Source organism: Balaenoptera acutorostrata, chromosome 15 (genome assembly GCF_949987535.1).
Source record: "Balaenoptera acutorostrata chromosome 15, mBalAcu1.1, whole genome shotgun sequence".
Lineage (NCBI taxonomy): Eukaryota > Metazoa > Chordata > Mammalia > Artiodactyla > Balaenopteridae > Balaenoptera > Balaenoptera acutorostrata.
The window spans coordinates 61,544,896-61,687,219 of NC_080078.1; the positions used below are offsets into that span (position 1 = coordinate 61,544,896).

The 142,324-nt window shown below is 50.2% G+C and overlaps 3 protein-coding genes and 1 long non-coding RNA gene across 9 annotated transcripts in view; 2 read left to right on the plus strand and 2 right to left on the minus strand.

Annotated features, from left to right (window-relative positions):
- Positions 1–30,933: 30,933 nt before the first annotated feature.
- Positions 30,934–71,621, plus strand: ANGPT4 (angiopoietin 4). 3 transcript variants are annotated; one of them, XM_007193346.2, is made up of 9 exons: positions 31,014–31,560; positions 50,520–50,675; positions 52,150–52,271; positions 54,802–55,034; positions 58,735–58,850; positions 61,457–61,558; positions 63,010–63,176; positions 68,276–68,406; positions 69,377–71,621. In XM_007193346.2, the coding sequence occupies exons 1-9, from the start codon at positions 31,252–31,254 to the stop codon at positions 69,535–69,537; spliced, it is 1,497 nt and encodes a 498-aa protein (XP_007193408.1). In that variant the 5' UTR covers positions 31,014–31,251; the 3' UTR covers positions 69,538–71,621. The 3 variants fall into 3 exon arrangements, with proteins under 3 accessions (XP_057386229.1, XP_007193408.1, XP_057386228.1); XM_057530246.1 differs by lacking the exons at positions 68,276–68,406; positions 69,377–71,621 and adding an exon at positions 30,934–31,005 and having other exon boundaries at positions 31,268–31,560; positions 63,010–63,595; XM_057530245.1 differs by lacking the exons at positions 68,276–68,406; positions 69,377–71,621 and having other exon boundaries at positions 63,010–63,595.
- Positions 34,842–37,733, minus strand: LOC130704963 (uncharacterized). Its single transcript, XR_009005563.1, has 4 exons — positions 37,440–37,733; positions 36,891–37,106; positions 35,425–35,614; positions 34,842–35,303 (listed from the first exon to the last, which is right to left on the minus strand). It is a non-coding gene; the product is annotated as an uncharacterized LOC130704963 (long non-coding RNA).
- Positions 71,622–85,039: 13,418 nt separating the features above from the next.
- FAM110A (family with sequence similarity 110 member A) lies at positions 85,040–110,796 on the minus strand. 4 transcript variants are annotated; one of them, XR_009005438.1, is made up of 4 exons: positions 110,534–110,796; positions 99,085–100,324; positions 95,309–95,541; positions 85,040–85,191 (listed from the first exon to the last, which is right to left on the minus strand). XR_009005438.1 is itself a non-coding variant. In XM_057529345.1 (2 exons), exon 2 carries the CDS (start codon positions 100,226–100,228, stop codon positions 99,341–99,343), a length of 888 nt encoding a protein of 295 aa, XP_057385328.1. In that variant the 5' UTR covers positions 100,229–100,324; positions 103,694–103,708; the 3' UTR covers positions 98,783–99,340. The 4 variants fall into 4 exon arrangements, 3 of the variants coding, with proteins under 3 accessions (XP_057385328.1, XP_057385327.1, XP_057385326.1); XM_057529345.1 differs by lacking the exons at positions 85,040–85,191; positions 95,309–95,541; positions 110,534–110,796 and adding an exon at positions 103,694–103,708 and having other exon boundaries at positions 98,783–100,324; XM_057529344.1 differs by lacking the exons at positions 85,040–85,191; positions 95,309–95,541; positions 110,534–110,796 and adding an exon at positions 103,330–103,366 and having other exon boundaries at positions 98,783–100,324.
- An 18,361-nt stretch (positions 110,797–129,157) lies between these two features.
- Positions 129,158–142,324, plus strand: part of SLC52A3 (solute carrier family 52 member 3) — a 17,669-nt gene continuing 4,502 nt past the window's right edge. The window contains exons 1-3 of the mRNA XM_007193344.2: positions 129,158–129,168; positions 139,615–140,227; positions 141,882–142,324. The exon at positions 141,882–142,324 is cut by the window's right edge and continues 63 nt beyond it. Coding sequence (XP_007193406.1) covers positions 139,661–140,227; positions 141,882–142,324 — 1,010 coding nt within the window. The 5' untranslated portion in view covers positions 129,158–129,168; positions 139,615–139,660. The remainder of the gene's footprint in view (positions 129,169–139,614; positions 140,228–141,881) is intronic.

Below are 142,324 nucleotides of genomic sequence, written 5' to 3' on the forward strand. Positions count from 1 at the left end.
AATGTTCCAAATTCCACAATTCTAAGACACAAAGATAGGAATGGAAAGTTCCAGTCCTGCAATCCCCTGGCCATGTTCTTTCCCTCAGGGGGCCTGGTCCTCTGCCCCAATTGGGGGCTGTGGACAAGATTTTTTCTAAATGTTTTCAAATTAGGAGATAAAGTTTCTTCAGGGCCTAAGCCCCTCCTATAACCTTTGGATCTCAGATGTTTCCCTGACCCCCAGCTCCTAATCCTTAACAATCCCAGCCTCTCCCACATTCTCCTGGGGATTTAGGCCCCTTACTGGGAAGGAGACCCTCCCAGGTAACCACCTCTTAGAGGCCAAACTCAGAGAGAAGCTCAGAAACTGATGGGGCCACCCAGCAAGAGAGGACTGTCAGGCAGAGTACGGGGGAGGTTCCGGCTTCTGGCCCCTCCGGATGCTACCCCAGTGGGAGAGAATTAACAGCTTAGCCCAGGTTTAGGAGCTCCCGCCTGACCCCTCCAGCGGCCCACTCCAGCTGGGCCCGCTAAGGCCCTCTCGCCCCGGCTCTGCATCCGCCTGGGCTCACTCCGCACCTGCCTGACGGGGCACCACGGTGCCTGTCCTACCCACGTCCTGTCACTAGAGGGCGTCACCCAACCAGGAACAGGCTCATAACCGAACAACACCGCTTGCGATGGTGGCTTCGGATGACTGGCGTTCGCAGCAGCGCGGAGAGGGTCAGACCTCAGAGGTCCAGGGCCCAGGCCGTTTCTTGCACAGAGGGGAAACCGACTCAGCGGAGAACCCCCGCCCAACATCCCATAGCCAGTCTCCATGATGGCGGCAATTATGGTCCTCCTGCCAAGACACACAGCGCCCCCGCCCCCCACTCGTGGAGCTTCATATATCTCCATTTCCACGTATATGAAAACCATCCTATGTGGTCCCTCTGGCTCAGGAAATGTGCATTCTTATAATAACAAAAATAATAGTAATAATGATAATGATGACTAATAATGCCAGACACTGCTAAGTGCTTTAGGGGCAGTATCTCATTTTCCTCGCTTTTCTCTCAGTATACTAACTCCCATTTTTCTGACTGCTTCCTATGCACATACATTTTCACATCCTTTATTTCTACCACCTTCACAGCATCCCTGAAAGCCAACTTACAGAAGAGGAAATTGAGGCTCAAGTTAAAGTCATTCAAAAGTCATTGATCTCATCTCTTCATCCACTCAATAAATATATAAAGTGCCTGGGACTGTGCTGGGTGCTGGTGATAAGGACCCAGACCTTGTCCCTGGAGCTGTCACTCTGTGGACAAGTCCATACAATGGTGTGATAAGGCCCCGCACAGGGGACGGGATCTAGGAGGAGGGACAGCAAATCTGCCTACAGCCTATGGGCATCAGGGAACTCCACCCCCAGCACCAGAGAGCCAAGCTGGGAACTGAAGAATGAGGGAGTGTGAATGAGATGGGTGAGGAGGGTCCCAGCTTGAGGAAACAGCAGGTGCAGAGGGGCCTAGACTTTCTAAGCCTCTTAGGCTGTCAGACCCTGGAACACAGGGACACAGCCTTGGGGTCTGCTGGCTCCCTACCCTGCCGTCCATGACTCCCAGGCTCACCTGTAGAAGTGCTTTTCCATTCAACCTGCCACCCACAAGGCAGAATAGATCATCCAGCCAGACCTGCCAGTAAAGAAGCCACCTCCGGAGTGGGTCTGCCAGCCCTGGCCTTTCCAGCCCCAGCTGTAGAATCCTCCTAGCCAAGGCCCCAGCAGAGATAAGCCGGGCCCGCTCTGCCCTGTCTGGACTCTGATCCTCAGAACTCATGAGCACAATAAAATGGTTGTTGCTTTCCGCCTCTAAAGTTGGGAGGTTTTGTAGCAATAGACAACAGGAGCAGGGGTTGACAGTGGCTCCTTTCTCCTAGGGTGGAGGGGCAGATGGCAAGACCACAAATCCCATCTCCATCTCTGACCTTCAGGCAAGTTATGAGCCTTCAGGCAAGACCCTGTACTCTCTGTGCCTCAGTTTCCTCATCTGTAAAAGGGGAAAATAAGGGTATCCCTCCTGTTGTCACTGTGAGGTTTAAATAAGTTAATATATGAGCAAGGGTTTATATACACAGTAAGTACTCAATAAATTTTTTATTATGACATATATTTTATTTATTCAATCAACTAACATTTCTTATGCACTAAGTCTGAGCCAGGAACTGTGCCAGGCACTTAACATTAAAAACTTAAATTCATCCTAGGTTCCTAGAGCCCTCTGAAGTAGATTTTGTTATTATTCCTATTTTTTACAGACAAGGCATCTGAGGCTCAGAAAGTAAGTAGTGGAATGGGAACTCAAACTTTTGCCCTCCACCAGGCGGCCACTTCATTCATGCGCAGACACCCATGGAGGCATGTCCCACTCATCATTGCTCCCTTACGGCAAAAACATTCATCCAGAACAGGAATTCCAAATGGCTCTTACCTACACACTGGAAAAGATGGTCCACCTCACTCAAATTAAATGACAATAAAATTACACAGAGCTACTATTTTTCACCTATCTGATTGGTCAAGAGCCAGAATTTCAAACCACAGGGCCTCAGGCAGGCTGTGGGCGAGCCTCTGGGGATCTCTCCTACCTTCCTCAGGGGAGGACATGGCCCAGCCTCTACAGAAGAGAGTTGACGACCTCTATCAAAATTACAATGCGCGTGTCCCCGACCCAGCAATCCACTTCTAGTGATTTATCCTCTAATTAGCCTCGTTCACATGCAAAGTGACAAGTGTACATGGTACACGGCTGTTCCCTGCAGCCTGTGTGTGATCACAAAAATGTGAAAACATCCTGAACATCTCTAGGAGATCTGTTTACCATATAATCGCAGAGCTTGTGATGGAATGCCACGCAGCCGAGAAGCCTGAGGAAGTGGGTGGTGTGCTGGCCTGGAGCAATCCCAAGATACATTGTTACCCAGGAAAGGCCAGTTGCACAACAGTGTGCAGTGTGCACCAGGGCTGGGGTTGAAGGGCATGGAAAGGAGACTTGCTTTTCTCTTTTGTTCCTTTTGACTTTTAAGATATGGGAATATACTACCAAGTCCAAAAAATAAAAATGAAATACTTTGGAGACATTTTGCAAACTGGTCATTAAGTACTCCTAATAAAAATTCAAATGGCCTTGACATAAATTCTGAAATAAAGCATTTTTCAGACAGTGTCTTGGAGACACGTCCTTGAGTTCAGAGAGTGAGGCCCCACCTTTCACCCACAAGTGTGGGCGCCCCAGCAGCCTGCCAAAGAGCGAGAGCCAGCTTCTGAGGCGAACCCCTGCACACCAGCCCACAACGAGCTTCCCCCTGTCTCTGAGGGTTCCATTTCCATTACTCGTGCAAACCTAGTGTGAAATTCTGCTAAGGAGTTTTTCAGATACCAAGATTCAGGAGTGAATTATGCCTGGGCTCACTGAGTTCTTTGATCCACCCTGAAGTGGGGATGATTGAACATACCAGCAAGTTACACAGACCTGGGTGTGGACCCCAGCTCTGTGCCCGGCAGGCTGCAGGACCCTGGGCGTGTCACTTTGCCCCCTGAGTCTCCCTTTCCACAGCTGCAAATGAAGCCAAAAGCAGTAACACCCATTGCCAGGGTGGTAGAGGATAAAATGATATCAGGTATGTAAAGTCCTGACACACAGAAGGGCTTAGTGACGGTAGCTTTTGATAATATAACTCCATACAATCTTTCATTCGCTCATCAATATCCCAGACTCCAAATAGTATCTCTCCTTCAGCATACATGCTCCTCCTCCAGGAAGCCTCACTGGATCCATCCTTCCCCAACTGGAAGTCCCCTGCCTCTTGTGACGCCTTCCTCCTTCCCTCTTTCCACACCCTTTGTCTGATACCCTGGGAGTGGCCTGAGTCCTATAACTGTTTTGGCCACGAGAGGACAGCACTGCCCAGGAAGACAGAGGAGCAAGGCCCCGACTTCTAGGGCCAGCGGCTGGAAAGCTCACACCTATGAAGCTTGACTAAGTGCCAGCACCGCGCTGAGTACCCTGCCGGCTTTATCTCATTGCAGGAAGGTGTTGCTATGGCCATCCTTCCATCATGCCCATTTTATCTTCTTTTTCATTTTTTTTTTACAGTGTGAGTGCCAAGGAAGTTGCATTAATCATTCTCCATTCCTGCAAACCCCTCTCTTTCTTTTTAATTTCCCTCTTGATGTTCCTGCCCTTCCTCTTCCCCTCCCACACAGGCACCCACTCTCATGAGTCCGGTCTGTGTCCTTGAATACTCATGAATCCTTGTGAACCACATGGGGATGTTTTGTGGTTTGTGTGGTTTTTCATTTACAGAAATGGCCTCGTGCTACAGATTTCTATCTTCTTTTTTCCCCCTCATCCACCTGGTGTTTCTTAGCTGCACCCCTGCACCTCACTTACCCTGGCCTCAGACGTAGGTTATCATTGACTGCCCCCTTCTTCACGTCTGAGCACAGGAGAGAGACCCATCGCCTCTTAGTGTCCCCTCCTAGGCCTGCGGGAGAATCTCTCTGGGCTTTATACGCAGGAGAAGGGTGGCTGGGTCTCTCCTGCTTACTGTCCCTAGGTACTGCACCAGTCCAAATGCCAGCAGAACATGAAACTCCCATCTCCCACACCCTCACTATCTTGGGAGTTCCTGACTTCCTAATTTTTGCCAGTCGGGTAGGTATAGGCAGAGGGGATGTGCCTCTTACCATTTAACCTGCATTTCTGTGATTACTACTGAGGTTTACGAGCATTTGTTCACACACTTGTTTGCTACATTCTCCCCCATTTTACAGGTCATACAATTGAGGCTCAGGCGCCCAGGAAGTAGAAGGTGGAGCCCTGCCTTGGGCCACCTCTCTAACAATGGCAACAATGCATTCATCGCCCACTCAGTCAATGAATGTTTGCTGGTTCCTTGATGATCTTGGGGGACTGTGGTCAGGGGCGATGGCTGTGTTAACTCAACAACAGGCAAGAGGATTGAGGAGCCTATGAAAAGGGGGTGCGGGGAGGGTGGGCCTCACTGCTGGATGAGTGGGGCGGATGGAGGGCCACCGGAGGGATCTGGGGACGGCCAACATGTCCATTGACGTTGACAAGAACAGAGGAGGAAGCAAGAGACCAGGAGCCAACCAGGAACAAGGATCTGGAGGGCCCCTTGCGCTATGACAGGGCTGGTACAAACAAGCTCACGGTGGCCACAAGGCCCAACCTAATCAGCCCCCATGCCCCCTCTGACCTTGCCTCCTGCCATGTTGTCCTTGCCCACTTAAACCACACTGGCTTCCTTTGTTCCTTAAACACACCGATCTCATTCTGGCCTCAGGGACTTTGCACTTGCTAACCTCTCTGCCTGGAATGCTCTCCCTCTAGATCTCCACATGGCTGGCTCCTTCTCTTCCTCTGAGTCTCTCAGTTCAAATGGCATCTCTTCAGAGGCCTTCCCTGATAATCTTATCTAAATACCATGCCCCCCCCAACAAGTCGTTCTCTACTTAGTACCTTTGAAATTTTTCTTCATAGCCTTTATCGTGATTTAAAGGATCTTTTCATCTAATTCTTGACCTCTTTACATCTTCCCCCTCACCTGGATTCTGACCCAGTTTCAAAAGGCTGCCACCAGACTTCCCACTTCTCCCCCTCCTCCAGACCCCCAAAAGCCCCTCTTCCTCCTCTTCCCCCCAACACTGTTGCAGACCTAACTGTACATCAGTCACTTTACACATAGTCTCTTGAATCATCTTGCCCACTTTCGGAGGCTGGGTAACGGCCCCATTCTCCAAATGAGGAACCTGACCGCAAGAAAGAATGAGTAGCCGGTGGCTGCAGAACTTTTGAACCAGGCTCTGAAAGGCCCCACCCCGATCTTACCCCTCACCTCCTTCACACAGCTGTTCTCTCTGCCTGCAGCCCCCTTCCCCCTCCTCTTCGCCTAGCTAACGCCATCATCCTAGAGGTTTCAGCTCTGATCTGCCTCCTCCTGGAAGCCTTCCTGACAGCCCCCCAGGCAGGCCAGGTGCCTCTCCCATCAGCTCTGCTCTGACTTCCCTGTGAGGTTCCTTGCTCTATGTGTCTGTCTCGCCCCTAGACTGGGAGCCCCATGAGGGTAAGGCCTGGGTCTGACTCAGCTCTGAGTCAGCAGCCACTGCCTGTGCCATCCATGGGTTGCAGCAGATCAGCGTCCAGCCATGGCCCTAAAGCCCCAGAACACAGCCTCGTCTGGTCAATGAACCCCCGCTTCCCACCCCCTACTGCTCTTCAGAGCCCTGCCCTCACTCACACTAGGAGAGTAAACAAACCAGTATGACCTCTATCTCTGTGGGGCATTTGGAAGTACTTATTAAGTTTACAAACATATGTATGGTCTCCTTAAATATTTTTCAATACTAAAATATTCAATATTGAATTTATTACTGTTTTGTTGGAATATAATTTATTCCAGTAATAAAATTCATCCCTTTGAGACGTAAAGTTTATTGCGTTTTAACAACAGATAGTCATGTAACCACCACAACAATCAGGATGTAGAACTGTTTCATCACCCCAGAAAGTTCTTTCCTGCCCCTTTTCAGTTCATCTCCTCCCCCCTCCCCCACCCACCCCGGGGTAGACACTAATTGGATTGTTCTCTGTCCATTTGGTTTGCCTTTTCCAGAAGGTCATGGAAGTGAAATCACGATGTATATAGCTTTTTAAGTCTGGTTTCTTTCACCCCACATCTTGCCTTTGAGACTCATCTGTATTTTTGCTTGTATCAACAGTTCATTCCTTTTTCGTGCCGAGTAGTATTCCATTTTTTTATCCATTCACGGTTGGAGGACCATTGTTTCCAGTTTGGGGTGATTATGAGAAAAGCTGCTATAACTATTTGTGTATGATTTTTTCACAATTTTAATTTCTCTTGGGTAGATATCAAGTTTGGGTAGTATTGCTGGGTCCTATGGTAATTGTAGGTTTAATTTTATAAGGAACTGCCACATTGTTTTCCCAAGTTCCAGTTGCTATGTACCCTCATCAGCCCTTGGCATTGGTGGTATTTTTAATTTTAGCCATGCTAATAGGTGTGTAGTGGTATCTCATTGTGGCTTTCATTTGCATTTCACCGATGACTGATGATATTGAGTGTCTTTTCATGTGCTTATTTGCCATCAATATCTATATTTTGGTGAAGTATCTTTTTAAATCTTTTGCCCATTTTTACTGGATTATTTGTTTTCTCATTATCCAGTTGTGCAAGCTCTTTATATATATATTCTGGATACAAGTCTTTTATCAGATATTACTTTTGCAAATATTTTCTCCCAATCCGTGGCTTGTATTTTCATTTTCTTAACAGTGCCATTAGAAGAGAAGTTTTTAATTTTGTTTAAGTCAAACTTTTTTTTTTTCTGATTCATGCTTTTTGTGTCTTGTCTAAAAAATCCTTGTCTAACCCAAGTTCACAAAGATTTTCTCCTACTTTTTGTCTGGATATTTTATGGGTTTAAGTTTGACATTTAGATCTATGGCCCATTTCAAGTTTAATTCTTGTGTATCGTGTGAGGTATAGGTTAAAATAATTTTTTTTACATATGGATGCAGAATGCAAATGTATAAAATGGATATTCAATGCAATTGCAACCTTGACTGAAAAAGTAAAATATTGGAAACAGCCTAAGTGCCCATCACTTGAAGACGGGTTGAGTACATGTTGACACACTCATGCAATGAAAACACTATGCAGACTCAGAGCTGGCACTAGCCACCAACACCGGACAGGTGTAGGGGCTGTGCACTGCTGGAATCCATTCCAATTTGTCAATGTCCATGCTAAATAGTTGTGTGATACTTTGACTGTCACCTTGGTCAGGCGTCAAAAGGAAGGAGGTGCTCTTCATGGAGCATGTAGAAAGACCTCTAGAGGGAGTTTTAGATAACAAAAGGACAGTGCAGAATAGTGTGTGAAGTCTGCCATCACTGGGTAAAAAAAAGAACCCCGTGTATTTCCTTACAAGTACATAAAATATCTCTGGGCAGATTCACAAGAAATTGGTGACAGGGTTGCCTTGGGGAAGGAGAGTCTGGGTGTCTGGAGGATGGGGGTGGGAGAGAGACTCACTTTTCACTATGTCCCCTTCCTTTTGTACCTTCGAGATTTTGTACTATGGATATGAATTATACATTCAGAAAATAAGTATGAATAGAAAATAAAAGCCAAACTCAACGTCCCTACTTTTCCAGGGGTGCTCGGTCTGGCAGATTCTGCCCCAGGTGCACAGCCCTTCACAGTTTGGGAAACCCTCTCATGCTCCTCCTCAGGTTTCCCAGCACAGGACATCCCTGCCAGGCCGGCGTGATGGAGAATGATTGCTGAGGGAGAATGCCTGCTTCTCAGAAGGAGAAACTGAGGCTCTGAGCAGGACCAACATTCCTGAGGTCACCTGGCCCAAACCAAGGTACATTGTCAGGTATCTACCAGGACCAGAGGGGCTAAGAGCCAGGGAGGAGGACTGCAGTCTTGCCCCGCAGGGACCCAGACCGAGTCACTTAAGGTACTGCTCGGAGCGGAGCCCATCTGGAAGCCATTACCACCGCCCACCCCGGGCTGCAGCGGAGTGTGGGCGGGGCCCGCACTCTGTGTGCATCTGTTCCTCATCAAGGCTCAAGCTCTGGACTGGGCTCCAGCCCTGGAAATCCCACTTTCCAGCCAGGCCAGGCCACCCTCACACCAGCCACCCTCCCCACCAGGACCTGAACAGGGGTCCTGAGAGCAGCAGGAGGTGGGTTTCCAGTTCCAGGCTGCACGTCCCATTACCTCTCAGAGCTTTGGGTTCCTGTCGCTGTAAGGATTAGATAAGCCAGTTCATACAAAGCACTCGGCCCATCAGCGCTCAATAAACAGTAACTGTTCTTGTCTCCTGATACCCCTCCACATTTCATTCCTGTACTGTAGGTGCCCCAATATCAACAGCTAATGTGCCCAGCACTGTTGTGAGCACCGTGTACGTACTAACTCTTCACAACAACCATCAGAGCTAGATGCTCCTACTAACTTGGCTTTTCTGATGACCCAGCTGAAGCTCAGAGATGTTGAATAACTCGCCCAAAGTCACACAGCCAGCAATGGGCATAGCCAGGATTTGAGCCCCAGGCCACCTGGCTCCAGAATCCCCACTCCAAAGCGCTCCCTACACCACTTCTATGGACCCAAACCTCTTCTCCACTGACCTCCGATTCCTGTGGGCGCCTGTGACAGTGTCACCTGAGATGGAGATGAACACTGGTCTCAACCCATGATGGCTGACTGAGAGACGAGCGTCAACAGCACAGCCGAGAGAGGATGCTGGACCTCCAGTCACCTTGAAGCTAAGGAGGAGGCCAGAGAGGCAAGGAGGCTGGGGCCTTCCAGGGTGGAGGGGTGGGGGCGACAGTCACCCTCACACACAGGCTGGGCGAGTGAGTGTGCCAGTCTAGAGCAGCCTGCTGGGGAGGTGGGATTTGACGGTACCCGTCCGCACGCGTTAAGAGCACGTCAGCCTGGGGTCCAGGGATCTGCCTTAGAGAAACGGCGCCCGCGTGGATAAAGAGGCACGAACGAGGGCTGACCCTGCAGCCCTTTCACCAGTGTACGGAGCTGGGCTGCAGCCCAGAGGTCCACCAGGGGCACTGGCCCCACTGACCGCGGCCCAGCCACACTGCGGCAAACTACACCGTGATGGAAAAGCCTGACACAGGGCTCCTGCGCTGCCGGAACTCCGTCCCAACCCCGCTGTGCGCTGGTCAAAGGGGCTTCGGGGCAGCGTGCGCTGGGAACAGCGGAGGGGTGGGGTCTGTGCGCACAGAGTTGGTGGGGGCGGGAAGGGGGCCGTGAGCGGGCCGACTGACAGGATTTTAACTCTGCTTTACACCCTTCTAGAACTTCCTTCACTGAATCAGTCATTGTTTTGTCAGAATAAGAGAGAGAGCAGGTGGCATTGTGCCTAATACACAGAGGAGGCTCAACTGAAACGGGCGGAGGCGTTCTGATCCCCTGGCGGCTGCTGAGCTGGGAGAGCTGCGAAGAGGGCCGGCCCTCGGCAGCCCCTCCCTGCGCTGTGGCCCCAAGTGCCTGATTGAGAGCTGGGTCTATGGAGGTGGCGAAATGGCCAAGATGAGGGGACAGCAGGAGTCTGAGGGCTGAAGTCTTATGGAGGATTTATCGACGCTGGCAGTGGGTCAGGTAAGGTTCGAAGCATGAAATCTTACATTCTCATCCCCATTCTGCAGATGGAGAAACTGAAGCCTGGGAGTGACCCATGGGCTGCCCACCTCACCCTCCGCTCACACCCTCCGCTCACAACCCCTCCATTCACAGCCTCCATCCCCACCCAACCTGAGCACTGAGCCAGGAGTCTGAAGCCTGGCTTGTGATCCACTCTGGCCTCTGCTCCCTTGTCGGTAAGCCCCTTCCAGTGCTGGGTGAGGGCAGCCAGAAGCCGGTGGCCACTCAGCCAAGAAGACTGGGAGCCATTAGGGTCTAGTCGCATTTTTTGGACAGAGGTGCCTTCTGCATTTTAATCAAGCGAGGCATCAAGAGACCAGCCCAAGTTGCTGCTCTGCAGTGGGGCTGGGGCAAGACCCAGGGGAGAGAAGGAGCATCCCTTCAGGAAAGGGGAGGGAAGGATGGGAGGATGGGACTGCAGCCAGGGTGGGGCAGGGAAGCTCAGAGAATGTGGAGAACCTGGTCCCCTGGGCCCTGACTAAGACCTCCCGGAGGCAAAGCTGGGCTTGGGGCTCATCTTCACTTCCTCCCTGCTCCCTCCAGGCTCTCAAGAAATTGGCCTGAATAGTCCTTCAGGACTCAGGGATGATTTCTGGTCCTGACTGCTCCTCATGGTGGAAACAATCTTGGGTCCCAGCAGAAGGGAGTTGGGCAAGGAGAGTGGCAAGGCTGGAGCAGGAAGGGAGGGACTGGGTCCCTCTCGTGGAGAGGAGGTCAAGCCCCATTCCCCACCCCAACTCCAGGCAGAACATCAGTGAGGTAGGTGAGCACTGTCCCTTGACACTGGCTGAGGTGTGGCGGTATAGGCAACAACCAGGTCAGTCTGAAAGCTGGAAGGGGCCTCAGAAAGGATCTGCATTAATATTAATAGCAACAATAACAATAGCAATAGAATGGTAAAATATAGTAATAATAGTCATTCCTAGCAGTTACTGAGCACCAGTCACTGCACATTTAATCCTCATCATAACCCTGGGGACTGGGCCATCCTCATTGCACAGATGAGGAGACTGAGGGACAGGGGACTAAATAGCTTGCCCAAGGACAGACTGCTGGAAAAGAGTGGAGCCAGACCAGCCCCCTCCTCAAACAGAGGAGAAAAGCGAGGCCCAGAGACAGGCAGAGACAAGCCCCAGGTCACACAGCAAGTTAGAGGCAGGGCAGAGGCTATGAGGGCTTGACTCTCAGGGCTGTCTGTCTCTGTCCTCTGCTCCGTGTCAAGATCTCCAGGAGGTCAGGAGGGTGCCCCTGTCATTCCAAGGGCCTGTAGATTCAAACCCGGGCCTCGTTTTCCCAAGGGATCCAGCCTCCACATGTGACAAGAAAGAGAGAGCAAGAGAGAGAAGTCAAGTGGAGTAGAAGAGATAAATTTGGGCTGAGATCCTGTCTTCTCTCTTCCTTTGGATACACCCTCCCTGCAACCCCAGAGCTGACACCCAGATGAGCCCTTCCAGGGGAGTCCTCTACCCTCCCCCACCATTGCCCACCCAAACCCGTCCTTGGTCCCATCCCAGCCCCCTCCACAGCCTCATCAACCCCTCCCTCTCCTGCTCACTCCATTCAAGCTGCACTGCCTTTCTTTCTGTTCCCTGAAGGTGACAAGCTCATTCCAGCCTCAGGGCCTTTGCACTTGCACTTTGCAGGTGCTGTTCCCTCTGCCGGGACACCCTTCCCAGATCTTCAGGGGGCTCACTCCTTTTGCTCTCAGCTCAATGTCAGGAAGGTTTCCACTGACATTGAAATTCAGGGCACTACCTCCTCCCCTCACCCACCCACATCTTCCTGACTTACTGTCTTCCTGTTACTCATCCTTATCTGAACTCATCATTTATCTATTTGCCTATGTGTTTATTGCTTGTTTTCCCCATTAGGGTATCAGCTCCATGGGGTCTGGGATTTCCCCCTATTTTGTTGACTGCTGTGTCCTCAGCTCCATAAATATTGCCTCTCACATAATGAATGAAGGCACAGGCAGCAAGGAAAGGCCGTGCTTTGGGAAGGAAGCTTATCTCAGAAAAATACTGCACTCCAAAGATGCTGCCCTTTGCAAAGTGTCCTGGGATGTCCAATGAGCTTCCATTTTCTCATCTGTAAAATGGGGCAGTGCCTTCCTTGCTGGGTCATCATCATGAGGATGAAATGAGATCAGGCTTATGAAGCAGTGAGTCCAGCACCTGGCAAGCGGCAAATGCTCTTGAACACTGGCAGCAACTCTCATTATTGTGGTTATTAGTCTCTCACCCCGACTCCAGGCTTGACGTCATGGGCTGCTGTCTGGCGGTCAAGGGAGGAAGACCCAAAGAGAGTCTGGTCTCAGCACAAACCATGTGGTCACCGCTGGCTCCTTGGGCCTCCTCACCTGCCCCCCACCGACTTCGCTGGCGCCCACATGGTGTGCCCTCCATGGCTGGCCGTCCATTCCCACCCCACAAGACTTTACAAGACCCCCGGGCAGTGGATGAGTGAGGGCAACATTAGTTAGCCCAAGAGACAGAATGCACCAGACACCATAGAGGTTTATTTCTCACTCACCCGAAGTCCACCATGGGTGCTCCCAACGAGTGAGCGACTCTCACCAGCAATGATTCCAGGACCCAAGCTCCTTCCATCTCGTGAGCCACCATTTCCACCCCGACGTCTCCAGGCCTGCGTGCATCAAGCCCACGGAAGGGGAAGGCGTGTGGTGGAGCGGAACTCAGGGACATGCCCACTGCTACCTGCAAAGGAGGCTGGGGAATATGGCCTCGCCCCCTGCCTGGGTTTGCTTACCGCCGGGTGGTTCCTGCCTCTGGTGGGAGCAGATTTGCTACCTGGGATTCTAGGATTGTCGGGGAAGGCTTTGCAGAGAAAGCACCCTGGCTGTTGCTGCTGGCACAGGACCACCGGGGCCAGCCACTGTCTCTCATGCCGTCCTCCACCAGAGGGCCATTCTGTCCCCCATGCTGGAGATGCAGGTACTTTGAGGTGAGGCCCAGGGCCTGAGTGGCTCAGAAGTCTTACAGGGAAAGCGGAGAGGACTGAGGAGGGAAAGGACTGTCTTCCTCTGTTTTCAAGGTAGCAAGGATTGCGATGTGATAGGATGAATTCAGGAAGGTCACAGCCTGGTCCTGTACACGCTTTACGGCTTGTCCTTTACTCCCAGGAAGATGCCCTATCTGGACAGTTCCCCTGCATTATTCTCCCTCCACCTCCCCGATAAAACACCTGCAGGATAAACGAGCTGTTATCTCCCTCATTGTCCCAGGAAATGATGGACGGAAACTCAGGCCAAGAACAAGGAGTCTGTTGTCTCCCTGGATCCTGGGGTGTAGGGAGAGCAGCCCCCACTTCCCTCCTCTGCTGACAGCCCCCCTCTCGCCCACGGGGGAGCCATCCCTGCCCACTCTCAGCCTGTGTGGTGAAGGTGGCCGCCGGGGTGGTTAGCTGGCATAGCCCATCCCTGCGGGCCACCACGGTTGGTCCAGCAGTAGGAACAGGACCCCATTGGAGCCAATGTGATGCCTTCCCAGAGATTTTATGGGGACTTGACAGAGAGGTGCAGCAGTCAGGAACGCTTTCTGCTGCAAGTAACAGGGCATTTAATGCAGTGGCTTAAACAATAGAGGCTTATTTTTCTCTTTAGGAAGAAGTCTGAAGGTAGGAATTCAGCTGATTAACAATGTCAGAGCTAATGTAATGATGATTTTTTTGGCCTTTCCCTCGAGGTTGCAAGATGGTCCATGCTCCAAGCATCAGGCTTGTTTTCATTGACCTGAAGTAATCAGACAGCTAGACATTTCTCCCGCAAAGATGGGTTTATTCAGAATCGGCAGAGAATTGCAATTTGGGGTCGGTAACCACGGTGAGCCACATGCAACTCCCTGCACGGCAAGGAAAGGAGAACAATTTTATAGAGAGGAGAAGGAATTGGGAAGGCTGTAGTCAACAAAATGTCCGTGGTTTTTCATTGGCTGAGTCCTTGCCAGGAGAGAAGAGGAGTCTTTCTTCTTCCTGTTGCTCTGCTACCATCACAGGCTGTGAGGGCTCCCCGTTCTGGTATCTCGACTCCCTTTAATCGAGGTTTCTGTTAATTAATTTTTTATATGTACAACGCAAGACAAAGTGAGGAAAGGCAGCTCCAGCCACTGCTGCCCTTGTTATTAGAGTAGCAAAAACTCTCTTCCTGCCAGCTGGCTTTGGCTTATGTCATATTGACCAGCAGTATGTCATGTGTCCCCACAGCTGTAGAAGAGGCTGAACAGGTGGATATTTGGCTACACAGCCTCTATAGTGGAAGGAAGCCGATAGGAATGGGCACTTGATTAGCCAAGCCCAAGGACTGCGATTAGACATTCTTTTTCCCTCAACACTTGGTTCTCTGGGGAGGGGAGGAAGGGATGGGAGGGCTGGCATTGCAGGCAACCATCTTGCTACTATGACATGAGAGGCCATCTGAGAACAGAGCCTATTTTGATGGTGTTGTTTGAGACCTTAGATCCAGCCATGCCTGAAGGCTGCCCCTCATGGATGTATTTATTACATGAGCAAAAATTAATAATAACAATGAAATATCATATTTATTTTTAAAATTTTATTAAAATTTAAAATATAAAAATATATCATATAAAATATTTTATAAAGTATTTTATTTACAATTTATTTTATATAAAATAGTATATATATTGTTTTTTGCCTGCCCCCTTAGGCTGGGCTTAACTTTTTTTCTCTTCCATAAGAAAGGCCTCATGGTAGAAGAAACAGTACTCAGAGTTTAGAATCAGGCCACCCAGTTTCCAATTCTGGCTCTGCCTTGAGTTTGATTTTCGCCAAGTCATTTCACCTTTCTGAATTCCCAATGCTTACTCTGTGAAGCAGGCTATCGTGTGAATTGAGCCAAATGTGGTGTGTGAGAGGTCCTGTCCCAGGTAGGCCTCAGCACATGGTAACTGCCTTCCTCCCTCCTTGCATTCAGTTTGCAGAAACTGGAGATGAATTTCCCAACTATGTTTTGCTATGGCATCTGTCCAACTTTCTCTTTTTCCTTTAGACCAAGTGCTCCTTGAGGCCAAGGACTATGTCTGATTTATTTTCGTATCCACAGCCCATAGGCTTTCGATGATACTCAGGAAACGTTTGAATTGGAGACTACAACACTTCACTTATCCACTTAACAAATATTTACTGAACACCTACTGTGTGCCAGGTACCCAATGGGGAGATGAAAGCAAATGCCTTAGACATAGTCCATGCTCTCGGGGGCTCACAATCTAATGAAGGAGACAGACAGAAAATAGATAAATAAAACCCGATGTCAGATAGTAAGAGTGCCATGAAGAAACCATAGAGGGGAAAGGGATAAAGAGTTTGTTTGATAGGGTGCCCAGGGAAGACCTCTTTGAGGGCAGATACTGGAACCTAGCTCGAATGATAAGATATCCACTGGGGGAGCAGTGATCCAGGCAGAGGGAACAGCAAACACAAAGATGCCCAGGTTGGTCCCAGGTGACCCACACGCAGGAAATGTCTAAATGAATGAATGAACCTACGTACAGCACCCGCCAGGCCAAATACTCCTCTCACCCCAATGTGGAATGAAAACATGATCCACTTAAGAAAAGAGGCCAATTTGAGAATGTCTGTCACTGATGGAACTTCTTCTTGGCTGCCAACTTTCAGAGGATCATTTCTGCCAAGGAGGTGATATCTGTCAGGGAATATGCTTGTCCTCCAGGATTTCCAGGTCTTGGGCTCAGCCTTCACATCCACTCACTCACATAATCCTCCCACAACCCCTGTGAGGTAAGGAAAATTATCTCACTTTCCACAGGCAGACTCCCTCGCCGCCGCCCCCCCCCCCCCCCAGTTCAAGAAGGTCACGTGGCTCACCCAGGATCACTCAGTGAGAGGGAGGGATGAGCCCAAAATGTCCCAGGCCAGAAGCCAGTGAGCCTGGCGCCCTCCTGCAGCCGGTGTGTGCAGCAGTGTGGACTGAGACAGCCCCCCACCCTCAGGGGCTCAGAGTCTGCTCCGTCAGGGCCCAGGCCTTGCTGTCACCCTCCTCTTTGATGCACTGCTGGCTATGCATGCCCCAACATTTTATCTTGGGCAATGATAATGAAATATCGTCAGCAACAACAATACCAGCTATCGTTCATGGAGAGGCTTACTGTTTGCAAGGGGGTATGCCAGGCACGTGGCTCTCACTAGCTCCTTCACTCTTCCCTGCATTGCTGAGAGGTGATATCTATAACACAGCACTTTCTGGAGTGTATGCTGTGCCAACCTCTGTCCTGACTGTTTCACGTGTATTCATTCATTTCGTCTTCTCAAGACCTCCATGAGGTAGAAACTACAGCATTTGGAGTGGTTTGGCTTAATCAACAGAGAAGTTTGTTTCTATCTCAGTTACCAGGCAGGGGAAGACAATCAGGTCTGGGATCCAGGCTCCTTCTATCTGCTGCTCTGCCATATGTGACCTCAATTCCCAGGTTCAGCTCATGGTCCAGGATGGGTGCTCCAGCTCCAGCCATCACATCTGCATTGTAGACAGCAAGAAGGAGAAAAAGGGCAGGAGAAAAAAAGAGCCCCATCCCTACCCCAGACGTTATACAAACCTTGGCTTAGATCTCATTGGCCAGAATTTAATCGCAAGGGAGGCTGGGAAATTCCATCTTTAGCCCAGCTAAAATTCACAGTTTGTATAATTGATGAAGAAGAGGGATATAGATGTTGGGAACAACTCATGGTCTCTAACTTCATCTTACAGAGAAGAATGCTGAGGCACAGAGAGGTTAAAGATTTTGGCTAAGGTCACACAGCTGGTCAGCAGGGCAGATGTGATGAGATCACAGGGCTATGCTCTGCTGCCTCTCTGTGCTGGCCAAGGAGATCGTATTACTAACTTCTCTGTCTTTCTATTATTCTCTTCTTCAGAGGAGGAATTGGAGGCCAGGGACATGAAGTGACTTTCCCACTGTCTCATAATTATAGTGGAAGAGGTGGAACTCGAACCCAGCTCTGTCTGTAAAGCTGAGCTCAAACCCATGGCATCATGCCACACTCCCTCCTCTCCTGCAGACATACTTCCTCCCTACCTGGGGCATCCCAGGCCTGGCAAAGTCCTGCCACCAGCTCTCCCATTCCTGTGCCAGCCTATGTACCTGGTCCAGATTTGAGCCCAACCCATAGCCCTATCAGGCCTCCCTGAGGTCCCCAGCAGCTTCCTGGCTCTGACTCCCCCTGCTTCTGTGGTAGGTGGGGGTGGGGTGGGGAAGTTACTGGACAGAAAGCTGGAGAGCAGCCACCCAGCCCGCCCGGCCAGATCCCAGCCCTGCAGGGGGATGAAGTGACAGAGGGGCCATTCCATTCTCATTTGGAGCCCAGATCTTCCTGACACACATACGAGGGAGGTCTTCCTTCTTCATGCCTTCTTCCCTGTGTCAGGCCTTTGCCCCTGCTGTGCCTTCTGCTGAAGGAGCCTCCCGACCCCATGCCTGAGCAGCTCCTCACCACCCTCTAGCCCGACTCAAATGTGCCTTTACAAGGCTGCATTTCCTGACCCTGACTAGGTTGAGACCCTGTTACACTGGCCTGGGGTTCCCTGGAGCCTCCTTCCCAGCGTTTGTCACAAATGGATTCATTTTCTGTCTATTTTTTGCTTGGCATCACTTTCTTGCACTAAAACATAAACCAACAAGGATAGCATTTCTCCTTGTTTGTTGCTGAATCCACAGAGCCAAGCATAGTTCTAGGCAAGTAGCAAGTGCTCAATAGATATGTATTAGATGGACAAGTGGATGGATGGATGAATGGACAGATGGAGGCATGGGTGGAGGTATGGATGGATGAATTCTTAGTAGATGGGGAGAGGATGCTTAGGCTCCTTAAGGAAACTCACCCATCCTTATGTTTATTAGAGGTAACAATCTTCACCATCACTTACTACGGTCTTTGGGGCTCTTTTCCTGCATCATTTCCAATCCTCACAAGGGATCACACAATGAGGCAGGTGGTGATTCCCATTTGCTGATGAGGGTACAGTGCCTTGCACTTTGTTTCAGAGGCAGGCAGTGTTCCAGCACCTTGGTGATCACCAAGAGTCACTGACACTACCTGTTATCGTTTTAATCAGCTTCATTAAGGTATAATTTGCATACAATAAAATTCACGCATTTATGTTTATAGTTTGTTGTGTTTTAACAAATTTGTACACCTGGGTAGCTACCACTCCAATCCAGAATAGAGCACCTCCATCGCCCTAAAATGTTCCTTTGTGATGTTCCTTCCCAGTCAATCTCTACCTTTCAGGCCCCAGCCCAGGCAACCACTGATCTGCTTTCTGTAGCTATAGATTAGATTTGTCTTTGCTAGAGTTCCATATGAATGGAATCACTATGAATTCTTTTGTGGTTTTGACTTCTTTTACTTGGGGTAATGCTTTTGAGATTCATCTATGTTGTTCTACATAATTCATTCCTTTTCGTTGCTAAGTAGTACTCCACTGTTTGCATGTACCACAATTTGTTTATCCATTCACAAATTGTGACATTTGGTTGTTTTCATTTGGGGCCTATTTTCATTTGGGGGTGATTTTTAATTACGAATAATGTTATTCATAGGAACATTTGAATACATATGTGTAGGCATATGTTTTCATTTCCTTTGGATAAACACCTAAGCAGAGAATTGCTGAGTTGTATGGTAAGTATATGTTTAACTTTATAAGAAACTGCCAAATTGTTTTCCAAAGTGGCTGTACCATTTTGCATTCCCACCAGCAATGAATGGGAGTTCCAACTGCTCTGCATCTTCACCAGCATCTGTTGTCAGTCTTTTTGATTGTAGTCATTTGGTGAATGTGTAGTAAGCATCTCACTGTGGCTTTAATTTGCATTTCCCTAATGACTTCTCATGTGCTTATTTGCCATTTGTGTCTCTTTCTTCATTGAGAGTTTTTGTTCAAAACTTTAGCCCATATTTTTGGGGGGTCGTTTTGTTTTTTTATTCTTGAGTTTTGAGATTTCTTTATATACCCTGGATATAAATCCTTTATCAGATATATGTTTTGCAAATATTTTCTCCTCGTCTGTGACTTGCCTTTTCATTATTTTAATCGTGTCTTAGAAGAATAAAAGCAATTAACTTTAATGATGTTCAGTTTATCAATCTCTGATCTATATGTTTGTTTTTGTGCCAATACCACACTGTTTTGTCAATTTATCAATCTTTTCTCTTATGATTCATGCTTTTGGCGTCCTTAGAAATCTTGGCTGAAGTTATTTTTGTAACTTAATATATCATGGATCTTTCCAACAACCTCACTTTTAATAGCTCCTTGGTTTTTCAGCCCACGAACTTGCTACAGTTTCTTATTCCCCTTCTGGAAGAGGAATCCAGACAGAGGGCCTCTAAATCCCCAAAGCTGGACCTGTGGAGCCTCCTTCCCATCTCTACAAATGCCATATCCTCGGAAAAGCCACACACACATCCACCTAGTCACCCTGCTCAGTGTTGACACCTCCTAGTCAGCCAGCTCCGTGAGGAGGGGCCGTTTTGTTCACAGTCCTTCCTCGTTGCCTAGAGAGAAGTGCTGGGCATACAGTAGGCATGTGGTAAATAAAATAAACAGGAAAATAAATAATAAAAATGAGTGAATGAATATTGTATGTGGAGCACTGAGCAATGTGCCTGGTGCACAGAAAATCTCACTAAACACTGTGACAACTGCAAGAGGGAACCTTCATTGACTGTTGTATTAGCTAGTGTAAGTTGGTGAATTCGTTTCCTGGGGCTGCCATAACAAAGTATAGCAAACCTGGTGGCTTCAAACAACAGAAATGGATTTTCTCACAGCTCTGGAAGCTAGAAATCAAGGTATCAGCAGAGCCATGTTTCCTCGGGGACTCTGGGTAGATCCTTCCTAGCCTCTGGTTTCCAGTGATGGCCATCAATCCTTGGCATTCCTTGGCTTGCAGCTGCCTCACTACAACCTCTGCCTCCACCTTCATATGGTGTTCTGCCCTGGTATTGAAGCTGAGCAGGACCCTGTGGGGCCTTCACAGGTACAAAAGCCCCTCTGTGTTCCCCGTTTCTTATTTGTAGAAAAAAGGCTTTAGTCTCCTAGGCCTTCCCTGAGTTCCAAAGAGCAGACACATTCGGTTACTAATTAGGGAAGTGAGGGAGTACAGAAACAAAGGAAAAGAAGGCAAGCAAGAAAAGTGATGCTAGCTCAAACAATGATTCAGTGATAAAACAGAGTCCTAGTTCCTCCTCAAGGGATGTACATAACAATCTGAACACCCCCACCCAGGTGGAAGATGGTGACTGCATGCTGACCCCAGACTGGTTGGAACCAGAAGGTTGATGATTAAGAGTCCCGCAACCCTCACCCCAAATGTTGCCTTTAAAAACCCTTCCTTAAAAGCCAGTGGGGAGTTCGGGTCTTTTGAGCATGCACTACCCATTCTCCTTGCTTTGCACCCTGCAGTAAACACTGTACTTTCCTTCAACACAACCCAGTGTCAATAGATTGACTTTGCTGCCCAGGGGCTAGCGGACCTGAATTCCATTTGGTAACAGTATCTTCACATCATCTTCTTATGAGGACAACAGGCATATTGGATTAAGGGCCCACCCTACTCCAGTATGACCTCACCTTAACTAATTACCTCTGCAATGCCCCTTTTTCCAAATAAGGTCACATTTTGAGGTACTGGGGTTAGGACTTCAACATATATTTTGAGGGACACAGGTCAGCCTAAAATAGTTGTTATGCTGCCATAACAAACAGCACAATACAACAAAGGTTTTTTTCGTCTTTCTCCTCCTTCTTGTCCCCAATGGGGATCATCAGGTAAGCTTATGGAAACCTCACTGGGACCAAGAATTTTGACCATTTGATGTTGCTGCTGTCTTAACACAAGGCTGCAGTTTCTCTGCAGTAAGGAAAGGAAGCAGAGAATCCCACAGTGGTTCTTAAAAGTGTCCAGTCACATTCTGTGGTCAAAGCAAGTCACATGGCCATGCGTAACTTCAAGAAGGATTGTCCTGGAAGGAGAAGAGATGTGGAAATCTAGCACTAAGGATGTTTACTTAAGTGAACATCAAATACTTAAATTATTACATTTGCCTTTACATTTAAATAGTGATACCCTCCAGAAAACCTGGAAGGATGAGGAAGTTTTGGATAAAGAGGGGCAGCAGGGAGAACAAAGGGGACATAAGAAGAGTCACAAGTCTAAGACCACCAGGATATGAAAGAGGACCTGTCAGGTACCAAGTCCTCACTGGGTGATACTGACATGCACCATCTCATTCAATCCTCACAATGACTTTGAGGGATTGATATTAACCCCCATTTTACTGAAGAGGAATTGAGACTCAGCAACCTGCCTAAGATACACAGCCTTAATGAGCTGAGCAAAGGGAAAACCTGACTGGATCTGCATCAGCTTTTAGTATCTCACAAATCATTCCCAAATTCAGTGGCTTAACACAACAAATATTTACTATCCCCACCTTTCTGTGAGTCAACTGGACAATTCTTCTGGTCTGAGATGTGTGGCCTAGGATGTCTTCAGCTGGCCTGGTGGTCAAGGATGGCCTCACTCATCTGGGGGTTGGTTCAATGTCAGCTGAGGTGATAGGATGACTTGACCACATGTCCATCATCATCCAGCAGGCTAGCTGGAGCTCACTCACACTGTGGTCCCAGGATTCCAGGTGAGTGAGAGAGCAAGCCCCAGGGCACAGTCTCTTTCAAGCCTCAGGAGCCTCACATTTGAAGGGGTCCCATTGGCAAAAGCAAGTCACATGACCAAAGCCAGCTTCGAGGGGTGGTAACATAGACTCCACCTCTTAAAGGGAGGAGCTGGGAAGTCACATTGCAAAGAAGCGTGCTTACAGGGACCGGAATCTGTGGCCAGTTTTGCAATCTACCCCAAAACAAAGCCCAGTGTCCAACAACAGAGAATGAATTGAGAAAACCTTGGCTGCACCAGTGGAGGCTTACGCCACCATTAAACATGTGCTTATAGAAGAACCTTCTGCTGTAGAAAGTACTTCATAATACATAGAGTGTTAAGTAGGAAACACAGGCTATAAAATTACGTGTACATAATTTCACGTTGATTTCACAGCCATCAGATTGCCACAAAAGTAAAGCCTGACGATACCAAGGGATGGCAGGAGTGCTGAGCAGCAAAGACTCTCCTGCCTGCTGGTGGGTGGTACCTCAGTGCAGCCTCTTGGAAACACAGACTGGAAATCTACTCAGGCTGGCAATGCACATACCCCACATCCCAGGAGGAGCACCCCTCCATTAATACCCTAGAGAAACGCTTGCTCATGGTACAGGGCTAGTGTAAAAGAAAGCCACAGAAGCCTCGTTAGGAACTACAGAAGAACTGAGTCAACCCAAATGTCCATTCGCAGAGGCTGAATAAATAAAGAGTAGTGTGATTATTGATGCAATGCTGCACAGCAGTGAAAAGAAGATGACCCCAGTCACGGGATCTATCTGTGAAATTTGTATAGATCTGGAAAACATGGTGTGCACGCAGTATATTGCTTACAGCTTAATAGCATATGTTTGAGTTTTGGAAACACAGAAATAGTATCATTATTTATGGATACATACATATGGACCTGTGGGCAGGGAGAAGAGAAAATGAGACTGGGGAGGAGGATGTAAGGGATGCCAACTTAACCTGTAACAATATTTCATTTCTTTAAAAAAATCTGGGAAAATTTGCAAAATGTGGACAGGTGCCCATTTGGAGTGATGGGTATATGGGGTTGTATTATATTACCCTGTGCATTTTTTATATTTTGTTTTTCAAAAAGTAACACCAATGTAAGTAAAACAAATTTTTAAATAGCTTAGAAATGTTCCTTTGAGGTTCTGGAAGATTTTTTGTTTTGGGGGATTGCTAGAAAACCACCCCAAAATATACGTGTCTCTATGTAGAGAGAAATGATTGGGGGAAAAATACTCCAAAATGTTAGCTGTGGTTTTGCCTCTGGCTGGTGAGAGCACAGGCAACATGTATTTTTTTTCCTTCTTGCTAAGTATGTATTTTCTGACTTTTCTATGAGGGACATGCTGTGCTCGTTTAATAAAAACAAACAAAATACAGAGGGGCCTGTTGGTTCTCTGGGTCACAGGCTCCCCTGGGCCTCCGGGGGGTGCCAGGTTCCAAAATAGATCTGCCCTTCGACCTGGCAGCCTCACTCTTCACGTCCTGCAGCGAGTGCCAGGCGTGGGCTCAGAGGCAGTGGGGCTCCCCAGGCCTGAGAAAGGATGGATATGGATAGTGGCCCAGGCTGAGTGGCACAGCTAAGAGGTACGTGTCCTCCACCCTGGTCCCCTCAAACTCTGGGGTAGCAGAGTCAGGCCTGCCATTGTTCAGAGGGGAAACCGAGGCCAGAGGGGACACCCCAGGGCGAGGCAAGTGTCGCTAACAGCAGAGAGAGCTCTGTCCGAGGCCCATCTGGCTGGGACTGGACTGAGTGCTGATATGCTGGGTGGCTTTGGACAAATCTCAGAGCATTTCGGGGCCAATTTTTCTGGCACCCCCGATGGAAATAATCCCACTTCCTGCTGCACCTTTAGCCATTAGAAGGGCTGAAGGACATTTTCATGCAAAGAGATGCTGGATCTTGCCCATAATAGCAGGGATAATAATAACAGCCACCAACTATTAAGCACTTTTGTGCTAAACACTTAAATGACATTTTCTCATCCTGCCCTTCTGTGGCAGATTATATTTTCCAAAAAAGACCACATCTCCCGTCCCACATGCTCTTCTAAAACCTTGCCACTCTCCATTAAGAGGTAGTCTATTCCCTTGCTTCTTGAACTTGGATGGGACTTTGTGAGCTGGCCTTGCATGATTCATGAGGCTAGGTCGTAAAGGTCATATGCCTTCTGCCTGATTCTCTTGAGATGCTCCCCCTTGATAGCCAGCCACCACGTCGTGAGGACCACCCTGCCCCATGACATGCGGAGGCTGTACGTAGTCTTTAGGGCTGACAGCCCCAGCTGAGGTCTCAGCTGTAGGAATGGATGAGCTTTCAGATGATTCCAGGCTCTAGCCTTCAAGCTGTCCCCGCTGATGTCAAATGGAGTCATGTCAAGCTGTCCCTGCTTATCTGGCCCAAACTGCACGTTTATGAGTAAAATAGGTGTTGCCATTGCTTTAAACCACTAAGTGTTGGGTGTTTTATTACACAACCCTGGGAACTGGAAGCCCCCCCAAAATCACCTTGCTAATGAGGGACGGCTCTTTCATTATATAGATGAAGAAACCAATTCTCACCTAATAAAATGTAATCAAGATTCAGTACCATGAGCGGGGAGCTCTTAATTGATAGGTGTGTGTCACAGGAGTGACCTCAATACCTAGCCTGGGCCCCTCCTGATGTATCAACTATGTTGTGGTTCTAGGGTTGGGGTGGCAGAAAGCAGAGGCAGGGAACAGTTGACAGACTTGTCTTGAGTGGAAAGTCTCACGGGGGCACCATGATTCGTGCTCCAAAGAGCCCCGCCTTGGCCTCCTGGGGACACTGACAGACCATCCCCCCGGTGGTCAGCAACCCCAAAGCTTCCTGCCAAGACTCGCTCTGTTGCAATCAGCAGCCCTAGCAGATGCCAGGCCATGTTCTCAGGAATGTGAAGAGTAGAGAACAAGAGGCTTGGGGGCACTTCAGGCTGCCCACTTGCAACCCTCAATTATCACCCTGGGTGTTGAAATGTAGGAAGCTGAAAAGGGAGGCGGGCGGGGGAAGTGCTGGATTGTGGAGATGAAGCCAGGAGTAGGAGACTCAGGCTTGTGACTAAATCCTCTTCTTTGGATCCAAAATCAGTAAGTGACTCTCCAAGAATGATCCCGTTTTCCCCGCCTTTGTCCCCAGGAGCAGGAAGAGCCATACTTCCAGGAGAATCGACCCCAGGGTGTGACGTGGGGCAAGTCGCCTCATGAGCTAAATGCGAGGTGAGAGACCATGGTATCCCTGGTTATGCCAAGGCTCCCCTGGCTGGGGGCAGGGGGGCAGGAAGCCAGTTCACTTGGTGAGTGACTAGGATGGGGAAGCAGTGGGCAGGTGGTCTGTGCCCATCAACATCCATCTCCCTTCTGGTCTCTCTACCCCAGGTTTCCTTGAGAGCCACCCCACCCTTCCCTCAATCCCTTTGGGTCCCATGAGGTTGACCCATGAGGCACATGGCCCAGCCTGACCTACCAGAGTACCTCATCCCTCTGGCTACAGTAGTTGGTTCAGGAACGTCCATGTGACCCAAGCCAGAATTTTCCCAAGAGCTGTCAGGAAAGGGGTACTCCATTTCTGGTGGGGGGCTAAGTTGATAGATTGGAGCTGCCCTCATCAATGGTAGAGGTGATGGTGGTGAGAACTGTCTGGCGATAAGCTAACAGAGGAAAACAAGAGCCTAGCACTAGAGAAAAAGGGGAAAAAAGAATTCCTAATATCATCTGGGTACCTGGATCCAGGCTATGCCTGAAGCCAGGTAGCCCTACACTTTTCAGTTACATCGGCCAATAAGTTCTCTTTTTGCCCAAGACATTTGAGCAAAAGCCAAATTCTCCAGATGGATATGAGTATTTTCTCCACGTTCTGGCTCCACGGCAACAGCAGGCCAGCAAAGGGAAAATAAACTAGGGGTAGAGGGGCTGTTTTAAGTATTTGGAGGCAAGATACTTGAAATACCCCAAACAGAAACTTCCTGCTTCCCTTGCCCTGGAAAGGGTGATTTCCTGAGTCTCCACCTGGGGACTGCAGCTCCTGTCCCCACACCAAAGTGGAGACTATTGATTCAACACTCTTGAAGACTTACTATGAAGTTGACCTTAGGAGAGGCAACAGACACAGAAATGGAAAGTGGGGCTGATGCCCTGAAAGAGTTTTCAAACCAGAGGGGGATAAAGGCATACAAACAAGGCTTTATAATACAGGGTGAGAGCTCTGATGGGGAAGCACAGGCAGGGGGCCCTGGGGTCCCAGAGCAAGAGGGCCTATTTCCACCAAAGGAGAGAGGCTGACGGCGAAGGCTTCCCAGAGAAGGTGATGCCTGAGATAAGACCCAGAAGACAGGTAGAAGGAAGCCAGTGAATAAATGTGAGGAGGATTGTCCAAGCAGAGTGACTACAAAAACAAAGGAACTGAGGCTGGAGATAGCAGAGAGAGTGTTGGAAATTAAAACCAATTCCTCCTCACAAAGTACCAAGTCCTAGGATAAGAGTGGTGAGGCTGGAGGCCAGATCCTGAAGAGATTTATAAACCATGTAAAGAATTTGGAGTTTAAAACTGAAGGGTCTTAAGCCAAGGAGTCAAGAGCTGGATTTGTGTCTTAGAAAAATCACTGACTGCAGCATCAAAGATGGATTAACAGGAGTTCGGTTCTGAGGATGTTATTCTCCCTTTGGCAAGGGATGAAGACACTGGGTTAAAAGAGTGACAGTGGGGGGAATGATGACTTTGCGCTGCCGTTTATTGAGCACTTCGTATGTGCCAGAATCTGTGTTAAGCCTTTACAGGGATAGGCTTTTTAATCCTTTTAACAACCCTACCAGGTAATTGCTAGTGTCAACCCCATTTGACAGAAGAGAAAACTGAGGTACAAACAGGTTAAGCAAATTGGCCTAGACCATACATTTGGGAGATGGGAAAGCCAGAATTCCAACCCAGACAGGCTGGCTCCAGTATGCCCAGAACAGTGAAGAGGGGCAGAAGGGAGAAATATTTAAAGGGTCATTGGCAGACAGGTCTGATTGGATGGCAAGTGGGGTTAGGGGGCTGGTGGGGCCTTGTGTCTCCCTGGCAGGACCGGCTACATAATTTGATGGGCCCAGTGCAGAATGAAAGGGCTGGACCCTTTGTTCAAAACTTATTAAGAATCTAAAGATGGTGACAGCAGAGCATTAAACCAAGTGTGGGACCCTTCTAAGCGTGGGGCCCTGTATGACTACAGAGGTCACACACCCATGAAGCCGGCCGGCCCTGCTTCCAGGTTTCTGATCCAAGTGCCTGGTCGAGGTGGGGCAATTCCCAGGGATGGAAGAATCCAGAAGAAGTTCATTTGGAGTGGAGTAGGGGAGGAGGACATGAGGAGTTCCGTTTGAGACCTAGGAGGTCATGTCCAGAAGGCGAATGGGTCTGGTGCTCAGGAGGGAATTCGGGGCCAGGAGTCCACAGCACAGAGCATGCTGGTTACCAAAGACCCTTCAGGTCCAAAGTTCAATGTTGCCTCTAGGCTCCCTGAGCTCGCTAACCGACCCCAGACGGCATCTTTCCAGTTTCCTCTCTGGGTCTAGGCACCAGCTCCTGCTGCCTGCTGCCACCTGGGCACTTGCTGCTTCTCGTGGGACTGGCTGGTTCCCTTTTCCCGGAAGGCCAAGAGGTCACTTTGTAAAACCTCCGTCTCCTGGCTAGACCTATGCCCAAACCACCTCCGACACTGGCCCTGAGGCCCTGTGTTCAAAGATTCTCAGCGGCCTGAGAGTTTGTAAACTTTCCCTAGAGCTCTCCTCTGCGAGATGTCCGGAGACCTGGTGAACCTGTTCACGCCCTCCACCCTCCGACTGAGGAGGAGGTAGCTTTGGCCCCAAATGGTGATCTGCCCGAGGCCTCCCAGCGTTGTGCCAGCTGGGACTTGCCCTGGTGCCGCAGCCCCGTGGCAGCTCCACGGCATCCCGCCTCCTGCCCCTCATCAGCCCGACGGGGAGGGCCTGGCTCAAACATTCATTCACTCATTCATTCATTCATGCATTCATCTGACAGATATTTATTTACTGAGAACATACTGTATATCAAATGCTGGGAACAGAGGGAGATAAGTAATTACACAAGTAATTAACCTCTGAGCACCTTGAGGAGGGTTAAGATAAAGGGGTAGGGCTCCAAGAAGGGCGGGTCTGGTTTGAACAGGGCTGAGGGGGGCCGTGTAATCATGTGTCAGTTCTCCGGCCTGTAGCATTTCCCAGAGGCGGCTACACTAACGCACCTCCTGTCCTGCAAGCTCCTCTTGTGACAATGACACTCCTCCATCAAGGGATGGTGTCTACATTCCTGCCGTGAACCTGGGCAGACCCCAACCAATAGCATATGGTAGAGCTTCCACTGAATGCCTTCCGAGGCTAGATCATAAAAGGTGAGGTAACTTCCACCTGGCTCTCTGAGGACATGTGCCTTTGTAGCCACCGTGCTCGAGACACCACCGTGTGGAGTGAGGAGGATGCCCAGGTACTGACAGGTGAGAGAAGCCTTCAGGATGACCTCGGCTCAGAGCCACCATCTGATTTCAACTTCATGAGTGAATGGAACAGACTGTCCAGCTGAGCTGCTCCTGAATCCCTGACCCACAGAAACCCTGAGAGATACTACATGGTTATTTTTGTTTTAAACCACTAAGTGTTGGGGTCATTTTCTGGCAGCCATAGTAACTGGAACACTGATGAAAGGTGGGGGTGAGGGCATGTGGACAGCAGTGTTCTGGACAGAGAAAGCAGCATATGCAAAGGTCCTGAGGTGAGAAGGAGGTGCTACAATGAAGGTGCAAAGGTTGGCAGGGCCATCTCCCAGGCTTTCCAGAGCTCTTCTTTTGATTCTACCTGCATTTCTCCTGTGAACAGACAATCCTATTTCCTCTTCTGTGCAGAGAGCCATTCTGTGTTAGTGCAGTTATGGGGCCCATGTCTATTTAATTAAGCCCTGGGGGGGCGTAGAAATTAACATTCATTCTTTCTTTCAATCAATAAGATTAAATGCATTGTCTGTGCCAGCAGCTTCCCTTGTCATATTGGTGCCCACGAGGAGGTGTTAATGCTCCCTGCGGTGCACAGATGAGGAGGCTGAGGCTGGGGGGCAGGCGTCCTCACACATGGCCTTGACAGGTACGGGGGAGGAAGTGGGATGGGCTCTGGGGCCAGCATGGCTGTTGAGCCTGCCCTCCTTCGCCACTTCCGGGTCAAGCCCCTCCAGGCTGTGTGACTTTGGACAATTCACTTTCCTTCTCTGGGTTTCAGTTTTCTCCTCTGTAAAATGGGGAGGATAATAATGCTGGCCTTACTGAGATTATCTCGAGGCTCAACCTACACAATCTTAACGATAGCTGCCCTTACTCTGGGCTCATCTGCGCCCGGCACTGTGATAAACTCGTGACTTACGTTAACATTCTTCTTTCTTGCAAGGGCAGAGGTGCTGTGACCCCCTTTACAGTGGAGACAGTGGAGGCAGAGGTGGGCAAGCAGGGCTCCGTGAATGCTGGTGGCTGATGACCAGCTGCCTTTCCTTTTCCTGCCAAAGCCTCACACACCTGGTTTCATGTTCTCAGTCCCCCGGATGAGCCCCTACTTTGCTGCTGTCCCAAGCAGCCTGCCCACTTCAAAACTCCGTCTGGATTTGGGAAAACAAAGGGAAAAAAACAATACCAAACAGCCGGATAAGCCCCCACTCTGGGAAAACAAGCAGAGAAAGCCAGAAGGCAGCCCACACAGGAGGGGCCCAACCAACTCCTGGGCACCTCCTGTCCAGCAACCAGGTCCCCCAAGGACAAATCCTTGCCCCCGTGGTGTTTATATTCCAGCAGGGTGGGGGAGGGGAGGTACTTAATAACTATGACACTGATGACAACAACCAAAAGCATTTATTTAGCGCTCACCTTGTGCCAGCACTGCTGTAACTCAGAATTTTCACACCCTTGAAGTGCATGGTATTATTTCTCTCTGTTCACCAAGAGGAAATGTAAGCACAGAGAGGTTAAGCGACTTGCCCAAAGTCACACAGCTGATAAGTGGTGGAGCCAGGATTTGAATCAGTAAACAAGTTAACAAGTAAATCCAAAATTCCTCAGTCCCCACGCGCAGAACTCATATATATTCCTCATGCAAGAGATGGGGTTTACCCAGCTTACTCACCAGGGTATGGAAGCCGAGAGAGGTGAAGTTGCCCACCCAAGGTCTCAGGGCCAGTAGTTGGGGCAGGAGGATTTAGAGCCAGCTGCCGCTAACTCGGGAGCTGGTCAAGACACTGCTGCACCCCAAGCTCTTCTCCCTGAAATCTACTTCTCCACTCCAGCCAAAGGCGGCCCCAGAACAATCTGCCACAAGACAGGACAATCTCTCATTACTGTCACAGCAATGGAGCCAGGGCCACCTTAAGGCCCAATGTCCCTCCAGGCCCTGAGGGAGAAGGGAGGATGGGAGCCCACTCCAGCTGGGGCGCCCACTTCCCTGGCTTTGCAAGGATGTTCTCTGTCTCTAGAAACAGATTGAACTGGCTGCCTTCTTCCCAGCCTCACCCGTCTGCCCCCCTCCCCTTTGCTCCCTCTAAGGTCACTTCACTGTGTTCCAAGGCTAACTGGGAATCAAAGGGGGGAAGGTGGAGCAGGGAGAGAAGGGGAAGGCGTTGGGGGCTGAAATTTGAGATCCCAGCCTCCCTGTGGGGGGAGGTTGGAGAGAGAGACACAGAGAGACAGAGACAGGAAGAGAGAATTCAGTTGTCTTTGGTTTTCCAAAGCGGGCAGCTTGGTGTGTGTGTGTGTGTGTGTGTGTGTGTGTGTGTGTGTGTGTGTGGCGGGCAGCTTGGGTGTGTGTGTGTGTGTGTGTGTGTGTGTGTGTGTTGTTTTCTTTCCTCCGCTCAGGCAGGGAGGCCAGGCCTCCCCTGGATAATCCAAGGACTCAGAGGTGAGGCAGGCAAGCCAGTGAATGGACATGGCAGCGTGCGGACAAGAGTAAGGAGGCAGGAAGGGAAAGGAGGAAGAAGAGAGGTGAGGGGGTGTCTGGGGCGGGAGCCTGAGGCGGTGGGAGGAAGCAGAGCAGCTGTGGTATTTGGAGCAAGTATAAATAGCCGCCTGGACGGAGCTTGGCGAAACAGGGCTTTGCAGCTGCAGCGGCTGTGCAGGCGGGACTGGCCACTGTTGGCCACGGTGGGTGCAAACTGGGCAGGGAGACAGGCGGTGGACAGGCACGGCCCCTGGGCTCTGACCTGACACCCCTCGCCATCACATCTCTGGATGCCTTCCCGGCCAGCCATGCTGCTGAGTGGCCTCCTCCTCATTGTGGCCACCACGACTGTGGCCCAGCGGAGGGGGCAGGAGACCGGCGGGCGCCGCCGGGCACACCGAGTCCAGCACGGCCAGTGCAGCTACACCTTCGTGCTGCCCGAGCCTGAGCCCTGCCCGCCCGAGCCCGACGCCTTCGGGGGCTCCAACAGCCTCCAGAGGGACTCCCCGGCAGCCGCGCTGAACCTAGGGGACTGGCCGACCCAGCGGGTACGACAGCTGGAAAAAATGCTAGAGAACAACACACAGTGGCTGCAGAAGGTAAGGGTTGGGCCTGCAGGGCGGTGGTGGGCAGCGAACAGCAGGTGAAACATCTACCCCAGAGGCCTGCCCTGGACACTGATGGCCAGGCTGATAGGACCTTTGTCTCCGAATTGTACAGGTTGGGATGATGAGGCCCAGAAAGAGAGGAGCCTGAGGCCACACAGCAAGACTGGGTGGAGTCAGAGCTGGAAACCTGACTCCCTAACTGCCATTCATTCATTCATCCGATTAAGGGCCAGTCCCATCCTAGGCGCTGGGGATACAACAGTAAACAGAACCGTACATCCCCGTCTGGACTAGTGGAAGAAAGAGGCAATAAAGAGATGAACAATAAATATCTATTCTGTCAGATGGTGAAGCAAAATGAAAAAGGGAAAAAGGCAAGGAATGACCAGAGGTGACGATTTGAGGTCAGATAATCTGAGAGGACTTCTCGGAGGAGGTGACGTTTGAGCCCAGATAACAAGCAAAGTGATGAGGCAACCCAGGAAGGTATCTGGTGGGAGGGCATTCCTGGCAAAGGGATCAGTAAGTACAAAGGCTGTGTGGTGGGAATGTAGTTGGGTTACCTGGGGAACAGCAGGGAGGCCAGCGTGGCTGGAGCAGAAAGGAGGAGGACAGAGGGGTGAGGGACAAAATCCGAGAGATGAGGGGAGGGCAGACCACGTCGGGCCTTGGAGGCCACTGGGAAGGATTTTGGCTCTTTCTCTGAGCATCATGGGAGCCACTGCAGGCTTTTGAGCAGGTGAGAAACACCTGATTTAGTTTTAACAGAATAGACTGTAGGAGACAGATTCGATGCTGGGAGCCCAGGGAAGAGACCACTGCAGCCACCAGGCAAGAAGTGATGGAGGTGTAGAGCAGGACAGGGCTGGGGGAGGGGGTGTGGCCCGTCAGGTTCTAGTATATTCTGAAGAGGGCGCGAATGGGCTCTGCTGATGAATTGAATATGGCGTGGCACAGATCAAGGAGCTGAGGACCCCACTGCCATTTTGGCCCAAGGCCAGGGCCACTCTAGGGTCTCCTGTCCTCATACTTTCAGCAGACACTCTGAGCACCCTCCATGTGCCAGGCCCTAAGCAAGACACTGAAGTACAGAGGTGAACAAGGCAGGTTTGGCCCTGGGTGGGGTGGGGGCGGGAAAGGCATCCTGTGGTGTCCAAGATGGGGAGCAGTCCCACCTTACCCATGGTTTCCAAATTTTTCAAATCATTCGCCCAATCAGCAAACAATGTTTCGCTCCCCCAATACACGCATATTTATTTAGAATTTACGCACGTGCACCCATATTAATGTAGTATGTACAGGGTATGAGACAAATGAAAATGGAACTTTAAGAAGATAAGATATGAGATCATATAAACTGAAGTTCTGGTGGTTTCCTCCTGTTTTCCAAAGGATTGCCTTCTGCATACCCTGGGTTGATCCATCCCCCAGGTGGAGAGGTTGTCCTATATGTATCTAATCAAGCTGATTTGTGCACACACTCGAATACACACTTAACCTCCTGTTTCATTCCTGCCCTGGCCATCTATCTCCCTAGCCCCCCACTCATCATCTTCCCATAGTCCCTGCCTACTTGCCCTCCACCCCTCCTGCCTGCAGCACTTCCAGCTGCCACCATCCCACCCCTGGATCCCCCTTCAAGGGAGCTCTTGGCCTCATACACCAGAGCCCAACCCAGGGGGCTCCATGCTGCCTTGAAATCTGTGTGTGTCTCTTCAGGCAGTTGTTTCCAGTCCCATAAGGGTCGTGCCAAACCTCACCTCCTCCTCAGGCCTCCATCTTCACCCCCTGCCCATCCTCTCACCAGACCATGGACCTCCTACTTCAAAGAGAAATGGGGCCTGCCCCACACTTGCAGATTCACCCGTGCACCCACCAGTCCCCAGGGCCTTTCTCTGGCTCAGAGGGAAGTGTTCCTCCATGAGCCAAGGCCACTCTTCCCTGCCTGCAGGTCCCATCCCTTGCAGCCCCTCAACCTCCTGAAACCAACCATGTCCTCCTGTGTCTCTAACAACACCTCCCTCTCTGCTGTTCCTTCCCCTCAGTCTTTAATTGCATCCAAGTATCTCCCATGTTAAAAAAGAAAGAGAAAGAAGAGAATGAGGAGGAGGGAGAACAAGCCCCTTCTCCAACCCCCAGCCCCTCTGATGTCTGGCCTGGCTCTCAGAAATCCACAAGCTCTGCCTCCACTTCCTCCTCCATTCCCTCCTTTCCTTAAGTAGCCTCCCACTTCCCACTTCCCACTTCCCACATCCAATGGCCACGGCTCAGTCTTCATCTTACTTGACCTCTTGGCAAATTTAATATTGCTGACCAATATCATCCTTCTAGAAACAGTCTCCATCAGCCAGTCCTCAGCTGCTACTCCGACTACTTTCCCTACCTCCACCCAGGACCAGCCACCTCCATCTCCTACCTGTATGGTCGTCATGTCCACTGCCCTGGGCTCCATTTCCACCCTGACCCCCATAGTTCATTCTGCACTCAGCAGACAGAGGGGTCCCGTTAAAACCTAAGCTAGATCCTCTCCTCAAAACCCTCCTGGGACTCCTATTCTCTTTAGTTATTCTCTTACTGAACAAAAATCCTTACAGCCTGGAACACCCCTCACCCAGACACTTATGTGGCTCACTCCTGACCCACCTCAGGCCTAGTGCTTAAATGTCACCTGCTCAGAAAGGCCCTGCCTGTCCACCCCATTGAAAATAGCCACAGTCCTTCTGCCACTCTCTGTCCCTTTTCTCAGCTTTGGTTTTCTCCCTTAACACCTACCACCACCTGTTCTTAAAAGCATTCCTTTTGGTCTGTGGGCTCCAAGAAGGGAGGAGCCATGTCTGTTTTGTTCACTGCTGGGTTCCCAGGGCCTAGAACAGTGCCTGGCACATAGTAGGTGCTCAATACATGTCTGTTGAATGGATGAATGCATGGACGCACAAGGGTCCTCCAATCTCTCAGGCCACTCCTGCTCCTCCCCCAACCCTGAAATGCTGGTGTTTCCTAGGACACAGTCTCCATTCTTTGCTTCCTCTCACACTTCGTGGCACAACCCACAGGGCTGCCCCTGTCACTTCCAGCAGCACTGTCTCCAACCTGCCCCCCAGTGACACCAAACCAACATCTGTTGGGCTCCTGATCTCCTCTCCGAGGGCTCACAGTGTCTCAACTCCAAAGCTGCCTGAAACTCAGCTCTTCCCTCCCCTGCCCGCCTGTCCTGTTGAAGACATTACCACCCAGCCAGTAGGTCATCTATGGCCCTGGGGTGTCCTTCACCCCCAACTCACCCCCAGGCAGCAGGTCCCATGCATCCTGTTGCCTCAGCTTCTCAGACCATCCTCCTGTCTTCCTGGCCACTGCCCTGGCTCAGGCCTTGTCACCTCTCCTGTGGACACGTCTCTCACCTCCCACCTGCTTTTTCTCCCCCAGGTCTCACCCTCTCATCCATCTTTGACTCCCCTGGGTGCCTAGTGCTTGGATAACATTGGCTGAGCCAAATGATGGATTTAAACCAATGGTTTTCAGGTTAGGAGGTCACCCACCTCGCCTCTTTATCTGGCAGTGGAGTGTCCTCTCCAGGTATCTGTCCACGTAGCCTGATAATCCCAGGCAGGGGTCACCATGGAGCACCATGGGGCTAAAGAGTACTGATGTGGGAATCAGGTGGACCTGAGTTCACATCCCGGCCCCAGCACTTACTTGCCACGTGGCTGTGGATGAGCAAGGCTCAGTTTTCCCTTCTGCAAAGTGGAGAAAAGAACAGCATGTTAAGTGGGTGGCTGGGAGGACCAGTGAGACCACTCAAGCACCACTCACAGCCTGCTGCCCGGCTACAACATATGAAGACGTGGGGTAGCTCACCTGGGCAAGGATACAGTAGCTCAGTAGGCTTTTACTTAATTCAACATCATCTCTATTTGGAGCCCTGCACCACTGGGTGGGGGAAGCTCAATCCCGGTCAAGTCAGTCCAAGGGTGGCAGGTAACCTCGGGGCAGGGAGTGTCACTTGTCCATGCTGGTATTCTCGGGCGTCCCCAGTCCTGCCTGGTCTCTGTTGGGGTCCAAGCAGAGGTTTGTTGTGCCATTTCCTGGGTACCCTTGGGTTGAGTGCCCCCTTCATGCCCTTTGGTCTTTGGGTTACTGCCAGGTCACCCTGTGCCAGTGGAGCCTGCCACAAGGTCAGATCCACTGGCAGTCACTTTCCTCTGGATCCTGTCACCTCCTTGGCAGCAGCATAGCCTGGAAGGTGAGAGCCCCGACTCTGGAGCCCAACTTCTGGGATTCGAGACCCATTCTGCCCCTTTCTGACTGTGTGACTTGAGGCAAGTTGCTTCACCTCTCTGAGCCTCAGTTTCCTCACCTATAAAATGTGGTGACAACACTATCTACCTTTATGAATATTTAACGAGATGATGCATATGAAGTCCTTGGCCTGGCACCAGGCGTACAGTAAATTCTCAATCAGTGTTGGCTGTTTCTATTAGGAGTTCTCCTTGGAAAGAAACACAAATCCTGCAATTCTTGAGTTCTTCCTCCTCCAGATGAGACATGTGGCCCCTGGCTCAGAGATACAAGGCCCCTGAACAGTCATCTCTCTCCCTCTGGTCAGGGATGCTTGCTACCTTCTGTGACCATGACCTGCCTCTGGCTCTTCTCTTGTGTATTCTCTTGGTCTGGGCTTATCTCAGAGTATTTGAAACTTGAGGGCCTCTTTTTGGCTTCTGCTGTAATCTCCCAGAAGAGAAAAAAAATGAGTTTCAAAATATTCTCATCACCATCGCCATCAGGGATAACCAGGGATGACTGGGGAGGACTGGCCTCCCAGACCGAGCTCTCAGCAAGATTCGTTCAGCTGGGAGGGGGCAGCGAAGAGCCTCCCTGTTGCAAGCTCGCCATAGCCAATACCTGCTCAGCCCATGCCCCCAGCCCCTCTCCCTGCTCGCAGTATACAGGCGAGCAAACTGAGGCCAGGGAGGGGAAGGAACTTGGCAGAATGGCCAAGACCCAAAGCAGCAGCGAGACCCAAAGTCCAGCTTCCTTCTCCAACTCTGCAGGGTGTCAACGAGGTGGGGGAAGCCCTATCTGAGACAAGGGGTGCTCCCTTCCGCCTCAGAATTCCCGAATCCCCAGTACCTACTCTCTTCTTGCAGCACTCTGCTGTGGTGTCCTCCTGCCTATGCTCAGGGTGCGTGGGGGGTGCCCCACCCCTGCTCCCCCTCCCCCATCCTCACTCCCCTCCACGCACCCCTCCCCTTCCCTTCCTTCTACTAGTCTCCTCTTCCTCCTCCCTCTCCCTCCTCCTGGAAGCCTCTGCCCCAATGACTCACGTCTGGAGCCGGCAATCAGCTCAGTGGGATGCACATCAGCTCTTGGCTCTGCTCCACCCCTTCATCTGGGTGAAGAGCTGCAGCAGGAATGTTGGGGGGACAGGGGTAGGGGGGGACAGAGCCAGCTGGAGAGCAGGCTTCCCTCGCTGGGCCGTGCAGACCAGTGGTTAGCGCCTGGCTCCTGAGTCCACCACGGATTAGCTCTGTGAGCCTCAGCTGCAAGACGGAGAGTGAAAGCTCCTACTCCTGACATTTGATGTAGGGTCAAGAGAGGCAGAGTCCGGAAAGCATCTGCCCGTAGCAGGTGCTCGATAAAGCCCCACCCTTGTCCTGTCATGTCCCCAGCGCCCCAGGCCTCCCAGCCAGAAAGTGCCATACTTGGCCCTCTCCCGTGCCCCCCAAGGAGACCCGTTCCTTCACATGAGGAGCGTGAGGAAACGCAAGTCCCTAGGCTCCCGTCCCACCCCCAGCACCTGAGGGCAGCAAAGCTTCCGCTGAGAGCGGGGCAGACTCTGAACCCGGAAACCACGGAGCCCTCCACTTTCTTACCTGTACCGAGAACTGCTGGCCCTCTCTGCCGATCTCTCTGTGTGTCTCTGCCTCTCTCTGTCTCTGTGTCTGTCTGCCTCTTGTCCTAGGGCTCTCACAGTGGCCTGACTCGCTTTCTCTAACTCCATGGGTGCCTCTGTCACTCTTATTCTCTCTCCTGTCTGGCTGGCGTCTACCTGAGTCTCTCCCAGTCTCTTGCTCAGGTCTCCCCTCACCCCTAGGCCATCCATCTCTCCTGCCTTTACCTCCCCGGGTGTCCACATGCTCTGTCCACACTGGAGGACCCGGGACACACCGGCCTGATGGCTAGCACCCCACCCCTCAGCCAGGCTCAGCTGGGGCCTCTTTCTCTTCCCCTTCTGCACCCAAAGCCAAGCAGGGAAGGGTCAGGGGCTGGGCAGGAGCCCCCCCCCCCCAGCCTCTGCTGTTCGCTCCAGGTCCCTGACGTCAAACCTCAGAATAACTCGGCCCCTCGGCCCAGCGGTCGTGAGGCCTTGCCTGGCTGAACGAGGATCGAAAGTGCATCCAGCGGGAGCGCAGCGTGGGGTCCTGGCCCAGCCCAAGATCCTCCCAAACTGGCTGGGGCTCCCAGCTGCCCTGGCCTCCCCAGGCTGCCCGTAAATTCTTGGCATTTTCAGCCCTCAGTTATCCAAACAAGGAATGAATCTTGGTTGCCGAACAAAATGTCTTGAGGTTTGATTTCCTAACCTCACCGCTGGCTCCTCTAAAGAGTCTGGGGCTGGGGAAGGGGGTGGGGAGAACAGCATCTACTTCTTGGAAGAATGGGGTTATTGTTCCAAGGAGGGAACCTAGAAATGGATTGCACAGATGCCCTGGGCGTAGGGGTGACCAGGGAGCAGAGGCAGTGTGGCCCCTCATGTGGGATCCCCCACAGGAACAGGCCATCCCATACGGGCAGCTTCTGGCTCTCTCCTCCCGGGCCCCAGAGCTCGGCCTGGCTGGGATATACACAGACCCTTTCCCCTTCACTCCTTGGGCAGGAAATGTGAGAAAACAGGCCCCAGGTCTGCCCCTCAGCCTAAACCTCTGCCCGGACTCTGGCCTCTGAGCGTTTGCTTAACGCCAGAGTCAGCTCTGAAATGTCTGGAATGGAGCCTGAGTCAGGGGTCATGTCCCAGGGGGGCCACCGACCAGCTGTGGGCCCTGGGGAAGCCACCTGCATCAAGTAGTTCCTCTGCAAAGTGGAATTTAAAATACTGCCTCCCAGCAAGAGGGTAAGATAAACAGAACAGGTGTTATGGCCAGCATTTATAGAACACTTCCTGTGTGCCAGACACTGTCCTATGTGCCTTGTGAGAATTATTGCACTGAATTCTCACAATGAGCCTAAGATTGTTTGCCCATTAACAGATGAGGAAACTGAGGCACCAAGAGGTGAGGTGACTTGCCTAAGGTCACAAGACCAGGAAGGGTGAGGTCAGGTTCACACTCAGGCTGTCTGATGCCAGAAACCACGCTCTCAACACAATAAACAAGACATGCCCATTGTGACCTGGTCCCTGGGTACCTAACTGAGGCCTGGGGAACAGAGAGGCCCTTGGCCATCAGAGGGAAAACTCACAGGTGCTGGATTTTCCCCTTCTCCCAGGAGGCTCTCAGCCAAAGAGAACTTCTCTAGGGCTCTTTTGCCGGAGTAAATTCAGGTAGAACCTCAGTCATCAGGGGCAGCCCTTGAAAGCTGAGGGAACCCTGAACTTCCGTCTAGGCGTCCACGTTACAACCTCCATCCTTGGCCCAGGGCCCGGGGTAAATCCCACAGAGACTGAGCGTGGGCCTTGGGGCCCCACTGACTCAGTTTGAATCACATCTCTACTGTTTGCTGGGTGTGTGTTCTCAATCACTTTGCCAGTCTGTGCCTCAGTTTTCTTGTCTGTGAAACAAGGACACTAGTAGAAGCCACTTTGCAGGTTGTCGTGGAGATTAAATGAATTATTACACATGCAAGGCTGAAGACAGCGCCCGGCATAGAGTCAGAGCCCAGGGAAGCTAGCTGTTGAAAACAGCTTGGGGTGCTCGGCACAGGAAGGCAATCCATCTTGGAGTCAGCACAGGAGCCCGACTCCACCTTCTCTGTGTCCCGCCTTGTGTGATCTTGGGAAAGTCCCGTTTTCTCCTCCCTGGGCTTCAGTTTCCTCATCTGCCAAGTGGGGAGCATGAAAACAAGTACCTCAGGTGAGGACAAAATGAAGTAAAGCATGCAGAGATCTGGTGGGGTCTGCAGGCGAGGAGATGACTGGGGACTCTTGAAGCTGAAAGCAAAACGGCTTCCTTTGGACAGAGGAACAGAGCCTCAGCAGCTCAGGCTGGCGGAGCCTTGTGGCCCTTTACTCCTGACTCCAGTCCAACACTCGTTGGTCTACCAAGTAGGGCTGAAGGATGGAAGGTGATTCCCAAGCAGCTGAGGGGAACCCCCATATGAAAGCTCTGCAGAGACTGTAAATGGGTCCCCCAGGAACAGAGATGAGCTAAAGAGAGGCTGTAAATAAAGCGGCTGGGGTCATGCTGACCTAGGGTCCAGTTCCAGCTCTACCTCTTGCCAACAGCCCAGTTGTTTTTCTCAGCTTTTGACGAATTTTCAGCGTGCAAAAATTGGGAAATATGGAAGTGTGTGAAGACACAGAGGGAAAAAGATCACTGTCATCCCAATCCCCTGATCATCTCCTGGTTAGTTTCCTTGCTGTTCATTCTATGCATTTGAAATTTTTACTGAAATGCTTTAGATGTATGAAAAGGTAGAGAGAAAAATCAGATGAAATTTCTTGTCCCCACAACCCAGCTTAAGGAACAAAACCTTACCAACCCAGTTAAGCCCCTGACCCTCTCCTGCCTCCTTCCCCCACCAGAGATGGCTACTGTGAATTCTGTGTTGATGACCTCCTACTCCAGGTCCCTCCCTAACCGATGTATATTTGTTTCCTATATAAGTGGTCACCCTGTCTATCTCTTTCTACAATTTGCTTTTGTTCACTCGACCTTGTATCTGGGAGATTTATAGCTCTGCAAGTGTGGGAAAAGCCTGAGTCTCAGTTTTTCCATCTGTAAGCTGGGGACAATGGTAAGCACATGCCTGAGTTTGCTGTGAGGCCCAAATAACTAGTGCATGCTGAGGTCTGGGAGTGTGCCTGGCACTGCATCTGCTTGCAGGGAAGTAGGAGATGCTGTTATTGCTTCTTCTCTCTTCCGGGGTGAATGTGTTACCGTGGCTACTCCACAAACAGGACTGTCTCTGTGCCAGGCACTATCATACGTGTTTTACAAACATTGACTCATTGAACCTCATGATACCCTAAAAGGTGAGGACTGTTATGATCCCCATTTATTGTGGGGAAACTGAGGCCCAGAGAGTTCACACATCTAGGAAGTGAGGGAGGTAGGCTTGAACCCAGGCAAGCTGGCTCCAGACCTCACACTCTTAATCACTACACTGCCTCTCCATGCCACCCATTTTACAGATGAGTACACTGACCCTGGGTGGAGGAATGACTCGACTACATTCACCCCGGGGTCATTGGCAGGGACAATCTTGTGGTGACAGGACACACAGCATGTCAGAAACCTCATGAAAAATCCATGCGTCCTTACAGTTATGAAGCTCTGGGATTATGTGCAGAAATACAGGCCTGCACACGCGCACACATGCACCGTTCTGAACTTAATTTGCCAGGTAGAATGTTCATTCCTCCATGCACTTCATCTTCCCCTCCACTGATGTTTACTGCAAGCTTACACGCTAGGCACTGTGCAGGTGATGAGATTCAGCAGTAAGCAAGGAAGACTTGGTCTTTCCCCTCTGGGAGCAGAGGAAGAGACACTAACCTAGTAATTTCTCATGTGTAATGATCAACCATGATACATGCTGTGAGGGAGGGGCTCACCTGTTCTAAGAGGGGCCCCAACCTTGATGGAGGGTCGGCTCCAGGAGGAAGGACAGAGCTGAGATCTAAAGAGTGGATTAGCAGTTCCTAGGCAAGGAAGAGAAAGGAAAAACATTCCAAGCACAGGGAATGGCAAGTGCAAAGGCCCTGAGGTAGAATGGAGCAAAGTGATTTTGAAGGAGTGAAAAATGTTTGGTGTGGCTGGAACACAGAGGGTCAGCAGAGTGTGGCCAAGATGAGACCAGCGTGTCCATCAAGGCCCAGACCCAACCTCCCTGGGCCTGACCCTGCTCTCGAGGCATTCGGGTGCTGGGAACTGATGTGGCCACTTTCTGTCCTGCCCCCAGTGATGGGCAGTGGCAGTGGACATCTGGACCTGCTCCTCCCCTCCTTGCCTGACCCTGGTCCTATCCCTGTCACCCTGTCTTCAATATCAGCCTTGCCCACCAGAGATGGGGGATGGGGGGATGGGTGAGGGAAAGAGCTTAGCCATTGGATTCAAATCCTCACTTACCAGCTGTGGGTAAAGCTTGGCCTCTCTGGGCCTCAGTTTACTCATTTGTCAAGGGTGGAACAATCTCTCTTTTCCTCCAGGCTGCTGGGGATCAGAGTTACACACCAGAGTTGCGCAGGCAGAAAACCCTGTTGCTGCATGGGGAGATACCCCAGCAAGGCCTCCTTCCATCTAGAACACACTTGACTCCATTCCCCCAGGTGGAGCTGGGGCTGGGAGGGGAGCTGGGGTTACTGTCACATGATCACTTCAGTCAAGCCAGCTTTGAAGTGCAGCCTGGGAGAGTCACTCCCAGACAGCCTGGATTTGCCCTTGATGAGCTGTCTGTCCTTGGACAAGTTGCTTAACTTCTATGTGCCTCATCTGTAAAATGGGTTGATAATATCTCCTACCACAGAGGGTGGAATTTAATATACACAGAGGTTAGAACAGTGTCCAGCACATAACAAGCACTAAGTAGACACTTGCCAAGCAAAATGGACACACAACCCCACTCTGTGTAAGGGCTGATGCACAGGTGGCAGGGAGGTGAGTGACTGCAAGAAATGTGTTTCTTTACTTCCTCTTGATTAAACTCCCAACTCCTACACTTGGGAGAATAAGGAAGCCTCATCCACTGGGCCTCATTGTAGACAATCCTTCCAAGATCAAGGTTTAGATACAGACAACCACAAAGGGATAGCTGAACCTGAGGCCAGAGCCCTGGCAGCTCCTTCCCAGCTTATGAGAGGCACTCACATCCAGGCGGCAGAGGCACCCACGCCAGCCCCTCTGCAAGGAGGAATCAATGAGCCCATTTTCTGATGAGCCCACTGAGACTCAGAGAAGCTCCACCACTGGCTCGGAAAGCAAACACCAAAGCTGTGATTGCACCAGCGCCTGACTCCCAGCGCCATGCACCAGGCCCACACTAGACTCAGCGCTCCAGCTGGAAGTTTGGCGAAGCCGGGCCTGTGCTGGGAATCGCAGCTTGAGCTGAGAGTTGAAAAGCGCAATCCTCCTCAATAGCCCCGCTGGTCCCTGACACTCTCCACTCCTGGCTCCCTGCCCACTCACTCTGCTTACTCTGAGCCCTGACCCAGAAGAAAAGCAACAGAATCTCCTGCAGGGAGGAAAATAGTCTAGGAAGGCTGGGCCTGGCGGCTCAGAAAGAACAAGACAACCCCCTCTGCCTTGAGCCAAGGGGTCAGGGCCTGTGTGGGCCCCGAGGGGACGGGAAGGGCTGGAGCCAGGCAGAGGAGGAGCGGCCAACCTTGGCCATCAGGCTCACAGCCACAAAGTTAGTTCCATTGGGAAAATGAGGAAACTGAAGCCTGGGGATGGCAGGGCAGGATGTGATGGGCCAGGCAAAGGGGGCAGGGCCGGCGAGATAGAGGGTCTGACTTCTGTGACCTCTGCAAAAGCAGTACAGTAGTTATAGTCATCTATTGTGGCACAACGAATTACCCTAAGATGTTCAGCAAGTTAAAGTAACCACAAACATTTATTATCTCTCACAGTTTCTGAGAGTCAGGAATCGGGAGCCCCTTAACAAGGTAGTTCCGACTTGGGTTTTTTTCCATGCAGTTACACTCGGATGTCAGCCGGGGCTGTGGTCACCTGAAGACTTGACTAGGGCTGGAGGATCAGCCCCTAAGGTGGCCCCAGAACAGGGCTGGGAGGGTGGTACCAGCTGGTGGTGGGAGCCCTCTGTTCCTCTCCAGATGGGTCCCTCCTCAGGGCTGCTTGAGGGTCCTCAGAACATGGCGGCCAGCTTCCCCCCAGGCAAGAGATTCAAGAGGGGGCAAAGCAGAAGCCACAATGTGATGATGTCACCACGGACTCACCACCAACATTTCTACAGTATCCTGTTGGTCACACTGGCCAGTCTGACTACACTGGGGCATGAGTACTGGGAGGGGGATCATTAGGGCTGCCTTGGAGTCTGGCTGCTACAAGCAGCCCACTGGAGTGGTGAAGGCTGTGGTCTCAGGAGCCCGAAGGCCTGTGTCCCAAGCCAGCCTCTGCCACTCCCAAGCTGTGAGACTTGGGGAGCGGGCTTATCTTCTCTGTGCTTCTTTTCCTCATCTGTGAAATGGGAGCGATGAGACCAAGGACTAAACGGGCTAAGTAAGGCCCTTGGGGTCACACCTGGCACCCCTCCTCAAGCAGGAACCAGCCTGCTCTGGTCACCGCTCTCTCCCCAGTGCCCCGCAAGAGTCCTGGCACTTCTGAATGAGTTTGTTGAACAGACGGATGAGCCCCGAGACTGTGTCAGGTCTCTGGAACATTTTTCCTGCAGATACCACAAGCTGGCTCCCTCCCTTGCCGTGGGCCTCCCTCGGCTCCTCCCCCTTGCCCTCCAGTCTCTGTGCGGCATTTCTTCCTGCCCTTGGACCAGTGGTCTCCCCAGCACTCTGGCCCTCTGGCCATACCTCTCACAGGGCTCCAGGGGCAGCTGGGGCTGGGTTAGGATGTCTAAACTTATTTCTAGCAGCCAAACAATGATTCAATGGAAATCCAGTGCTCCTTACATAAAATGGACCTATTTGTTCTTTTTAACAAATAGTTTCTGAGCACCTCTTATGTGCCTGGCGCTGTTAGAGGCACAGAGGGTGCGGCCATGAACAGGGCAGCCCTGCGCTCCTGGGGCTGATATTCCTGTGGCGGGGAAGAAACAAATAGGAAATGACTGCAGTGATTTCAGATGCGTGACATGCTGTGAAGAAACCACAGTCATGGCAGGTGGAGTAGGGCTGGGGCACAGTTACCTTTGATGGGGCGGCCAGGGAACGCTTCTCAGAGGAAGTGACACTTATGGGCAGACCTGAAAGTCAGAAGGGAGCTGACAGGAGAAGCTCTGGGAGCTCCTGAGATAGGGGCGTGTGGATGTGTGTTGGAGGATTCGAGTAGGTAACACCCTGGCTCCGCGGCCAGACCCCAGGGCCCCTCCTCCAAACGCAGTGTGGGAACCACAGACACAACCTCTGCCCAGGGCAGTTTGTCCACATCACTAGTGTACACACCCTTTAACTCGGCAGTTCTGGTTTAAGGGATTTATCCCCAAGCAGCCTTGCAAGAGAGTTAATGACAAGTGGACAGGATGTTCCCAGCAGCCCTGGTGTGATGGCAAAAGCCTGGAAATAACCTACAGCCAACTATAAGCAAACAGTGGGAGGCTGTTAAAACAGCAAGGCGAGTCTCTCTGGATGAATCTAGAACAATCTCCAAATTATATTAAGAAAAAAGACACAGGGTGCAGGATGGTGAGCTGACATTTTTATAGACTAAAAGCAGGGGGATATAGGCATACTTACTGCTGGTACATGCTTAGACTTTCTCTGAGAGGAAACCTGGAAGCCCCTTCAGTGGCCTGTGAGTAGGGGAAACAGGGCAGGGCTTATATTACCCATTTGAAAAATTAAAATTAAAATTAACATTACAAGAATTTGCGTTTAAGTTGAAACACATACACAAAACCGTCAAAGCTCTGACCTTCCAGATGTCCATATGTGTGGCTAGACAGGGCAGTAGCGCCTGTGTGTAACCTCCTGCAAGTTACTTTCCTGATTGGGGCCTCAGTTTCCCTGTATGTGAAATGGGGCTGGGCTGACTGGGCCCTGCATGTCCTCCAGGCTCGCCAGGTCTCTGCTCCTGTATCCCTCCCTGCCTGGGGCCCAGTGCCTGGGGGACCCCTGCTGAAGCCCCTTCTCCTTCATTAGCCTCTAATCTCTGCCCTTCCTACCCTGGGTCCAAGGTTCAGCCTGTCCTGCTTCACCCTAATTCCCATCCCAAGATGGGATGCTCAAGAAATAATTTCTGAGTGAATACATGAATGAAACTCAGAGGGTGAGGGATTAGTTTGAGGAAACACATTTGTTATTATAACACGTTTTTATATGGGACATTTTATAGAACCTTGTGTTGCTGGGTTTGTTTTATATTGAGATATAGTCTCAATATGTGGATACAGTGAAATTCACTCTTTTAATGTACAGTTCTATGAATTTTGACAAATGTATATAGTCATGTAACCACTATCACATGATATAGAATATTGCCAACACCCCAAAAAAGTTCCCCTGTGTCCCTTTGCTGTGAATCCCAACCCCCGGGCCCCAGCCCCTGACAACAGCTAATTCTGACTTTTCCAGAAAGTCATATAAATAGAATCCTACAGTATGTAGCCTCTTGAGTCTGGCTTTTCTCGTGCAGCATAATCGGAGATACCTCCGTGCTGTTGCATGCATCAGTAATTCATTCCTTCTCATTGCTGAGTAGAGTTCATTGGATGAATGGACCACAGTTGTTTATGCACTTACCAGTTGAAGTCTTTCTCATTTAGATAATGCAGGAGAGAAGCTGGCTTGAGCAGATCGCCTCGGCCACTGAGGCTGCTCATGCCTGCATGCTCATCCCTCGTCTGTCCGGGGTAGCCTCCTTCCTCCCCCAGCCCCTGCCTGTCAAAACTCCTTTCCTTTCCTTCAAGGCCCTTTTCAAATGCCCCCTCCCCAACAAGGAGCAGGGTTTACTGTCCCCGTGTCACAGGTTGGTAAAGTGAGGCTCAGAGAAAGGTAGCCCTCACCTGCTAGAGGCCCACAGCTAGAGCGTAGCAGAGCCAGAAGTCAAACCCAGGGCCAAGGGGAGAGGGGGTAGCTCAAGGGCCAAAGATCAGCCTCTTTGCAGGCCAGAGGGGTGGTGGGAGTTCAGAGCCCCATTCCCCCCATCTCAGCCCTGAGAGTTTACCAGCATGAGGGTGGCAGAGAATGGGGAGGTCCAGTCCTGCGTGAGAGGGGGCCGTGGCAGATCCCACCAGGGCCTGTTTCTCCATGGGGGTCCTTCCTCCACCCTTCCAGCTGGTGCCTGAGCCCGGGCTGGGCCAAGCTCCCACCACACAGGCTGACATCAGCCAACAGAGCTGCGGGCTGGCTGAACGGTGCCCAACTTGCCCAGATTACCCATCCTAGGGCCCATGAGCATGCATGGCAAATTGGATGATGGGCCCCAGCTGTGGGTGGCCTTCGCCCCACCCAGCCATTGGCAGCCACAGGACAAGTGGGGGACTAATAAGAGTGCTTAGGGAGCTCCCATCGCTCGAGAGGATCCCAAGCTACCCTGCTCTGCAGACCTGAGGAGTCTTGGAACACAGCCCAGCAGCTGGTGACCTTCGGCAAGTCTTCTGGGTCTCAGTTTGACCATCTGCAAATGAGACTCTTGGGGGAGAGGCTTGAGAAGGTCTCATGGAAGGAATAAACTTGCTGTTTGTCTGTGTGGAGCAAAAGCTCAGGGCCTGGGAGTCTATATTTTAAACCAGGCTCCAGGAGGCTTGTGACACATGGGATAGTCTGAGAGCAGCCTCAGTATAGCTCTGCTTACCCTTGTGCACATGAATGCATGCTGGGCCACATGGTAGAATCCCCAGAGTGTTGATAGAGGCATGGCGAGGAGGCTGACCTGTGGGGATGCTGGTAGCCTGGCCCAGGGTGCAGGGAAGTGAACAGATTGGCAACTCACATTAGGATCATAGTGACCAGAACTTGCTAGTGGATTGAGTACAGTGGGTGACAGTAAGAGTCAAGGATGAAGTCTGGATTTGGGGCTTAAGAACTGAGGCCATTTACTGTGATGGGAAAGAGGGAGGAGAATGGGTTGGGGAGGCAGGGACGGGGTGCTGTGGGAGCTGGGGAATCAAGGGTTACGTGTTGGATGCTTCTGCCTGAGATGCTTTTGGAAGCCCGGGTGGCGATGGCAAGCTGGTGGGACATTCAGGGGAGAAATCTGGGTGGGATGGAGACCACGCAGTCAGCACATAGGGGGATGTGAAAATCCTAGGACCCACTGGAGCAGCAGGGCCCTGATGCATCTGGGGCCTTGGGCACTTTGCCATCTGGTCCTGGGTGGAGCTTATGGATCCCTTTTCAGAATATTACTTTTAAATGCATAAAATAAAAGCATAAGAACACCCAGTGATATTGCAATTATAATCAAAACATTAAAAATTAAATCTGTGCCATAGTTGTCACATTATCCAGTGGTGGGTTTGAGAATGTCTGTCATTCTGAAGTGATGATCAATATAATATTTTAAGATACTGTAACATCGGTGCTGTGATGTGAAAATATTTGTGATTTCTACTGGTAATGAAGTTGTAGAATCAGCTAATAGTGCTATGATTTGGGGCCTATGCTCACAATTGAAGGAAATACCAAATTTTAATTACAGGCTAGTGAACAAAAACGTAATTTTTCTCTCATCCAAGTTCATGGACCCCCTGAATTCTCTTCACAGGCCCTGTGGTCCCTCATTAAGCACCCTTGACCTAGTTAGAGAACGTAAACACCCTTGACAAGGGCCCAGGATGGGGCTTATGAGAGCTCCCTAAGAAGCCTGAAAAAGGAGGACTCAGAGAGGGGGTGATGGGAGGGGAGGGGAAAGGAAGGAGGAGGGGAGAAGGAAAACTCAAGGAGGGTACATCTGGGAAATACTTCCAGAAAAAGAGAGTGGCAATAGGGGTTGACTGCTGCTGAGGTGGAGAGTAAGCTGAGGGCATAGAAGCATCCCCTGACCCTCCCTCGTCAAGGAGGGTTATAACGAGGTGCGTTAAAGAGTGAAAGGGCTCCCTGGGGCTGGGGATAGGTCGGCGGGTGCACAGGATTCAACAATATGGATTGTATTTTTTTCTTGAGTGTGGCAAATACACAGATTTTATTATACTGTTCTTTATGCTTTGTGTGTGTGCGTGAAGTACACCATAATAATATTATTAATTTTTTTAAAAGGTGGGGACTTCCTGGTGGTCCAGTGGTTAAGACTCCATGCTTCCACTGCAGGGCGCAAGGGTTCGATCCCTGGTTGGGGAACAAAGATCCCGCATGCCACAGCCCAAAAATAAATAAATTAATTAATTAATTAAAAACAAAAAAATTAAAAGGCGAGCGTGGGAATGGAGGTGAAAATGGAGACAACTTGTTCAAGAAGTTTTGTTGTTTGGGGGAGCAGAGAAACTGGAGACACAGACAGAGGGGGGCTGTGGAGTCAAGGATATTCTTTTTCTTTAACTTTTAGCTGGGAGCCCTTGGAGCACATTTGTGTGTTGGGGTGGGGGGTGGGGGCGCTGATGGTGCAGAGGAGGAAAGAAGGGGCCAAAGGGACAAAGGCTTGAGAAACTCGGACGTACTTGTCTCCCTGGTCCTCAAGTCCCCTTTGTGACCTCTGCACCACGGGTTCTCACACTGAAGCGGGCATCAGCTGGCTGGGCCTCTCCGCAGAATTTCTGATTCAGTAGGTCTGGAGTGGGACCTAGAAACTTGCATTTCTCACAAGCTCCCTGGCGATGCTGCCACAAGGACCACAATTTGAGAACCACTGCTCTAATCAAAACCACTTGCGCGCCCTTCAGGATTTAACATTGCACTACAATGGACCATGCCCCTTCTAAAGCACTCAAGGGAGGAAGGTATGGGAGCAGACACTTGAGATGGAAGAGACTAAGGAAGAAGCAGCTGGAACCTGACCGCCAGCCAAGGTCACTGCCTCTCTCTTGGAAGCACCAGTCTTCCCAGGGACCCTGGGAGCTGCCCTTTTGGACCTCCTGGAAGACTGACAGGAGAAGGGAAGGAGCCAGGGCTGGGGGATAGAGACTGTGGCAAGAGGCCAGCAAGTATGCCAAATGGAGAGGGAGTGGAGGAGGGGCACCGGCTCTCTGCCTTCAGGCACTGAGCCCTGAGAACATGCTGTTCACCTTTGCAATCTGATCCTGGTCTCACACCAGACCAGTTTCTCCTGCTCTTGGGAAAGACAGCTGCCCTGTCAAAGAAATGAACATTAGCTTGTCAGATCCCAAGACATCTGAGCTGGGAGAACCCTTGGAGACTGGCCAGTTCAGCTCCATTTCACGGATGGAGGGGGCCAGAAAATAGAAAGTCCAGCTTGGTGGATGGACCTGCAAACTCTTGTATGGGGAAAGATGCATCCCCACTTCCTGCTACGGACTCAGCCCTAGGAAGCTGGGTAACGGGCGTGACACTGGGCGCTATGCTCTGACCCTTGCTGCTTCCCCTTTTCATCGACTCACTGAACACATTTTTTTTGAGCACCCACTGTAAGCTAAGCATTGTGCTAGATATGGAGATAAAGCAAGACCAAGCCCCTTGCTTCATGGCACTGACACTCCAAGGGTAAATTTTAAAAGGCAATAAACAGATAAATATGTAATACAAAGTCAGGGAGTGATAAGTGGTAGGAAGAGACCTGAAATGACATGAGGGAGTGAGCCTTGTAGATGGTGTGTGGGTGGGGAGGATCCACACAGAAGGAACAGCATGTGCAAAGGCCCTGAGGTGGTTGTGTGCTTGCTCTGTTGGAGGGGTGTTACAGAGGCCAGTGTGTCTGGAGCTGAGTGAGGGAGAGAAGGCAAGGAGAGGAAATCAGAGTGGTAGCAGGAGGCCAGGTCATGAGAGAACCTGCGGTCAGAGAGGATTTTGGCTTTTCCTCTGAGTGAGACAGGAACCCTGGGAGGGTTTTGAGCAGAGGAGAAATGTGATTTGACTTAGGTTTAACAGGATCCCTCTGGCTGCTGAGTGGAGAATGGCCCTGGTTGCTCTATGTCCTTCCATGGGGACATATGGAAGGGACAGGAGCCTTCCCCCAGGCCCTACCCATGACCCCAGCCCACCGTCTGTCTCCCCACAGCTAGAAAGGTACATCCAGATGAACCTGAGGTTGGAGCTGGCGCAGGCCCAGCAGCACATGGTCCAGAACCAGACAGCCACCATGCTGGAGCTGGGCACCAGCCTCCTGAACCAGACCACCGCCCAGACCCGCAAGCTGACTGACGTGGAGGCTCAGGTACCGGAGGGTGAGGGGGCAGCACTGGGGGGCCTGTGGCTGGCCAGGCTGGCTCACAGCCCCAGTCATCTTGCCCTGACCCCTGTCCCTGGGTGAGGTCAGGGCCTCCTCTGACCCTGTAGCCTCCTGGGGCTCCTCCCTGATGACCCCGTTACAAAGCTCTCTCCCACCAGGCCATGAGCCAGGGTAGGGAGAGGGGGGAGGGTAGACACTGGGTTTGGCTCTTCTGCCTCTGTGACTCCAGTGTCCGGGTCCGTGCTGGGCACTGGGATGAGGGGATGCAGCAGCACACACCCCCCCACACAAAGGACTCACAGTGCTCCAGGGGAAGGTGGATAATAAACAATTCATTAGAACTCAGGGGGCCAATGACTCTGAAAGAGGAGGCCACAGGGAGCAGCCGAGAGGGAAGGAGAGGACGGGAATATAAACGAGAGGGTAAGTGAATGGCTGAAAAGACACTGACAAATGGACACATGTTTGTTAAACCCTACTATGTGCCAGGCACTGTTGGATAGGCCTGGTTCTAGTTTACAGCAGTAAATAAAACAGGCGTGGATCCTTACTCCCCATGAAGCTTCCTTTCTAATGAGCACCAAGAAAACAAACAGGATAAATAACATATGTGTGTGAGACGGTGGTAGCACTAGGGAGAAAGCAGCGTGGACGAGATCAGTGGGGAGTGTGTGCCGGGAGTGGCGGGAGGGGCGAGTTGCAAGTTTAGACAGTACGGCCAGGAAGGCACCACTGGGAGGGTAGGACTGGAGCCAGGCTTACTGGGAGAACCTTCCAGACAGGGAGAACAGTATATGCAAAGGCCCAGGGGTGGAACGGTGCTGGGAAGCTCCAGGAGCATCAAGGAGGCCGGTATGGCTGGAGTGACCCAGGGAGACGGGTGGGCTCAGACAGGTGATGGGGGCAGATGGCATCACAGGGCTTTGCAGGCCACTGCCGTGTGAGGTGGGAGCCACAGGGAGATTTTGAGCATAGGGGCTGCTTTTTAAGTCTGCCTCAGACTACCGGGCAGACAAGGACTGTAGTGAGCAAGGGCAGGAACAGAGAGCCCTGTGAGTAGGCTGGCGCGGGATACGGCGAGAGATGGAGGCCAGGGCCTGAGTGCGGACGGGGAAGGGCAGGGAAGTGGTCAGGTACCCGTTTGGAAGGTGGAGCTGATGGGACTTGCTGATGGATTAGATACGGGGGGGTGGGTCAAGGGTGAGTCCTCCTGGGGTCTGAGCAGCAGGAGGAATGGAGCTGCCATGCACGGTGATGGGGAAGAGTAAATTTAAGAAGCAGATCATAAGCTCAGTGAGGGTCTGTGAGTGAGTGAGTGAGGAAATACTGAGAGGGTGGAAATAGGTCAGCAAGTTTCTGGAACGGCAGGGCCCAAGGTCAGGCCTGTGGCGGTTGGCAGGGCTCCTGCAGGGCTTACATGGGCCCCCACCTCCCCCCATCCCCCCACTTGCCGGGGCAGGTCCTGAACCAGACATCGAGAATGGAGATCCAGCTTCTGGAGACCTCACTGTCCACCAACAAGCTGGAGAAGCAGCTGCTGCTGCAGGGCCACGAGCTCCACCAGCTGCAGGGCCACAACAGGTGGGTGCTGGCACCCTGGCACTGGACAGGGACAAGGGCTGGGACCAGGGTTGAGGGCCAGGGCCAGCCGGGACCCACGTGGGCGTAAGACCGAGGGTGAGCACCAGAGCCGGCCAGGGCTGGGCTCGGGCCGGGGCCGAGGTTGGAAGCTGGACTTGGGCTAGTGCCTGGGATGGGGGTTGGGGCCAGAGCTAGGGGCCTGGGTTAAGACTGGAGTGAGGGGACACTTGGGGGACTAGGGCTGGAGCTATAGCTGGGACGTGGCCAGGGCTGGGGAAAAGACTGAAACCAGGGCTGGGGATCAGACTGAAGCCGATAGTGAATGTGGATCCTGGGGCTGGCGGCCAGGCAGGCACACGGCCTGGCTACCCCGTCCTGGGTGGGACAGGGGACAGGCATTTTCCTGGGGCTCAGGACACTCTGATTCTTTCTCTGTTCTTTCTATCTTTCCCTCTCTCTCTGCCTCTCTCTCTCTTTCTTTCCTTCTTTTCTTTCTTCCTTTATTTATTTCATAAATTTTTAACAGCTTTATTGAACTACCATTTACATACCATACCATTCACCCTGTGCATTTTAATTTGATTTACTTATTTGTAAATACATAAATCTGATCTCATCTACCAACTCTCCTTCCCAGAAGCAACCACAGTGACCAGTTTCTTTTCTGCATTAGCAGACAGTCTCTGCATTTATAAGCAAAGACACACAAGGGGAACACCCTTTAAATTACAAAGAAAGAAAGAGTCCTGGGGTACAGATAAGGCAGAGACATGGACATCCGAAGCTGATTTCATCTTGGTTTCGAGCTGAGTAGAGAAAACACTGCTAAGGTCAGGCTGCCGGAGGAGGCACCGGAACAGCCACAGGCCTGTGTACAGGGCGAGATATTATTGTTGCTCACGTGCTGGGTCAAGATAAGGCATAAGGATCCTCCGGCTCCCTGTGATCTGGGGACCGTTAATGATAGTTTGTGCACCTTCTTATTCTTACTCTCCACCCTGAGGGGGGAAGGACTGGGACACTAGCAATCACTCTGAATTGAATTACCAAGTGCCTAGAGACCAGTGAAGATGGAGGATATCATCAATAAGCTCTTGGCTCATGGAGACAGCTAAAATTCTAGAATCCAAGTGTGCCCAAATTCTCTCTTTTCCTGTGGCGTAATTTGGGGTCCAGGGGAAATTCCTCTGCCCTGGCTGGACTCATTTTCTTAGTCTGGAGGATGGGCGGGCATAGCCTCATGTATAGGAAAACATCTCCCTCCTACCCCTATCCCTCAGCCACCCACCCACCCACAGCAGCGGCAAATACGTATGCACAGTCCCTTTTTAAACCCAAGTGAAGCAGACTACTCCTTGGCACATTGGTTTTCTGTCTCGTTTTTTCAGTTATCCTAGAGATGGTTCCATGACTGCATGACACACTTGCCCGTTCTTTCCTCCAGCTGCATAATGTTCCACTGTATGGCTGTCCCCGCATTTATTTCCCAGTCCCCGATTAATGGGTATTGAGGTCGTTCCAGTCTTTTACGATTCCAACCAGTGATGCTATGAATAACATTCTCATATCTTATTGCACACACATGTGAGCAAATCTGTAGGATAAAATGCCAAAAGTGCAAGAGCTGAGTCAAAACCTTCTTTCTTTTTTAAGGCTCTTTTTTTTAAACTCATTACAAAAATGCCTCATGCTTATTAGACAATCTTACTTATCAGAGAATAGAGACCTGTGCAAAATGAAAGGGAAAGTCAGTCCCCTCCACCCACCCCCTCCTCTCCACCCCCATCTGCTCAAACCTGCTCTGCAGAAGTAACAGCACTTACTGGATTTTCTTTCACATTCTCTAGAAACACAGGCGCCACTATGTCCTTCCACGTGTCCGTCCACGCCTTTTCCTATAAGCTCCCCAGTATCCCTCTCCATTTACATTAATACATTTTTCTTTCTAATTTCCCACATGTGGGGTTAGACTACATGAGGTACTGATGCGCCAGGGCGCCCACTCCAAGTCGCCGGCATCTTTCCAGTTCTGCGCAAATGCTCTCAACCTCCCTCCTCTTCACCGCTCCAGAACATTTCCAGGGACACCAGAACAGAACAGACTCAGCCAGTCCTGGCTGTTGGCATTTTGGCTGTTTTGTTTTTCCCTATTACAACCCATCCTCCAAAGGGCATTCATGCCCATGCTCCCTGGAGGTTATCTCCGGTGAGTGGACTGCGAGGTCAAAGGGCACGCATATTTGGGATTTGATAATGGCTACCAGGTTGCTGCTGTGTCCCTCCCACCCCACCTCTTTCCTCTACTGGGCTCCAATCCATTTTACTCCAAGGCCAGGTCTCTCTTTCCTCCCCTCCTCACTCTGTGCTATCTGTGCGGACGGACCTCCGGGCTGTGTAACCCTGGGCGGGACGCTACCGCTCTGAGCCTCAGCGCGGGTCTGAGCCTCACCCCGGGGCCCAGGGGAAAGCCCGCGAGTGTGACTGCCAGGTGGGGACGGCGGGTTCACGTCTGTGCGCCCCCGCCCCGCAGCGCGCTGGAGACGCGGGTGCAGGCCCTGGAGACGCAGCAGCAGGCGGAGCTGGCCAGCCTCCGCGGCGAGAAGGAGCGGCTGCGGCGCCTGCTGGGCCGCCAGAGCGGCGCCCTCGCCGTCCTTGAGCGCAGCCTGCGCGCCGCCAGCAGCAACTCCAGCCTCCTGCAGCGCCAGCAGAGCCAGCTGCTGGAGTCGGTGCAGCGCCTGGTGCGCGTCGTGGCCCAGGGCCCGGGTGAGCAAAGGGGGCCCGCCAGACGCGGGAGGAGGGGAAGAGAGGGGAGGGAGACCCCGCTTACCCTCCTGGTTCACGCCAGTCCTGGAAGCCACCTCGGGGAAGACCACCCCCCGCCCCCACCTATGAAACAGAAATAACACCAAACAGTAGTAATAATGGTGACGACAACAGTCCTAAGAGGAACCAATCCAGACTCTTTCCCCAACTCCATGAGTGACCTTGACCGTACCCCTGTCCCTCTCTAGGCCTTCGTTTCCCCGTACATTTAATGGAGGTGATGATAATAAGGAGGATACCACCAGCCCAGACGGACAAGTCCGGGGTCCAGGATCCACCCTCCATCCTCACTTGCTTGGGCTTGCCCCCCTCCCCAGGCCTCAGTTTCCCTATCTGCAGAATGGAGAGGTTGGACTCAATGCCTCCCAAGGACTTCTCTCGCCCTAATGCCCCCTGCCCCTAAGCCCAAGAGGGCCAAACAGAAGTGGGGAGGCACCTGTGGCCCACCTAGGCTTCTGAGAAAGGAGGATAATGGCTGGCCCCGCTCCCCAGCCCTCACTTCTAATGGGACCGACTTCAATCACTCAGTTCCAGCTTCAATCACTCAGTCAACAAGCACTTACTGAGCCAGACCCAGTGCTGGGTGCTGCAGATACAGCTGTGAACAACATAGTTCCACAACTGTCTCTTGCAAAAGATGCCCAACCCCCGTCTGTGGGTCTCTGAGGGAAGGAGGAGGGAATACATATTTGCTAAGTGCCTACTATGTGCTGGATGCCCTGCTAGCAGTGTTCCTGAAGTTTCCAGTGGTTAAGAATCCGCCTGCCAATGCAGGGGGCATGGGTTCGATCCCTGGTCCTCTGGGAAGATCCCACATGCCGCGGGGCAACTAAGCCCGTGCTGCAACCACTGAAGCGCACGTGCCTAGAGCCCGTGCTCCACAGTAAGAGAAGCCACCGCAATGAGAAGCCCACGCACCACAAGGAAGAGTAGCCCCCACTCGCTACAACTAGAGAAAGCCCGCGCGCAGCAACGAAGACCCAATGCAGCCAAAAAAAAAAAAACCAATAGTGATGGATTCCAGACACTACGGCTGGCAGCGATTTAGAGACAGAGGATGGCACCATGGCTCCATCTAAGGTGGGCAGGCCCCACCAGATAGGAGTGTGAGGCCTGAGGTAGCCACAGGCAAGAGAGGTGACCACCTTCCAAACCATGAGATGAGGAGTGACCCGAACCCATCACTGGCTTGTGCATAGAGCCGTAGCAATGAGGCTGCCAAAATTAATCCTGTAGCTCAGCCAAAGGCACGGGGCCTGGGCCCAACACCTCTCCCCACAGGCTCACCGCTAACCCAGTCTCCAGCTGTGGCCCAATGTCTGCTCACCAGTCTGGGTGAGAGGTTGTATAGGGGACTTTGCCTCAGGCACCCTTTGACCAAATGCCTGTCCTGCCCCACTGTCACCAGGGAGAGGCACTACGGGTTGTTTCTCCCTACTGTCTAGATGGAGAAACTGGAGGAAGATTAGTCACCAGGTGTAGAACAGAAGATTGGACGGAGACGGGCACAGGAACCAGGCATCCATGAAGGCCAGCAGGAAGCCTGCACCCCCTCTCTGCACAGCTTTGTCCTAGGCAGGTGGAGGCTGGCAAGGGGTGGAGAACTCAGGGCATTCAGAAGGTTAGAAGGACGCGGACACAGGTAGAAAAGACCTAACCCATGCATGGTATCAGAAGCAGCATTCGTTAACGAGGTCTGTTTGTCCAGCCTTGTATGGGCTCAGTAGTGGAGACCCAAGGGGAGGTGGGTAGTAGGAAAGGTACTGGCTCTCCAGTCAAATGGACCAGAGTTCAAGCTCTGGCTCCTTCACTTACTAGCACTGGCACTTTGCACAGGTCATTTAACATCTCAGAGCCTTGATTTTCCTCACCTATAAAATGGGAATAATAATAGCTCCTATCTCTCAGAGTCCTGGCGCAGAGCATCAGATGAGTTCATACACATGAAGGGGCTGAGCATGGTGCCTATGGCCAAAAGGGGGTGAAGCTGGTACAAAGGTTAAGGGGGGTCCAGGCTGAGGCCAAACTATGTTGCATGTCAATACTGGTCCATCCTTGCCGTTATGCTCCCTGAAAATACTTTTCCTGGCCCCAGACTGCCCTTGACAGTACCTGGCTAAGAAACACCACAATGCATGGTGGGTATTTCACTTTTATTGCTATGATTGTCGTTAAGGCTACTGTTGTTGACTAAGGAAAACAATAGTGGACAGACCCTGAGAAGAGTGGCTGGAAATCTGAGGCCACCTCCTAGCTCTGCCCTTGCCTAGCTGGGAAAGTTGGGCCTGTCCCAGCTTGCCTCTAGGCCAGCAACCTACCAGGCTTGGCTAGACTCCAGTTCCCCAGGGACCAGGGGCCTTGCAGATGGGGCCGTGGAGGCCCTGCCCAGGGAATGTTTGTGCACAGACTGGGATGGATTTGGGGCCTTGGCCCTTCATTTGTGATCTGGGAATAACAGCCTCATTTCAACAGGGCCTCAGCTCCAGGACCCAGGATCCAGGTTCAAGAATGAGGCCAAAACAGGAAGTCCCACCCCTTGGTAGCTTCCTGGCTCCTCACTGGTCAGGATACCTATCCATCTGGAACTTTAGCCCTATCCTTGGATACCCACCTACCCAAAGATTGGTTTCTGGTGGAATCATAGCCCAAACCTCTAATTGGATCCCAAAAAAGGAGCCAGAGAGGGTGTTTGAAACCTCTGTAGTTTTTTTACCAACAGTCACTTTTTTCAGGTTAATCCTGGAGGCCTCCAGGGCCCTGGTGGGATTTGGCCATTAAATTAATATTCTCCCTTAAGGCCAGAGGTCAGCTCCCAGGGAGGGCATAATGAGGGGGGCCCACCTAAGAGCTGCAGGGATATCCAGCTGGTAGAGTGGGCTGTGGAGGGGACCCTGGGTCTCCTACCTGAGGGAGCTCCAAGGACAAATCCCCCATAAGACCTGGAGAGAGGGAAAGCCCTGCCCAACCCCTCCCACCCGACCCAGCTGTGTGCCCTTGAGCCAGTTACCTCACTTTTGGGCCTCAGTTTCCTGGTCTGTGAAATGGGGAAGTACCTCAGTGGAGTTCAAGCCCCAATTACCTGTCCTGGAAGACTCTAGCAGCCTCATCTCTGGCCTTCCTGCTTTGAGTCTCATCCCCTCCAATCTCTGTTCTATACTCTGGCCAGAGGGCTCTTCTTCTGCACAGTCTGGGCTCCTCAGCCTGGCATTCAAGGATGAAATCTCAGCCTCATCTCTCCTTCCTTAATGATGCTCTCTGGTCCCTCAAACAGCCAGAGCTTCCTCTGGCCTTAGCTCTGGATCTGGGTGTGAGTCATCTCCTCTTTGTGGCCTCAGCCAAATTCCCCTCACCACACCCCGATCCCTGCACACACAGGACTGTTCCCACCTTGGAGCCCCTGCATATGCTGTTCCCTCTGCTGGAGACACTCGCCCCTTCTCCACCTGGGTGGCCTCTGCTCCTCGTCCAGGTCCCAGCTCACTGTCAGCTCCTCTACGAAACCTTCCAGGGTCCGATACATCTCCCTATCCCCAACACCTCCCAGCCCAGAACCTAGCACAGAGCAGACGGGAGTGCCCACCTGACCCCTTCCCTCTCTCCTTAGCTCACTTCCAATTGTTTTTACCTTGTCCCATTGCAGTGTCCATGAGGGCAGCTGAGCAGGTGTTCCAGGACTGTGCAGAGATCCAGCGCTCCGGGGCCAATGCCAGTGGCATCTACACCATCCATGTGGCCAATGTGACAGAGCCCAGAAAGGTTAGGGGGCTCCCTGAGGGCTGAGGCTATCAGAGGGTGCTGAGCCAAAGGACTCTCAGACAACCCTCCACCCAACCCCACCCCCTGCCCCCACCAACATCACCTCCAGGCCTTGTCCAACATCTGAGATTCCAGAGAAGGTGGGGGTGACCCTACCCTCTGGAGCCCCCACTCATTCAGGGGTCAGATCATGTGGTTAAAGCAGAAGTTCCCAAAGTTGGCAATGCATCCTTCTCCAGCACGTTTTCCTGGGATGCTTTTAAGTTGGAATAGCAATAAATGGTTCTGTGTTGGTTCAGGTACTGCTAGCTGATACAGCAAACAAACCTGCAAGAATTTCAGTTCCAGGGGCTTAACACAAAGAAGTTTATTTCTAATTTACTTACAGTCCAGTTGAAGGCAGTTGTGGGAGCTTGCTTTATGTGGGAAATTAGAGACCGGGGCTGATGGAAGCTCCACCATCTTCAGTGAGTGGCTCCCAAGGTTACCCAGAACTTTGAGGTCCAGTTATCAGATGTGTGGGGGGAGGGCAGTCAAGGGAAAATGTGGATGTCAGGAGGGAGGGTTTGGGGGCCAGGCCCAGAAGAGGAAGAGTTTGGGGAACAACTAGCCAGTCTTCCCACTTCATATTCCCTTTTCAGTTTTCTTTCAACCCTGCTGAATATATCAAGGAGAATGGCTCAGATTATCTTTAACAGTTCTCACACACCTGCTAAATCCCCCTTTTTACAAAGAGAGATCAGGCCCTCAACCTCTAGCTAGAATTTTGTAACACTATTTTGTTTTCTTTATATATTTTTTTTAAATTATCTGAATAAAGGCAAGTGTTACTAATTTTCCCTCTATGGTACTAATAAGATTTCCTTTTAAGATGCATTTAGTCTGAGTATTTATTTAAGTAAAAAAAAAAAAAGACACCATTTTTTTTAACATCTTTATTGGAGTATAATTGCTTTACAATGGTGTGTTAGTTTCTGCTGTATAACAAAGTGAATCAGCTATACATATACATACATCCCCATATCTCCTCCCTCTTGCATCTCCCTCCCACCCTCCCTATCCCACCCCTCTAGGTGGTCACAAAGCAGCGAGCTGATCTCCCTGTGCTATGCAGCTGCTTCCCATAAGCTATCTATTTTACATTTGGTAGTGTATATATGTCCATGCCACTCTCTCACTTCCCAGCTTACCCTTCCCACTCCCCGTATCCTCAAGTCCATTCTCTATGAAAGATACCATTTTTAAAGTAAATATTTTATATGAAATTAGTTCAGCTATGGTGGAATTTGGGAAGGTGTGAATAACTAAAATTTGGGAACACTGATAGAGCGGGAAGAGCTGGCCTGGGAGGCAAGAGATCTGGGCTCGAACCTCAGCTTTACTTTTGACTCATTTGCCTTGAGCAAGTCCTTTCCCTTCTCTGGGCCTCAGTTTCCCTTCCTGCAACCTCTGCTACCCTCACAACAGATGCCACTGTCTTCTCTCCCTGAGCAGACCTTCACCATCTCAGAGCCTCTACTCCTGCTGCTCCCTCCACTGGAAACGCTCTTCCCACTCATCTCTGTCTGGCAGGCACATCATCATCCAAAGCCTTGTTCCAATGCCACCTCCCCTGGGAAGCCTTCCAGGATTGCCCCGTGACTCCCTGGGAACTCTGTGTAGCTGCCCAAATGTTCATATTCAATAGTCTGCCAGCCCTATCAGTCTGCTAGCCTCCTCCAGACCAAGCCAGCCCTGGGGGTTAATTTATCTCTGATTTGTCTCTGATTCACCTAGTACAGGGACAGGCACCAAGTGTTTCCTCATCAAACATTGAAATGTACTGAGCTGGCTGGAAAAATAATATGTGAACAAAAGTTAAACTGAAAGATGTGATTGTGGTGGATGGTAAGCTCTTTGAAAGAATCATTCTGTCTTATCCATATTGGCATTCCCCATGCCTTGAACGGAACCTGGCACCTAGTAAGTGCTCAGAAAACATTTGTCTGCTGAATGTAATAACATTTCCTTTTTTTTTTTTTCGTATTTTGGCCGTGCCGCCTGGCATGCAGGATGGTTCCCCAACCAGGGATCGAACCTGGGCTTCCACAATGAAAGCACGGAATCCCAACCATTAGGCCACCAGGGAACCCCTGTAATAACATTTCCTGAGTCTACACCATGTGCCAAGCACTTTACACCTCTTGGCATTTAATTCTTACAGCAACCCTGCAATAACAGCCAGTGAAAGGCCTCCATTTACTGAGTTCCTAGTATGTTATGTGCCAGGCTCTGTTCTTTTGATGGATGACTCATCTCATTTAATTTTCACAACAATCCCAGCGTGCAGATGAGAAACTGAGGCACAAAAAGGTTAAGGTATTAACATCCCCATTTTACAACTGAGGAAAAGAAGGCTCCGAGAGGACATCACTTGCCCACCATTTTAGAAAAATGAAGACAACGGGTGGGGGACTTGGACCTGGATCCTTGGGATGCCCTTGACCACCAAGCTCACCTGTTGCTCTGTGAGGTTCTGTCAGCCAAATCACCCTCGGGCTGGCCCAGACCTGGCTTCTGGCTGCCTCCTGGGACTTCCAACTTCCCACCTCCCCAATTTCCTCCAGGTGTTCTGTGACATGGAGGCCAGTGGAGGTGGGTGGACCCTCATCCAGCGCCGTGAGAATGGCAGCATGAATTTCCAACGCAACTGGAGGGATTACAAACAGGTAACATTTCTGCCCTGGGGAGGAGCTTGTCAGCTCTGAAACCTGGGGCAGGAAGTGGGTTGTGGGCAGGGGTCTGGTTTGCCCCCAACCCTTCTCAGAAAAAAAATCAGCCCACCTAAACCAACTGCCTTCAAACAGATTTGACCAGTGCAAATACGCTATCAGGGACTCCATCACCCGAAATTGAACCCTCTTTTGGCAAGTCCTGACATATATCCTAAGAATGAAAGTTTAAGTTTTATTTTGTTTTAATTTTTGGAAAAGATAATACATATACATTGCTAAAAATTTTTAAAGAATACAAAAAACAGAACAGAAAAAAGTGATCTCCGCTGCTCACCCCTGGCTGCATTGCTTAAATGAATGTCTTTGTCTTAGCACACATACATGACTACATCTGCAGGAGAGATTTTTTAAATTCAGAATTGCTGGCTTAAAGACCCCATGCATTTTACAAGACGAGGAATAGTGCCTGATTGTCTTCCAATTTTTTAATTAAATTTTGGATAAAGGATTTTTGGCAAGCTGACTTAAAAGCTCTTAAAGTCTTTAAGAGCAAGAGAAATAGATAAAGATACACAGAAATACTACAATACTATTTTTTGTGTGTCTGCTTGCTGTTCCTTTGATAAATACTTTTTTAAAAGTACCAAATTAATCTATGAGTGTTCTTGAACCAATTGGGTTTTAAAGAATCATTCAAATGGCAAAGAGAAACAGGGTGCTCAGAAGCAGAAATACACAAAAGACTGCTGAATATTAACCATTAGGCTAATAAGTGGTACAGCATAACTAAAATGGGGAGTGGGGCTTAGGTGTGCCCTGTCCTCGGTGCTGAATTATTGTTCTGGCCAAGGGCATTGGTCACGTGTCACTCTGGGACACTGGTGACTCCCAATGCTCTTAGCTTTACATTCCTACGTTACTGAAATTTTGCAGTGGCTGCCATGTCACTGAACAATGTCTGCTCTACCGCTTATGCAGCTGATTTAAGTTTTTAATTTTTTAATTGAGATTTAATATTCATGCAGCTAAGTGCACAAATCTTAAGTGTAAGACTCAGTGAATTTTCACATATGTATTCACCCATGTGACCACCATTCAAAGCTAGATATACAACACTTCCAGCACCCCAGAAACCCTCCTTGTGTCCCCTCCAAGTCAAGACTCCCCTAAAGGTAGTAGCTATTCTGACTTCTACCACCACAGACTTTTTTTTTTGCCTGTTCTTGAACTTCATAGATTTCAATTATGATTCATGTGATTTCAATTATTTTTAACAGGGTTTTACATTTACAAAAGTCTTAGTCTTTTTGCTCTAGGAGTTGGGGAGCTCCTAGCAAAGTGGTTTTGGGTAAGTGTCCCCAGAGCCCGGCCCAACCCAGCTCCTTAACCAGAGACATAACCTTCCTCCTCGGCATGCAGCCTACCCCCATTCTCCTCTTCCCTAGGGCTTTGGCAACCCAGCTGGGGAGCACTGGTTAGGTAACGAGGTGGTGCACCAGCTCACCAGCAGGACAGCCTACTCTCTGCGCGTGGAGCTGCAAGATTGGGAAGGCAACGAGGCCTACGCCCAGTATGAGCATTTCCAGCTGGGCAGCGAGGGGCAGCTGTACAGGTGGGCTTGGGGCCCAGGCTCATGGGTGGGCTGGGAGCCCTGGGCTAGTGGCTACAGGGTATGCACCAGCGGTCAGTCCCTGGGCGTCTCCAGTTCCTGCCATCTGTCCCCCATTTGGGCGCACGTCATGGGATCTGGAGGTGGCTGGTTAGCACTCAGCACATCCTGGCCACTGGGTGGGGTGGAGAGAATGTCGTTGACACTGCCATGCCAGGAACAGGAAGGGGCCTTCCAAGGTCAGTCACCCCGAGGCGGTCATTTTACAGAGGCCCAGAAGTGGGGAGGTGACTTTCCCAGCCTGTCCTATGCTGTGGGGTGAGGTGGAAATTCCAGGCTGGGAATCAGGGGAACTGGGCTCATTCTGGCCCTGCTCCAGCTCAGTGTGTGAACTCAGGCAAGTCAAGTGGGCTTCTCTGTACCTCTGCTTCTTAACCACAGGATGGGCTTAAATATGAGCACATTATAAAATCATCAAGGTCTCTCACCCCTCCCTCAGCCTGGTTCTTGGCTCTGTTCAGGAAAAGGAATGAACATTTCTTGAGCGCCTATTATGTTCCAGGCACATGACTCCATTTAATCCTCCCCACAACCTTCTGAGGTAAGCATTGCTGTACCTGCTTTAGCGATGTGGAAACTGAGACACAGAGCTTAAGTCCCCTGCCCAAAGTTACAAAACAGGTAGGGCCTGGTTTTGAACTCAGTTTTGCTGCCAAAACTCATGGTGTTTCTCCTACATGATGTTATGTCTCTGAGAAACTCAAGGATCTTAAAGATAAGCTATCTTGGAACCAGGACAGAACTGAATTCATAGACTCATGCTCTAGGGCCGCAAAGGACCTCACATGTCGTCTGGTTCTTCACATGATGCTAGAATCTCCTCCACAGCCACATTCATCATCCAGCCATGCTGGAATGCCTTCACTGATGGGAGGTCACTTCCTCCCCAAGAATCTCTGATGACTCTCTGTCTGCCTGCATTGTATGCCTAATTCCACCTCTGAGAGCTTCTCGGTGATGTGACCCCAACCCCTCTATTAAATGCCCCTGGTTCCTCCAGCTAGCTGGTTCTGACATCCCTTCTATGGGACCCAACCCAGTCTGTTAATGTTCCTCCTTAAAGCGCAATGTCTAGAGCTGAATGAAACATCCCCGGGTCTGGGCTAGGCGGGGCTCAGCGGGATGCCTCCGACTCCTTAAGCTGACCAGTGAGTAGCCACAACACCCTGCTGACTCCTCTTTAAGCCACTGACCACCAAAGCCAAGGCTTAAATCCTGACTTTATCCCTATCTCTCTGAGTGACCCTGAGCAAGTCCCTTCACCTTCTCATCTGCAAAATGGGCACCACAGGTGTACCTACCTCATTTAAAGTGTTGTGAAGCTTGAATGAGATACTACACCTAGAGCATTAATGCTGGCACTTAGTATATGTTCAGCAAATAATATTATAACATTATATTATAATATTATAATTACTGTCCCCAAGCCAGCCCTTCACACACTTGGCTGGACTGCTCTGTGAGAGTTCACTGCTGTTCCCATCTCCAGTGCCTGGGACATGGTAAGTGCATAACAGGAAGCTGGGGGAGCCTCCCTTTCCTACACAAGTAACAGTTAAACCTCATCTCCACGACCCAATTCTTGGGCAGCAGCTTCTGTGGCCCTAAGTCCAGGATCTGCCATTTTTCTTGGGGAAGAAACATCGGGAAAAGTATCTCATTGTGCTAAAGAACATGGCCCTGGAGCCAGATTGCCTGGGTATGAACCCTGACTCTACCACTTGTTGGATTCATGACCTTAGACAAGTTACTTACCTCTCTGTGCCTCAGTCTCCTCATCTGTAAAATATAGTATCTATGTCATAATTGAGATAATCTGCAGAAAACGCATAGCATATGGTAAGTGTTACATAAATGTTAGAGATATACAAACAATATATTCAAAGACAGAAATATAATATTTCTGCATCTATGTATATCTCAATTATTTATGTCCATTTATACAAACATATACATGTATGTTACATTTAGAACCCCTTGCTGTGCTGTCCTCTGTGAATTTGATGCGCTGCCACTGGCTTTTTATCTGAGACATGGAGAGCTCCCTGCCCATGGTTCCAGACTGTTATGCTCAGGTTTCAAAGGGCCCACATCTATGTGACCCTTTGCAGAGCCTTAAATAATAATAATGATATACTGAACACTTGCCCTGTGCCAGGCATGGGCTGGCTCTGGTCATTTGTGGAAGAATCAGACCTGCGCTCTACCCCTCAAAGTTGTTCACAGTCCAGTGTGTCGAGTGTGTCCACAAGCAAACCCACACCCCTGAGAAGACAGGAGCTGCCTAAGGGGAAAGCACAGGGGCTTAGAGATGCTTGTGCTATCGGGGAGGGCTCCCTGGAGGAGGTGGTGCCTATGAAGAGTAGGCATTCTCCAGACAGAGAGAGGATAGAAAGGGCTCCCCAGGCAGCAGGGAAATTCTGAAAAGAAGGCAGAAAGAAGAGTTGACATGCAGCTGGCCACAGAAACCCCAAACCTGAGCAAGGCTCTTTCAAGGGCTCCGGGGATCATAAGGAATAGGCCCTGCTCATTCAGGAAAAGCTTGGAAGATCCTGGAAAACACATAGGGACCTGGAAACTGCCAGAGAAGGGCTAAGGGGAGAGTGACAGAAACAGGTGCTGTCCCTGTGTCGCCACCGTACAGAGTCAGCTGCCTGGTGAGGTGGGGTGGATCCCCATAGGGAAGCCTAGAGGTGGCGAAACCTGGGCAGTCAGCAGCTGGGGCATGGGCATCGGGGTGGGAGGGGCACCCTTATTTGTCAGACACAATAATGGGAACCCTCTGGAGCCCGGCTGGGGTGCATGCATAAGCCTGCAGAGAAGTGGCCCACGGAGCGGGATGGGGGAGGCACAGACAAGGCACAGGCACACACTGACACCAGACACAGGCCTCCCAGAGGTGCCCACACACCCGGACCCGGCAACAAGCACAAGATACACACAGAGATACACAGGGACACACACAGACACACATGCACATGTGGAGGGGCTCACCACACCCCTCGGGTACACACTTGAACCTTCAGAGCACAGACTTACACAAGTGCCATAGCTACACAAACAAGCACAGACACACACCCAGGCACATGTGCAAACATACCTCAGAGAAGCCCTCTCAGGTAAACACGCACACAATCTCAGGCACAAAGACATATTCCAGAGCACACACTCAGACCCACCATAGAGATTGCTGCACACACTTAAACGCACACATAAACACGCAGTCACAGAGACTTGTATCCAAATGCTCACGACCTCAGACACAGACTCACGCATGTTGTGTGTCTCACTTGGGGGTGTCCAAGGACTCGTGTGTATGTTTGTGTTCCCCAGGCCTGAGCCATGATTATGTCCAAAGTGCATCTGAGCAATGGGTCAAGTGGGGCTTCCCGGCTCATGACTTGAGGGTCCCTTAGAGATCACAGATCCCCCTTCTGGCTCCCAGAGAGGAGGGAAAGGGAGGCTGAGGACTTGGGGCCAGTGCTGCTTCAGTGACCCCACGAGATCATTCGGCTTTGTCCAGCACTGATTCCACACAGCCCCAGACTAAAGGTGACACCAAACTTCAGCCTGCGTCCCGAGCCTGGCCTTGAACTGACATGACTGAGCCCTCAAATTGAGCCCTCAGTGGCCACAAGGAGAAGCTGGGACCATATGAGCAGGTGGGCCGGCCAGCCTGTCCCCACCCCAGGGAGCCCCTGGCCAGGTGGGCCTCTTGGCGGGGGATTTGCAACACCACTCATGCAAGTCCAGGGTAGCATATTTAAGGGCACAGCTAAGGCTTCACGGCTGGCCACCCTGAGCCAGCCCTGCCCTCACCACAGACAGAGAACACAGGTGGTAGGTGCAGGGACTGAGGTGGCCTCATGCCCAGACCCCACATTCCCTCTGGATCCCAGTGGGGGCGTCTCGCAGGCCCTGCCCTGGGGAACCAGGGCTTCCCTGAGCTGCCCCAGCTGCATCTGGTGTCCACTTGCCTCCACCTGTAGGACCTTCTATTGCTCCCAAACTGGCTCCCGCCTCAGCTGCCAGTACAGCCCCTGCCCTGCTACAAGCCCCCAACACTCTCTCCTGCCAGGCTCAGTGGAAGCCTGTGCCAGCCATGCACATGGGCTGGGAACACAGGGACAGGACGGGACGAATCAACAGGCACTGAACGTGCCAGGCACTTACCGTGTGCCAGTGCTGCCCTGCGCCTGTCACACGCTGAGGTCACCCCATCACAATGACGGTTCATATACTATCGTTACCGTTTTAACAGATGAAGAAACTGAAGCTGAGGGGCGAAGCAATCTGCCCAAGGCCACACGGCTGACGAGCGGCACAGCTGGGATTTGAATCCAGGCATTTTACCCCCAGAACTTGTGGTCATAATCGCCACACAGGCCTGGATGTGCGTGCCAGGGCCTCGTAGCCTGACCAAGAAATAGAAACCCTCCCCAGCTGGCTGCGGGGGTGGAAGTCACAGGGCTGGGGGTGCCTCAGGGCCCTGATCCACGTGGGCTGGTGTGGTCAAGGAAGGCTTCCCAGAGGGCGTGGGTGAGTGTGAGGAGGTGTGACAGGGCTGGGGTTGCCGGATGGTCAGCTGGGAAGGTAATGCACACAGCTCCCAAGTCAGGCCAAATGGGGCTGGGATCTGGCTCTCACCCTCATTTGTTCTGAGATCTCAGGCAGGCTCCTGTGGCTCTTGGGAGCTCTGTTTCCTCTTCTGTAAAATGGGAATGCTAAGGTATTTTGAGGATTAAATGAGAATGAATTAACCCATGTAAAGTGCTTTAAACAATGCCTGGCACATAGTAGATGTTCAAAAAAATGTTAGCCATGGTCCTCATTATTATTATTATCATGATCATTCTCACAACTGTCCAAGACTCAGGTTCAGCCAGCTGAGGGAGGCCTGGCACACGGTGAGTGCTCTGTCCCTGCAGGCAGCAGACAGGGAGGGGAGATGCCTCAGCACAACCGGAGGGGAACCCCTTCTGCAACCATCCCCAACCTGACTCTGGGTCCCTCTCCCATCACCACCTCCGGGTGGCCTCCAGGCTTTCTCTGAGTGGGTACAGCGGCTCGGCGGGGCGCCAGAGCAGCCTGGTCCTGCAGGGCACCAACTTCAGCACCCGCGACGCAGACAACGACAACTGCCTCTGCAAGTGTGCCCAGATGCTGTCTGGAGGTGGGTGCGGGGCGGGGTGAAGCCCCACCTCCCCACAGGCACGCCTGGCTGAATACCCCCATCCCCTCCCCACTTGGGTCCTTGTGCAGCCAGGTGCCGTCAAGAGGCGGGTGCAGGTCAGGGTCTCGCTCACCCACGGCCTGGCCTGGCTGTGCCTCATCCATACCTTCCCCCCGACAGGGTCCCTGAGGTCCCCTCCAAGGTCTCACCTCCTCCTAAAGCTGGCATCACCAGTTCTCCTCTGAGACCTCTGAGAAGCACTGAGAGTGGGGCCCAGGGTGCACCCTAGGGGGGTACAATGCCTAATCTGCCCCAACCCCAGGCCTGAGACTTCCTCCCCAACCCTCCTCCTGGGCCAAGCAGGATCCGGAGGAGGGAGACCTGGGTGGAGGGGAGAGGGGCAGCTGCCCACCAACTCTGGCTTAGGCAGTGTTTTCTGTGGGGAGAGACATCAGAGAGTGGGAGATGAGGAGTGAGAGACAGAATGGGAAGGACAGAGATCAGAGGAGACCTCCAGAGACACAGAGACAGGGACAGATGGAGACGAGAGAGACATCAGGATGGACAGACAGAGTGCTGGGCACAGAGCTACACGGGGACAGAGGGAAGTACAGAGGGAAAGATGGAGAGAGAAACGCAGACCACAGAAAGACAGATGGACAAAGTGTGTGAAAGACAGAGAGACCCAGAAGGGTAGGGTAAGGGAGAGCAAAGAGAGACAGAGAGATCAGAGAGAGACACAGAGAGACAGACATGAGTGCACTGCCTTTGGAGGCCCCATACTGAGCAGAGGGTCTGGGAGCCTCCCCCCGCCCCACCACCCAATGCCCGTTCCCACCCAGCCCCGTCTCCAGCGAGCTGGCTTCCCAGAGGAGCCAACAGCCCTGATTCATCTTTGGGGTAGGGGGCTGCCCTCACCCCACTGGCTGGGCCCCCACCTCCCCAAAGCCTCTTCCTCCCCCTCCACCAGGATGGTGGTTTGATGCCTGCGGCCTCTCAAACCTCAATGGCATCTACTACCCGGCCCGCCACCACGTGCGCAAGCTCAACGGCATCCGCTGGCACTACTTCCAAGGCCCCAGCTACTCACTGCGTTCTACTCGCATGATGGTGCGTCCCACAGACATCTAAGGAGAAGCCACGCCTGGAGGCTGGTCCCACGGGAGGACCTGGATGTGGTTTCCTCTGAACAAGCTGGACCCAAACACAGGACACAATGCCAGGACCTTGTCCTGGACACCCTGGGTCCCCTGAGCCAGCCCTCCTTACCCCAGGAGTCCAGAAGAGTCACCTCCCTCCCTTTTTCCCTCAAGTTGTGAAATGGTGGGTGTTTGGGGGTTCCTGCCTCTGCATTGTCCCTATTTCCTCTTCCCTCCTGCCTCCTGCAGAGCCCTCCGGCCAGCTTGAGGGTCACAGTACCCTGGATGAGCTGAGAACAGATTTAATTGGGCTCCTCAAAGGAATACACGACTAATGGTGGGATGTCAGGCAGGCGGGAAGGTATTTACAGGCAGGAAACTGCCCAGATGGAGGCCCAGATTCTGTCCCTGGGTTGTTGGGAAGGCCATCTCTTGTTCCAAGCTTTCTCAGCCTCGAGATGTCCTTGAACTTTCTGTTCAGGACTGAAGGAGCTGCATCCACCCTATAACGGGAGTTATTTCCACCGACACTGTCCACCACTCCTAGGCCCCAGCATCTAAAGCTCAGACATGGTTTCTCGGGGGCTCCAGGAGATCTAAGAGGGATTCCTTTACCCCTTGAATGTCCTAGAATATATTCCAGAGAGAATAACTAGGACTCCCCTGTAAAAGTACCTGGGGTCAAGTGAGGGAGGGAAACACCAGGTTAAATCAACGTGAACAGGCATTCTTAGCTGCAGGCCTTGTCAAAGCCATTACTGTGGTCATGTGCTTAGTGACTGCCCATGAAAGGGCTAGAGTAGGCAGCTTTCCCCAAATTTATTTATTTGAAAATGGGCCCTGATTATCCCAGAGCATCTCTCTGGGCTGCGGATACCCTTGGAAAAAGCTGGTCTTCGTATGTCATGAGCTGAAACCCCAGGTCACTATCCCCATCCCCAGCTGCTTTCACCATTTCTAGCTACGAGGGACACAGTGACATTCTCAGCCTCTAAAAACAACTGGAAGGAACCTTTGGGTTAAAACAGACACACCATCGCTGAAGAAGGGTCTAGAACTAAGTTTCCTGTCTGTGCTCCAAGACTTCTCTGGCCGTAGAAAGCCAGATCTCTGTCTGGGGGCTGCCCTCAGCACTCCCTGTGACCCCAGCTCATACCAGCTCAAGTTCAGGGGCTCTTGGGGCCCACTCTGCCTTGAACAGGACACCAATCGCTGGGTCCAGATCCCTCCTGCCTCCAAGCCAGAGCTCCTAGCCTCCTCTTGCCTTGTCCAACAGCGATGCTGCAGCTAGGGGTCCATGGAGACTGGGCGGGCCTTTGCTGAGTCTGGGAGACCAGGGGCTCCTCATGAACTTCTTTCAGAGAGGGGCCGCAGCCACTCTACCACCCAGTCCCATTACTGTGTCACCCTCCTCAGACCTGATAAGGCCACCAAAGTCCTGTCATCCTCAGCCAACACCCGGGCCCAGCCCACGACCGACCTGTCCTACCGCCAGGTTGCGCCTCCGTCTTCAGAAGGTTTTCTGCTGGCTGAGGCTGCACGGTGGAAATGGGGCACCTTCATCCCACTGGGCTCTGCCCCCACCCCTGAGTCCCACCTCAGCCAATCCACTGATTAAACCCAGCACAGATTAATGCTGATCTCCTTCAGGGAAACCAAAGGTTGTGGTTGCTAATGGTGACTTCAGGCAGGAGGGAAAAGTACTTAGGGGCAGGTAGCTGCCCAGAAGGCTGACACAGCCTTATCCAGCATTTGCTCGGCAAGCCTTCATTTAGTGTCTACGGTGTGCAGTGTGGTGCTGTTGGCAGGACTTTGGAGTCAGACAGACCTGCTCCAGCTCTTGAACTTGAAGCCAGTGGCTCAGCCTCTCAAGGCCTCAATCATCTGGTCTGTGAAATGGAGATGGTGATACTCCCTCCTTGCTGTGCTGGGGCAGGAGGAAATGAAACCTTGTATTGCAACTTCTTAACAGAGCCTGGCATGAAACAAGTGCCTAATAAATGTTAGTTCCCAAAGAGGTGAATGGGGTGGAGAAATCGGCCCCCTAGTGCATGCCACCCCTTCTTCTGGACCCAGGGAAGGTAAGTTTTTGTTTTTTGTTTTTGTATCTACAGCATTTATTTTTGTACTACAAGTGTATAGGCAATGCTCTGTGGCCCAGGGACAGAACTCCTCTGGGTGGGGTGAAGGCCCAAATCCCTGTCTGCACTCCAGTTGTCTAAGAAGACCAAGAAGCCGATTTGGGTAACCCTCACACATCTGTTCTTTAAAATATTCATCCTTCCTTCTTACTTTCCTTCCTTCTCTGTGCCAGGACTCTCAAGTGCAAGGGATAGAAACCTTATCCTGAGGAATGGATTGACTCACATACAGGGAGTCTAGGGATGGATTCAAATGTGGTTAGATCCAGCTGCTCAAGTGATGTCCCTCCCCACCTCTCAGGCCTGCCATCCACCGTGCTGACCTCATTCTCAGTCAGGTTCTCTCCCGAAAGATGGCTCCAGCAGCCCCAGGCTTGTGTCCTGCCTGCTTAGCATCCCTCAGACAGAAAGCTCCCCTGTCCCAGGGATTCCAGCAAAGGCAGGATTCTTTCCAGCCAGGACTGGTCCTGTGTCCATCCCTGCACTTATCACTGTGATTCTGGTTGACCAGACCTGGGTCACACTATCATGCCTGGAACCAGGGGGTGGGGTTAGTTCCCTCCAAGTCGTGTGGACTGGCCTTGGGGAAACTGAGGAGCCGCTTTAGGAAGCAGGGATGCTGGGCAGGCAAGAACAGAGGTTCACTTTTTCTCTTTCCATCTCTCAGAATCCCATCTCTCTTATTTCCATCTCTGCCCCTTCTCCTAGCCTCCCTGCCCCCAAGGCCTGCCCCTCAGGCTCCAGCCAATCCCTGGTTTGCCCCAGACTATCAAGGACACTGCTGTGTTCTGCCCAGAGGTGTCAGACCCTGGTTCGCAGTCCAGGCTCTGTGGCTGGAGCAGAGCCCCTGCCCTCTCTAAGCCTCCAGTTCTCATCTGTGCAGTAAGGATGGAGCGCCTGCAAACATCTAAAAGAGAGCAACGCTCACTCACCGTGGCTGCCGACATGAACAGCTAAAGGATTCTGGGTGCACAAGGCCCTAGGGGGCCTGGCTGGCGAGGTCTTGGCCTTGGATGGGTCTCCTGGAGGCCACCGCTTGCAGGAACTGGCTTCTGAGATACCTACATCTGCAGGTTCCTATGTAGAATCCTTGTCCCCTCTCCCTGCATCAGACCAGCGTTCCCCCATTTTAGTAATGAAGAAATTAGAGCTCAGAGAGGGAAAGAGTTTCATCCGAGCGGCACAGCCAGTCACCGCTTCCAGTGCACTTGCACCTATCAGCTGCCTCCCTCATCCAGAGCTCTCTGGAGGCACCTTGGCACCGACCACAGAAATGCTGGAGTGGTGTCCCCTCCACCTATATCAAGGGCTGATGGAACTTTCTGGAAAGTTTTCCAAGACTAATCTGTCTTTCCCACTGGCACCTGGTATGTTCCGATGGAGCCAGGCAGGCAGAATGCATTGTTCCCGCGATCTCTGCACGTTCGCAGCAAAGGCAGTTGCCACACTGGGGGAGAGAGTTTACTGTGCACAGCCCAGAGACAACCAATCATGGGTGGGGTAGGAGGTGGCCTTTTGCAGGGGACAGGGGATAAGTCAGCATCAGGATGGTTTGTCTTGCTGGCTGGGTGATTTGACCCCTTTTTCCAGACTTTCCCCCCCTCAGTGTCCATCTGGGCCTTCACCTCTCTCATTGAAGATGCTTCGGAAAGCTAACAGTGTTGCCTTGGCAACAGCAGCATCAGCATCTTTTGATGGAGCAGCCCTTCTGAGAATGGAATCTGGTCCAGGCCACATCCAGCAAAAATGTGTTACTTTCTTGTGTTAGATTAACGTGTAATGTGGCCTGTGAGCTGCTGTTGCCTGTGTCCTGAGGGCAGGGAAGTCCAATGGCCTTTAACATTCAACACATTCCCACCCTCCCCTGTGGGACCTCTCTGAGCCTCACTTTCCTCATCTGCACAATGCAGAGACTGTGATCTAGTCATGGGGAAGTCGTGCAAATTCAGTGCAGTGGTGGACATCCAGGCCTGGCACATTCACTCATGTATTTATTCGTTCATACACGTATTCATTCATTCACATGGCAAGGACGTACTGAGGACCTGCCTGGGCCAAGGCCTGCCTCGGTGATGGGGAGGGAGCAGCAAACGAGACAGACAGATGGCCACAGTCCTGAAATCATAAAGCTTAACAGGCTAGAGGGAGAGACTCGCCAAAATAAAAAAAAAAATTTTTTTTTAATTTAACTAAATTAACTAATATATTGTAAGTGAAGAAAATAAACAGGAGTTACAGATAAAAGATTTCAGAGGCAGGGTGATCAGGGAAAGACTCTCTGAAGAGGGACACTTAAATTGAGGACTAAAGGTGAGAAAGAGGCAGCCAGGTGAGGAGCTGGGGGAAGAGTAGGCCCACTGGAGGGAACAGCATGTGCAAAGGCCCTGAGGTAGTTGTGAGGAACCATAAGGAGGCTAGTGTGGGAGAGTGATGCCCCTGAGCCAGTGAGCCAGGGGAGAGTGGTGGGAAAAGGTGCCCCCGACACCTATTTCGGAAATCAACTCCCCACCCTGGTGCCCACGAAGGACTGGATCCAGCACCACTCTGCCCGAGTTGCTGTGGAGCTAGGGCAAATTCCTGCCCCTCTCTGGACCTCAGTTTCCTAATCTGTAAAATTCAGGAGAGGGATCACCTCTGTCTGAAAGTCATCCAGACCCTGGGTCTAACGTCTGTTGTGTCCACTGCCCTGAGCCTGTGCCACCAAGGGAGTCAGAAGGAGGAAGAGAAAATAAAAGTCTTGCCACTGGGCTAAACAGGAGTTAGGGGCCAGCCAGGGGCTTGTGTGGGGATAAGGGGCATTAACTGCATGGCTCCTCCGTGTTAGTTCTACACACACCACTTCTGAATCCTAGTGGGTTCTATTATTGCCCCCGTTTTACAAATGTGGAAACTGAGGCTCAGAGAAGTAAAGTGCTTTGCCTGAGGTTGCACAGTGAGTTCTGGTACAGGATAAGCTGCTGTAGCAGAAAGACCCCAAAACTCAGTTAAGTTAAATATTTCTCTTTTGTGTATGTCTGGAGTTGAGCCGTCTATGTCTGGTGGGTGGCTCTGCCATCCTCCACCACAGCTTCCTTCTCTGGGAGCAGGGCAAGCTGTACCCAAAGGTGACATTTCCCAGCTGGCAGGAAGGGAAGCAGGACATCCAGCACTGCTTCCCCTCCAGCACCTGCCCTCTCACCCCAGCCTCATGTTTTGCCTGGAAGATCCCAGAAGCTTCCCGATAGAGCCCCATCTCCAGGTTTGCTCCCTCCTGGCCTACAGTCATGTCACTTCCCCTGCCTAGAGCCTTCAGTGGCTCCCAAGTACCCTGAGCTCAGCCTACAAGGAGGACTCTTCACCGCCTAGCTCAGCCCCTCTCCACCTCCACTCCTGCTCCAGGGGTTCTTAAACTGGAGTGCAGAGGCTTCGGGCCTGAAGTATTCCTTTGGAAGAAAGGGTCCCAGATGGCCATCAGTTGTCCTAGAAGAACTGTCCATTTCCACTTGACCTTTATTGCCCTATGGAACAGAATGCAGGGCCCAGCATGCAGCAGCTGCTCTCTCTAAGTAACATGGTTCTTTGGTTCAGCCCTCTGGTTCTGTAGAGAGCTAGGTCCAAGTCCCAATTCTGTCCCTTTCAAGGATCATGCTGGAGCCTCCAAAATCCACATGAAGGCTTAGTAAATTGTAAGGGCCCTTGTACTTTGCCTGTACATAGTAAGTTCTCTGTGGCATTATTTCTCTATGCCAGGCACCCCGCGAAGAACTTCCCTTAGAATATCTGGGGAAACCCTATAATGACCGTATGGGATAGGTACTATTATCATCTCCCCCTTTTACAGATGGGGAAATGGAGGTCCAGAGAAGCCAAGATACTTGGCCAAAGTCACACAGTGAGGGGTTTCAGAGGTGGTTTTGGACCCAAATCACCTGCTCCAGAGTCTTATCTTCCCTGTGACCAAGATTAAAGGAAAATAAATACATACATAAGCAATTGCTGAGTCCAAGCTGGCCAGTGCTTGAAACACACAGGAAGATAAAGGCCATTGAGTCCTCTGGATCCTCCTGGGGCAGGGACAGGAGCTTCCTTCCTGCTTCTGACTTCCTGACTCCCCTGCCCTGGCTTCAGAACGTGACCACAGCTCCGCCTCCCCCAACTCTTCTGCAAGTAGGACTTAGCTTTCTTCCTTGTCTACCTCCTCAGCCTTCTCGCCGCTCTGATCCCACCTCCCGCTGCACCCACGCAACCCCCCCCACCCCTCCCACCAGGTCCTGGGCAGGGGAGGGTCACACTTGTCACTTCCAATGTGGGAAACAAGGGAGGACTACGGGAGCCCTGGAAGTCCCCCTGGCTGGCTGAGGCCCCACCCCTCGGTCTGGGAGACGTGTCAGGACCACAGTCACCCAGGCCTGGTTGTGTCCACAAATCACAGGGGACTGGACCCTTCCCTCTCTGGGCTTCACTCTCCTCATCTGTAAAATGGGAGTGAGCAGCCCAGCCCTGCTTGCTTCACAGGGTTGCCGTGAGACTCAAGTAAGATGGTCCCTTCCCTCAACAAATGTTATTGAGTGCCTACTATGTGCCAGCAACTGTGCTAGGCTCTGTGGACACAGCCATGAACAAGACAGACAGACACCTGCTCTAAGGTGCCTACAGTCTGGGGTGGGTGGGAGGAGACAGAAATTCAATACCAAACAACCAAAAGCACAGTGACAGTGAGAGGAGAACTATACAGTGCTATTGGAGCAAGGATACCAACTTAGGGAAGGTGTCCTTGAAGGACGAGGAGGAGTTAGGTGAAGAGGAGAAAGAGGATTCCAAGCAGAGGGAGCAGCATGTGCAAAGGCCCAGGGGCTGGCTCAGGGAAAAGCTTGAGAACATTCAGGAAGCGGAAGGAAGAGGCCAGAGCTCTGAAAGAGGCAGAGGAGGCAGAGCCTTGGGTGCCAGACTGAGAAGAGGACACAAAGATGTGGTCTAAACCGAAGGAAGCCAGGGCCGTTGGGGAGCCCAGAGCCTATAGGTTTTCCCATCCTCCAATGTGAGCGATGAACCTTGAGCAAGTTACTTCCCCTCTCAGAGCCTGGGTTTTCACTCCCAGTGAAAGAGGGGTCACAATACCTATTTCACGCAGGCTTTTGAAGATTAGAGAAGATCTATCTACTGTACGTAAAAGACCCTATCCCCATGCAAAAGACTTCACCATAGATGATGACCACTGTTATTCTCGGTAGCAGCCCATGGCATTTCTGGGTCTTCCCATTATTTCCTGTTTCTTGAACATCTGTCATTGTTAAAACTTGGTAGCCAACAAGTGGGAACGAACCCCAAAGGTTTTAGGGAAATTTTTGCACTGAGAAAAGCCAATCCATGCATTTGTTCTTTTTCCTGTCATTTGAGAAAGAACCCCAGGGTTCCACAGGAACCTAGTTTGAGAACAATAACCCAACAGAATGGCAGAACCATAGAGGAGGATCTAACAAACCTGACATCTGTGCAACAGGTTCTGATGACTATAATAAAAGCCAAGGAGCATAGAATGTATTAGCCCCTAACGGGAAATACCAAAAGGAAATTGGATAAATAGTGGTAAATTCATACCACGGAAGGGTGTATTCACTGGGGAGGGGGACTAGGGCAGCTTTTAGGTTGCTAGGAATGTTTGTTTCTTGACCTGGGTGAGGGTTACACATGTGTTTAGTTTCATCAAGAATTCATCAAGCTGTACCTCTATGCATTTTTCTCTATGTATGTTTCTCTGTAGGTATGTTGGGGAGGGGAATTATACATGTACAAATATACTGTAAACACAAAGAAGGCTGTTTAGAGAGGAATTTGGCAATAACTAACAAAATTGTGTATGCATTTTACCCTTTGACACAGTAATCCTCATTTCTAGGAATCTGCCCTAAATATACATAAACTATGCACAAAGTTATTCATTGCAGCTTCATTTGTATTAACAAAAGATTGGAATCCACCCGAATGAATAAACTAGGATACATTTATTTCTGCATATCAAATTACCCTAATCTCTGGCAAAACATAATAACCATGTGTTTTATTTTGTTCACGGATTCTGTAGATCAGGAACTCAGACAGGGTACTGCAGGGATGGCTTGTCTCTACTCCATGAAGGCTGGGTCTCAGCTGGAAGACCCAGATGGATGGAGGTGTCTGGAAGTTGAGGTGGGGCTGGGGGAGGGCTAGGAGAGGTAGGAGTGGAATCATCTGAAGGCTGTATTTCTGTCACCTGTGCTGGGATGCCCCAAAGGCTGGGCTTGGGCAGAACTGTTGACTGGAGCACCTACACGTGCCCTTTCCATATGGCTTGGGCTTGCTCCCAACATGGCAACTGCGTTCTGAGAGGAAGCGTCCTGACAGCAAGCTTTCCAAACCGGGCCAGCAACATAATTTGCAGGGCCCAATGCAAAATGAAAATGTGGTCCCCCTTGTTCAAAAAGTAGGAAAAACGTGCCAGTAGGAGTACTGAAATATAAAGCTGTTTCCTCTCTTCTAGTCTCTCTCAACTTGTCATGGTGTTTTTTACTTACTACTAAATGTTGTTCTAAGAAAAATTAATTTTAAATTATTAGCATGAATTTTACCATTCGTGTTTATATTGTGCAATGACAGTTTTAAATGCAATATAAGAGCATTTAACTCATATGTGGAATCACTGAAACTACACCATTGGTATTTCATAGTTCATACATTCTTACCAGGACAGTGCACAGCTGCACCAAACCAACTGAATTGCTTTTATTTCACTTCTTGATATTCACACATTTTACCAACACTCCCTACTTCCTACTTACTAATGAATAAGGAAGGCTGAAAGGAAAGGGAAGTACGGGGTGTCCTATGTTTCCCCTTCCTTCTATGTCCTCATTTTCAGTGTAAGTGATTGGCTAAAACAGGGAAGTAACATGACTAAGAAAGGATATGTTCAGTTTCCTTGATTGTCCTTGTTTCTTGGAACACCATTACCTTTTTTCTGTGACCTAAGAAACTTCTAGTTTGAACAGAAAGCATGGGCTCTTTGGGCTGTGCCCCTCCTTACCAAAGATATAACACGCTTCCCTTGTACTCATTTTGAGTCTCACTGAATGTCCATGCATTGTGGGTTCACCAGGATTCTATGCTCATGGGGCACTGTGAACACTGTATGTGAATGGTGAACACCCATATCACACGTATCTCTTCTGCTCACACACAAGACCCATTGCCCATTGGACTTCACTTCCGATACACAGGTTCAAAGATAAAATTTAAAATTTCAAGATGACAGTTATTAAGAATTTCAAGATGTGACAGCAGAGCATTAAAACAAGAGAGGAGCCCTTCTGAGTGTGCGGCCCTACATACAAAATAAGCTTGTTACAGAAGCCACGTAGCAGGCATCACAAACGCATATACTAATGAGGTAGCAAGGAACTAATGCACACATATCTCCTGCATGGCCACATGAGCCACCGTCCCATCAGACTTCACTTACAAAACACAAGTTCAAATATACCATCATCAAGAAGGTTAAGACTACAGCAAAGCATTGAAACAAGAGAATGATCCTTCTGAAAATCACAGACAAATGGGAGCTCCCAGAGCCCCTGCTCTAAATTACACACGTGGAAAAGTTTATAGGTGATGGATATGGTTCATTATCTTGACTATGGTGGTTTCACGGGTGTATACGTATGTTAAATCTTACCAAATGCTTTGTTTTAAATACGTGTAATTCATCATGTCATTTTTACTTCAATAAAGCTGTTCTTTTTTAAAGTTATTAGATAAGATACAAGTTGTTATTTTCTCTTCCTGCCCAAATTTCCTCAGACATAGCATTGGGTAGACATAGAGGCTACCATATAGAATTGAGGAAATACAGATATTTCTTTTAACCCTCACCAATTCTGCAAGTAACCGTCTCTGTTCTTTAAATGAGAAAATGAGATGAGGTGACTTGCTGTGATTTATTTCCATTCTGCCCTGACTCCTTAGAAAGCACATCACAGAGCTATAATCATTGATCCAGTGCGGCACAAGTATGAAGATTAGCAAATGATGACCACAAATAATCCATGTGATATATGTATTATTGTTATTGATATCATTTAACATTGGGGATGAAAACAATTAACTAGACTTGGCATTTTTGGAAAGATATATTGAGAGTTACAGCTGAGGAGCAGGGAGAGATATTCAGGGAGAATATTAAAGGGCCCCTTCTGGGGGACTCCTATCCCATGGGCCATGGGGTGGGAAGAGCCTTTAGCTCTGTGGCTCAGATGGCTCACATCCAAAGACCCCTCTGGGGATTCAGTCTCCTCAGGCTATGAACCCCAGGACCCCTGTGTGGGTAGGGGGCAGGCTTTACTAGACTACTGTGATATTGTGATTTATAATAAGAAATGTATAGATTTGGTCTTCATTCTGTTTCTGGCACACAGTTCTAAACCCTTGGAATGAAGACAGGCTGGAGGTTATCACCAACAACCAATGAGTTAATCAACTGTGCCTGTGTAATGAGGCTGCCATAAAAACCCAAAAGGATGGGGTTCAGAGAGCTTCTGGGCTGGAGAACACGTGGAGGTGCAGGGAGAGTGGGGACCCAGGCAGGGCATGGGAGCTCCGCCCCCCCTTCCACATGCCTTGCCCTCCGCATCTCTTCCATCTGGCTGTTCCTAAGTTTTATCCTTTTACAATAAACTTGTGATCTAGTAGGTAAACTGGTTCCCTGAGTTCTGTGAGTTGCTCTGGCAAACTGGGGAGGGGGCCTTGGGAAACTCCGATTGATAGCTGGTCTGTCAGAAGCACAGGTGACAACCTGAACTTGAGACTCGTGTCTGAAGTGGAGGGAGGGCACTCTTGTAGGATCTGACACTAATTCCAGGTAGTGTCAGAATTGAGTTAAATTGTAGAACACACCCAGCTGGTGTCACAGAACTGCTTGATGTGTGGAAAACCCAGTCTGGCGTCAGCAGTGAAGTGGTGCTATAGTGGGGTCCTGAGAGCCCAGGAGCCCTCCAACAGTGTGGTTTTCCTTTACGGTTCCCACCAGCACTGCCACTCCCCACAGGCAGCCTGGCACAGGGACTGTGGTCCCAGACAGCCTCCAGTCACAAGTGCCCAAGAGAAGGGCTCACTATGGGAACTGCCTCCTCTTTCCTCCAAATTCCCCTCCCCCCAGGCTGTGCCCAGTTTACATATCTAGACCCAGGCCAGAGGCTGAGCCCTGGGGCTATGCTTGCCCTCCTACCCCACCTCCACCTGCTGCCCCTTCCCCCAGGCCTGGCCCCACTGTCCTTCCCCAAACCAGCCCTTCACTTTCCAGGGCCCAAGGGATGTGGAGATGCAATTAATCCAAGTGATCCCAGAAGTCAGACAGAAGGCCCAGAGTGGACAGGTGTTTTTGGTTCCCTTTTCTATATGCACTACACACACCCACGTATAGAAACGGAGATCCGTACATCCACACGCATGACACCTGCCTAGGGACATTCACATGCATATGCATAACACAGAGAACAAGCCCACAGCAGACCATAGGCTGTAAACGCAGCTCTCAGATTAAATAACGCACTACAACTTGATATCTGCGTGACCTTAAGCAAACTGTACAACCTCTCTGTGCCTCATATCCCCCTCTGTAACATGCTGGTAATAATACCTGCTCATGGGGGTCACTGGAGGATTTAATCAATGCACAGGGCTCCTCACATCTGTCTTGTCATGGATACTTTTGGATCTAGCCATGGAGCACTTCTCAGAATGATATTTTCAAATGCTTGAAATAAAATGCATCAGATTTTGAAGGAAAAAAATTTATTAAAATTGTGGTTATCAAAATATTTTTAAAGAACACAATTGTGGCATAGTATTATATATGATTCTTTGTTAACACTTATTATGGGGGGGAGTGATAAATTAGGAGTTTGAGATTAACATATATACACTACTATATATAAAATAGGTTATCAACAAGGACCTACTGTATAGCACAGGGAACTCTTCTCAGTATTCTGTAATAACCTATATAGGAAAAGAATCGAAAAAAGAATGGATATATGTATTTGTATAAATGAATCACTTTGCTGTACACCTGAAGTTAACACAACATTGTAAATCAACTATACTCCAATATAAAATTTAAAAAATTTTTAATTAAAAAAAAACACTTATTGCACGATATAGTGGTGGATGTCATTAGTACTGCAATTTCAAAGTAACGGTGGATGTGAACAACATTCTGAGCTATCTGAAACCACTGATAGGATATGAAAGTAGCCATGGTTTCTAATGGTGACAAAGTTCCAGGCCCTAATACCACTGTGGCTTGTCTCCATGTTCATAACTGAAGAAAGTGCTGATTTTTTTTTTTTTTTTTTTTTTTTTTTTGGGCTGTGTTGGGTCTTCATTTCTGTGCAAGGGCTTTCTCTAGTTGTGGCAAGCGGGGGCCACTCTTCATCATGGTGTGCGGGCCTCTCACTGTCGCGGCCTCTCTTGTTGCGGAGCACAGGCTCCAGACGTGCAGGCTCAGTAGTTGTGGCTCACGGGCTTTGTTGCTCCGCGGCATGTGGGATCCTCCCAGACCAGGGCTCGAACCCGTGTCCCCTGCATTAGCAGGCAGACTCTCAACCACTGCGCCACCAGGGAAGCCCGAAAGTGCTGAATTTAATTAAACATGAATGAAGATAAATTCCATCCAAGGACTGTGGTAAGACCCCAGGTTAAGAATCCTTAAACGAATAGATATAAAATGCTTGGAACAGTACCTGACACATAGCAAGTGCATGATAAATATTATTATTACTATTATCTTATTAGTTATATAATTCATTTATGTACAATTAATACTATAACTATATGGTTAAGGTAGTGTTAATATAATATGTAAGTGGGAGAGGAAAACTTCTGGGAGAAGAAAAGTGCCTAAAAATAGCTGTCCGGTTTGAGCAGGAGTGAACTTTTGCTTCAACTTGAGCTCTTTAAAAGGGGGAAGGAATCCTCCCAGACTCACCAGTGTTGACTTAAACTGAGAAAGAGAAAAGCAGCCGTGCCATCCAGGAGCTGGCGTGGATGGTGATCACGTTGCTGCAAACTGGCCTGACACTCACAGGTGACAGCTGATGTCTCATCGAACATAAACAATTTCACAGAACACCAGCGACAGACAAGGTGCTCTGGGGCTGATGACTCAAGACAAAACCAAGACCACTTGTTATCATGTCTCAGGCAGAATGACCAAACATTTTGCTGAGACACCGTCCCCCTACCCCGCCTGACACAGTGACTGCTGCTTCTTCACCACTTACCAGAGTTAGCCTGGCTCTAGCCGACCTTCTCTTTAGAGAAGATTATCAAGATCCCAAGCCTGTAATGACTCCCATTCCTGACAGCATCCAATCGAGAGAAAAACCCCACTTCCCTAAACTCTCCTCAAAATCACTTCACACAAGCCCAAATCCTATGATAAGCCTTCTCTGACACCCTCTTACTGAGACACCTGGGTTCCCCATGGCATGCATTCCCTCCCTTCAGTGGGTGATAAAGCCACCGTGTTTAACCACCACTGGTGTGCTCCTGGTGGTCTTGGGCTGGAGGCATGGACAGAAAATTACTGATTCGTGTCCGCTCACAAAATGCGGTCTCGGGTCCTGAAGCTTATAGTCTTCAAACAACTATAATCTGAAACAAAGTTACAAATTAAATACTAACACACTACAAAACTAATAATAATAACTATTATATAACCATAATGGTTATATTGTATATCTTATATATCTTATAGAAATAGAATATAATTACATAATTATTATTATTATTATTATTATTACTATTAATCTACCGATGTACTATTACATGTACTGTCCCTGCCTCACTCATTCAAGTCCCACAACCTCCCTGTGAAGTAAATACTGAGTCCTTTTAGAATTAGGCTTGACTTCATGTAACAGAAAACTCAACAGATTGGCAAAAGAAAGTGGCTTGTGTAGCAGTTAGTTTTTGCTTCATAACAAACTACCCCACAAGCTAGTGGCTTAAACTGACCACTGATGCGCTCATTACCCTGTGGGTGGGCAGTGTGGCCTGGGCTCAGTGAGGATGGCTCGCCTCTGGGTCTGTCATCCATCTGCAGTCAGCTATGGTCGAAGGCCTCCCGCACGCGGCTGCTGCCTGGCTGTAGGCAAGGGTAGTGGAGGTAACTAGGCCACATGGCCTCTTTTCCTCCACAGGCTAGCACTGCTTGCTCACATGGTGGTCTTAGGGTCCTGGATGCAGCAGCCCCAATGCACAAGTCCCTTTCATGCTTTGGCCTCTTCCCATTGGTCAAAGCAAGTCACTTGGCCCAGCCCAGACTCCAGGGATGGAGAGAGGGTCAGGTCTTGATGCCAGAAGCTATAAAGTCACATTGCAAAGCCATGAGCTTGGAGGAATGGGAAGAATTTGAGACCATTGTTGTTAAAAATCTACCTCAGTTTGTTTTACTCTCAAGTCGAGAAGTCTGGGGAACCAACAGAACGGGATCCCAAGGTCCAAAGGTGGAACAATTTGAGCAAAAAAAATAAAGTTTTACTGGATTACACCCCAAAGAATAAAATAAATATCCATGAGCCCATACTGATATAAATAAGTGAATAAACAAACAAATAGAAGAGATAACTCTCCTAAGAATTCCGAATAATTTATGTAGATACTCCACCCTTAAGGAGGGAACCTAACTAACTCCCCACTCCTTGAGTGTGGGCTGTGCAAAGTGACCTTAATCCAAAAAGCACAGCATAGGAAGAGGGGAAAAGGAGTAACTTTACAGAGGGAACCTGACAGTGATCAAAGTTCACCTCCACACTAAGTCATGTTGACAGTATCTACCCTCGACAGAACATGAGAAGGTTGCCACTTCGTGTCTGTGACCTCCCTCCCCAAACACATCACCCAGTCCAACTATAAGGAAATCATCAGACAAATCCCAATTGAGGGACATTTTACAAAATACCTGACCAGTATTCCTCAAAACTGTCAAGGTCATCAAAAACAAGAAAAGTCTGAGAAACTTTGACAGCCAAGAGGAGCCTAAGGGGACATGATGACCAAATGTAATGTGGTGTCCTAGATGGGATCCTGGAATAGAAAAGGGACATTTGGGGAAAACTGAGGAAATCTGAATGAAGAATGGACTTTTTAGTTAATAATAATGTAACAATATTGGTTCATTAATGGTGACAAATGTACCATACTAATATAAGATGTTAATAATAAGGAAAACTGGGTGTGGGGTATATAGGAAGTCTCTGTATTATCTTTGCAATAATACTGTAAACCTAAAACTGTTCTTTCAAAAAAAAAAAAGTTTATTTTAAAAAAGAAGTCTGGAAAGATCATTCTGGGCCAGGGCTGATGCAGCCTCCATGGTGTCACCAATGTCTCAGGTTCCTTCCGGCTTCATGTTGTTTCATCCTTCCATATATGGTTTCATCCTCCAGGTCCTTTTTGATCCAAGATGGCTGCTGGGGCTCCAGCCTTAATGCCTGAGTTCCATGTAGGAAGAGAAAAAAAAGCAAATTGGGTTCCTTCTCAGCTGCATCAGCATCTTCTAAGGATATTTCCAACACACCTCACTTAACAACTTCCACTCATTAGCTACAGGTAGCTGCAAGACAGACTAGGAATGTAGTGTTTTGGCTGGGTACATTGCTACCAGGAATAAAATCAGGGTTTGGTCAACGAAGAAAAAGAAGAGAAGGGAATTGCATAAGGAACCAGCAGTCTTTCTAGTGCTATTATAGTTCCATTTTAGAGATGAGAAAACTGAGGCTCAGAGAGGTTGAGTGACTTGCCCATAGTCTGAGGACTAGGCAAGGAGGAAGATGGATTTGAACTCAGGAATCGTGTCTCTTAAGCCCTAACCACTAAGTTATACTGTCACAGCATCAATGTAACAATATTAATTTAGTGATATGGACAATGTTGCTTTGCTAAACCTGAATTGTCACTAGCAGTGTGAGTGTGGGACACTCAATTGTGCTGCCATTTCTTTTGGGTTCGTCACATACTTCCACCCAACTCTGTGTGCTGCTGACTTTATTCTCCCACCACTTGGCTCTAATTTACCCATGGCAAAACTTCCTTCCCACCCTCTACCTCTGCATCACATGGCCTTCACTTAGCAGGAATTCATTTTACATATCAAGGCCATGCCTGCCTTTTCTCACCACTCCGAGCTGGTTACAGTGGTAAAGCATTGTGGTCAAGATCACAGGCTCCAAAGTCAGCCTGGGTTCCAATCTTGGCTGCACTCCATACTTGCTGTTGACCTTGTTGCAAATTACTTAACCCCTCTGTGCCTCAACTTCCTCTGTGAAATGGGGATAATAATAGTACCTATCTTATAGGGTTGTTGTGAGGGTTAAATGAATACTACATGAAAAGTACAAAACACAGTACCCAGCCCATGGTTAGTTCTCAATAAATGTTATTCTTTGATGCCAGTGTGATCCCAAATCCAAATACAATCTCAGATAGGACTCACCTGTGGTCATGCAGATGATTCATGATATATGCAAGTTACTTTTTTAGGGTTACTGTCAAAATGAAAGCAAGCAACTTAAAAATTCTTATGGGGAGCTCATTAACCACTACCCCCAGTGCATCCCCAAATACCAGCTTGGGAAACACTGATTTAGAGCAAAAAGCACAGGCTTTTCAGATCTGGCTCAAACTGCCATGAACTTGTGGTGTGACGTTGGACAAGTCTGTCTTGGGGCTCGCTGGGCTCAGTTTGCTCAGCCCCTGAATGTGACATTGATAATATTGCTGGGCCAAATGTGACAACTGGTTGGGAAAGGAATTTGTGATCTGTGAAGTGCTTGGGGTCTGAGGTTCACCTGGGGGAAACAAGCCCTGCCACTAATTAGAGACAAGCTTCCTACTCCAGGGACTGTCCCATCCCCAGGGCTGGCATTTGGAGGACCCAGGAGCTCTCCAGGGTCTGTCCTAAACTTGCTGTGTGGCTTTAAGTAAAACCCCTCCCTCCTCTTCCTTGTCCTCGGTTTCCCCATCTGCTTATTGAGGTCCCCTGTGGTCCCATCCCACTGGACCACACAGAGAAGCTGAGTGATTTGCCTAAGGTCACACAGCCAGAAAGTTGTGGAGAACCAGACTTCGAGTCCAGTGCTCTTTCCGGGCAGAAGCAACTGACAGCTTCCTGCATGGACCAGAGGGTTACTGCCCCATCCCACAGTCAGCCCTCAACCCGCCACAATGCTCTGTCCCCCCCAGTCACCATGTTGGCCAAGGCGAAGTTGGGTGACAAACACCAGAAAGTGACTAACCAAGGGCCTGGCAGTGGATTTATGGGAGGGGCTCTGCCTATGTGCCCTCCATTCAAGTTTCAAATTCCTGGGAGAGACTCTGGCCTGCCCAGCCTGCAGTCAGGTGTCTGGAAGCAACTGAGAATTAGCTGTGGTCAGAGGACAGCGTGCATAATTCAAACATGGCCAGCGGGGACCTCGTGGTGATGCCCACCCCAGTTTGTGTCTATGACACACATCCCCACCTCCAGGTGTTTGCACAAGCTACTGGTATTCCTCTAAAGAAAAGCAAGAGGTGGTTCTCAGAACTGGGAAGAGAAATAAATGCATATTTTTGTTGCCCAAAACCTGCCTGTGGGGTTGCCGTGTATAAGCACTGTGATACTCAAGGCTTGGTTCAAGATGGGTGCAGGGCCAGAGGGCTGGGGGAAAAGAACTAGTTTTATTTTCCCAGAAATGTTTGTAGGCCCAGCCCACAAACATTTGTCTCCAAGGAAACCAAACCTCCCCCACCCTGGGAGGCTCTGCCCTATTGTCCCTGCGAGTTGGCACCACCTAACTCACATGCTTGGAACGATGATAATGATGACAATGATAAAACTAGCTGACATTTTCTGAGACACTAGCCTAGGTATCTGACCTGCGTCTCTCAGGTAATGATGTGTATTATTAATAGCCCATTTTACAAGTTAAAAAACTGGGGCTGAGAGAGCTTAAGTGACTTATCCAAGGTCCCACAGCTGATAAGAAGCAGAGCCAGAATTTGAACCCTAAACTAGTCAACTGTTAGAGCTAAAAGGGCCCCCAAAACACGTCTAAGGCATGAGATCAATTAGCAGATGGGGAAACTGAGGCCCATAGGAAGGAAGAGGTTGGGGACGTGCATTTGTGCATTTACGGAGCTCCCACTAACAGTTTCATGTACCTGAGCTCACTGGCCATCTGGAGGAAGGCATTCCTGCTCCCATTTCACATAGCAGACACTGCAGCTCAGCAAAGGGGTTTCCCTTGGCCAGAGTCTTACAGCCAGTGAATGGCAGAGCTGGGATTCTAGCCACGGTCCCTCTGACCTAAGCCTGTGCTTTGTCCCTCTCCCCAGGGCTCTCAGATTCAGGCCTGGCTCTTATGCCCTTGGGCCCTGCTCTGCTGGGGGCAAGGGTGCTCCTCCCTCCTGGGCACAGGGCCTGCCCTGACAGGGAACCTGCCTGAGCTTGCTGGCCCGGGAGCTGAGGGTATTCAGGGGGTGGCCAGAAGCCAGCTCTCTAGGAGGCCAGTGCCCAGACAGAGGAGGGGTTGGCAGGGGAGCTGGTACCGCAGCCTCCTAGGAGATGAGGGGCTGGTCCTGGCAGGGCCTCCAGCGCTGGGGCAGCTTCTGCCTGACACTTCCTCCCTGCAGGGACCAGGGTTTGAGGCCTAGCTACTCTCTGGGCCCCAGTTTCCCCATCTGTAGAAGAGGAGGTTGGACTCAGTGGTTGCCAAGGATCTCTTGAGCTCTGACACTGTAGGATTCTAGGATAACTGTGTTAGTCATCTACTGCTGAGTAAAACATTATCACAAACTTAGTGACTGCAAACAACATCTTACAGTTTCTATGGATCAGAGTCTGGCCATGGCACAGCTGGGTTCTCTGCTCAGGGTCTCACCAGGCTGAATCAAGCTGTCAGCTGGGCTGTGTTCTGTTGCAGAGGCGCAAGGTCTTCCAAGTTCATTCAGGTGATCTGCATAGTCCAGTTCCTTGGGGTTGCTGGCCTGAGTTACAAATTTCCTTGCTGGCTGTTGGCTGGCAGTAACTCTCAGCTCCTAAAGGCCACCTGGGGGCCAAGCCATCCTTCATGTCCTTATTTCCCTCACCTCCCATATCCAATGCTTCCACGGTGGCTCCACCTTCAGAGTAGACCCAGAATCTGACACTCCTCACCCTCTGCCACCTTAACCCCAGTCAGCTCCTGCTATCCCACCAGGACTATCGCACTAGCCTTCTTGCTGGCCTCCCTGCTCCCTGTCCTACAGCCCATTCTCCACTTGGAAATCTGGGAAGGGGGTTGTTAAAATACAAGCCCAATCCTGTCCCACCTCTGCTCAGAACCCTCCCGTGGGTTCTCAAAGTAAAAGCCAATGTCTTCACCATGACCTACAGGGCCAGACACCATCCAGCCCTGTTACGCACTGACCTCACCTCCTAGGCCTCTCTGCCTCACTCACCCTGATCCCAACACATTGGCCTCCACGCTGTTCTTCAGACACACCACCCCCCAGTTCCCTCTGCCTAGAATACTCTTCCCTGCAGACACCCACAAGGCTCCCCTCACCTCCTTCTGGCCTCTGCTGAAATGTCACCTGGTGAAGCCTGCCCTCACCACCCTATTTAAAAGCACAATTCTCACTTTTAATAAAGTTACACGTACACCTCCTACTAGACCCAGCAATTCCGCTCCCAGAGTGTATATGAATATCCATAGCAGGTTTATTCGTAATGGCCAAAAAGCGGAAACACCCCAGATGACCGTCAATAGGTTGGATGAATAAACAAAACATGGACAGCCATACCACGGGATGCTCAGCGATCAGAAGGAACTAACACGCAACGGCATGGATGAATCGCAAATGCGTTACGCTGAGTGAAAGAAGCCAGATTTCACTTGTGTGAACACCAGAAAAGACAAATCCAATCCACAGTGAAGGAAGACTGACCAGCAGCTTTCCAGATGGGAAGTGGGGTGGGAGTTGGGGATTGACTGCAAAGGTGCATGTGGGAACTTTACACGATGGATGGAAATGTCTATAACTTGTCTGGAGTGGTGGATACACACATGTATACAACTGTCAGCTCACCAAACTATATACCTAAAATGGGTCAGTTTTATTGTATATCAATTCTACGTCAGTAAAAATGGAAAAACCCTAGAGCCCCACCTCCTTTCCCTGCTTCTTCTTCCTCCATAGCACTTCCACTCGCTGGTAGGTATTGCCTTTCCCCACACCGGAGGGCACGAGGTTTTGTTTGTTTGGTTCTCTGCTGTTTCTGTAGTGACTAGAAGAGTATTCGGCACATAGTAGGTGCTTAAAGACTATTGGGTAGATGGATGAATTCAGTCCCTGAAGGCTCAGAGCTAGTTAATGGGGGTGGCTGTTTCGGTGTCCACACGCCCACCTGGAGGTCGCGAGACAAACCCCAGACCAGCCAGGCTTGTGGGACTGCGGGAAGTGCCATCATTCCACTGGGGGCTGTGTCATCACGCGAGCATTTGGATGACGCCATCCCCAGGGATGTGTCATGCCCACCACCAGACGGTCCAGCCCGGAACCTGATGCCCATTGGCTGGGGTTTCCTGTGAGTGCCGTGTGTGCGGAAACCAAAATATTACGGTAGAGGGTGGAGCCACAAAACCAAGCCACGCAGAGCCCAGAATGCAGCCGTGGCCGCCCCAGGGGAGATGGGGAGCCGACTGGGCCTGCAGCCTGAGGTTTGTCTGTCTGTCTGTTTCAGGTTTCCTGCCGTCTACTTTATGTTACTTTATTTTGAATTTATTTTTATTTTTTCTGCATAGATAATACATTCACATGGTTCAAAATTCAAATGGTACAAAGAGGAAGAAGTGAGTCTCCCTCCCACCCCTGGCTCCAGCCAGCCAGTTCCCCCCAGGCAGCCAGTGTATCGGGTTCCCTGTGTAGCTCTCCAGGAGACTGAAGGCCAGTACAAGAGGGTTTGGGCACGTATTCTGGTTTCCACAAACGTAGCACATGGTGCCTGGTCTCACATCTTGCTCTGTTCATGGAACCAAGTACCTTGCCAGCCCACACCAGTGCGTGCAGTGCATCTTCCCAGTGCCGCAATGGGACATGGCGTGGCTGGGCTGAGCTGATTTAACCACTCCTCATTGATGCATATTTCCAGTTGTTTGTTATTACAAACAATGGCGTAATAAATACCTATAGCCTTTGTATGGGGTATTTTTACATTTAAGTAGTTACTTGCTCACATTTAAATAGCAAGAGAACAACATCCTAAATTCTTTTTGAGGGAATTCCCTGGCAGTCCAGTGGTTAGGACTCCGCACTTCCACTGCTGGGGGCCCAGATTCAATCCCTGGTTGGGGAGCTAAGATCCCACAAGCCGTGTGGTGCGGCCAAAAACATAAAATAAAATAAATGGTTTTTGAGATCTCACTTTTCATGAGAACCCAGAAGTTTTGGGCCCACTGAGCCCCCGTTCTCAGGAGTGAGCCTGGGCTGGGACAGGGCCCCACTGCCCCTTAAGCCGGGGCAGGCCCTCTCCATTCACCTGGGCCCCATCCCATTTTGCCAAGAGGAACACCGAGACCCAGAGAGGGAGTGACACACCTGCCTGAATAAACGCCACTGGGTCGGTCTCAAGGAGCCCAGAAGAGTGAGTGCTGGGGTCCCGGCCCCCTCAAACTCACCTCCCTCCCCACCTCTTCCCTCCTTGGCCATGTGACCTTGAGCACATGGCTTCACCTTTCTGAGACTTCGTTGGAGGATGTGGTAAATGGTACCCACGTCACAATGGCACTCATGCCCAGGAATGAGCTCCCCTGGGAGCACTTTGCTCTGTGCCAGGCACACAGTAGGGGCTTGGGGCCTCATAGATGCTCATAGTTGGTTTGTCTATGTGACTCTTCCAACTGTTTAAATGCTTAAATACTGGCAACTAATTCAATTTTTTAAAACCTGGTCAATGCATATAATGTTAGTCCTACTGGTGTCCAGATTTAAGGGATTTGTCCTATTGGCAGCCGTTGAGGTGGGGGACAGTGGTAACACAACAGTCCACCCAGTTAGGATGCAGCAAAGGTGGGATCTCAACCCAGGCATTTTGATTCCACAAGCTGTTAACCCCCATCCTATCAGAGACTCTGGGAGCTGGTGGTGAAGGGAGGGCACTGGCAGTGAGGTTTAACCATGATAATGCCACCCTACACACACACACACACACACACACACACACACACAACACAAGACACACACACACAGAGGCAGGCAGGGCAGCGCAGGGCTGCACCAGACCTGGGTTCCCCCATAACTGCACTAGGTCCTGGCTATGTAACCTCCAATGAGGCAGCTGTCCCCTCTGAGGCTTAATGCTCCCACCAGTAAAGCAGCTACCATGAAGAGTGAAATTAGACACAGACCAAGAAAGAGTTTTGCAAGCTGCAAAGGTTGCAGACATGTAGAGGATTAAGGGATTTACCCTGCCAGTGGACACTGAGAAAGGAAGGGGAGGTGCGGAGGGAGGTTGGGGGCATCCAATAGGCCCAGTTTGCCCTTAAGAACCTCTCAGGGCTGCCTGGCCCAGCTGTCAGGCGGCCTGATTCCAGCCCAGCGCCAGGCTGACAGGCTCCAGACAGAGCCCCCTGGCTCCAGCTGCGTACCACAGTGAGGGTAAGGGGCCAACCTAGGGGTTGGGCTAGGCTATTTTCATCCCCAGGAAGGCCATGGGGAGGGCCCCAGTTCCCTTCCTCCCTGACAGGCCCTAACCCTCCATAGCCTGGAGTCTTCCTTTCCAAACCCAGAACCAACCTAGAGACCACAAACACCTCACAGCACAGCTGGGGAAACCAAGGAACAGAAAGGTGAATGATTTCTCTAGCTCACCCAGCTGGGGCTTGAAGCCAGATCTCCTAATTTCTAGGAGTCAGTTCTTTCCAGCATGCCATTCACTCACTTGTTTTCACTCATTCCTTCACCCAACAAGTGGTTATGAAACACCTCCTGTTCCCCAGGGGTGGGGGACACAGCCTAGATAAAGTAGAGCCCATGCCTCCTGGAGCTACAGTCTAGTGAGAGACACACACACAAGAAATATAATGTGGCCTTTGTTTACTGTGTCGGTGGGAGGTGGGGGGAGGGAGTATTTTTCCAGCAAGAAAAATAAACCAGGGTAGGGAACTAGTGGCTGTTGGGTGCTGATGGTTTAGCTGCAGAGGGCAGTGAGTGGGTGGGTCAGAGAAGGCCTCTCTGAGGAGGTGACATGTGGGCAGAGACCTGAATGAAGTGAGGGCGTGAGTCATGTGGATACCTGGGGTAGGATAGATGCTGGCGGTGGAAATAGTAAGTACAAAGGCCCTGAGGTAGAAATGTGTCTAGTGTGTTTCTGGAACATCAGGGAAGCAGCGGGCTGTATCAGAGTAGGTAAAGGGGAAGGGGGAGGAGTAACAGGGATCCTGGTCATGAGGGCCTTGCAGAACACTGTTAGACCTTTGGGGTTTTTTTTCAGGCTGCCTGGCAAGATAGACCCTCACATTGTTCAAAGGCTCGATAGCCTCAGACAGTCAGGCCCTTATGCTCCAAGTTCAGCCTCAACTACTCTCTCTATTCCAATAATCTACTCCTCCCACCACAGGGCCTTTGCACATGCTGGTCCTTCAATCTGGAATCCTTTTCCACTCCTATCCTCTCTTCTCCTGGTTAACTCCTACCTATCCTTCACATCTCAGCTCAGATATCTCAGGTTTCCGAGACCTCCCTGGTCAGGTCAGCAACCTCTCCTTCCTTCAGGACCTAATCTTAGTGATTATAAAATTATTGGGATGATCAATTGGTGTCTGTCCGCAACCTAGACTAAGCCTCCCAAGGGCAAGTGTTTTGGTTCATTTTGTTCACTGCAACCTCCCCAGGGCGTGCCAAGGGTTTGGCATGTAGTAGGCCCTAATTATTATGTGTTGTATGAATGAACAAATGAATAGAATAAGCACTTACAAAGACCATCTCACGTCATTCAATTTTATCCAGTTTACAGAGCTCAGAGAGGCGAGGCAACTTGACGAAGATCAGACAACAAGTGGTGGCAACAAAAAATCCAGATTTTTCTGATTCCAAAGGTGGGAACTTCCCCCGGTACTTTACCCAGCACACATAGGCTGTGATAAATTGAAAACCAGCTGCAAAAATTCCTCCATGCCTGTACTCATGCCCTTTGCAATATGACTAAGAAATGGAGTCTATTTCTCTACCCCTTGAATCTGACTTGACCATGTCACTTTGGCCAATGGAACATTAGTAATCATAACTCAAGAAGAGGCTTTAAAAAGCACTCATGCATTGGAGCTGAACACGAAACCTCAAGATCACCATGTGAATGATCCCGTGCTAGCCTCCTGGAGGTGAACTGAAGCACCCCAGCACCCTGCCAACTGCCAGACATGTGAGTGAGGCCCTCCAAGACCACCAAGCCCCAGCTGACTGCAGCTACATCAGTGAGCCTAAGTAAGACCAGAACCGCCCAGCTGATCCCAGACCAGATTGCCAATTCATAGAATCATAAACTAATAATTTGTTGTTTTAGGCCACTGGGTCTAGGGTGGCCTGTTACACAGCAAGGGCTATCTGATACATATACCTGGTGAACACACACTGTGCAGACAACATCTATGCACATAAGCATATGCGCATAAATGCACACAGATGACTTTTCATATAAAATCTGTTGGCACCCATACCAACACTCACTAGCCCCTACAGGTCTCACAAACACACACACACACACACACACACACACAAACACACACACAGAGCCATCACCCAACCCCATATACACCTCTATTCAGACCACTCTCCTGGCTGTCAATGTAATGTAATGTCAATGTAAATGCCAATCTGGGAAGAGATGGGTTGACACTGCCCAAGCTCTATGTTGCTGGCACTGCCCAGTGCAGTTCCAGGGGTGAAGAAGGACCCAGTAGACTTTTGCTGAATGAATAGATGAATAAAGCGAAGGGCACAGGACAAGCCAGAGGTTGGCAGCTGTGAGCAGACAGTGCTGAGGGGTTCCTGTGGGTAAATGGAGAGGCCTGGCAGTGGGGTCACAGCCTCAGTTTTTATTCCTCTTAGAGACCCATGTGAGCAGGGACAGAGAGTGGATGCTCACAAATGCTTATCTTACAAATTGTACTTGTGTTTGAGGTTCTATTTTTTAAATTGGTTCCATTGTTGTTTTTGAAAGGGGTGGGTGGGATTGTTAAAAAGCACATGAAGGGTTTCAGGAAGAAAATTGGAACCAATAAAGTATCTTCTATGTGTAACTATGGGGAAATTGAGGATGTCAGAGAATTAAGGATGAGTACAGAGGAAACTAAGCAAATGAAAGGCAAAGCAGGTAGTAACTCCAGGAAGAACAGAGTTGCACAAAAAGGGAAATGTAACTGTAATACGCATCTTGGCAAGAAACAATATTTATATGGTCACAATATAAATAACATTAATTAATCATTTAATGAAAAATTGTGATAAAGGTAGATTTTGAAAGGAAAGGAGGGTGAGAAAAATTGTCTTCCTTGATAATAATAACTACAAAAAGAAAGAGTTTTGACCACTTACTGGGCGATATGCCTTATTCTCGGCACTTCACATGCTGAATCCTCGTAACAGTCCAATAACTTCAATATTCTTATTATTCTCATTTTACAGATGAGGAAACTGAGGCATAAGGTGGTTAAGTCACTTGCCCAAGGTCATCTGGCCAGTAAGGAGAAGGGCTGGAGTTCAAACCCAGGCAGTCAGGCTGCAGAAGCCACGCTGTGGGGACATCAGATCTGAAAGTAAATATTTGCCTAAAATAATCAAGAAAATAGCAGGAAAAAAAAATGTTACTTAGAAATACGGAGTAAAGTACCAGAAGAAATAGTTTAAAAAGTTGACTGTGGTTGCTTTGGGGAGCAGGGCTGGGAGTGGGAAGTACACGGCAAGGGAATGTTTTTATTAGTAGTATTTAATTTATATAGATCCATCCATGAGTTGGGGACAGGAACTGACAGGGAAGGAACGTGAGGGAACTTTTCATGGCTCTATATCCTGACTAGGGTTTGGGGTACAGTATGTACTTGTCTAAACTCAGCAAATGGTACCTTTAAGATCTATGCATTTCACTGTATATAAATTTTACCTCCCACTCCCAAGAATAACCATAAACAAATACAGAACTCTAGCTAATGATATGCATGCTGAAGTGCCTTTAAGGGGAAGTGTACTGATGTTTGCAGCCTACTTTGAAAAGCTTCAAAAAAAACCAAGTTGTTTTAATGGATGGATAGATGGATAGATGTCTGATAGAGGAAATACAGCAAAATATTAACAATTGTGCATCTAGTAGGCGATATATAAGTGTTCACTATATAATTCTTTCAACTTTTAAGTTTGAAATTTTTCTTAATAGAATTTTGGGGGAAATATATGAATATACTATCTGAAAAATAATATTAAATTTAAAAAAAAAACTGGATGGGGCTTCTGTCTTGGGCCTGGATGGACCTGCATACTCCCGCTGGACACAGGATGCCAGGCAGGATGGGGGTCTCCTCCCCCTGGTCCCCTTCAGCAACTCATTAACAAAGCCAGAACCATTTCATCAGGGACACGAACAATGCCCCTTGCTATATCCCATCCTCTGTCAAAAGGATAAACTGAGGTCCGGCAGGTAGGGATGGGTACATTTCCCAGGGAGCCCATCACACTTTCATGACAGAAGTGACCAGCCAGGTTGCCAGTCTCCCAAGCCCACGTGTGTATAATTAGCTGGTGGGAAATAGATCAGGGAGCAGATCTCATCTCTGCCTAATTAGGGGCTAGGCAGCTGGGGCCAATCTGGCCTGGGGAAGCTGCTATGGCAGCCAGGCGGCCCCAGGGGACAGGGCAGCAGCTGCAGGCCCTCAGAGCGCCTGAAACACAGCGGCTGCCACTCACTGCCCCTCACACTCCAACTGGAGGCAAAACAATAGAGGGCCTGTTTCTGCAGATCCCCGAGGCTGGTAGACCGGTGGGTACCCCCTAGCCACTCCCTCCACAGAATCCTGGAGGAGGGGAAGCCCTCCCAGAACCAGGCAGCCCCTGTCAGAGAAGTCAAGGCTCAGTGTGGCACCTTCCCCACTTCCAAGAATCCCTCCCTGCTCTCTTCCAACAGACCCTCCCAATGCTCCTCTCGGCTCCCCCCGGCCCAGCTCCTAGGAACAGCTCTGGTCTTAGGGCAGAAGTCCCTGAGTGTAAATGACTAGTTTCTGCTTGGCTGTCCCTTCCCTCCCCCTAGACTTGGCAGGGCCCATGGCTGTCTTGTCAACCGCTGGGCATCCAGTAGGTGCTCAACAGTGACTAGGAGGAAAGGCTGCCAGAATGGGGAAGAGAGGTGAGGCGTGTGTCAGGGGAATCAAGGAGCCAGAGTGCCGGTGACTGGGGTGTCCAGCAGGCCAGGGTGTGACCCCAGGCTGGAGTGCAGGCCTGCTCTGTGACAGCCCACAAGCCACTACCCCTCCCTGCTCTAAGACAAGAGGTGACCTTCTCAGGTGACCATAAAAAAGTCACCTTGAGGACTCAGTGACAGGTTTAGTATGAAAGGTCTGAGCCCAGCACTTAAACTTCCTCCAGGAACAAGGGGTCTCCCAGCCCATCACCAACAGTCCTGTGACCCGAACCTCAGTTTCTTCACATGTAAAATGCAGCCAACACTCCGGCCTTCTTGTGTTTCTGGGGGTCTGGCAGCTCATGGCAAGGGGCAATCCTTAGCACCAAATTCTGGCTGGGTTGCCTTGGAGGGAAAGCTCTTTGACACCTCAAAGGACATGACCTCTGCAGAGCTTACCCAGATTATCCCCCCGACCCCATCACTCCTTTAACATGGGGACCAGGAGGCGCAGCTCCTGCGTTGCCAAACTTGCTGGGAGCCTATGGCAGGTCATCCCCCTCCTGTGCCTCAGTCTCCCCATCTGTATCATGAGGGGTGAACTCCATTCTCATGAATTTGAACACCATCCTCTTCTATAACCCGATTTCCCCTTGTTTCCCCAAATGGCCCAGGCCCAGCCAAGTCCCTTGGGGACTGGTTGTGGACTGTCAGACAGACAGACAGCTGGGCTGACCTGGATGTTTGTCAACAGCCCAACGGAAATCTCCTCTTTATGCTTAAAATAAAACCTACATCAAACCTGTCACCAGGGCCCCCATTAGAGCTTCCTGTTTCTGAGTGCTGCAGCCCAGGCAGCCTGCGGGAGAGGAAGCACCACCCAGCCCTGCCACCCCCCCACGGGAAGAGGGGATACAGAGGCCACCCAGGCTCTCACCCTTTGTGTACCCGGCCCTGGCTGCTTCACCAGCCAAGGATGGGGGACGGGGGTCTCCTAGCAGGTAACTAACCTGGAGGGAGACGGGAAGGAGCCGAGACCTCAAAGCCCAGTGCCAGCCACCTCCTTCCCCTTCCCCCAACCCAAACAGGACCATGCCTCCAACTCTCCCACTGAGGCCCACAGAGGGAGGACTGGCTTGCCGAGGGTCACCTAGAGTTGGAGGCAAGGCCACTCATTTTTGCTATCCACCTCAAGTCCCTCTTCCTCTAAGAACTTCCACTTCCAATCTCCAGTCGATGACCTGTGTGACCTCAAGTTCAGGGCTTGCCCTCTCTGAGCTTCCTGCCCTCTTGGGAACTGGGCTGGGATGGGAAAGGGCAGAACACTTAACGGTTGGGGAGGGTCCATGTACCTGTCAGCCTTTCCCAGGCAGGTCCCCTTCCTGGTGCAGGGGCAAGTCCCCAGTCCTCTTCCCAGTTCTTTCCCGATTCACTCTGTGGCCAGACCCAGCGTCCTCCACTATGAAGGAGGCCCATCAGCTAGCCTCCCAGAGGGGTTATGAGGGTGCCCTGTGAGGCAAGCCTCAGGCAGAGCCAGCCACTGGCCTCATGCCCCCCCCAGATACTGGGGTGGACAATCACTGAGTTTTGAAGGCCCCACCCCAAGACTTCCCCCACCCCTTCCCCTTGTGTACACAGAAGAGTCTGATGACCCAGCCCTTGAAAAACAAGCATTTGTGTTTATTAACCAAGAGGAGGGAAGTCAGAGCAGTGCAGACTCCTACCAGTCCTTTCTGTAGTCTACCCACCTAGGCCCAGGCTGGCAAGCCCCTTGAAGAATGTGGATAGGCCACTCCTTCCTACCCCCACCCCAGGGTGAGTTCCCAGGGAACCAAGGCCCACTGGGTAAGGAAGAGGAAGTCAGTAAAGCACAGAGGCCAAGGAAGGAAGAAAGAAACAGAGCTGCTGGGCAGACAGCTCTGGTGAGATCCCTTAGTCCCTCACTCTCAGTGGGAAGGGCTAAGTGCCCCAAATCCAAACCTACAAGCAGCGGTACATCCATGTCAAAACCCTACATGTGAGGCGTAGGCGGTAGTCCAAAGTCAAGAGCCAACTCTCTCCGGGTCAGTCCTTGTCAGATGGATGCTGGTCCAGCCTCTGAGCCTTTGCCTCTATAGCAAGTTCACACGAGGCAGCAGCCTCTGGTCTGCCCCAAGCCAGGGAATGGATGCAGGAGAGGTCAAGGGGCCTATGGCTTCTCTAAGATCTGTCCCATGGCGAATGTCGAGTCCCATGGAGGCCTAGCCCTCAGCTGCTGGAGTCTCCCGCGCTTGTCGCAACCCATACAGCCATTTGATCACCCGGGCGTTGCGCTCTATCACTGACACACCATAGGGGACGCGCTCCCGAGCCAGCTCCTCGATGGTGGCAGAGCTGCGGCGGGAGCAGCCCCCCTCGGAGCTAGCCGGCCCAGCACTGGGCCCAGCCAGGGACACGATGTCTGAGTTGGCCCGGGCTAGGTGGGCCACACCCAATCCCCGTGCCTCCTCCTGGTCCAGGCCGCAGAAGTTAAAAAATCGCTCCAGGTCAGCTGCTGCCCGGGAGAAGCGCTCACTCAGGTCTGACTTGGAGCGTTGCAAACCTGGGGGCCGGGCCGGGCTAGAGGTGGCGGCAGTGCCTGGTGATGGGCAGGGCTGGGCAGGTGACGCTGGCAGGGGAAGGACATCCACTCGGCGGACTGCAGCAATACTGGGTGGTGGGCGTGGGGGGGTGGCTGGGGGAGCCTGGCGGGCCCCCTCTGACCGTCCGGGGGTACGGCTGGCCTCAGCAGGGGACACAGGACTATCACACAAGTTGATGAGGCTGCTCAGGATGTCCAGGTCCAGCTGGGGCCGGCGGCCGGGGCCAGGCAGGACTCGGCGGCTAGGCGTGAGCACCGTGCGGCGAGTTCCAGCACTGAAGAGTGGCCGTTTGCACAGCAGGGGCTGCACAGGTTCCTGGCGGGTACTGGCCACATGCAGGCTCTTGACGTACTTGGCCTTGTCGGCCTCCAGGCGCTCTACAGCACTAGGTTTCCGGGCTCCACAGTCTGCTGGCCGCTGTAGCAGGTAGCCGGGGACCTTGGTCTGTAGGCGGAAAGGTAGGGCGGGGGTGTCTCGGGTTCCCGGAGTCAGCGTGTCCACAGGCATGGCTGTTACATACCCCGAGGGCTTCTGTCTGAGGAGACTGGAGAAATGAGGAGACAGAGATCCAGGCAGAAAGCTGGCAGCTGGACACCGCAACGGCTGCAGGGGAGGAAAGAAAGAAAGGGTCAGAGCACACTCAGACAAAGGCTCAGCAAAGACTGAGGGAGGCTGAAGACGCCTTCCCCATTAAAAGGTAAAGGCCACGCCTCTGATTCACAGAGAGCCAATCAGCAGGCAGAAAGCACCCGCTCACGGCCCTGTGGCTCCGCCCACCCCCCCTCCTTCTCCGAGGGCCCAGCCCAGCTGAGGCAGAGAGGAAAAAAAAGGTGCCAAAGAAGAAAGACACGGGCAGCCTGTGCAGAAAAGACGGGACATGGCACGTTTTAAAGGAAGCAAAGGGGGTTCCAGGCTGAGTGCTGGGCACCAGCCGGCTCAACTTTAGTGGGTCCTCTTCACAGTTCCATCTTGCAAATGGGTAAACTGAACCCCAGGGAGGCGAGCTTGATTAACCTAATTCAGCAAGTTGGTGGCTCTGCCCCTTGCCTCCAAGCAGGGAGGTGCTTGCGCAGGAGTCTTGGGGTTGAGTGACCAAGAGAAAGGGCTCCAACCCCACACCCCACCTGTAATACCCACAGGAAGCCTGGTACCACCTCCACCCCACACTCACCCAGGCAGGAAGCTGCCCTGTGCCACCCGCCTAGACATGCCAGGCCCCAGGCATAGCAGCAGAGCTTGTGGAGGAGGAGTGTAGAAAGTCCCCACCCCTGCCCCAGTGGAGTCCAGACACCCATTAGCTTCCAGTATGAAATTCCAATGCCAGGCCCACAGTGATCCATGGATGCCTGTCAGGTGGAAACGTCAGCCCTGAGCTATGCTGCTCTGAGAGAAGCTGGAAATGCCCAAGATCACACAGCCCTGCTTAGAAGCATCCAGCAGACTCTGGATCTGCCAGCAGCAGTAGGATGGACACGCATAGGCAGGAGGGCTCACATCTGGATGCACAAGTCTCCACATGATCACCTCAGCATCAGGGCCCAGTACCCCAGCCATCAGGCCACCCCTGTCCCTTTTTCCAAGGAAGGGCTAGAGCCACAAAGTGCCCCCCGCAGTCCCCTGGAGATGGGCCAGAAGAAAACCCATAGAGCAAGTCCTGAACCCTTTCATGTGTAAAATGGGGGAAAGGGACTCTGTCTAGGTGATCTTCAAGAGGACCTGTAGCTCAGGCCATCTAAACCTGTATTGTCTAATTCAACAGCCACTAGCCACATATGGCTACTCAGCCTTAACTTTAAATTTATAGTAAATACACACAATTCAGTTCCTGAATCACACTAGCCACATTTTAAGGGCTCAATAGTCATATGTGGCCAGTGGTCACTATACTAGACAGCACAGATTAGAGCATTTCCAGCCATAGCAGAAAGCTATGTTGGACAGCCCCACCTAGATAACCAGAATGCCAGGAGGGAAGAGTCTGGATTGCGGAGGGGAGAGAGGAATCTGTCTTCTAGACATTTGACACCATCCTCTCCTGTAATCTTCCAAGTCTGGGATACGGGTCATTGTCACCTCATTTTTACAGATGGAGAAACTGAGACTCAAAGAAGTGACCAACCTAGGTCCCAGAGACGATAAATAAGACACAAATTCATATGAAGCCTAATTCACTTATCTAAAAAAAACGAATAGTTTTACTCATTGTTGCTCACATTCTCCTAAAACAGCTCCATGAAGGGGGTGGGGGTGGGGGGGGTGTCTGTTTTGTTCACTGTATCTCAGTTTCAAGATATTGCCCTTTACACATAATAGGCAGTCAATAAATTTTTACTGAGCTGAAATACCTATGGGGACCAAATGTAAGCAGGCAGACCAGGGATAAGCTAGAGAGGGGCCTACCCACCCTACTGCAGGCATATGGGTCCAAGATGGTAGGTATAGAATGTTCTAGGAAGCTGGGAATCCAGAGTGCATGGAAACTCTAGATTCTTAGCATATTTGATAATAATAATTTTAAAAACAGTGCATGGACAGGGCAAACAAAACATGCCTGCAAACATATCTGCCCCCCGCCCCAGTCTGGCCCCCAGCCCCCAGTCTGAGACCTCTGCAGCAAAGGCAAGTTGACAATAGAACCTTGGAGGCTGTTGGCCCAGAGCCAGAGCTGCTCCCGAGTTAGAAGGGATAGAGTAGGTGGGAGAGAAAGGCTGCCCCACTCAGGGCCCACCCCCAAGGAGACCTCAGGAGGGAAGGGTCACGGGAAAGGCAGCCTTGCTGAGCCCTGTCAATGTAGCTAGTCTCTGCCCTACCCCCCGGCCGCCGCCTCCCAAACCAGTCCAACCCGTTGGTGGCAGCGGTTTCCTCCCGGGCACCATCCCGGGAAACAGAAGGAGGAAGGAGGTCAGATGGGCAGGGCTAGGGCAAACTTTCTGCGACACCCCCCCTCCGCCCTCCACCCGGCTCAGGCCCCCACCCCCTCCGGCCGGACATGCAGACCCCAGGGGCTCTTCCGGCGGGACCCGGACAGATGCTAGAAGCCAAGCCCGGCTTTGGGGCCGCTGGCCGTCTCGCCCGGAGCTGGCCCCCTCGCCCGCTGTGCGCCTTGCGCAAGCAGCTGCGCCTCTTCCAGACTTGGTTTCCTTATGTGTGAAATGCTGTTAAAAATACACCTTCCCGATCCTCCAGGTCACCATGAGCATGGAGCGATAAAAACAAGTTGAGGACTTTCCTCAGCACCTGTTAAAAAGGCGGCGCTGCATGAACTGGGCTCCTTGTTTTTATTATGAATTTGACCTAACTCCTGAGACCGCCCCTCTCGCAGGGGTCTCTAAGCATTCTCCAGGAGAGTCTGCCCGAGCCTAAGCGGCGGACAAAGGAGGCTAATCAGTGAACAAGACTCATTTCACAGGTGGGCAAAGCACGACGTGCTGTGGCTCCTGCAAGTTGAAGCCAGGGTCCCGGTCCCCGCGTGGGACTCGTGTCCTCTCTGAGGCCTCCTCTCACCGCCCAACGCCCCACCCGCGGATTTCAAACACTACCCACAAATGACCGCAGAAGCGCCGGCCCCGGACCCTTCTCATTGGCATCCCCGGGGCACGCAGCCTCACCTTGCTCACTCCCCAGCGGCTTCCCTGGCGTCAGCCTCAGGTGGCTGCGGAGGGGGAGTACGGTGAGCACGGATCCCTGGTCTGGCTTTTGCCCTTCCCAATTGGGGGCAATCTTGGAGACTCCCAGCGGCGCAGGACGCCAAGAGCCCGGCGGCATGCTCTGTGATTCTGTCTGCTCGCCGCCCCTCTCTGAGCCCGGCTTGTCCTGGCTCTTAAATGAGGGAGCTGATGGCACGATTCCACAGCCTCGTCTAGGCCTGAAGGTGAGGCCCTGCCCGGGCCCCGCCTTCCCCGAGGAGGAGGGAGAGGTGCCCGGCCAGCCCCCGACCCCGGCCCGGTGCCCCCGGCTCCGGCCCGCACGTACCTGGCTGCGCCCTTGCCGCCGCTCTGCGCTGCTCCGGCCCGGCCCACCTGGGCTCAGGTAACACGCATTTGCGCAACTTCCGGCGGCCGGCCCCGGGCAGGTGAACACGCCGGCCCAGGTATTACTCGAAAAGGGAGAACGAAAGCCAGGCAGCGGCGGGGACCCGACCCCAGCCGCCCCCGGCCTACCCCAGGAAGCTCTTCCGAGAGCCAGGCCCACCTATCCCACAGCTGCACTGGCCCGCACGTCTGGCGCACAGAGTCTTAGTGGCCAGCTCAGGCAACCGCACCCATCTTGGAGATGGAAAAACTGAGTCCCCCTTTCTCACAGCCACAATGACCACCAGTTAATGTATTAACTTCTCCTGGTGTTAATTAACCCATTTTAATCTTCCCAACAACCCCTACAAGGGGAGCTCTATTATTATCCACATTTGACTAATGGAAAACTGAGGCTGGGACAGGCTGAGTCAGTTGCCAAAGTCACCCTGGAGAGTCCAACCTGGGCACTTCCCCCCAGACCAAGCCTTAATTAATGCCACCCCTTTCTAGCTGTGTGTCCCCAAGCAGGTTGCTGGACCTCTCTGGCCTTCCATTCTGTCAATAAAGGAAAGCCCCACCTTCCAGGCCAGGTCAGTGTGAGTTCTTAGAGCCTGAGAGAGCCTGTAGAAGCTTTGTGCAAGCTGTAAACATTAGTAAGGACAGCAATAATAGAAATAATAATAACTAGAATTTTTGAGTGCCAGACACTGTACTTATTTAAATCTCTGGACCGCCCTGGGAGGGAGGAACTATTTGATCCCCATTTTACAGATGAAGAGACTGTAGCCCTGCAGGAAGGAACTCCTGGGAGGGAGGTGATTGTTTCTTCTGCCAGCCCAGGCTCTATTATGTCACTTCAGGTGGGACATTTGATTAAGCCAGTTTCCACTGGGATTCTGAGGCCCAGAGAAGGAATTGCGCACTGGGCTCCGACCTGAGCCCCGGGGAGGTCAAAGAGGGCCCACTTCCATGTCTGTGCCTGGTAGCGGCTGCACCAGGGTTGAGGTGGAGGACATGAGGGGACAGGAAGTGACTCAAGGAACAGCTCTCCTCCACCTGGGAGTGAGTCAGCCCTGAAGCCACTTCCAGCCCCTGGGTCCTGATTTTAGGGGGATAAGGGAGGTGACAAGACCATCATTCTCAACAGCAGCCTGCTGGGTCCCTGCCTAGCCCTCTACTAAGGCAACAGTGGGGAAGGGTTAGGGGGAGTGGTTGTGCTCAGTTAGGTTCTAACAGTAGTAAAAGCAAGACAACAGTGACAATTTTTATAAAATGGGTAAGACCTTTTCCAAGTGCTTTCTTTGTACCTGGCATTTGTTCTAAGCTCTTTATATGTGTAAACACATTTAATCCTCACACCTACACTATAAGGTAGATACTACTATTATGACCATTTTACAGTTGAGAAAACTGAGGCATGGAGAGGTGGGGCCACTTGCCTGAGGTCACACAGCTGGTAAATGGCAGAGCCAGAACTTGAACCCAGGCCCGGGTCTGGGGGGCAGGGGTGTGGAGAAGACAGTCCTCAGTGTTGGGCTTTGGCCACTCACTGGGGAACTCCTAAGGAATCTATAGCCTCTCTCTCTGGGCCCCAGAGGGAGAAGCCACCTTAGGAATCACTCCCTGGCTATGGTTCTGAGTCTTGTTTCCTCAGCTATAAAATGAGGGCAATAATGGCAATGTTTTCCCAACAGAAATCTGATGTCATCACAGCTCTGCTTAAACCACCCCAGCCCCAGCCCCCAAGGCTCCCCATCTCCTGAGAATAAAATCCAAACTCTCCACTTGGCCCTCAGGCCCTCCAAGATCCAGTCCCTGCCCTGCCCTCCTGTCCCACCTCATCTCCAGCTTTTCCTGCTCTAGCCATAGAGTCCTCCCTGCTGTTCCTGAGCACACCAAGGTCTTTCCTGCCTCAGGGCCTTTGCACCATCCTTTCTCTGCCTGGAACCTCTTCCCTCTTCGCCTCTTCAGCGAGGCTTCCCTGACCACCCTGAGGCTCCTGCCAACTCTCCTACCCAGTCTGTTCCCTTCCAAGCATTCATCTCACCCTGTCATTTTAGATATTCACTATCACTTGTTTCCTATCTCGCCCATTGGGCTAAGAACTCCATCACACTCTTCCATATTTCCTTCCTCCAGTGACAAAGCACAAGAGGGGATGCCACTGACCAAGTGGCAGGACTAAAACCCAGGCCACCTCAAAGACCAAGGCCCCTCAGCACCAAGCCTCCTCCCACCCCCAAACCCTGACCCAGGCCTTCCCCCACCTGTCCCATTCCTCCTCCAGCCTCCAGGAGTCCCTATTCAAGCTGGGATCCAGACAGCTCTAGCTGAGCCCTGTCTGTCCTCCAAAGCTGCCACATCCAAATCTCTGCACACGCTGGGTCCACTGCCGGCAATGCCCTTTTCCACTCCAGCGCCCTGGACACCCCTGTAGCATGGACTCTAGGACCAGCCTGAGTGAGTTCAAATCCCAGGTCCACCAGTGATTAGCTATGAAACTTGGGTAAGATACTTAACTTCTCCATGCTTTGATTTCCCCAGCTGTAAAACAGGATCCCTAACAGTGCCTCCCTCCCAGTGTGAGGCCTGTACATGACAAGCGCCACCAAAATGTGAGCTGTGATAACTATTCAACGAAACAGATGCTCCAATGCCCAACTCCTGGGTGAGGTCTTCATCAGCCCAGACTGAATGTTGACCACTTCTCTCAGAGGTTACAAATCTAAGAATGCAGACTCACTTGAGTAGCTATTTCTCCAAAAGAAGGTATACAAATGGCCAATAAGCACAAGAAAAGATGCTCAGCATCACTTATCATTAGGGAAATGCAAATCAAAACCAGAATGAGATACCATATCACACCCATAAGACAGCCATTATCAAACATACAAACAAACAAACAAAACCAGAAAATAACAAGTGTTGATGAGGATGAGGAGAAATTAGAAACCTTGTGCACTGTTGGGAATATAAAATGGTGCAGCCACTGTGGAAACAGTGTGGCGGTTAGGCAAAATTTTTTAATAGAATTACTATAGGATCCAGCAATTCTACTTCTGGGTATATGCCCAAAAGAACTGAAAGCAGGGACTTGAACAGACATTCGTACACCAATGTTCATAGTAGCATTATTCACAATAGCCAAAAGGTGGAAACAACCCAAGTGTCCATTGACAGATAAATAAACAAAATGTGGTATATGGTATATACATACAGTGGAATGTTATTTAACCTTAAAAATGATGGAAATTCTGACACATGCTACAACATGGATGAACCTTGAAGTCATTATGCTAAGTGAAATAAGCCAGCCACAAAAGAACAAATACTGTATGATTCCACTTATATGATGTACCTCGAGTAGTCAAATTCATAGAGGCAGAAAGTAGAAAGGTGATTGCCAGGGGCTGGAGGGAGAAGAGAATGAGGAATTACTACTGTTCAATGGGTATGGAGTTTCCATTAGTGATGGCTGCACAACAATGTGAATGAACTTAATGCCACTGGACTGTACACTTAAAAATGGTTAAAATGGGGCTTCCCTGGTGGTGTAGTGGTTGAGAATCTGCCTGCCAATGCAGGGGACACGGGTTCGAGCCCTGGTCTGGGAGGATCCCACATGCCGCGCAGCGACTAGGCCCGTGAGCCACAATTGCTGAGCCTGCGCGTTTGGAGCCTGTGCTCCGCAACAAGAGAGGCCGCGATAGTGAGAGGCCCGCGCACCGCGATGAAGAGTGGCCCCCACTTGCCGCAACTGGGGAAAGCCCTCGCACAGAAACGAAGACCCAACATAGCCATAAATAAATAAATAAATAAATAATTTTTTTAAAAAAAGCAATCCTTAAAAGCTGTGAGGAGAGAAAAAAAAATGGTTAAAATGGTAAATTGTATTTTATATACATTAAAAAAAAAAAAAAAGAAAAGAAAAAGAAAAAAAAGAGGGTGCAGAGTCTGGAGCCAGACTCCCTGGATTCCAATTCCAGCTCTAGGTGCAAGTTATTAAACATCTCTTGTGCTCAGTTTCCCTTCATAAGGAGAAAATAACAGCAGTAATAACTACCATACACCATAGAATTGAGAGAATTAAAGGAGTTCATACTTGTAAAGTACTTAGCACACAGTAAGGGCTCAAGAGGTGTCAGGGATTTCTATTTTTTGCTAAGGGGGCAGGAGGTGTGGTTTCTGATGTTTTTCATTTTCATGACATCGTGCACTCCCACCTCACCCCTCCCTTCCACCTGCTTCTCATTCTATTCAGCAGAAGCTCGGCCCAGACTTGGGCGGAGACAGGGAGGCCCTCTCCTGCCCCAGAGGGATTCAGGAAGGCTCCTGGCAGCAGAGACAGCCAGCCAGTAGGACAGCCCAGCTCGATTTCAGCCCAGCTGTCAGGGTCATAGACACCCAGCTGGGCATCCTCCAGGGCCACACCAAACCCCACACTATTTCTGGAATTTTCCCAGATGCTCGTGCCCTGGCTTGCCTGGAGTCAGCCTTGCCCAGGGCAACCTTGCACAGACCTTAGGAAGGGAGAGGCAAACAGGCTGTGGGAGGGGTGTGGGTGCAGCCACCTAAGACAGCGATCTACTGTTTGGCCCACGACCTCACACATCCACCAACTCAATCCGCTGGGCCTCAGGTTTGCACCTGAGCTTGCAAAATGAGGACAAAGGGACTTGCAGTGGAGACTGAGTAAGAGAGATACCACATGCAAAGCCTTAGGGAAGGGCCTGGCACGCAGGATAGGGTAGGGAAGGTGGGGTTGGGACAGACCCACAACCTAGCCCACTTCCTGGCCCAGATTGCCCTCTGCCTGGGCCTGAGCTCACCATCATGGCTTCTTTTCTCGGCCCAAGGAAGTGAAGAAACTTGCCCAAAGTCACAAGCAAGTTAATGACAGATCACAGACAGGGCAGTGGTCTCATGATTAGATAAATAATCTAAAATACATACATACATACTTTTTTCAACCAGATGATACATGTGCATGGCTCAAAATTCAAAAGCTATAAAGGGAATGAAGTTTAAAAAAAAAAAAAAACTCCCTCCATTCCTATCCCCAGCCACCCAGTTCCCTCCCTGCAGGAATCATGTGATCAAACGGTTGCATGTCCTTCCACGGAGATTTTAGGCACATACAAGCAATTATGGACATATATTCTTTCTATTTTTTATACATGTGGCAACATGCTCTGTGCACTGTTTTCGTCTTGCTCTTTCACTGAATAATATATGTTGTTCTTAATAATACGTATTATTAACATATTATTAATTATAATGTTATTAATAAACTTAATATATGTTGTGCTACCTCAGTACATAAAGAGCCCATCAGCCCCTACCGATGGCCATTGAGCGTGTGTGTCTAGTCTCTATTACAAACCACACTGCAGCCTCACTGTGCCTACGTCATTCTGCCTAGAAGTGGGACAGCTAGGTCAGGGGGATGCATGTGTAATTGTGACAGAGATGGGGGACTGTGCTCCATGGAGGCCATACCAGTTGGTCTCCCACCAGCAGAACACAGAGCAAATGATCAATGTTAGCTTTAGTCATTTGATTACTGGGGCTTTGGGTACCCCTCAATTTTGCACTGGAGGCAACTACCTCATTTGTCTCACCCTAGCCCCTCCCTGTATCACATTCCAGTCAGGGAAGATAATAAACTTGCTAATAAGTGAAATTATATGACATCAGATGGGGTAAACGCGACTGAGAAAAACAAAATAGACAAAGCGGAGGGCAGGGCATAGGAAGGCAGTAAATATTTGTTGAAAGAATGAAGGAAAGACTTGTTTTCTTTCTGATCTCCCAGAGCTCCTCTACCCAAAGCCAGGAGACGGGTTTGGAGGAGAGAGGGTAAGTAACTCCCCTTGAAGAGATTCAAGACTCCCAGATGCTACAATTCTGAGTGTCTAGGATTCTAAGATGGAAGCCAGATAGACTGGGAACCAGCCCCAGAGTTGCCAAGTCTGACCATGTGACTTTGAGCAAGGGGCTTAACTTCTTAGAACCTCAGTTTCCCCACCTACAAAAGGAAAACAACAATAGCAACCTGTGGTGGGGACTCCCCAGGAAGCAAGGACTGGTACAGGTCAGATGCTCTACCAGGAGGGGTCCCGGGCCCACCCCCAACTCCAAAGTCTCTGGTGACTAGTGTCTTCCGTTGAGGGTGTGCCTCTACCCTTTCCCCCAACCTGGGGTAGATTCCCAAGAGTCCTACAGCCAAAGGTCCAAGAGTCCAGGACCAAACCATCAGCTGCTGACCTGGCACCTAGCTCAGGAATGTCAGTCCCTCCCGATCCCCCCAGCTCTTTTTTCTGAGAGGGACAGCACTGTAATTCAGAGCCCCGTGAGCGGAAGGATCCCAAGTGAGCCCTAAATCCACCCGCTGGCTTTCCGGAGAAGTGAAGACAGATGCCCTGGAGGAGACCCCAGGACGCTGCGGGGAAGAGGCAGCCGGGAGGGGATGCAGCCAGGGCTCTACTGGCCATGTTCCGGTTGATAAGAGGCTAAGAAAGTGACCACCGGTTACCCGTCTGGGTTTCTCAAGGTAAATCTAGATCTACCCAGACTAGAGGCTGAGAGATGGAGCAGAAGGACCTGAATCGGATTCTCTGCCAGACTTCGCCTGAGCAAGACACTTGCCTTCCTGGGCCTCAGCGTTCTCATCTGTGAAATGGGGTACCACAACCTCTCGGCAGGTACGACTCGGGGAGGACGCGCACCGCAGGCGCTCGGTGAATGGAGCCCCCCCCCCCAGACCCGGGCTCGCGCCCCGGACCACCCGTGCCCTCACCTGGAGCCCACGCTAGGCGAGTCCGGCTCCTCCAGTGCGGGTCTTGAGGAGGCTGACAGCTCGGACCCAGGCGGGGAATGGCCGCACCCAACGCGGCTCGGGAGGCCTCAGCCCCACGTGAGGACCCGCGGGGCCTCTTCGGAGCTGTCCTCCTTAACTGAGATAAGCCGGGGGACCTGACTGTCCCAAGGCCCCCAACAGAGCGAAGGTCCTGGGGCGCAGGGGAAGGGGAAGTGAGCGCGCCGCCCCACTCCCACCCCCGACACCGGAATGGTTTGCCCTGGAAATCCTGATTGGTTTCTCTCTTCCGTTCGAACGCCGCGCGGCCCGCGTTGCCAGGCGACCGCTCAGCTTCGGCCGGGCGAGGAAGCACCCCGGCTCCGCAGCCCCTCCCCGCCGCTCACCTCCCCAGTGGCCTCAGGTTCTTCCGGCAGCCTCTTTAGCTCAGGCACCTAATTCTTTTCCTTGCTCACCCGGGACTTTCTCTTGGTCCCCAGCTGGTTCCTAGTCCCGACTTCAGCTAACGCGCTGTGTGAGCCAGTGCAAGCCCATTTCCCTCTCTGTTCCCCTAACTGCACAATTATGAGTGAGTTAGCGTTAAGATGTGCATGCCCAGCAGTCCAGAAATTTACTAAGGAAATAACCAAAGATGTGAGCAAAGATTAATATAGTCCAGCGTTATTTATCATAGCAAAATAATGGAAATAACTTCAGTGCTCAGTGAAAGGAGATTGGTTATATAAATCCATCCTGCAGAAGAACTGAGTTTTTTACATACCAGTTAGCTTTGCATGACAAAACTCTTGTCAGTGCTCATGGCATAACCCTCTGAAATAGGTACCTTTAATTATCCCCACTTTCTGATGAGGAATATTATGCAGTCATTAAAAATGATGCAGTTAAAATACACTTAAACTATGGGGAAAACACTAAGAAAGTATTAAATTTTTAAAAAGTATGTTTCAAAGCACTATGTACAACATAAATATGCATTAAATACATAATGGTAATATCACATGTACTATATTTATGTATAAACATTTATAATAACAGCAGTTAATTTCTTCTTTCTGCTTGTATGAATTTTCCAAATTTCCAATAGTTAAACCAGTCGAGGGGAAAAAAAGAATACATTTTTTTAAAGAGGATTAGAAAAATTAACTCTAACACCCCTTCCAGATGAGCAAATTTTTTAGCTGTGAGTCACTGTTTGGGTGTAGGGCATTGCTCAGTTTGGACTCAGCCTCTTTCTATCCCAGGTGGTGTTTCATTCTCTGATTCATTCAATTCAATTCATTCTCTGATTGAATTGTCAGTGACTGAGCACTGACTGTGTACATGCCTTGGACAGGTGTGGGAGGAGGCCTAATAATAAACAGCTAACAATGACTGCATGTTCTGGCATGGGCACCAACTAACCATATCAGAACAGATACTATCATAAACAGGGAGTCTGTGAGGACCAGCTAAATATCAAACCTGGCACTAACTGTGCCCTCTGCTAGACTGTGCTCAAATGTACCCACATTTTCTCATTTGCCTTCATTACTGTCTGAGGAGAGAGATTCTATTAATATTCCTATTTTATAGATGAGAAAACTAAGGTTTGTCTGGATCCAGCGGGAGTCCTCTCAGCCATTCTGTTATATTACCGTGTAACTGCAGTTTGACAGTAGCAGTGAGGAGAGGCAACGAGGGTCTGTGATCCTAAAAGACAGAGAGAAAACTGAGTAGGAGCAGGTCCAGACTTTGTACTTCCTGGGGCTTAAACAATTTAGGGAGTGTTATTTAAGAAAAGGACTACGTAATTACAGATATAAAATTAGGTAATAAAGTGGTGATTTGGTTAGAAAGATAAAAGAAACCTCAACAGATGACAAATTCTACAAAGAAAGATTACAAAGTCCAGAAAAATAACATTATTTTTATGAATTACCTGTTTGACATACCTCCATAAAACTTTCCATAAACAAGCTTCCGTTTCCATGTATACATTCCAAACCTCTCCTCTACTACCTCATACTGGTGGTATTGGGCACCGTAAGACCATCCATGTATATGGAGCTGCGACCTCTGACTCTGCACTTTCATGTCACAGTGCCAGGTGAGTCAGCTCAGTGTACCAGGTAGGGGTATTCCTGGAAGCCATTCCTATACTAGGACAGTTGGTAATAATTATCTACTCACAAAAGTGACTGGAAACAACATAAATAAAACCACTGAACCCAAATTAAATGTCAAGGTCCTCTTAGCCAGATCCCCAAAATGCTCACACTCACTCCAATATCAGCTGACACAAGGGGAAGTCGGAATGGAAGGAGATGGTGGTATTAACAGAATAAGGTTAAATTACCTCACTTTGGAAAATTTTACAAAAGCATATGACCATATGAGCACATTACTAGAGTGCCTCTCAGACCTCGGCTTCCCTGTCATTAAAATAGGAATGACAACAATGGTGTCATGGTCTAATTTTTCTCTGAAATGTATAGTTTTAATCAGGAGCTGGGAGATATTTGAGATGCCTGGATAAAGGCCCTGCTGACCCTTGCATCTTCGAAGCTTGCCTCTGCCCTGCACGCCCTGGAGCTTAAAACAAACAACACCAAAACCCTGAGCCTCATTCCCAGATTAAGAAAGTGAGGCAAACGGAGGGCAGAAGGAACTTCCCCCGGATTCCAAATCAGGCCACACAAAGAGAGATTATTTGGACACACTCAGATTCCAGGACGCTGAGCATCTTCATGTGCCAACAACATACTGGTAACGACCTCTATTTCAAGGATTTGTTAAGCACCTGGTGCAAGTTTAGAGTCATTGACAGCGTCCCAGTCCTTCCCCTTCCCCACTGTGTGGGGTGGGGAGGGAGAGCCCGTAAGAATAAGAAGGTGGCCAAGCTGTCCTTAGTGTGTCCAGAGCGGAGGGAGCTGGAGGATCCTTATGCCTTATCTTGACCCAGCACGTGAGCAACAGTAACATCCCGCCCTGTACACAGGCCTGTGGCTGCTCTGGTGCCTCCTCCGACAGCCTGACCTTGGCAGTGTTTTCTTTTTTTTTTTTTAATTGGGGTATAGTTGCTTTACAATGTTGTGTTAGTTTCTGCTGTACGGCGAAGTGAATCAGCTATATGTATACATACATTACTTCTTTTTTGGTTTTCCTCCCCATTTAGGTCACCACAGAGCACTGAGTAGAGTTCCCTGTGCTATACAACAGGCTCTCATTAGTTATCTATTTTATACATGTTAGTGTATATATGTCAATCCCAATCTCCCAATCTCATTCCATGCCCCCTTTTCCCCTCTTGGTGTCCATACGTTTGTTCTCTACATCTGTGTCTCTATTTCTGCCTTGCAAACAGGCAAATGGCAAATCTGTACCATTTTTCTAGATTTCACATATATGTGTTAATATACAATATTTGTTTTTCTCTTTCTGCCTTACTTCACTGTGTATGAGAGTCTCTAGGTCCATCCACGTCTCTATAAATGACCCAATTTCATTCCTTTTTATGGCTGAGTAATATTCCATTGTATATATGTACCCCATCTTCTTTACCCATTCATCTGTTGATGGACATTTAGGTTGCTTCCATGATCTGGCTATTGTAAATAGTGCTGCAATGAACTGTGGTGCATGTGTCTTTTTGAATTATGGTTTGCTCAGGGTGTATGCTTGGCAGTGTTTTCTTCACTCAGCTTGAAACCAAGATGAAATCAGCCTCAGATGTCAGTTCCCTATTTTCTGTGCACCCCATGGCTGTATTTTGTTTTGTTTCATTTAATTCAAAGGGTGTTCTCTCCATACACATTTCCTTGTATCTGAATTTCTCTGGAAGGACTCACCAGAAACTGGTCCTAGTGGTGGCTACTGGGCTGACTGGGGAACAGGGGAAAGAGAAAAGCTTTTTAGAAAGTATTTTTTAAACCTTTTGGATTTTGTACCTTATAAACATATTATCTATTTTAAAAAAATAAACAACACTTTTAAGGATATTCTATGAGAGAACAGAATAAGGTAGTGAATTAAAAGAAAACTCAGCCCAAATATGTCCCTCCCAACACGGCAGCTGAGAGAGTCAATTGAGATGTTCTTTCTGGAGGGCAACAGAGTCACTTTTCTCAAAAAATTTTGAGAAATTTTGTGCTGTGTCAATAGTCCTGTATTCTGATCTAGCAACTGTTTCTAAAAAGAAACTGACCCTAACCAAATAACGAAAGAGATTCAGAAAGATTTAACAATAATAATATTTACTATAACATTGCTATTAATGCCCCTCCCCCCCCCAAAAAAAAACATAACCTAATTTCCTGGCCACAGGGCAATGCATGGTGAATGGGACTGGAACAGAATACCATACAGCCATTAAAAATGATGTTTTTGAAGAATATTAAGTGATATGGAAAGATTTTTAAAATATTCTCTCAATTCATTTATTTGTTCCAGAAATATTTTTGAGCACCTACTATGTAGATGCAAGCACTTCTTTCTAAGCCTAAGTTTCCTCACCTGGAAAACAGGTGTTAACCATGCCTACCTCCCAGGTTTATCAGAGGCATGATACCCTGACTGACCCTCTACACCCTATGGCTGTTGTTTCTGCTACCGTTCTTATGAGGTTGTTTGATAGTACAAGCTCTTGAGGCAGCGTGTCCCCAGGCACCATCACTCCCTGCCCAAACCCTCCAAGGGCTCCCCAACAAGCTTTGAATACGGGGGCCTTTGGAAGCTGATCCCTGTCAACCCCATGTCCTATCACCTTCCCCCTCAGCCCATCTTGCTCCAGCCACCGAACCTCCTGTTGTTTCTGAAATACACCAAGCACCCTCCTGCCTCAGGGCCTTTGCACATGCTATTCCCACTGCCTGGGCCTCTCTTCCCCTAGACACAGCTGCCTCCTCACCTCCTCCCTCACGTCCTTCCAGTCTCTGCTCAGTGTCATCCTCCCAGGGAAAACCCTCATCCTCCCCCCCATCATTCACATTTGTTTTCATAGCTCTCCAGCCTCCTGACATTCAGTGTGTTCTTGTGTCTGGGTCTCCTCTACCAACTGTGAGCTCCCAGAAGGCAGGGTCCACACTTCTTTGCCCACTTTTCCTGCAGTTAGAGATTGGCAATGCACTTAACCATAGTAAAGACTCTGAGAAGGCCTGGAGCAGAAACTCCTCTTTCTCTTTGCTTCCTCCATTGTTTCCCAAACATACTCAACCCTGAAGTCCTGTGTCCTCAGAACACTTCCTAAACAGCCCACAGGAACAGTGAAAACACCATGTATAGAAGGTGCGTCTCCAGGATGTGACAAGGGGCCTTTCCTCCTCTGCCAGTGCCTCGCTTAAAGTACAGGCTGCTTCCCCTGGGACCAGATTTCCCAGACCCAGGAACTGTCCTCAGTCTCCAGTCCCCACCACACATGCCTCTCAAACTACCGCAGTGCCTCCAGGGGACCAGGTTCCACCTGCCAAAGAATCAGGCCCAGCTTCCAATGGGGATATTCCAGGACACGCCCTGATGGCCCTTCCTATCTCTGAGCCTCAATTGCTCCATCTGTACAATGGAGGTAGTAACATTCAACTTGAGTGGACTCAGAAGGGTGCCCTGAATACGCAACCCAAGCGAGATTCTGGGTTTCTGTCCTTAGAAAGGATTTGATTCTAAACTAGGCAGGATCAGAGCAACCACAGAGCCATGAGATCATGGGGCACCAGTCCCCCTGGATTCCCAGGAAGAAAGAGCCAGGAGACGCAGCAGGGGAGAGCTCAGCTCAGGAGGAGCACCCGGAGAGTCCAGCCCTCTCAGCCTCTACTCTCCCACCCCCAGCCCTGTGAAGCCCACCCTACAACATCCGGCTGCTTGGAGCTGTGCCCACCCGCCACCCTGATGTTCCCCTGTGTGCCCACCGCCTGCAATGCTCTTCCTGGCTCACTCCGCCTTGTCCTGTGGAAGTCACTTCCTGGAGCCTTTCCTGACCCCCTCCCCGGCTGAGCTGGGAGACCCTTTACTGAGTCTACTGGATTTTTCCTGATGTATCAGATTGTGTTGCATGTCCATTTACAGGTCCATCTCCCCACGAAGGCAACAGTGAGCACTAGGGGTGGCAGGGACTGGCCTGCTCCTCTCCCACACCCCAGGGTCCAGCCCAGTGTACACAGCAGGCACTCAATTAATATTTGAGAACAGAACTGAGAAAGAGCCTGTCCACTGCTCCTGTACATCCCCCATCCTCCCTGCTTCTCTCCTCCCAAGGGCCTTCCAGAGGGGTGACTGGTGCAGGTCGGGGGCCCTGATGGACATGTGTTCAAATGCTGGTTCCACATTCTCTTGGCTGTGTGATCCTGGAAAAGTGGCTCCACCTCTCTGAGCTACATCTCCGCCACTACAAACTGGGAATGGTGATATCGCTTCACAAGGATGTTATGAGAGTCAAATGAGGCAATGGGAACCAAGCATTCTGCACGGGACTTGTCACATATGGTAAGTGATCAACAAACCTCATGATTACTACCACTACTGCTATTGGAATTACTGTTCTGGGTCAGAGTGAAATTCTGGTTCCACTAAAAAGTTTCTGGCTTGAATCCTGGGCTGTTCCATCAGAGTAAAACCCAACAGTGAGTAAAGCTCACTGTGGACAGGTCTGTGGCCCCTTTCTATTGTGTCGGGGAGGGAGATTGGACGCAGAGTCTGTTCTTTTCAACCCCTTGCCCCAGCAAGGGCTGAGAGTGAAGCCAGCACCTGCAGAGACAGGAAACCTGGGACCCCTGCTCTGAGACTACAGTGACCCTCCCAGCTGGGAGAGTCTCCTGACCTTGCAGGCTTCGGGCTTTTATCAGGTAAATGGAGGTGATGAGAGCTCCCAGGATATAGCATCTGAGAAAGGGCTTGGCAAGTATAAAAACAGGGCTGAGCTGTCCAGGTGGGACTGTTATCACTGAGCTGCTGCTGGGGCTGAGCATGCCTCCGCCTCTCCATCTTTCTGAGGCTCAGCTTTCTGTCTGGACAATTAGGAGATGGCAGCTACTTGTTTGGAGGCCCCTGCAGACCTCCCTCCTTGACTTTCTCTTGTCTTGTTTCAAGATGTATTCACTCATTCAACAAATATTATCTGAGCCCCTGGTCTGTGCCAATTACTAGGAAGAGAGATGAAAACACAAGGAGTTACATTCTAGAGAGGGAGACAGAACAATAGATGAGCAAGTGAACCAAGAAATGAGAAATGTTATAAATAAAAATGAAGCAAAGTAAAGAAACAGGCATGAAAGAAAAGAAGCTCCTTTATATAGCATGGTCAGGGAGGCCTCTCCTCTGAGGTGAGACACGAAGGGTAAGAAAGAGGCAGCCACGTGGAAATCAAGAGGAAGGATGAGAGGGAGCAGCATGTGCAAAGGGCCTGGGGTAAGAATGAACTTAGTACATGTGAGCCAAAAAGCCAGTGGCTAGAATGGAGGCAGAGGAAGAGACTGATGTTAAATTGCTGAGAGTCTGTAGGCCACAGAGGGGAGTTTCGATTTTAAACATAAAGAGAAGCAGTTTAAGGTCAAGACTGGGAATTCTGGAGTCAGCCAGTCATGGTTCCAATCCAGCTCTACCACCCACTAGCTGCCTGACTTGGGAAAGTTCCTTAAACTCGGAACTTTCCGTTTCCTCATCTGTAATCAGAAGAATAATTTCACCTACATTGTAAGGTGTTACCTTGAGTACCCAAGATGATGCCAGCAAAACCTGGCCAGAGTGTGGCTCAATAAAAAAGGTGCTATGCTAATGACAATGTCAGAGATTATACAGCACAATCACGGGGGCTCCTGATAGATCTCCTCAAATCCTGGCAGAGAGCACACGGGCTTGGGTCCTGGAGCCAGGAAGCCAGCTGCACCAGGTGCCAGCACAAACAACTAGGGCGTCCAACAGTCTTCTGGGGGTAGGGGGCAGGTGGGCCGCTGAGGGAAGTAGGGGAGGGAGCAGACAAGCCTGAGGATCATGGGGGATTTGGCCCCAGCTGAGCTCCATCAGCTCTCCACTCCCAAATCCTTCAGGTTTCAGGAGTGGGGACAAGTTTTGAACCTGAAAATCCCAGAATTTTTAAATCCTGAGGTCATCAAATCCTTAGAATCCCTTCAGTCTAAAACCCTAGATGCCCATCATGTTCATCCCTTAGACTGTGATGGTGAAATGGTCCTTAGGCCATCACCTGACACCAGGGCAAGTCAGAGTGGAAAGAGATGATAGTCAAGGTCCTACTGTATAGCACAGGGAACTATACTCAGTATCGTGTAATAACCTATAATAGGAAAGAGTCTAAAAAAGAATATATATATATATATATATATATATATATATATATATATAACTCAATCACTTTGTGCTACACCTGAAACCAACACAATATTGCAAATCAACTATATTTCAATAAAAAAATTTTTTTAAAGTACAATACCCTAAAAAAAAAGAAAGAAAGAAAGAGATGGTGGTTTTCACTGTGAGGTTAAAAATCAAACCCAGTGTTTCCCACAGTAGGAGAAAAGAGGGATAACTATTTTTAATTAGATGTACCAAATAAATCCTCTAGGGCAGCACTGTCTGCTAGAATGTTCTGTGTGGGTGAAATGTTCTATATTTGTCCTGTAGAGTAGCCACTAGCCACACATGGATACTGAGACCTTGAAATGTGATTAAGCACAACTGAGGAACTGAATTTTAAATTTTATTGAATTTTAATTAATTTAAATGAAAATAACCACAGAAGGCTAGTGGCTATTGTACTCAATAGTATAGCTCTAGAGTCAAAGTTACTCCTCTTCTCCTCCCTTGCACCAAGTCTGGTTACCTCAAGGAAGTAAATGTGCCCGGCTTCTTTTACTTGAAGGTAGACTAGAATTTAATAACACCGTTTTGTTCCTATTCCATTATATTTTCCCCAGTATTTTTCTAATTGTGACAAATGATACTCCACCCAATCCCACCTCTGCGTGTGACACATGGGGAAACCAAGGCCCAGAAAGGGGAGGTGACTAGCCTGGATCACGCTGATGAGGCGGCAGAAGCAAGAGGACGCCTGTGCAGACCAGGACAGATGGTGGAGGCTGGGAGGGGAGGCTTGGGTCTCCTCAGGGCTCGGGGGTCTCCCCTCCCCAACTCTACAGCCTGTGAGCCTGGAAGGTCAGAGGCTGGGCCTGACAGATGGGATTTTGCAGGGGAAGAGTGTTCTGAGAGTGAGGGACCTTTGTTCTCCTAGTGTTCCAACCCCAGATGGCAGGGCCAGGCCAGAGTGCAGTTGGGGGGAGTAGAGCCCCTCTAGAACTGGAAGGTCGTGGCCCCAGAGACAGAATCTTTGTGGAAACTTAACACCCAAGACCCTCCACCTAAGGGCCTGGAGCAGGCCTTTTCAGCTTTCAACTTGACCTCTCTATTCTATATGCAAATAAGATGCAAATGAGCCTGCGGTGCTGCAGGAGCCCCACCTCCCCTTCTTTCTTGCTGGGGCCCAACCCGCAGGTCCAGACACTGCAAGCCCCAGGCCCATTCTCAGCACAGATTCCTCAGACTCCTCACCCTGGGGATGGGCACAAAATGGGCTCACCTGTCCCATCTATGCCTGGACACTGCTTCAGACTCTGGGCCACTCCTGCCCTCTCTCCCCACATCCATCTTCCACCCAGTGCAGGCAGATCTTTTAAAAATATCAATCAATATTACAAAACTATAGTAATCAAAACAGTATGTTACTGGTATAAAAACAATCGAGGGCCCAGAAATAAACCCATGCATATATGGTCAACTAATATTTGACAAAGGAACCAAGAATGCTCAATGAGGAAAAGATAGTCTCTTCAATAAATAGTGCTTGGAAAAGTGGATATCCACATGCAAAAAATGCAATTGGACCCCTATCTTACAACACTCAAAATATTAACTGGAAATGGATTAAAAGCTTAAACCTAAGATTTGAAACTGTGAAATTCCTACAAGAAAACATGAGTATAAAATGCCTCAACATTGGTTTTGGCAATATTTTAGATATGACACCAAAAGCACAATCAGCAAAAGCAAAAATCAACAACTAGGACTACATCAAACGAAAAAGCTTCTGTACAGCAAAAGAAACAATTAACAGGACTTCCTCGTGGCACAGTGGTTAAGAATCCACCTGCCAATGCAGGGAACATGGGTTTGAGCCCTGGTCCGGGAAGATCCCACATACCACAGAGCAACTCAGCCCGTGTGCCACAACTACTGAGCCTGCGCTCTAGAGCCCGCAAGCCACAACTACTGAGCCCACATGCCACAACTACTGAAGCCTGTGTGCCTAGAGCCCATGCTCTGCAACAAGAGAAGCCCCCGCTGGCTGCAACTAGAGAAAGCCTGCGTGCAGCAACCAAGACCCAATGTAGCCAAAAATTAAATAAATAAATAAATTTATTTTTAAAAAAAGAAGAAACAATTAACAAAATAAAAAGGCAACCGAAAGGATGGAAGAAAATATTTGCAAATCATATATCTCATAAGGAATTGATCCTGTAAAGTACTTTTTCTTTTTTTAATTTATTTTTGTCTGTGTTGGGTCTTCGTTGCTGTGCACAGGCTTTCTCTAGTTGCATCGAGCAGGGGGGCCATTCTTCATTGCGGTGCATGGGCTTCAAGGGATTGATCCTTGAATAGACATTTCTCTAAGGAAGACATACAAATGGCCAACAGGTACACGAAAAGGTACTCACCATCACTAATCATCAGGGAAATGCTAGTCAAAACCACTGAGATATCACCTCACACCTGTTAGAATGATTGTCATCAAAAAGACAAGAGATTTAAAAAAAAAAAAAAAGACAAGCGATAACAAGTGTTGGTGAGGATGTGGAGAAAGGGAAACCATTGTGCACTATTGGTGAGAAGGTAAACTGGCACAACCACTCTGGAAAACAGTATGGAAGTTTCTCAAAAAATTAAAAATAGAACTACCATGCCAGCAATTCCACTCCCAAGTATAGCCCCAAAGGAAACGAAATCACTATCTCAAGGAGATTTCTGCACCCCCATATTCATTGTAGCATTATTTACAATAGCCAAAACGTGGAAACAATGTGTCTATCAACAGATGAATGGAGAAAGAAAATGTAAAAAAAATATATATATATATATATATATGTGAGTGAATGAAGGAACAAATGCCCATTCTGAAACCCCTGAAGAGGCAAAGAGGTTGGGATGAGAAATGCAATAATAATCATTTGTTCATTCAACAAATTTATGAGCTCCTACTATGTGCCAGGCACTGGGGTAGGGGCTGGGGATACAGTGGTGAACAAGACAGAAGCTCTCTGCTTTCCATGCTCACAGCCAGTGGGGGAGACAGAGAAGGCACAGGGATTACAGTTGTGAGTGATCACGGGCAGCTGTGGGGTCCAGACGAGGGGGCAGGGCAGGCTTCTAGAAAGAAGTCACGTCTGGGCTGCAGCCCAGAGAGTGAGCAGGAAGACCCAGCCAGAGCACAGGAGGGGAACAGAGAAAGAGGTATGGAGCTGGAAGAGATGGGAAGCCAGGGCACGAAGGTCACGCAGGTCCTCAGGATCCCTGGCAGGAGCAGGGGAGGGGTGGGGTGGAAGACCTGTCCTGGCATCACTATTTCCCCAGCTTTACAGACAGAAACACAGAGGCCCAAATCAGAGCAGGGACAGATCCACCCCTTCCCAACTCCCCTCCAGTGTTCTTCCCACTGCAACATGGTCTTCCAGGAATCCCAGGTCCTTCCCCAGAACCTTCTGGAGTCTTGGGAATGGGCCACTTTCCTGGCCCGCCCACACCTCCCCACCCCTGCAGACCAGTCCCGCATTAAATAACTCTGACCCCAACGTGGAAAAGGTGATTCCCTTTCTGAGTCCTTTTCAAGTCTCCTTACATCAGTGAGAAAGTCTTCTCTGCTGCTCTGTGTTTAACACCAGTGCCCACTAGTCTCCTGCATAACAAGTCGAGAGCAGGCCTCAGCTGCAGCCTGGGCACTGCATCAGCCTGAAACACTGTCTCCATTTCCAGAGGTACATTCTATTCATGACAGAAGATACATGCTTTTCATTTCGTGTGTCAAGTTTCCTTTTACAATGAATCCATGGTCAACTGTAAAACACATTTTGGAGAAAATTAAGGAAGTCAGTTGTGGACTAAATATTAGATATCAGAGAAATGTTGATATTATTAAGTGAAACAGTGGTCCTGGAAATAGCCTTACTTTTTGGACATGCAAACTAAAGTATGTGGGGACAAAAATTGATGCTATCTATAATTCACATTAAGATACTTCATAAAGAAATAGATGAAGCAAATATGGAAAATGCCAATGTTAAATTTGGGTATTGGGTATGTAGTTCATAATGTCATTCTGTATTTTTCTGTGTGTCTAAAATTATTCGAATTCAGTCTTAGCCAGTTGATCTAAAGAAAAAACGTTAAGCAACAATCATTATGGCAGACTCTGGGCATGGCCAAAATTGTGAACATGCCATGAGGGTGAAGGAAGCCTGGGCGAGGTGGGAGGAACGTTCTGGGTTGGGAAAACCAGAAGCTTGGGGCTCCTTCCCCTGGGACCCCCTGATTCTCCCCTCAGGGCTGGCTTCTGGTGCTCTGAGCAGCTCCGCAGGCCTTGCCACTGATTGTTCCCTCCCCGGTATATTTGCTCTCAGGTTTGGAGCCAGGGAGGAAGCCAAGAGCTTAGCTGTCCTCGAGGGGCCTGGCCACACTGCCAGTGTCTGGAGTGGGGAGGGGCAGAAGGCACAGCCCCTTCACATCAGCCCATCCCCCCCCTTTGGACCTGGGCCTGGGCATCTGCCTCTCACTGGCTACCTCACTAGACAGATGGGGAAACACGCCCAGGCCTGACCCAGATGCCCTGTCTCCAGGATCTGGGTGCTTCCTGAGGACCCAGGACACACAGTCCTGCAGAGGGAAGAGGTGAAGACAAGGCCTGTGGCACCAAAGGGGTCAGAAGCCTGCCTCTGGCCCCCAGCAAGTCAGGGGCATTGCGGGAGGGTGGGGGAGAGAAGTGTGAGGAGGTTGAGATGAGGGTGCGGTGCCCCCCAGCAGGAGAGGATCCCCCCTCCATCAGTGCAGCCCAGCTCCCCTCCACCTGTCACTCACACATGGACCTGAAAGTCACTCTTACCCTCACGCCCAGCTGTCCCTTCTCAAGGTCTCCCCTGTCACTCATCAGTCAACAAATATTTCCTGAGCTTATCTGTGTGCCAGGCACAAACTAGGTACCAGGGCCTCAGTCAGGAACAAATCAGACATGGTCCCCACCCTTGTTGAGCTGATGCTGGTGGGAGTCAGACACCAAACAAGGTATCTGAGAGAACACGTAACACAGCATCAAGGGCACAGTGAAGAAAACGGGAGCGGCATGTGCAGGGAGACAGAGTCGGCAACCAGGCTATTTTAATAAGGGGTCACCTCTGAAGGGTGAGTTTGAGCAGAGACCTTAATAAAGTGAGGGAGGGGCCGTGGGGTTGCCTGGAGAAAGAGCCCCAGGTAGAGGGAACAGCAAGGGCAAAGGTCCTGAGGCAGCACACGAGTTTGCCACATGAGAGACAGCAGGGAGGCCAGTGTGGCTGGAGTGGAGAGTGAGGGGGGAGGGAGGAAGCCGTGCTTAGTATGATGGGAGCAGAACCCCACAGGGCCGGTCCATGGGGAGGAACCGAGCAGGGCTGGGAGGGTTCTGAGCAGAGGCAGGATAGGCTCTGAGCCGTGTTGTGAAGGGCAGAAGGGGGAGAAGTAGGATGGCCAGTGAAGAGATGACCGCAGAAGTCCAGGCAGGACATGAAGGAGGCTGGACAGGGTGGTGGCAGTGGAAGGGTACCGAGTGGCCCGATTCTGGGTCCCAAGGGATCTGCTAAGAGATTAGATGTGGGGTGTGCGAGAAAAACAGGAGTTGGGAGAGGAGAGAGCAGCTCCATTGCAGAGACCGTTGATCCTTGCTGTATCCCCGGTGCAGGGACAGAGTTAATCTCAATCAATATTCACGTAAAAGAGAGATAAAGGAAGACAGAGATTCCCAGCCTCAGGTTCCTCTTCAGACCAGGCTGGCTTTTTTCTTTTTCAAGCCTGTCAGAGGCGACCTCTGGTGGCTAATGATTGGAACTGCAAATCCTCAGGTTGAGGGCCATAAGGAAGAGTATGAACCCTGGAACATCCTTGGCTGGAAAAAAATCAGAGACCATACCCCAGCCCTCACCCATTTTACAGATGAAGATACTGAGGCCCACCTACGGTTGAGGTCTGATCTCCATCTCAATGGCTGCTCCTTCTGGCCTCCCAGCTGTTGTTTTCCAGAGCTGAGTGGGCATTTCACGAAATCCCCCACAACCTCCCATAGGATGCTGGGAGTCCATCCTTGGCATTCCCACATTCCTAGGAAGCATCATGATGCCTCATCTTGCATACATTCCAAATCCCCAAATTAGCCCACACCTTCCCTACTTAGCTAGATGGGAAATCTCTACCCCATCTGGGCTGGAATTTCCACCATCATTAGCTCCTGGAATCCTGCCCCAGGGCACCCAGCAGAGGTCTGTCAGCAGGGACCCATTTGCCACATACACACCTGAAAGTTGTTCCCATTCCAGCCCAGTTTTTTCAACTTGGGTAAGGAGCGTGCTCCCCCATCTGCATACCCCATTCAGGTGGCACCACAATTCCCCCCAACTTCAACTCTTGGCGTGCCTTGAGCTGTCATTGTTCTTCACACAGGACAGAGCCAAGGAGAGGAAAGGAGGTCCTAGGTATGCTCTCAGCAGAGCAGAGGAGGCTGTCACCCCCCTTGAGCTGCATGGAAGACTTCTATTGATGCGACACTAGGATGGCATTTGATGTTTCTTTTATTTCTTTTTCTTCATTTTTTTCTTTTTTTCAGCAATTTTTAATTTTAGGTTACACAACTAACAGGGTTATAGACTCCTAGAAAAGTAAAATATTTCATTTAAGTCTAAAGTCCTCTTCAATCACTTCCCATTCCACTTCCTACTCCCTGACCCCCTCCACACACACAGTCCCAAAGGTAACCACTGTTGTCAATTTGAAATTCATCTTTCCAGATTTTTTCCTATAGACGTATATGTGGTTAACACACACGCAGCCCTAAAGAATATGTAGCTTTTATTTGTGGAGAATATAATTTTTTTACACAAATGGAATCATCATACTGTACATATTTATCTTGTGAATTTTTTCTCCAGTCTGTTCTGGACTCTTGAGTTCAATTCATGGATATGAGATTGTATTCCCTTTGGTGGGGTCTGCACCATGCTGCGAGCCCTGATCGGGGAGCAAACAAGTCCTGAAACTGGTCTGGAGGCACCCTTGGAAGCCCCTTTCCCTAATCCTCTTCTCCCGCGTCTTCTTTTCCCCTACTCTCTTTCCTCCTTCCTACCACCTTCCACCTTTTTCTCACCTTGGCACTTAGGCCCCACACAACCCCAGTGAGAAGGTTCTGAGCGTCCAGATGCCCTTTGCAAGGTCCATCTCCCCGGAGTTTGGGGCTTCCTGCACCCCCTGGTGGCTTCTCTGAGTAACGGCAGTGGCGCCTTCAGCCCCTAATCCAATTGCCCATCAACCCATTCAGAAAGCGCTGCACACCTCCGCAACTGCAAGTGAACCTCCGGTGCCTGCCTTGGGGGACCCGCCACGAATCAGCTGATGTCTGCCCTGGAAACTCTCCTGGTGGAATGTGAGTGACCTCCTGACCGGCCAGAAGTGTCTACCTGTTTGAGAGCACCCGGGGCAGCGCTTTGTGGAGGACTCGTTGTCCTGGTGCAGCGTCCTTGGAGAGCAACTGGGTGATCGCTCTCAAGTATGTTGTAGTTCACGGCCAGGGATTGATTCTACAGGTATTTCACACCTGGGCAAAAAGACAGATTGCCACGGTATTTGTTGCAGCGTTGTTCTTGATGGCAAATGACAGGCACCCTGCAATAGGGGCAGGCTAAGTTCATCCCTGTGCCTTTAGATGATGGAACACTGCTAGGTCCTGCCGTTCCCGGCCTGAGACTCCCTCAAAGTGGCTCTACAGGCTCCCTGCACTCTGCAACCTGCCCCTGCTAGGTCCTTCCCCACTCCACCTCCCCCTCACCCTGCTCTCTCTTTTTTCTACAGAGCATATCCTCTAACGTACTGAATAATTTCCTTATTCTTTACCATTTACTGTCCATCTTGCTCCACCAGAAAGAATATCAGCTCTCCAAGGACAACAGCTTTGTCTATTTTGTTCAGTTTTATATCCTAAGCTTCTCTCACAGTGCCTGACATACAACTGACACTTAATAAAAGTTTGTTGAATGAATGAAGCCAATGAATGAAGGTCTCAATGCTGGGAACATAGAAAGATCTCTAAGATATTAAGCCGTAAAAGCAAGCTTCAGAATGACGTGGATGGTGTGCCCCACTGTATTGCCCCACTGTATAAAGAATGTTTTCCCATAAACCTAAAACTGCTAACAACTTTTAATTAATGTCTATTAATTAAACAACAAAGACTATAAAAATATCTGGAGATGACAAGGAAGGGGGGAACATTTTGGCTGGGGTTCATTCATTCACATATGCAACAAACATTAAATTCCCAGGGTATACTGGTTATATTAGACACAGATGTCAAGAAAGGTTTCTTTGGAGGAGGTGGTATTTGAGATTGGCTTTGAAACATATGTAGGATTGTGGCAGAAAAAGATGGGGCAGAACGGATATTCTAATAGAAGGATCAGTACGGAAATTTTGGTGGCTTAAAAGTACTGTAAACACTTAGAGAATTGTGAGCAGTTCTGGCTGTAAGTAGCAAAGGCTACATATAAGAAAGAGGAAGTGATAAAGTTGTCAGGATTTATTGGTCCCAGCTGAGAAAGGATGCAAATGCGAGGCTTGGGCATTTCTCTTCGTTTGGTGAGCAACGGGGGAGTCTTTGAAGGTTGACAATAAAGACATATAGATAGATAGATAGATAGATATAGTTTTGTTTTTTTTTTTTTTGCCGCGCCACTGGCATGCGGGATCTTAGTTCCCCAACCAGGGATCGAACACACACCCCCTGCAGTGGAAGCTCAGAGCCCTAACCACTGGACTGCCAGGGAATTCCCCAAATATATATTTTTAAGTTAAAAATAAAAATGACATAAGGAGCACCTGTGAGATGGATGTGGGTCACACCTAAGACAGAACTTCCTGAGAGTCGAGAGGGGGCATCACTGGGAAGGAGAGATTTGGGGGGGGCAGCAGCCTCACGGCTGCATCCTGGTAGAGGACAAGCAAATTCTTGTGTCCCTACGACCCAAAGTGTTGGGTTCATCACTTCCTGAGCCCCTACCACCTGAGAGAGGAGCCTGGTCTCCTCCCCTGGGGTCTGCTTACCTCTCACCCCAAGCATTTGCCAGGGGAGTGATTTCTTATCAAGTAAATGACTGTCTCAGAGAATAAGACAAAAAGCAAGCCAGAATTATCTGTAGACCTCAACACACAGTGAGCCAGGCCCTGTGAGATTCATTTCACACCGTGTGTGCACAAGTTTGAGTCTGGGTTCGAATTCTGACCCGCACTTACTGGCTATAGCACCTTGAGGGAGTCACTTAACCTCTTTGAGCCTCGGTTTCCCCATCTACAAAGTAGGGAATAAAAGTAGCACCTGCCTAGGATTATTGACAGATTTAACTGGATATGAACTATTACTATTTGGCAGAGTAGTATTTGTCAGTGGATATCAGAGACTACCTCTGCCAGACTCTTGACTTCTCTGGGCCTCCGGTTCCTCATTCGTAAAATGGGGATAGTAGCTGTATCTCCCCCAAAAGCCTGTGGTAGGGCTTCCCTGGTGGCACAGTGGTTAAGAATCCTCCTGCCAATGCAGGGGACACAGGTTCGAGCCCTGGTCTGGGAAGATCCCACATGCCGCGGAGCAACTAAGCCCACGGGCCACAACTACTGAGCCTATGCTCTAGAGCTCACGAGCCACAACTACTGAGCCCACGTGCCACTACTACTGAAGCCCGCGCGCCTAGAGCCTGTGCTGCACGACAAGAGAAGTCACCACAATGAGAAGCCCGCGCACTGCAACTATAGAAAGCCCACGTGCAGCAACGAAGACCCAACGCAGCCAAAAATAAATAAATAATAAATAATAATTTTTTTAAAAAAGCCTGTGGTAGATTAAACGTATTAATGCACGTCAAGCTCAGGGCCTGGCACGGGTCCGCTCAGCACACACTGGCTGTTTTGACTTCTGCTCTACAAGGAGGGCGTTATTATTATCCCCACTTTCCAAGTGACTTATTTAAGCACCACTATTTGAACCAAGAGTTTTTGCTCCAGGGGGCGCCATTCCTGCACGAAGGGAATTACGGTGGCCCGAAGGTGGGGCCGGAGCCAATGCCTGGACAGCCCTTTTGTCTTCTGGGGGTTAAAGCACTGGGTAATGAGCTCTTTATTGTTAAGTTGAATCATCAGGATCCTCTGGACTGGGCTGCTTGGGCTGATTCAGACACACAGTTAGGCTCTCGGTGCGCCCCGCCCACCCTGCCCCCGCCTTTGCCCCTCCTTGGGGCGGGGACAGGTTAATACTAACCGGCTGCCTCTGGCCCCTCCCATGCAGAGCCACTTGGGAACAGGACCAGCAGGTAAGCCCGCCGAGCTGGGCGGCTCAGGCCTGTAAGTGCACAGCTGCAAGTACCAGGGGCCAGTCTAGTCTGGGGACAGCAGGTGGCCCATGGCCTTTCCCCTTGCCGTGGGGAAAGGAAATTTCAGCTGCTGGGTTGGAGGCGGAGGGATAGCGGGGAAGAAGGGCCTCCTCCTCCGCTGGCCCGCAGGTCCGGCTGGAGTTGGGGCACCCTGAGCCGGCTGGGTGGACTCCAGACCCCTCCTCCCCAGGCCAAAAGACTGCACCCCCCCGACCTCTACCCGGCTGCATCTCCACGCCAATGGGACAGCTGTTCCTACCAGGTGGGGGCCGGAATCTCACCAGCCTGGCACGGAGACCGAGGGATGGGCACTGAGGGGAGAGGAAGCCAGCCAAGGTCAGCCCCTTGGGAGGCCTGAAGCCCTTCCAGGCCCTGGGAGAGGCGAGGGGGAGAAAGGGAACTCAGTCCCCACTGGCTGGCTGGGCTCCCGTTATCTCCTTGCTTCCTCCCTGGCAGCCAAGCCCTAAAAGCCTGGGCATCCTCAGACCCTTTGGAGACACAAAGACCCAGAGAAGGTGAGCATGTGGCCTGAGGATGCACAGCCAAGTGAGCACAGGCCTGGTTGACCAGGGGTTGGACAAGGTGCGGGCAAGCACTGCTTCCTCTCTGGGCCTGGTTTCCCCACATCTGTGAGATGGGAACGTTGAGATGGGATGAGGCCCAGGGTAACGCCAAGCTTATGGCGAGGAGAGGTGAAGCCCTCTTGATACACGTGGATGTGAGCCACGAGGGCGGTGGCTTACCTGGGCCGGGCCTCCAGCACACACAGACTCTCCCCTCTGCTTCTACCTCCTGTTCATCTCAGCCCGTCCTTTTGCCCTGCCTCTGTGCCTCTGTCTTCCTGCCCATTTCTAATTCTAGCTTTTGGTTCTTTGTGTCCCTCTGTGTCTCAGTCTCTGTCTATATCTCCCCATCTCTTCGTCTAGGTTTTTTGTTTTTGCCCCTCTCTGTCTCCCTGTTCTGTCCACTCAAAGCCATCTTGCTCCTGCCTGGACCACAGCCCAACCCCTCTAGTCTTAGTAGGAGTCTGGAACCTGGGACAACATTGACTCAGACCCTTGTCTGGGAGCAGTGTGTGGCCAGTGCCCATGCCGTCACCTGGCACTGCCCGGGCTGCCCTGGCCGACTTAACCCACATGGTTGAGGCAGGCTCGATCAGGTGGTCCAGCCCTTAGCAAACCAGGTGGCCATCTGGACACTGGGAGAGAGGACAGGGCTCACGTGGGAGAGAGCAGCACTCGTGGGAGAGAGCAGCACTCGACAGATAGACACATAAACTGCCGTCCCCAAGCTGATGCCCAGTGATGCTGTAAAGGGAGAAAGCAGAGAGCGGGACAGAGTGCAGGGTTGGAGGCTCGGGCTCTGATGGGCAAGGCTGGACAAGGCCCTTCCTGCCTGGTTGGGGAGGAGATGGCCCAGCCCACACACTGAGAGTGTGCTGGCCCCTCACCCCCTACTCCCTTCACTCCCTTGGGCCTGGGACTCAGCTTTCCATGCAAGAATGTGAAGGAAAGAGACACCTTTGCCTGAGGCTGTCCTTCTGGCTTCCCTGTGTGTTTGCCTATCTGTTGTGGGAGCATCTCAAGTGTCTCACTCAAAGCCTTAGGTTTCTGGTCTCCCACAGTCACTGAAGGGGCCCGGGAAACAGATATGTCTTGGAGCCTCTCCCAGGTTCTCCAGGGCCTGAACCCCATTTCTCCCTTTCCCAGCCCAAGTGCTGGGGAGGCTGGAGGTGAGTGGAGAGGGGTCCTGCTCAGCTTGGCCCCTGCAGCAGCTTCCTAACCCCCTCACCCACAGGGCCCTGCTCAGGCTGGTTGATGGGGCTGGGTCCACAGTCAGATATGCCTGGGCTCAAACCTCAGCTCCCAGATGACCAGCTGTGTGACCTCGGGCAAGTGACTTTCCCTTTCTGAGCCTCAGTTTCCTCATCTCTTAAATGGAGACAATTATAATGCTTGTCTCAGGATTGTTGAGAGGATTTGATGGATAGTGTGTGTGAAGTGCTTAGCGCCAGGCCTGCAAGACAAGCAGCAAGAAATAGCAGCCATTGTTGTAGTTGTTGTTACTGTTATTGTTTTTATCTTTTCTGCCTGGAGAACTGCACCAGCTTCCTAATGGGTTAATAGGTTTCACTCCTGCTTCTACCCTGGCCCCCCATTATTCTCCTCACAACAGCCAGTATGATTCTGTTAAAAACGAAATTAGAGCTGGTCTCACCTCTGTCCAGCAATGGAGATTTTAGCTCAGAGAAAACCCCCGGACTCTTGCCTACAGGGCCCTACATGACCTGCCCATTCCTCCCCACGGGAACTGCGGTAGCCACGCTGGCCTCCTGGCTGTTCTTCCAACACCAATACCTGTTTCTGGCTGGGACAAGACAGGTGAGGCCCTGCCCCAGGGCCTTTGCAATTGCTGCGCCCTCCCCCACCACCACTCTTTCCCCTGACATGGCTCACTCCCAGGCTTCCTTCAAGTTCCCTCTGACAACCCCATTTACGATTGCAGCCACCCTTCCCGATTGCCTGCTCCCCCGGCCAGCTTCTTCCCTCCACAGCCCTATCACCAGCTGACTTGCTCTGTGTTCCTACTTTGCTTAGTGATTGTTTCTTCCCACACTTTCCTGAGAGCAGAGATTGTGTCCAGCACACACCAAGTATCCAATAAATACTGGATAAATGAATGAACAAGAGCTGCAAGGTCACTGTAGAAAAAACAGATAACAGAGATGTGCACTTTTAAACAATATCCCCAACACACTCTGAGCCACTCCTTAGATCTCTGAAGAAAGGAGGCCTCTGCACAGGCAAGTCCCTCTGCCTAGGACATCCCCCATCCACTGCCATCGATGGCTGTGTCACCGGGGTCCAGGAGCACATGGCACTTGGTGTGGCTGGCTGGGAGTAAGCCAAGGCAGGGGAACCATAAAGGAGGTGGGTCATGCTGGACCATACACCACTGTGACTTTTTTCCAGATGAAGAAACAGAGACTTGCAGAGCCAAATCAGTTCCCTCGCAGCTGTGGTGGCACCTTCCTAAGGACCCAGAGAAAGCTCTGTGGGCCGTGGGGATTTAGGCTCTCAGTGCATGGGACCCATTGCACATAAATGAAATTCAGGTTCCTTACCTCCCCTGTCTGCCCTCTTCTCCCCATTAAGCCCACTGTTCCAGCCACACTGGCCTAGGCTCATTCCTGCCCCAGGACCTTTGCACAAGCTGTTCCCTCTGCCTATATGTTCTTTGGGGTATTTTTATGATTTTTTTTAATTTAAAAAATATTTAAACATTTGATCCAGCTAAAATTGATATTTTTTTTTGGTGGGGGTGGGGGCTGAGTAAGAGATAAGAAAGAGGTCCAGCTTTATTTATTTTTCCTAAATGACTACCCAATAGAAGTCTTATTTTCTAACTGGTTCTATTCAGGAAAACTACATATTTGTAAATGTGTAAGTGGCCACCTTGCTGACCTCATAGTTGAATAGCTGTTCAAGTGATAAAAGGTAACCATCTTCTGCAAATTCGCTTCCTCCCTTTAATTATTTACTTATTCCTTAAGAGACATAGGCATATGCCTATCATATCATTTATTGCATATCATATTTATTGGCATATCATTTATTGCCTCTTCTATATTCTTGTTTATTTTTTACCTTCTTCTGCTCTCAAGTCCTGGAACAATGAGTCAAAACCCCACCATTTACTGTGCTTCTGTCCTTTTCTCCCAGCATTTCTGAGGCTTCTGGAGAATGTTATTCAGAATATAGATATTCATTACTGTTTTGACTCGATTATGAATTTGTCTTTATCAATATGAAATGACTCTGGGTCTCAGTTCCTACTTTTGACTTTTGCCATCAAATTCCATATTGAGAGCTACCTCTCCCTCCCTCTCCCCCACCCTCTGCATTTTTCTGGAAGACCTTTGCCCCCACATTTACTCCTAACCTTTTCCTTTTGGTATCTCTTTAAGGTGTGTCTCAACAACTAATTTTGTTTGATTTTGGTTTTTGATCAGATCCTAGTTGTGGCAGGACCTGAGTTTCTGAGTCGGGGCTTTGATAGTAAATGAGATAAATGTACTCATTAGTTTTCGGCTACTATTGTAACCAGAAGTGGGGTCCAGCTGCTCGCAGCTCAAAAGCCAATAAAGAGGCAAGGTTGGTGGAAAGGAAAGTTTGCTTTATTTTGGATGCCAGCAACCGGGGTGGTGGGGGTGGTGGGGGTGGCAGGCAGATGCCTGTCCAAAGGCCGACGTCCCCCCCCTCCCCCGCCACCCCAACAATCAGGGGAAAAGCGCTTTTACAGACAGAGGGAGGGGGCTACATGCAGAAACAGCACAGTCAGCTCTGACAGTCATCTTGAAATTGATCGTCAGTGGTCTGACCAGTGTCATCCTGATTAAGTACAATTAATCTTTAGTTCCAGGGTTGGTTTGTTTCCATTTCTTGAGGCCAGTTCTCGGAATTGTGGCAGCTTATGTCAGGGCTACATCCTGATCATCGTGCAGTTAACTTCTCCACCTGGTGGGGGTTTCACTATCTATAAGACTGCTCATAGAATATGGCTCAGAATATTATCTATAGCCCTTTGAGAAGGAAATAAAGGTCCTTGACTATGCTTAATGGCTAAACTATTATTATTTAGTTTTGTTGGACTGTTTTCCTTTGTTTCTGCATTTTCTCACTTCTCTGATTAAACTTATTCTTTGGCTAAAGTTTTTCCACAGACAAAAGGTAGGCTGAGGACCTGGGGGGCAAGGACCGTAGGGTCCTGCTCCATTTCACTATCACTGGTCAATATACATCCTTGAACATATATCTCCGTACACTTAGCCAGTGCTTTGCTAGTTATAAAATAAGAGTGGCTTAAGCAAGATAGAAACTTATTTATACCTTAACAACGTTAAACAAGCAAAATGGTCCATTGGTAGACAGAACAGGGCTGGTGTGGCAGGTCTGGGCCACAAAGTTCTGAGGGGGTCTAGTCTCCATCTAGCCCCCATGTCATCTCCCATTGTGCAAAATGGCTGCTGGCGTTCTGGCTATCACATCTGAATTCTAGACAGCAGGATAAGGAAGAACAGAAGGACACACTCCCTTTAAGGAGACTTGCCAAGTCGCTTCCAACTTCATTGGCCTGGTCTTGATTGGATGGTCATGTCCAGCTACAAGGGAAGCTGGAAAATGTAGTCCTTTAACTCAGTGGCCATTTGCCCAACCAAAAATCTGGTCTCAGTAATAACTAAGGAAGAAGGAAGAGTGGCCAGTGGGAAGCAGCTAGTAGCCTCAGCCTTGGAATATCATACAATGCTCTACCTTTTCTTTCCTTCTGTATTGTTTCACCAATCCTAGGCAGAACTCTACCTTAACTGACATGGGTCAGCTTTTTTTCAGTGGGATTCTGCCTGCTTTATACCAGATCCTGGTCTCAGGTGGGAGTGGGCAGGCAGCACCTATTTCTGGGTCTACTTGGACAGCACTTTGGGCAGCCGAGAAGCTGCAATGAATTGCTGGCTTTTGAAAAAGGTCCTCTCCCTCTTCCACTCCACTGATCCTCCAGGGCGGGACAGCCCCTGTTTTGCAGCCATTGAGTTACCTGCCTTGGCCAAGGTAGGGTGGTGTATTGCCGGAAGCCTGCTTTCAGTTTCAAGGTTCGTTGGATTCGCTGGCAAAATAACCACTCGTCTCACACAACTGAACAGATTTAATTAATTTCTTTAATAGAAGATTAGTTAACATAATTTCAATATACAGTCATTAGAAGGGGATGAATAAAAGTATTAGAGAGACATAACCAAGTATACATCACCAGATTGGGCCGACACTTTCATCCAGATTCAAACAGCAGCTGAGAAGTCCCGAGTAACAGCAATCTGAAGTCCCAGTTGGGAAGGGTCCTGGGCAGTGTGTCCACCCCACGGGTGAGACTTCAAATTGTAGTTCTGGGGGCTTCCGTGTATAATTCCAGGCCGCAAACTGGTATCATCTGTTTGCGCGCAAAAATGCAGCTCTGGTTCAATTGTAACAATGCTGTTGATTTTACCATGTGAGTCACAAGATTTTCCAGACCGCAGGGGACTGACCAGGTCCCCAGGGCTCAAGAAATTCCAAGACCCACTCCCTTTCTTATGGTAAGTGCTGCTTGACTAGTTAGTAACAATTGTGAAGTGTGTAAGCAGGCACGCAGTGCAGTCCAGGCAGGGTCACAAGTCAGTCAGAGGCCTACTTCTGCCTCTGAAGCCTGAACAAGACTACTTTACCAGTTTTCCCAGCAGGTGGGAAACCCTGCCTTTCCATCCAGTCCCAGCCACTGCACCCTCCCCTCTACCTGCAACTCTGCCTGCTTTGGCCCATGATGCATCTGGGTCCTGCAGCCCACACACCTCTTCCTTACACTTTTCTCTGGGCATAGCCCCTGTGGCTTTTCTGCTTGCATTCCTCACAGCACTGGGCACAAAGTAGGTGCCTGATAATCCCTGGTTGATTGTTAAGGGGAAAGTGATGACAAAATTTTGCCATCAGGAATTATGTGTGTTGTGGTATCTAGAAGCGTGTTCAGGAAAATTGTGTGTTTTTAAATGCAACTGACATGTTTGCTGAAATCGTAATCATGATCGTTCGCGTTTATTGAGCACTTACTATGTGTCAGGCATCATGCTAGCATTTTGCAAGTTCATGGTCCTAACAATTCTGATGTTGGTACTGGGACCCTCCCATTTTGCACAAGAGGAATCAGATAGCAGAGGTTAAGTTGTTTGCGCAGGGTTGAAGCTGCAGTTTGAGCCCAGGCGTCTGCCTCCAGGTGGCTGGAGTCAGTGCCCAGAGTCCAGGACTGAGGCCCAAGGTTGGATCCCAGCCCCCACTTTGCCCCCAACTAGTTGGGGAGCCTGGGCAAGCCACATCTTGCTCTCAGAAATAAGGGCTAGTCTTGATCAGGGGTTGCAGTGTCTACCGGGCCTGGAGGGGCCCAGGCAGGTGCCCTAAGTTACAGAGGGCCAAGGGTGATTGTTGCCATGTGGGCACGTTGTCCTGGTGTGGTCTTCCAGAATATTCCCGAGAAGCCAGAAATCCTGAGTTTTGTATGCCACCTCCTTCCTGACTTGTGGATTTCAGTAACTAATTATTTACAACACGCGACACATCAAAATAATACATCTGCTGCTCGCCTGCGGCCAGTGAGTTACCAGTTTACAAATCCGGAGCTAGGTCATCTGTAAAGGCTCTTCTGCGGTCAAAATGCCAGATTCCAAAGCAGCCCCTGCCCTCCAGGGGCTTCAGTCTCCCCGGGAAATGTACCAGCATACACCCACACCAGGAAAACCCTAAATGGAGGGTCCTGGGTCCCAGGGCTGGGCAGCCAGAGGAGGTTTCCTGGGGGGTGGGGTCCTGCAGAAATCTGGGATATGGACGGGAGAGGGATGGTGCCCCAGGCAAGGAGCACTGCACAGGCAAAGGCAGAATATTGCCCTCTCTCCATGGGTCCTCTGGGCATGCCCACAACCAGGCCTGTCCTGAGCTGTTAGTGGGCCAGCTTCGCAGGTGAGGAAACGGAGCTTAGTGACTCACCTAAGGCTCCCAGACAGGAGGTGGTGAAGTGGGACTGAAAGCAGGTGGGGCTGCATTCTGCATTCTGCCCACCAGAGAGGAAGAGGTGGCAGCCTGAGGATTGGGCTCCCTCCAAGGAGGAAGGAGGAAAGGAGTCTGGAACTGGAGAGTCAGTTCTGTATGTGGGAACCTGGAGAGGAGCTTCCTGGGTGGGGCGTAGCCACAGGGCTGCCCCTGCGGGTTCTAGAAGAGAGACAAGGAGTTAAAGGCTGACCATGTGAATTGAGCAGAACCGAGATGAGCGTCTTGAGGAGAGGTAGGCGGAGCCAAGTGCTGCAGGGGACCCGCTCCAAATCCCATCACCAGCCTCTGGAGAGCCCCTACACCGCTGCAGACCCTACCCCTTTTCCCATCGGTAAAAGGAGGTAATTGGCCCAATCAACATCTCTTTCCAAAATGGTGCATGTGCCACCAGTATTTCAGGTGGTACCTCATGGGGAACTTTTTTTCCTTTATTAATTTTAATAGTCATATGTTAATTTTCATGCAAATTAGAAAAAAAAATAACTGTCACCAAACCTGGCGTTGCACCATACATAGCAATAACAGCTAACCCTTAGTGAGCGTTTTCTGTGCTGCAGGCACTGAGACAACACATGCTCATTAACACATTGCATCTCATTACAAACCATGAGGTTGATACTATCACTGCTCTCTATTTACAGAGGGGGGAATTGAGGCAGAGAAGCATGAGTTCAGTTGTCCAAAATCATCCAGTTAGTTAAGAGGCAGAGCTGTGTTCAAGTCCAGGCAGCTGGCTCCGGAGTCTCACTCAAAGCTGTAAACAAAGAATGTTGTCTGACATTCCAGCTCTACAAGGATCTAGTTGCAACCCACAGAAGTTGACCACCGACAGGGCTCCCTGGGGGGAATTCAGGATGGAAAAACAGCATGAAGCATTCTGTTTTGGATATACAGCCCCTAGACAGTTAAGATGCATATCTAAGGAAGAATTTCAATGACCCAGAAATCTTGCATCTTCCCTTACATAGAAAAACACTAAAATCATTAACTTGAGCTATCTGGGTTTGTATGTGTTTATGTGTGTGTGATTAGCAGTAATCTTTTACCAAGATGTATGCATGACTACATGTATTTCCCAGCCAAGAAATTCCTACATATCCTGGCTCCTCCCGTACCTCTCCGGAGCAGTTCCTCAGAGGCTATAGTCCTCAGTAAGACCCCTGAATAAAAACTGAAACTCACTGCCCTTATGTTGTGCGGTGCTGATTTTTTTTTTTTCACTTGACAAAGCCTCTCCAATATTTTTCCTTAGACTGAGGGTAACTGCACAGGTGGTATGACACAGGTAACTGGGAAGGTGGTAAACAGATCACAGAATGGTTCCAGGGGGGCTACAGTCAGGCGGTCTCCCAGGGCCTGTCCAGAGAGGGAGCTCTATAATTTGAGGAGAAAAACTCCAGACTGCAATTTTATACCAGATAACCTTATTTTTGTAACAGACAGTATTTTTTTTAATGTTTTTTTGACAATGATCCTGACTTTTCTTAATATTTATTTTATTTTTTTGTTTTGGCTGCATCGGGTCTTCATCGTGGGATGCGGCTTCTTTGTTGCAGCATGCGGGATCTTTTTGTTGCGGCGCACAGCCTCTTCGTTGCAGCATGTGGGCTTCTCTCTAGTTGTGGCGTGTGGGTTTTCTCTCTCTAGTTGAGTTATGTGGGCTCAGTAGTTGCAGCACGTGAGCTTAGTTGCCCCACGGCATGTGGGATCTTAGTTCCCCGACCAGGGATCGAACCCACATCCCCTGCGTTGGAAGGTGGATTCTTTACCACTGGACCACCAGGGAAGTCCCCAGATAGTATGTTTACATGGTTCACAAATCAAAGTTATATAAAAAGATCTATACTGAGGTGCTGCAAACATCCCAGCGGTTTCTGTGTGTCCTTCAAGGGCTGCTTTGTGCAAATACAAGCAAAGAGAACATATTCTTCCTCCTTTTCTCCTGTCTACCTACCTTGATGTTGTTCACTTACCAGCTCGGCCTCGAGGCCTGTCGTTATCCTATCAGCCAGTGAGCTCTCCTGCATCCCTCTCCTTGTAACAGGTGTGTGCTATTCCAAGAGGCAGCCATCCCTTCCACTAGCCCCTCTTCTGTGGGTAGCAGGGAGGTTGTCTCCCATATTTTGCCATTACCAACAAGGCCGCAAGAAATAGTAACCTCGTACATACATCATTTTGTCCAGGGCAGGTAAACATTGGCTTTGGGACAATCTCACAGTGCGAAATGGCACCTTGGGGTCACTGTTAATTGACATTTCCCATGGTGAATGAAGGTAATCTTTTCATGTCTAAGACTTATTTGTACTTTTTCCTCTGAGCTGTTCATATCCTTTGTCTACTTCTCTATTGGGTCTTTTTGTTCTTAATCTATAAAACTCTTTATACATTAGGAAGATAAATCTTCTGTCTGTGATTTACATTGCAGTATTTTCACCCAGGATGTCATCTGTCTTTTGATCTTGTTGTTGGTATTTTTTGGCATTTTTTGCAGAGGCTGTTTTGTTTGTTTGTTTGCTTGCTTTTGTGTGTTCTAATATTTATGCAGTTGAATGTATCAAATTTTTCTTTTGTAGTCTCTGGATTTACAAGTCATGATTAGGAAAGCCTTCCCCACTGGAAGCTTACTTATAAGGGAATTTGTCCATGTGTTCTGCTAATAAAAAGCCACCTTGTTCATGGGGAGGGCCCAGAAGCACAGTCTTTCGCTAGATGGTGAACCTGACATTGCTCACCTAGTATTTTTCTCCATCAAACACTGCAGGCTGATCTGTGGAGGCAGCAGCCTCCGGCCCAGGGCAGACGTCACCATGGCCTTCCTGATACACCTGCTGGTCTGCACCTTCGGGATGGGCTCCTGGGTGGCCATCAACGGGCTCTGGGTAGAGCTGCCCCTGCTGGTAACGGAGCTGCCCGAGGGCTGGTACCTGCCCTCCTACCTCACAGTAATCATCCAGCTGGCCAACATCGGCCCCCTGCTGGTCACCCTACTCCATCACTTCCAACCCGGCTGCCTTTCTGAGGTGCCTATCATCTTCACTGTGCTGGGGGTGGGCACCATCGCCTGCACCCTCTTCGCCTTCCTCTGGAACGTCACCTCCTGGGTGCTGGGCAGCCACCACAGCATCGCCTTCCTGGTCCTCACCTTCTTCCTGGCCCTGGTGGACTGCACCTCCTCCGTCACCTTCCTGCCCTTCATGAGCAGGCTGCCCACCCACTACCTCACCACCTTCTTTGTGGGTGAAGGACTCAGCGGCCTCCTGCCTGCCCTGGTGGCTCTTGCCCAGGGCTCGGGTCTCACCACCTGTGTCAACATCACTGAGACATCAGACACCACCCCGATCCCTGAGACCACCAGGAACATGGACAGCCCACAGGTACCTGGCATTACCCAGAGCTGTTGCAGCTCTGTTCTTGGTCATAAGCAAGATCATACGGAGGGCTGGTGTCTCCCAGATGTTGAGTAGACCAGTGTTCTTGACCTGGCCGCACTTTAGATCACCTGGGGGAGCTGCTGAGACATACCAGCGGGCACCCCCCTCACCCCCATCTCTGAAATCCTTGGGGTCAGATGTGTTTTGGAATCTGGAGTTTCAGATTTTGGAACACACTTACCCCAAGTCTGGGACAGGGCCTGTGACTCAGCAGTTCAGCACAGTGACCCCCGCTGCCCACAGCCCGGGGCATGATTCATGCCTATTAGGCAGATGAAGGCTGTAAAGAGACTCATATCCAGCTCAAGTGTTGCTGTCAACTGAGTCACAGAAAAATTCTGGCTTTTAGAGCTTTTTGGATTTCAGAATTGTAGATAAGGGATTGTAAACTTGTATGTATTCAAAATTCCCCAGGTGTCGCTAATGTACAGCCAGGGCTGAGAACCATAGACTTTAGACATTGCTTCAATACCTCGTGTTGTTACAACATCAAACTTCCTCACTGGGTATTGGACAATATATATATCTAACACTATCCAAACCACCGCAGTACAGCCATGGTTGCAAACCAGTGGCCTGGGCCACCACAGCCTGAAAGCATTTTTCTTTTTCAAGAGTTTGAATTAGTTGATAACATTTAAATTTTTTGATTTCACACACATAAATCTAGATGCATGACATCTCTTGGAAAAAAGTAGCCACAGGGCGCCTTTGGGTGGGGCTGCTTTCCCGTCTCCAGCCAGCCCCTCCTCTGAACATGTATGTTGTGGTTACCAGCCCTGGAGGGCAGTAAGGGGGGGAAGCTGTAGCTTCCGGGTCAGAAAGAACCAAGTGCACTGGCTTCGCCACATACTCCCTGGGACCCTCAGGTAAGACAAACCGTCCTGACACCTCTGTGCCTTCTAAAACCAGGGGTAATGGACCCCACTGCACGGGGCCGTCAGAAGGCGCACACGAGCTGCTACATGCACACTACTGCTGCCCAGTGAGCAATCAGTCAGTGTGAGCATTTATTATCCATCACTTACTTATTAATAATAATGCCTAATACTATTGTATACAGGCAGACCTTGGAGATAATTGAGGGTTTGGTTCCAGATCACTGCAATAAAGCAATATTGCAATAAAGAGAGTCACACAAATTTTTTTTGGTTTCCCAGTGCATATAAACGTTATGTTTACACTATATGTAGTCTATTAAGTGTACAATAGCATTATGTCTAAAACAACAATGTACATACCTTAATTTAAAAATACTTTATTGCTAAAAAATGCTAACCATCATCTGAGCCTTCAGCAGGTCGTAAGCTTTTTGTTAGTGGAGGGTTTGAAATATTTCGAGAATTACCAAAATGTGACCCAGAGATACAAAGTGAACAAATGCTGTTGGGAAAATGGCACCAGTAGACTTGCTCGATGTAGGGTTGCCACAAACCTTCAGTTTGTCTACACGCACAAAAAATGCAATCGCTGCGAAGTGTAACAAAGTGAAGCACAATAAAGCAAGGTGTGCCTGTACTGTCATCATTAATTGTGTTGTTACCTGTACCCTGACATCACCCAGGGATCCGACTGACCCTTGTTTTGTCTTTCCCAGGGAGCTAGCAGCACTTTGGTGTCTGAGCTCGCTAGGACGGCACCCTCCGTGGTCCATCTGGAAAGCCACTACCTCCCCGCCAACTTCTCGCCCTTGGTCTTCTTCCTCCTGCTCTCCTTCATGATGGCCTGCTGCCTCATTGCTTTCTTTTTCCTCCAGCGTCAACCCAGGCGCTGGGAAGCTTCCATAGAAGACCTCCTCACCTCTCAGGTCACCCTCCACTCCATCCGGCCGCAGGAAGGGAAGGACCTGGGCCCCCCAGGCCCAGAGGACAGCGGCAAGGGCCAGGAGCCTCTGGAGGAGAAGACAGCACCCCGGCACCTGGCCCACCTGACCTTCATCTACATCCTGGTGGCCTTTGTGAACGCGCTCACCAACGGCGTGCTACCCTCCGTGCAGACCTACTCCTGCCTGTCCTACGGGCCTGTGGCCTACCACCTGTC

Coding starts and splice junctions, on each gene's coding strand:
- FAM110A (XM_057529345.1), bottom strand. CDS start 100,228: ATGCCTGTGGACACGCTGACTCCGGGAACCCGAGACACCCCCGCCCTA.
- ANGPT4 (XM_057530245.1), top strand. CDS start 31,252: ATGCCTTCCCGGCCAGCCATGCTGCTGAGTGGCCTCCTCCTCATTGTG. Junction 31,561..50,519: donor ACACACAGTGGCTGCAGAAG/GTAAGGGTTGGG, acceptor GTCTCCCCACAG/CTAGAAAGGTACATCCAGAT. Junction 55,035..58,734: donor CGTCGTGGCCCAGGGCCCGG/GTGAGCAAAGGG, acceptor GTCCCATTGCAG/TGTCCATGAGGGCAGCTGAG.